Source organism: Petromyzon marinus, chromosome 15 (genome assembly GCF_048934315.1).
Source record: "Petromyzon marinus isolate PM22_M1 ecotype Great Lakes invasive population chromosome 15, UKy_Petmar_22M1.pri1.0, whole genome shotgun sequence".
Taxonomy (NCBI): Eukaryota; Metazoa; Chordata; class Hyperoartia; order Petromyzontiformes; family Petromyzontidae; genus Petromyzon; species Petromyzon marinus.
The window spans coordinates 18,645,368-18,789,546 of record NC_133681.1 but is presented as its reverse complement, the minus strand read 5'-3'; the positions used below and the strand labels follow the sequence as shown (position 1 = coordinate 18,789,546).

The 144,179-nt window shown below is 44.6% G+C and overlaps 1 protein-coding gene across 1 annotated transcript; it reads left to right on the top strand.

Annotated features, from left to right (window-relative positions):
* Positions 1-62,736: 62,736 nt before the first annotated feature.
* On the top strand, positions 62,737-127,256 carry LOC142924604 (uncharacterized). The gene is made up of 5 exons (XM_076067144.1): positions 62,737-62,776; positions 62,898-63,056; positions 100,933-102,245; positions 116,862-117,015; positions 124,900-127,256. Exons 1-5 carry the CDS (start codon positions 62,737-62,739, stop codon positions 126,132-126,134), a joined length of 2,901 nt encoding a protein of 966 aa, XP_075923259.1. The 3' UTR covers positions 126,135-127,256.
* Positions 127,257-144,179: the final 16,923 nt, after the last annotated feature.

The following is a 144,179-nucleotide window of genomic DNA, read 5'->3' as shown; positions in this document are numbered from 1 at the left end:
TATCTCCGATTCCAGACACATCTTCGATCTTACTTGCACAGTCGTCCAGAAGCGGGAAGTTTGCGAAGTTATTGTTCTCTGTTCGTCGTTTCCATAACGGTAGCTTTTTTTGAAAAGCCTTCAGGTGTTCTTCCGCTTCCATGATATTGACTCCACCACCCTGTATCTGCTGATTGAGATAATTGAGAGCTGCGAATATATCTGCCATGTACGCTAAAATGAGAATGAACTCAGGATTTTTGAAGCAATCTGCATGGCAGTGTTGGTGCTCTTGCAAAAACAGGGCTAATTCCACACGCATGGCAAAAACACGATTCAGCACCTGTCCCCGGGATAACCACCGAATATTAGAATGGAGCAGAAGTACCTCAAATTCAGAGCCCATTTCTTTACACAGCTCACTGAAGATGCGGTGCCTCAGAGCACTTTTTCGCACATAGTTCACACATTCCACCACAGTTTTTAATACTTCTGCCATTTTTGGAGGTAAGGTTTTTGTTGCCAACGCATGCCTGTGCAGAATACAATGCGTCACAATGATGTGTGGTGCATCGGCCTTTACTAGCGCACCAAAACCAGACTTTCTTCCCAGCATGACTGGAGCTCCGTCCGTACAAACTGCAGAAACCATATCCCATGAAAGATTGTTGTCTCTGAAGAAGTCATCCACAAGCTTCTTCACATCGGCTGCCTTCGTTGTTGTTGTAAGAGGCTTACAAAATAAAAACTCTTCTTTTATCATGTCGTCTTTCACATAGCGTACAAAAACAGCAAGCTGGCTTAGATCAGAAACGTCTGTGGTTTCGTCGAGTTGAAGGCTGAATTTTGCCGGGCTTGAAATCAGATCCGCGACTACTTGAGCCAAGATGTCTTTACTCATGTCTTCTATTCTGTCACTGACGGTGTCATTTGAAAGGGGAATTTGGGATAATTTACCTTCGGCCGCTGTTCCGAGTATCAGATTCGCCATCTTTAATGCAGCTGGTTTCACAAGTGTTTCACCAATGGTGTGTGGCTTGCCCTGCTTTGCGATCAGGTAAGCAACTTCGTACGATGCTGTCAGGATCGGTTTGTTAACAGGTACAAATCCAAGAGCAGGCAGAGTGGCCCTTTCATCGAATCTGGCTCTCTTCACCCTGAATTCAGCAAGTGTTGTGTTCTTGTATTCCCCGTCTCCATGCAGCTTCAAGAAGTGTTCCTTTAGTTTTGCCGGTGCAAGACTAGAGTTGCTCAACTTGGCGTTGCAAATCATGCAGATAGGACGCTCACTCCCATCACGTTCCGTGATACATGAGAATCCATGTTGTACATATTCGTCCGACCACTTTCTTCTTTTGCCCGACATAGTTAGTATGGATAAAATATTAAAGAAATCACACGACGTACGACAACAACAGTCACACGTTGAGTACTGAGTAAGCACTAAATTCCCCGCAGCGCTGATTGGCCAAGCAGTGTAGCATGATCATCTGCAGCCAGTGATGGCCAAGCGGGCCGTGTGTGTCATCACAAATTTACACAATAATTCAAGTGTGTCTGGACCTCCGTGGCGGGGGCTCTGCCGAACCCCTGAGATCGACTCACCGAACCCCTGGGGTTCGATCGAACCCAGGTTAAGAACCACTGCGTACAACTCAAAAACAGCGCACGATCAGAGTATTGAGGGCTCGGGGTGAGTATTAACATTATGAGACCTCCTTTGCCAGAAACAAGATATAGGAATAGGTTTTACCCTTTTAACTGGCACAAAAACTGACACCTTTATTCAAGGCATCATGTTTGCAATGACCACAACACAAGCAGTCAAAATGCAAACAAAAAAGACAACTCTGATAATAATATGCACTGTCCTTGAATTTGATTGGTCCACACCCGAAACAGCTTTTCTTAGATCCTAGTCTCCATTGGTGTTGGACCAGAAGACGCCAAAAGGCGTACAACTCAAAAACAGCGCACTATCAGAGTATTGAGGGCTCGGGGTGAGCATTAACATTATGAGACCTCCTTTGCCAGAAACAAGATATAGGAATAGGTTTTACCCTTTTTAACTGGCACAAAAACTGGCACCTTTATTCAAGGCATCATGTTTGCAATGACCACAACACAAGCAGTCAAAATGCAAACAAAAAAGACAACTCTGATAATAATATGTACTGTCCTTGAATTTGATTGGTCCACACCCGAAACAGCTTTTTTTAGAGCTTAGTCTCCATTGGTGTTGGACCAGAAGACGCCAAAAGGCGTACAACTCAAAAACAGCGCACTATCAGAGTATTGAGGGCTCGGGGTGAGCATTAACATTATAAGCACTTTGCTCTGCCCTGATACGCCTCTCTAAATCATTTTCATTCCTCTTCCCATTCAACAACCGCCCTACGTGTCAATGCACTTCTGTGTTTTCAAGGCTGTGTCCCTGTTCTTTTTGCGTTCAGTTTGTCATTCCCCCGCACCTCCAATTAAAGCATGGTTGGCTGCGTACGGTGCGAAAGAAGTTCACCATGCAAACATACGCTGCGTTGAAAAATTATTCTACTGACTGCAGACCAATCCTGGACAGATTTCTCAATACGAGTGCAATATCGAGGGTACAGATCAATGCCACCTGAACACAGATGCTAATTCCCGGACGGGTGGCAACTCTAGCCATGCCCATGCAAACATACACAACATCTTGACCATGAATCGCCTATGCGGCAGATTAAATGTCAAGCATTTAACATTGAATTCCGATCTACTTTTGTTCGTTTTGATTTATTTTGGCGCAGTTTCAAGTAAGTATGTTTGATAAAATTATTGTATTGTCATTTACTGTATAATTATGATAATAGACCACGCACTGAGACATTGCCCAGGAATGGTCTACAATCGAAAAGGTGGCAACCCCATAGCACACCCTAACGTGTTCCAGTGTTAACACATCGTATATTTGTATCTTGAACTTCTTTCGCACCGTACGTAGCCCACCGTGCTAATCGGAGGTATGAGGTAAGGACAAGAAACTAAACACAATAAGCAATTACTTAAGAAGAGTTTTCAATTGAGTATGGGATGGTTGCGAGTGCTGTCAATGTGGCGGTGTTGACAACAAGCATCCACTTGAAACGAACGCCCTTCCTAAAATCCGCGATTTTTCATTTCATGCCGATACGTGGAGATGAGCGGGTTCACCGCGGGTCTTAAACAGCCCTTCCCCAGCCAACATGCACTGGGGGAAATTCCATCAATATTCTCATTAATTATCTGCTTTGGAAGACGAAGAATAAAAAAAGCTAATCCTGCAGGCATCGCGGATAATAAGATTAGATTTAAACTTCGCCCCACATCACGGCGGATACGCACGAATGTTGAACTTTTTGGGGCCGTTCATAAATGACGTCACGCACCTGGGGGGGGAGGGTTCAGACATTTGTGACGATGTGTGACGAGGGGGGGGGGGTTTGAGAAATGTGACGTCACATCATAATGCGCAATTTTAAATGAATATAAACAACACGTTCTACTTAATTAAATAGACTTTTTAATAAATGTTTTCTCCTACAACATCAGAGTGCAGCGCCACGTTAAATACGCACTACAATGACAATAGTTTAAAGCGATTTGAAGGATGTTTTATTTTTTTAGGGGGTGGGCAGAACTTTGTGACGTCACATTTGATGGGGGGTCTGACTTTTTGTGACGCCGCGTGACGATGGGGGGGGGGGGGGGGGTCAAAAATAGTCAGAAATCGCGTGACGTCATTTATGGACGGCCCCATTGGCACCGTGCGTCGCCGAATCATTGCTCATCGGAGTGTCAGCTGTATGACAACGCGACGTGGCACGCAGTGCCAACGCACACCTGTCACTCCCTAACCATTGCCTCTCTTATTACAGACCAATTCAGACCTTATTGGTCACCCCGTGCCCTTTACAAATCTCAACGTTCATCCTACAAAGTCCCATCAAACAAAACATTGGTTTGCCCGTTTTGAAACGGCTGTAGTAAGCCGTATGGACCTGAAAACTCAATCTCCCTGTACACGAATACGGGGTAACCCGGTACGGGTTGACACGGCATGCCAACGTGATACTGGATCGCGCCTTCGGCTCTAAGAGATTCGTTTGTGACTGAACTGGAGATTAATGAATGATAAACCAGCCAGGGCTTCCCTCGCTGTACGCGGGTTCGGTTTGTTGCGCTATTTCACGCTGTGGAGGCGTCCATAAATGACGTCACGCGATTTTGGACGATTTTTGACCCCCCCCTCCATCGTCACACGGCGTCACAAAAAGTCAGACCCCCCCCCCTCAAATATGACGTCACAAAGCTGTGCCCCGCCCCTCCCCAAAAATATAAAACATGTTTCATATCGCTTTAAACTATCGTCATTGTAGTGCGTATTTAATGTGGCGCTGCACTCTGATGTTGTAGGAGAAAAGATTTGTTAAAAAGCCTATTTAATTATGTAGAACGTGTTGTCTATATTTAATTAAAGTTGCGCATTTTGAGGGACGTCACATTTCTCAAACCCCCCCCCCCTCGTCACACATCGTCACAAATGTCTGACCTCCCCCCCCCCCCTAGGTGCGTGACGTCATTATGGACGGCCCCAGTGCAATGCGGCTACCTCTGACCCAAAAGTTGCTCTCTGGAGTTGCTGTGCGCGTGTGTGGTGGGGGGAGCGGTGGCGCAGCGTTTAGCGCACTGCGCTACGAACTCCGACTACACGAGTTCGATTCCCGCTCACCTCATACCTCCGATTAGCACGGTGGGCTACGTACGGTGCGAAAGAAGTTCAAGATACAAACATACGATGTGTTAACACTGGAACACGTTAGGGTGTGCTATGGGGTTGCCACCTTTTCGATTGTAGACCAACCCTGGGCAATGTCTCAGTGCTTGGTCTATTATCATAATTATACAGAAAATGACAATACAATAATTATATCAAAAATACTTACTTGAAACTGCGCCAAAATAAATCAAAACGAACAAAAGTAGATCGGAATTCAATGTTAAATGCTTGACATTTAATCTGCCGCATAGGCGATTCATGGTCAAGATGTTTTGTATGTTTTCATGGGCATGGCTAGAGTTGCCACCCGTCCGGGAATTAGCATCTGTGTTCAGGTGGTATTGATCTGTACCCTCGATATTGCACTCGTATTGAGAAATCTGTCCAGGATTGGTCTGCAGTCAGTAGAATCATTTTTCAACGCAGCGTATGTTTGCAGGGTGAACTTCTTTCGCACCGTACGCAGCCAACCATGCTTTAATGGAGGTGCGGGGGAATAACAAACTGAACGCAAAAAGAACAGAGACACAGTCTTGAAAACACAGAAGTGCATCTACACGTAGGGCAGTTGTTGAAGGGGAAGAGGGATGAAAATGATTAACGAGACATATCAGGGCAGAGCAAAGTGCTTATTGTTATCTTGACTTAATAATGAAACGTTAATAATGAAACGCTAATCACTCAGCTGTTTCAATGCTAAATTCTATGCTAATTCCTTTGTCAAGGCGCTCTGTTTCTTCTCACACAGCTTAAAGGTCGCGATATGAGCGTGGCTTTTTCGCTCCAGCGCTGTCCTCCAGACAGTCTCGTCCCGTCACCTGATGAAGGCCGCTTGTGTTGTGGCCGAAACGTCGTGAGAATTTTATTGTGTTATTTTATTTTATCAATTTATTATTTTATTCTCATTCTACATGACTTTACCGAAAGAACCAAAGAATATTAATCCTTGCAGTCACGAAAGCTTTAAATCGAAATGAAACGTAACTGAGCCATATGCCTTAGGCAGAACGTTTTTTTTCAAACAGATGCATCACAAACGGAAAATAGAATCAATGTTTAGAAATGCACAAGGAAGCGTAGAGATGATGCACATCCTAAGAATTACACTGATACTGGAAGACGGACACGTCAATTGGACATCATATGCAAATTAAGGACGTAATTTTAGTTTAGAAAGGTGGGGTGAGGCAGGACACACAACTTGAAGTGATGAAGGTCGGTGGTCGAGACTAACGTGGGAATGGGAGCTAAGGAGGGAACACAACCGGCAGTGTCAACTGCGGAGATGGAGAGAATAAATCAACAGTATATGAATTTTGACATGTGAGAATTTTATTGTTTTATATCTCTATTATTTTATTGTTTCCCTTCTACGTGACTTTACCGAAAGAACCAAGAATATAGTATATGATTTAGATCATTTATTTATTTTGCTAACTTTACAATTAATCGTACATTTTAATTGTACTAATTTAATGTCCTAAGGTTTAGTTTCTAAATCTCTAGGTTAAAACAAGTTATTTTTTCAAAAAGAATGACGTTAATTGGCGCATACATTGAAAGTGCATTTTTAAATTAACCGTGTCAGTCTTCAAATACTGTTCTGGTAATTCCCACCTTGTTGGTGTCCCTATTGTCTCCTGCACCCACTAACAACGGAGTTATTGTTGGGGTGGAGAGAAGCACAGCCAGCAGCCAGCCAGGAAACTCGAGACATAGAATATTTTAATAGCAGCGTGACTTACACTGCTACAGCAGCGATGTTGTCATGTAACTATTTGCATTCTCTGTGTCGCAAACATTAAACGGCAACTAATTTTTCCGTGGTAGGCTTGTCCCCACGATTTGAGGACAAATTCCTTAGCGAAGGATTAACTACTAATTGAAGGATAATACAAGTGAAATGTGAAGTGGTAAGATTGATCATAGACAGTTGCAAGCCAATCCCAAATTCTGAGTGCGGAGTGACTCGGCAGGGCCGACGGCGTGAGCCTGGTACCTTGGGAGTTGTCATGGACAGGGAGCAATGAGGCCGCGTTAACGGTTGTCTTAGTTTTGGGGAATTCTGTGTCCAGAACTCTGATCCACAGTAACGATGAAACAAACACAATGTAGAAAAAAGAACAGTTGCAACTGTTGCAGGAAATTGAAAGGCATTTTATTACAAAAAACAAACATCATTTACCATTCACACAAATAGTATAGTATTATAGTAGTTCGAAAATTAGACTGTGCAAAATAGTCATTTGTAATGATGAAAAATAATTGAAGATAACATTTATCATTATCTTATTGCAATATATGAACGTGTAATGGCAAATTAAACGAAGCGATACGATTTGACAATCCTTTACAGCGATACACTTAATCCAATGAAGGTGAATGTGAACGCTGAAACACGTAAATATTACTAAACATATCGTGAATAGAAGAAACTGATTTAACAAAATATCCACGCAATTAAAACATCAATAAAGTAGGCTGCTGGAATGGATGCTCCAGGCGCCACTCTACGCGTGAGTGGTGCCAGTGGACTGAGAGGCCGTGCCAGGAGTCGTTGTTGCTGGCTGCTCAATGACCACCACCCTCTCGGCCGCTGCATGGAGGGCGCGGCGCTGAGCCTTGAACTTCAGCTTCCCGTCTTCAGTCAAGCAGCAGCTCACGCTCTGCGGGTCCACGTCCCTGGGCAGCTGCGTCTCCCTGTGGAACTCCTGGCAGCTGTGGCTGTAGCTGCCGCTGCTGACTTCTCCGCTCTTCACCTCGCGCCGTCCGGCCACCACCAGCTTGTCTCCAGACACCTTCACGGCCAGGTCCTGTGGGGAGAAGTCCTGCACGTCCAGGGACGCGACAAACCCGCCTCCCTGCTCCTGTGGATCTTCAATCTGGAACCCACTGCTCACGGCCGGCTGCTGCAGCAGTGCGTCTCCGAGGCTGCCCGGAGCCCGCGTGTGGCTGCTGAGCTGATCGACTCCACGGAAGATTCTCTCCATCCTCTCAATCTCGCTCCTCATGTCTCGCTGCAGCTGCTGGAAGAGACTTTCACCGCGGGGGTTCCAGACCGGCCAGCCTGGCCAGACGTTCCTCTCCTTCACGTGCATCGCAGGGAAGTAAACACTCAGGGCCATGCTTGTTGATGTGCTAGTTTAGAGAAGGCGTCACACAGCTGAACCCCAGGTTTGAGTCACTGCTATTTGCTGTGGATGAGGGAAGCCCTGGGAGCAGCTGCGTCATTCTGGACGCTTCTGGCTCCCCTGGAATCTGCTCGTAGCTACTGCCAGGGCTATAAAAGCAGCTCCTGTAGCTGCACTGGCAGAACATCGGCAGAGGAAGGAGCAGCGCTCACAGCTGAAGCGAGCCTCACTGTGAAGCACATCAACAAGCATGGCCCTCAGTGTTTACTTCCCTGCGATGCACGTCATGGAGAGGAGCGTCTGGCCAGGCTGGCCGGTCTGGAACCCCCGCGGTGAAAGTCTCTTCCAGCAGCTGCAGCGAGACAAGAGGAGCGAGATCGAGAGGATGGAGAGAATCTTCCGTGGAGTCGATCAGCTCAGCAGCCACACGCGGGCTCCGGGTAGCCTCGGAGACGCACTGTTGCAGCAGCCGGCCGTGAGCAGTGGGTTCCAGATTGAAAATCCACAGGAGCAGGGAGGCGGGTTTGTCGCGTCCCTGGACGTGCAGGACTTCTCCCCACAGGACCTGGCCGTGAAGGTGTCTGGAGACAAGCTGGTGGTGGCCGGACGGCGCGAGGTGAAGAGCGGAGAAGTCAGCAGCGGCAGCTACAGCCACAGCTGCCAGGAGTTCCACAGGGAGACGCAGCTGCCCAGGGACGTGGACCCGCAGAGCGTGAGCTGCTGCTTGACTGAAGACGGGAAGCTGAAGTTCAAGGCTCAGCGCCGCACCCTTCCTGCAGCGGCCGAGAGGGTGGTGGTCATTGAGCAGCCAGCGACAGCGACTCCTGGCACGGCCTCTCAGTCCACTGGCACCACTCACGCGTAGAGTGGCGCCTGGAGCAGCAACCTGCTTTATTGATGTTTCAATTGTATGGATATTTAGTTTGACCGACCCTCTGTGCTGCATATTATTGTTTCCAAACTTTACTAAATCTTGTTCAATTTGACGTGCTTCTCCATCTCTCTGTGTTTCCTCTCTCTTAAATTTAGCTATTCTATACCTGATGATGATTGCTTGCGTTGCAATCGAAACGTCGTATGCTATTCTGAAATTTTATTTTATTATTTCTTATTTCTACGTGACTTTACCGAAAAAAACAAAGAGCAGTTTCTTCTATCCACACTATGTTCAGTAATATTTACGTGTTTCAGCGTTCACATTCAACTTATTTGGATTAAGTGTATCGCTGTAAAGGATTGACATTAAACTGGTACAATTAAAATGTACGATTAATTGTAAGGTTAGCAAAATAAATGATCTAATTCATATACTATATACTTGGTTCTTTCGGTAAAATCACGAAGAAGGGAAACAATAAAATAACAAAGATATAACACAATAAAATTCTCACAAATCAAAATTCATATAACGTTGATTTATTCCCTCCGTCTCCGCACTTGACACTGCCGGTTGTGTTCCCTCCTTAGCTCCCATTCCCACGTTAGTCTCGACCACCGGCCGTCATCACTTCAAGTTGTGTGTCCTGCCTCACCCCACCTTTGTAAACTAAAATTACGTCCTTAATTTGCATATGATGTCCAATTGACGTGTCCGTCTTCCAGTATCAGTGTAATTCTTTGGATGTGCATCATCTCTACGCTTCCTTCTGCATTTCTAAACATTGGTTCTATTTTCCGTTTGTGATGCATCTGTTTGAAAAAAAAAACGTTCTGCTTAAGGCATATGGCTCAGATATGTTTCATTATTAAGTTAAGATAACAATAAGCACTTTGCTCTGCCCTGATACGCCTCTCTTAATCATTTTCATTCCTCTTCCCATTCAACAACCGCCCTACGTGTCAATGCACTTCTGTGTTTTCAAGGCTGTGTCCCTGTTCTTTTTGCGTTCAGTTTGTCATTCCCCCGCACCTCCAATTAAAGCATGGTTGGCTGCGTACGGTGCGAAAGAAGTTCACCATGCAAACATACGCTGCGTTTGAAAAATTATTCTACTGACTGCAGACCAATCCTGGACAGATTTCTCAATACGAGTGCAATATCGAGGGTACAGATCAATACCACCTGAACACAGATGCTAATTCCCGGATGGGTGGCAACTCTAGCCATGCCCATGCAAACATACACAACATCTTGATCATGAATCGCCTATGCGGCAGATTAAATGTCAAGCATTTAACATTGAATTCCGATCTACTTTTGTTCGTTTTGATTTATTTTGGCGCAGTTTCAAGTAAGTCTTTTTGGTATAATTATTGTATTGTCATTTACTGTATAATTATGATAATAGACCAAGCACTGAGACATTGCCCAGGATTGGTCTACAATCGAAAAGGTGGCAACCCCATAGCACACCCTCGTGTTCCAGTGTTAACACATCGTATATTTGTATCTTGAACTTCTTTCGCACCGTACGTAGCCCACCGTGCTAATCGGAGGTATGAGGTAAGGACAAGAAACTAAACACAATAAGCAATTACTTAAGAAGAGTTTTCAATTGAGTATGGGATGGTTGCGAGTGCTGTCAATGTGGCGGTGTTGACAACAAGCATCCACTTGAAACGAACGCGCTTCCTAAAATCCGCGATTTTTCATTTCATGCCGATACGTGGAGATGAGCGGGTTCACCGCGGGTCTTAAACAGCCCTTCCACAGCCAACATGCGCTGGGGGAAATCTCATCAATATTCTCATTAATCATCTGCTTTGGCAGACGAAGAATGAAAAAGCTAATCCTGCAGGCATCGCGGATAATAAGATTAGAATTAAACTTCGCCCCACATCACGGCGGATACGCACGAATGTTGAACTTTTTGGGGCCGTTCATAAATGACGTCACGCACCTGGGGGGGGAGAGTTCAGACATTTGTGACGATGTGTGACGAGGGGGGGGGGGGTTTGAGAAATGTGACGTCACATCATAATGCGCAATTTTAAATGAATATAGACAACACGTTCTACTTAATTAAATAGACTTTTTAATAAATGTTTTCTCCTACAACATCAGAGTGCAGCGCCACGTTAAATACGCACTACAATGACAATAGTTTAAAGCGATTTGAAACATGTTTTATTTTTTTTAGGGGGTGGGCAAAACTTTGTGACGTCACATTTGATGGGGGGTCTGACTTTTTGTGACGCCGCGTGACGATGGGGGGGGGGGGTCAAAAATAGTCAGAAATCTCGTGACGTCATTTATGGACGGCCCCATTGGCACCGTGCGTCGCCGCATCATTGCTCATCGGAGTGTCAGCTGTATGACAACGCGACGTGGCACGCAGTGCAACGCACACCTGTCAACCCCTAACCATTGCCTCTCTTATTACAGACCAATTCAGACCTTATTGGTCACCCCGTGCCCCTTACAAATCTCAACGTTCATCCTACAAAGTCCCATCAAACAAAACATTGGTTTGCCCGTTTTGAAACGGCTGTAGTAAGCCGTATGAACCTGAAAACTCAATCTCCCTGTACACCAATACGGGGTAACCCCGTACGGGTTGACACGGCATGCCAACGTGATACTGGATCGCGCCTTCGGCTCTAAGAGAGTCGTTTGTGACTTAACTGGAGATTAATGAATGATAAACCAGGCAGGGCTACCCTCGCTGTACGTGGGTTCGGTTTGTTGCGCTATTTCACGCTGTGGAGGCGTCCATAAATGACGTCACGCGATTTTGGACGATTTTTGACCCCCCCCCCTCCATCGTCACACGGCGTCACAAAAAGTCAGACCCCCCCCCTCAAATATGACATCACAAAGCTGTGCGCCGCCCCTCCCCAAAAATACATGTTTCACATCGCTTTAAACTATCGTCATTGTAGTGCGTATTTAATGTGGCGCTGCACTCTGATGTTGTAGGAGAAAAGATTTGTTAAAAAGCCTATTTAATTATGTAGAACGTGTTGTCTATATTTAATTAAAGTTGCGCATTTTGAGGTGACGTCACATTTCTCAAACCCCCTCGTCACACATCGTCACAAATGTCTGACCTCCCCCCCTCGGTGCGTGACGTCATTTATGGACGGCCCCAGTGCAATGTGGCTACCTCTGACCCAAAAGCTGCTCTCTGGAGCTGCTGTGCGCGTGTGTTGTGGGGGGAGCGGTGGCGCAGCATTTAGCGTTTAGCACGCTGCGCTACGAACCCCGACTACACGAGTTCGATTCCCGCTCACCTCATACCTCCGATTAGCACGGTGGGCTACGTACGGTGCGAAAGAAGTTCAAGATACAAACATACGATGTGTTAACACTGGAACACGTTAGGATGTACTATGGGGTTGCCACCTTTTCGATTGTAGACCAACCCTGGGCAATGTTTCAGTGCTTGGTCTATTATCATAATTATACAGTAAATGACAATACAATAATTATATCAAAAAGACTTACTTGAAACTGCGCCAAAATAAATCAAAACGAACAATAGTAGATCGGAATTCAATGTTAAATGTTTGACATTTAATATGCCGCATAGGCGATTCATGGTCAAGATGTTGTGTATGTTTTCATGGGCATGGCTAGAGTTGCCACCCGTCTGGGAATTAGCATCTGTGTTCAGGTGGTATTGATCTGTACCCTCGATATTGCACTCGTATTGAGAAATCTGTCCAGGTTTGGTCTGCAGTCAGTAGAATCATTTTTCAACGCAGCGTATGTTTGCATGGTGAACTTCTTTCGCACCGTACGCAGCCAACCATGCTTTAATTGGAGGTGCGGGGGAATAACAAACTGAACGCAAAAAGAACAGGGACACAGCCTTGAAAACATAGAAGTGCATTTACACGTAGGGCGGTTGTTGAAGGGGAAGAGGGATGAAAATGATTAAGAGAGGCGTATCAGGGCAGAGCAACGTGCTTATTGTTATCTTGACTTAATAATGACACGTTAATAATGAAACGCTAATCACTCAGCTGTTGCAATGCTAAATTCTATGCTAATTCCTTTGTCAAGGCGCTCTGTTGCTTCTCACACAGCTTAAAGGTCGCGATATGAGCGTGGCTTTTTCGCTCCAGCGCTGTCCTCCAGACAGTCTCGTCCCGTCACCTGATGAAGGCCGCTTGTGTTGTGGCCGAAACGTCGTGAGAATTTTATTGTGTTATTTTATTTTATCAATTTATTATTGTATTCTCATTCTACGTGACTTTACCGAAAGAACCAAAGAATATTAATCCTTGGAATCACGAAAGCTTTAAATCGAAATGAAACGTAACTGAGCCATATGCCTTAGGCAGAACGTTTTTTTTCAAACAGATGCATCACAAACGGAAAATAGAACCAATGTTTAGAAATGCACAAGGAAGCGTAGAGATGATGCACATCCTAAGAATTACACTGATACTGGAAGACGGACACGTCAATTGGACATCATATGCAAATTAAGGACGTAATTTTAGTTTAGAATGGTGGGGTGAGGCAGGACACGCAACTTGAAGTGATGAAGGCCGGTGGTCGAGACTAACGTGGGAATGGGAGCTAAGGAGGGAACACAACCGGCAGTGTCAACTGCGGAGATGGAGAGAATAAATCAACAGTATATGAATTTTGACTTGTGAGAATTTTATTGTTTTATATCTTTATTATTTTATTGTTTCCCTTCTACGTGACTTTATCGAAAGAACCAAGAATATAGTATATGATTTAGATCATTTATTTATTTTGCTAACTTTACAATTAATCGTACATTTTAAATGTACTAGTTTAATGTCCTAAGGTTTAGTTTCTAAATCTCTAGGATAGAACAAGTTATTTTTTCAAAAAGAATGACGTTAATTGGCGCATACATTGAAAGTGCAATTTTAAATTAGCCGTGTCAGTCTTCAAATTCTGTTCTGGTAATTCCCACCTTGTTGGTGTCCCTATTGTCTCCTGCACCCACTAACAACGGAGTTATTGTTGGGGTGGAGAGAAGCACAGCCAGCAGCCAGCCAGGAAACTCGAGACATAGAATATTTTAATAGCAGCGTGACTTACACTGCTACAGCAGCGATGTTGTCATGTAACTATTTACATTCTCTGTGTCGCAAACATTAAACGGCAACTAATTTTTCTGTGGTACGCTTGACCCCACGATTTGAGGACCAATTCCTTAGCGAAGGATTTACTACCAATTGAAGGATGATACAAGTGAAATGTGAAGTGGTAAGATTGATCATAGACAATTGCAAGCCAATCCCAAATTCTGAGTTCGGAGTGACTCGGCAGGGCCGACGGCGTGAGCCTGGCACCTTCGGAGTTGTCACGGACAGGGAGCAATGAGGCCGCGTTACCGGTTGTCTTAGTTTTGGGGAATTCTGTGTCCAGAACCCTGATCCACAGTAACGATGAAACAAACACAATGTAGAAAAAAGAACAGTTGCAACTGTTGCAGGAAATTGAAAGGCATTTTATTACAAAAAAAAACATCATTTACCATTCACACAAACACTATAGTATTATAGTAGTTCGAAAATTAGACTGTGCAAAATAGTCATGTGTAATGATGAAAAATAATTGAAGATAACATTCATCATTATCTTATTGCAATATATGAACGTGTAATGGCAAATTAAAACGAAGCGATACGATTTCACAATCCTTTACAGCGATACACTTAATCCAATGAAGTTGAATGTGAACGCTGAAACACGTAAATATTACTGAACATAGCGTGGATAGAAGAAACTGATTTTTCTAAATATCCATACAATTGAAACATCAATAAAGCAGGCTGCTGGAATGGATGCTCCAGGCGCCACTCTACGCGTGAGTGGTGCCAGTGGACTGAGAGGCCGTGCCAGGAGTCGCTGTCGCTGGCTGCTCAATGACCACCACCCTCTCGGCCGCTGCAGGGAGGGCGCGGCGCTGAGCCTTGAACTTCAGCTTCCCGTCTTCAGTCAAGCAGCAGCTCACGCTCTGCGGGTCCACGTCCCTGGGCAGCTGCGTCTCCCTGTGGAACTCCTGGCAGCTGTGGCTGTAGCTGCCGCTGCTGACTTCTCCGCTCTTCACCTCGCGCCGTCCGGCCACCACCAGCTTGTCTCCAGACACCTTCACGGCCAGGTCCTGTGGGGAGAAGTCCTGCACGTCCAGGGACGCGACAAACCCGCCTCCCTGCTCCTGTGGATCATCAATCTGGAACCCACTGCTCACGGCCGGCTGCTGCAGCAGTGCGTCTCCGAGGCTGCCCGGAGCCCGCGTGTGGCTGCTGAGCTGATCGACTCCACGGAAGATTCTCTCCATCCTCTCGATCTCGCTCCTCATGTCTCGCTGCAGCTGCTGGAAGAGACTTTCACCGCGGGGGTTCCAGACCGGCCAGCCTGGCCAGACGCTCCTCTCCATCACGTGCATCGCAGAGAAGTAAACACTCAGGGCCATGCTTGTTGATGTGCTTCACAGTGAGGCTCGCTTCAGCTGTGAGCGTTGCTCCCTCCTCTGCCGATGTTCTGCCAGTGCAGCTACAGGAGCTGCTTTTATAGCCCTGGCAGTAGCTACGAGCAGATGCCAGGGGCAGATAGAAGCGTCCAGAATGACGCAGCTGCTCCCAGGGGCTTCCTCCATCCGCACAGAATCTAGAGCGTCACTCGTGTCTCAGATGTGAATAATTAGTATTGTATTACAATTCTATAAACAATACAGTGTTGTAGTGCATCACGTGTTGATGTTCCATTGCACAGCCACGTTCCTAATGCTATAATGACGTAAAAGCCGTGGAAACCTCTGACGTCACGGTGACGTCATGGCCCGGTGACGTCACGGCAGAGGTCAGAGTGGAGTCGGCTCCTGGAGAGGCAACCACCTCGCCCCACGCTGCTCCTCCACTTCGAGTTCTTCAGAGAACTTCGCCACCACCACCATGGCGATCTTCACGGCTGTCCTCACTTTGGTTCTGCTGCTCACGCAGCCGATGGTGGAGCTCCTCGGAGGATCTCGGCGTGGGGGTTCGGACATTAACGGCTCCAACACCACCACCACCACGATCAGCTACTCCGGACTCATGAAGAACGTCTCTCCACCAGCAGCGGTCGCCACCTGGGGACCGATGTTCAGTAGCCACAGTGAGGACATTGTGGACAGCGTGCTCCCTGCCCTCCTGCAGGCTATGGGTGAGCTGAGCAGCAGCTGCCAGGCCATAGTGGACAGCGCGCTCCCTGCTCTGCTCCACGCTGTAGGTCAGCTGTACAGCGGCTGCAAGGAGGCCATCAGCTCCACCGTGCTGCTGAACACCCTGCACATCGCCGTGCATCTCTGGCGTTTCATACGTCGCCAAGTGAGTGAGCAACATCCATCATCATCACCACCATCAGCCATGGTCAATCCACTAGTGGGTAGAGACCAACACGACCCGTCGCCACCTCCCACGATGCCGCTGTGCAGTAATCCACCCAGCACCTGCACGTGGAGCGATTTCATTGCTTCATCTCCCCACTGGGCACCCTCTCGGATGACCCCCTCGCAGCCCGTCGGCATCACTCGCCGCCTTCACACCTCCACCGATCCCCCTCAACTCCACTCACGGTGTCTTCAACAGCCTGGTTGGGCACTGGAACAGTATCCCGGACAGTGCCGGATTAAGCTCGTGCGGGTCCTGTAGCTTATATTATAAAGGTGCCCAGAATAAATAAAAAAACACAATTATAAAACACGAAGTTTTTAACTTGCATTGTAAAGTAATTGTAATTTTACTATAGTAATAGAGCAAGTACAGAATCACTGAACCGGGATTTATAGCGTGGGATCATTTAGCACGGGGCCCTTGAAAGTGCGGGGCCCCCAGCTAATGATTATTTTGTTCCGAGGATAATCCGGCACTGATCACGGATTGAGTATGAGGAGCAGTGATGAGATTTAAAGTATTTTTTTTACATGTTATTAAAATGTTATGTTTAATAGAAAATATAATGTTGTTTGTCTCTTAGCTGTGATTATTAAAAACACTGTTGTTACTCAATGGTCTTTCGGTAAAGTCACGTAGAAAGAAAATAAACAAAATAATAGAATACGACGTTTCGATTGCAACCCAAGCAGTCGTCATCAGGTGAAACTAAATTTGAGAGAGAGACCAAACACAGACAGGGAGACACAAAGATCCCCCGTATAGCCTGCACAGACTGTAGGGGCAAGTGCTGTTAGCGAGCACCTATGAAGGCCGGAACAGTACACGAGGGGGTGGGTGGCCAGCACCACGCCCGACCGCCTTTGTCTCCCCAGTGGCGATGTGTACACACCGCACCAGGTACTCATTTGAGGCTGAGTCGACCTAGGGGAGGCCCGGGACCGGTTCAGATAATCGTCACTGGTGTTGGCCGTGAGCGGGAATCGAACCCGGGTCGCCAGGTTCATAGCGCAGCGTAGCGCTAACAGCTGCACCACCGCTCCCCACAACAGGGAGACACACAGACACACAAGCAGAGAAGGACGGTGATCAACCAGGCAAAGTATTATTTGTTGTGTTGGCCGACTCAATGAGTTGCATTACATTTCTAAGTTTGCTGAGTTTGATCTTCTTTCTATCAGCTTGTACCCTCTGTAAATTTCACCCCCACTATCTCGCCCGTTACGGCAGCCCCTCCGCTCCCACTCCCCCTCGGAGTAGCCGAGGGATTAGCCGGGGTATGCTTGCTCTGCGATCTTACATTTACTTGCAAATCCCACCACAAACGTATATAGTGTAACCTTTGGTTGCAGTAGCTCTCTCGCTACATTTCTTCCCGTCTCAGCAGTCCGCCTGCTGTATTATTTCACCTGAAGACGATTGCTTGTGTTACGATCGAAACGTCGTGATCTACAGTGAAACCTTGGATTGCGAGTAACTTGGTCTGCGAGTGTTTTGCAAGACGAGTATAGTACTATAGTGTTGTGACCACTTGTATACTGTTTACTATAGTACTATGGTGTTGTGACCACGTGTATACTGTTTACTATAGTACTATAGTGTTGTGACCACGTGTATACTGTTTACTACAGTACTATGGTGTTGTGACCACGTGTATACTGTTTACTATAGTACTATAGTGTTTTGACCACGTGTATACTGTTTACTATAGTACTATAGTGTTGTGACCACGTCTATACTGTTTACTACAGTACTATAGTGTTGTGACCATGTGTATACTGTTTACTATAGTACTATAGTGGTGTGACCACGTGTGTACTGTTTACTATAGTACTATAGTGTTGTGACCATGTGTATACTGTTTACTATAGTACTATAGTGTTGTGACCACGTCTATACTGTTTGCTACAGTACTATAGTGTTGTGACCATGTGTATACTGTTTACTATAGTACTATAGTGTTGTGACCACGTCTATACTGTTTACTACAGTACTATAGTGTTGTGACCACGTGCATACTGTTTACTATAGTACTGTAGTGTTGTGACCACGTGTATACTGTTTACTATAGTACTATAGTCTTGGGACCACGTGTATACTGTTTACTACAGTACTATAGTGTTGTGACCACGTGTGTACTGTTTACTATAGTACTATAGTGTTGTGACCACGTGTACACTGTTTACTACAGTACTATAGTGTTGTGACCACGTGTGTAATGTTTACTACAGTACTATAGTGTTGTGACCACGTGTGTAATGTTTACTACAGTACTATAGTGTTGTGACCACGTGTATACTGTTTACTACAGTACTATAGTGTTGTGACCACGTGTATACTGTTTACTATAGTACTATAGTGTTGTGACCACGTGTATACTGTTTACTACAGTACTATAGTGTTGTGACCACGTGTATACTGTTTACTATAGTACTATAGTGTTGTGACCACGTGTATATTGTTTACTACAGTACTATAGTGTTGTGACCACGTGTATACTGTTTACTATAGTACTATGGTGTTGTGACCACGTGTATACTGTTACTATAGCACTATAGTGTTGTGACCACGTGTATACTGTTTACTACAGTACTATAGTGGTGTGACCACGTGTATACTGTTTTCTATAGTACTATAGTGTTGTGACCACGTGTATACTGTTTACTATAGTACTATAGTATTGTGACCACGTGTATACTGTTTACTATAGTACTATAGTGTTGTGACCACGTGTATACTGTTTACTATAGTACTATAGTGTTGTGACCACGTGTATACTGTTTACTACAGTACTATAGTGGTGTGACCACGTGTGTACTGTTTACTATAGTACTATAGTGTTGTGACCACGTGTACACTGTTTACTACAGTACTATAGTGTTGTGACCACGTGTGTAATGTTTACTACAGTACTATAGTGTTGTGACCACGTGTGTAATGTTTACTACAGTACTATAGTGTTGTGACCACGTGTATACTGTTTACTACAGTACTATAGTGTTGTGACCACGTGTATACTGTTTACTATAGTACTATAGTGTGACCACGTGTATACTGTTTACTACAGTACTATAGTGTTGTGACCACGTGTATACTGTTTACTACAGTACTATAGTGTTGTGACCACGTCTATACTGTTTACTACAGTACTATAGTGTTGTGACCACGTGTATACTGTTTACTATAGTACTATAGTGTTGTGACCACGTGTATACTGTTTACTACAGTACTATAGTGTTGTGACCACGTGTATACTGTTTTCTATAGTACTATAGTGTTGTGACCACGTGTATATTGTTTACTACAGTACTGTAGTGTTGTGACCACGTGTATACTGTTTATAATAGTACTATGGTGTTGTGACCACGTGTATACTGTTTACTATAGCACTATAGTGTTGTGACCACGTGTATACTGTTTATTACAGTACTATAGTGGTGTGACCACGTGTATACTGTTTACTACAGTACTATAGTGTTGTGACCACGTGTATACTGTTTACTACAGTACTATAGTGTTGTGACCACGTGTGTACTGTTTACCACAGTACTATAGTGTTGTGACCACGTGTATACTGTTTACTATAGTACTATACTATTGGGACCACGTGTATACTGTTTACTACAGTACTATAGTGTTGTGACCACGTTTATACTGTTTACTATAGTACTATAGTGTTGTGACCACGTGTATACGGTTTACTATCGTACTATAGTGTTGTAACCACGTGTATACTGTTTACTACAGTACTATAGTGGTGTGACCTAGTGTGTACTGTTTACTATAGTACTATAGTGTTGTGACCACGTGTATGCTGTTTACTACAGTACTATAGTGTTGTGACCACGTGTGTACTGTTTACTATAGTATTATAGTGTTGTGACCACGTGTATACTGTTTACTACAGTACTATAGTGTTGTGACCACGTGTGTAATGTTTACTACAGTACTATAGTGTTGTGACCACGTGTATACTGTTTACTACAGTACTATAGTGTTGTGACCACGTGTATACTGTTTACTATAGTACTATAGTGTTGTGACCACGTGTACACTGTTTACTACAGTACTATAGTGTTGTGACCACGTGTGTAATGTTTACTACGGTACTATAGTGTTGTGACCACGTTTGTAATGTTTGCTACAGTACTATAGTGTTATGACCACGTGTATACTGTTTACTACAGTACTATAGTGTTGTGACCACGTGTATACTGTTTACTATATTACTATAGTGTGACCACGTGTATACTGTTTACTACAGTACTATAGTGTTGTGACCACGTGTATACTGTTTACTACAGTACTATAATGTTGTGACCACGTGTATACTGTTTACTACAGTACTATAGTGTTGTGACCACGTGTATACTGTTTACTACAGTACTATAGTGTTGTGACCACGTGTATACTGTTTACTACATACTATAGTGGTGTGACCACGTGTATACTGTTTACTACAGTACTATAGTGTTGTGACCACGTGTATGCTGTTTACTACAGTACTATAGTGTTGTTACCACGTGTGTACTGTTTACCACAATACTATAGTGTTGTGACCACGTGTATACTGTTTACTACAGTATAGTGTTGTGACCACGTGTGTACTATTTACTATAGTACTATAGTGTTGTGACCACGTGTATACTGTTCACTACAGTACTATAGTGTTGTGACCACGTGTATACTGTTTACTATATTACTATAGTGTTGTGACCACGTGTATACTGTTTACTACAGTGCTATAGTGTTGTGACCACGTGTATACTGTTTACTATAGTACTATAGTGTTGTGACCACGTGTATACTCTTTACTACAGTGCTATAGTGGTGTGACCAAGTGTGTACTGTTTACTACAGTACTATAGTGTTGTGACCACGTGTATACTGTTTACTATAGTACTATAGTGTTGTGACCACGTGTATACTGTTTACTATAGTACTATAGTGTGACCACATGTATACTGTTTACTACAGTACTATAGTGTTGTGACCACGTGTATACTGTTTACTACAGTACTATAGTGTTGTGACCACGTGTATACTGTTTACTACAGTACTATAGTGTTGTGACCACGTCTATACTGTTTACTACAGTACTATAGTGTTGCGACCACGTGTATACTGTTTACTATAGTACTATAGTGTTGTGACCACGTGTATACTGTTTACTACAGTACTATAGTGGTGTGACCACGTGTATACTGTTTACTACAGTACTATAGTGTTGTGACCACGTGTATACTGTTTACTACAGTACTATAGTGTTGTGACCACGTGTGTACTGTTTACCACTGTACTATAGTGTTGTGACCACGTGTATACTGTTTACTACAGTATAGTGTTGTGACCACGTGTGTACTATTTACTATAGTACTATAGTGTTGTGACCACGTGTATACTGTTTACTACAGTACTATAGTGTTGTGACCACGTCTATACTGTTTACTACAGTACTATAGTGTTGCGACCACGTGTATACTGTTTACTATAGTATAGTGTTGTGACCACGTGTATACTGTTTACTACAGTACTATAGTGGTGTGACCACGTGTATACTGTTTACTACAGTACTATAGTGTTGTGACCACGTGTATACTGTTTACTACAGTACTATAGTGTTGTGACCACGTGTGTACTGTTTACCACTGTACTATAGTGTTGTGACCACGTGTATACTGTTTACTACAGTATAGTGTTGTGATCACGTGTGTACTATTTACTATAGTACTATAGTGTTGTGACCACGTGTATACTGTTTACTACAGTATAGTGTTGTGACCACGTGTGTACTATTTACTATAGTACTATAGTGTTGTGACCACGTGTATACTGTTTACTACAGTATAGTGTTGTGACCACGTGTGTACTATTTCCTATAGTACTATAGTGTTGTGACCACGTGTGTACTGTTTACTACAGTATAGTGTTGTGACCACGTGTGTACTATTTACTACAGTACTATAGTGTTGTGACCACGTGTGTACTATTTACTATAGTACTATAGTGTTGTGACCACGTGTATACTGTTTACTACAGTATAGTGTTGTGACCACGTGTGTACTATTTACTATAGTACTATAGTGTTGTGACCACGTGTATACTGTTTACTACAGTACTATAGTGTTGTGACCACGTGTATACTGTTTACTACAGTACTATAGTGTTGTGACCACGTGTATACTGTTTACTACAGTACTATAGTGTTGTGACCACGTGTATACTCTTTCCTACAGTACTATAGTGTTGTAACCAAGTGTGTACTGTTTACTACAGTACTATAGTGTTGTGACCACGTGTATACTGTTTACTATAGTACTGTAGTGTTGTGACCACGTGTATACTGTGTTTGCTATAGTACTATAGTGTTGTGACCACGTGTATACTGTTTACTACAGTACTATAGTGTTGTGACCACGTGTGTACTGTTTACTACAGTACTATAGTGTTGTGACCACGTGTATACTGTTTACTATAGTACTATAGTGTTGTGACCACGTGTATACTGTTTACTACAGTACTATAGTGTTGTCACCACGTGTATACTGTTTACTATATTACTATAGTGTTGTGACCACGTGTATACTGTTTACTATAGTACTGTAGTGTTGTGACCACGTGTATACTGTGTTTGCTATAGTACTATAGTGTTGTGACCACGTGTATACTGTTTACTACAGTACTATAGTGTTGTGACCACGTGTGTACTGTTTACTACAGTGCTATAGTGTTGTGACCACGTGTATACTGTTTACTACAGTACTATAGTGTTGTGACCACGTGTATACTCTTTACTACAGTGCTATAGTGGTGTGACCAAGTATGTACTGTTTACTACAGTACTATAGTGTTGTGACCACGTGTATACTGTTTACTATAGTACTATAGTGTTGTGACCACGTGTATACTGTTTACTATAGTACTATAGTGTGACCACGTGTATACTGTTTACTACAGTACTATAGTGTTGTGACCACGTGTATACTGTTTACTACAGTACTATAGTGTTGTGACCACGTGTATACCGTTTACTACAGTACTATAGTGTTGTGACCACGTGTATACTGTTTACTACAGTACTATAGTGTTGTGACCACGTGTATACTGTTTACTATAGTACTATAGTGTTGTGACCACGTGAATACTGTTTACTACAGTACTATAGTGGTGAGACCACGTGTATACTGTTTACTACAGTACTATAGTGTTGTGACCACGTGTGTAATGTTTACTACAGTACTATAGTGTTGTGACCACGTGTATACTGTTTACTACAGTACTATAGTGTTGTGACCACGTGTATACTGTTTACTATAGTACTATAGTGTTGTGACCACGTGTACACTGTTTACTACAGTACTATAGTGTTGTGACCACGTGTGTAATGTTTACTACGGTACTATAGTGTTGTGACCACGTTTGTAATGTTTGCTACAGTACTATAGTGTTATGACCACGTGTATACTGTTTACTACAGTACTATAGTGTTGTTACCACGTGTATACTGTTTACTATATTACTATAGTGTGACCACGTGTATACTGTTTACTACAGTACTATAGTGTTGTGACCACGTGTATACTGTTTACTACAGTACTATAATGTTGTGACCACGTGTATACTGTTTACTACAGTACTATAGTGTTGTGACCACGTGTATACTGTTTACTACAGTACTATAGTGTTGTGACCACGTGTATACTGTTTACTACATACTATAGTGGTGTGACCACGTGTATACTGTTTACTACAGTACTATAGTGTTGTGACCACGTGTATACTGTTTACTACAGTACTATAGTGTTGTTACCACGTGTGTACTGTTTACCACAATACTATAGTGTTGTGACCACGTGTATACTGTTTACTACAGTATAGTGTTGTGACCACGTGTGTACTATTTACTATAGTACTATAGTGTTGTGACCACGTGTATACTGTTCACTACAGTACTATAGTGTTGTGACCACGTGTATACTGTTTACTATATTACTATAGTGTTGTGACCACGTGTATACTGTTTACTACAGTGCTATAGTGTTGTGACCACGTGTATACTGTTTACTATAGTACTATAGTGTTGTGACCACGTGTATACTCTTTACTACAGTGCTATAGTGGTGTGACCAAGTGTGTACTGTTTACTACAGTACTATAGTGTTGTGACCACGTGTATACTGTTTACTATAGTACTATAGTGTTGTGACCACGTGTATACTGTTTACTATAGTACTATAGTGTGACCACATGTATACTGTTTACTACAGTACTATAGTGTTGTGACCACGTGTATACTGTTTACTACAGTACTATAGTGTTGTGACCACGTGTATACTGTTTACTACAGTACTATAGTGTTGTGACCACGTCTATACTGTTTACTACAGTACTATAGTGTTGCGACCACGTGTATACTGTTTACTATAGTACTATAGTGTTGTGACCACGTGTATACTGTTTACTACAGTACTATAGTGGTGTGACCACGTGTATACTGTTTACTACAGTACTATAGTGTTGTGACCACGTGTATACTGTTTACTACAGTACTATAGTGTTGTGACCACGTGTGTACTGTTTACCACTGTACTATAGTGTTGTGACCACGTGTATACTGTTTACTACAGTATAGTGTTGTGACCACGTGTGTACTATTTACTATAGTACTATAGTGTTGTGACCACGTGTATACTGTTTACTACAGTACTATAGTGTTGTGACCACGTCTATACTGTTTACTACAGTACTATAGTGTTGCGACCACGTGTATACTGTTTACTATAGTATAGTGTTGTGACCACGTGTATACTGTTTACTACAGTACTATAGTGGTGTGACCACGTGTATACTGTTTACTACAGTACTATAGTGTTGTGACCACGTGTATACTGTTTACTACAGTACTATAGTGTTGTGACCACGTGTGTACTGTTTACCACTGTACTATAGTGTTGTGACCACGTGTATACTGTTTACTACAGTATAGTGTTGTGATCACGTGTGTACTATTTACTATAGTACTATAGTGTTGTGACCACGTGTATACTGTTTACTACAGTATAGTGTTGTGACCACGTGTGTACTATTTACTATAGTACTATAGTGTTGTGACCACGTGTATACTGTTTACTACAGTATAGTGTTGTGACCACGTGTGTACTATTTCCTATAGTACTATAGTGTTGTGACCACGTGTGTACTGTTTACTACAGTATAGTGTTGTGACCACGTGTGTACTATTTACTACAGTACTATAGTGTTGTGACCACGTGTGTACTATTTACTATAGTACTATAGTGTTGTGACCACGTGTATACTGTTTACTACAGTATAGTGTTGTGACCACGTGTGTACTATTTACTATAGTACTATAGTGTTGTGACCACGTGTATACTGTTTACTACAGTACTATAGTGTTGTGACCACGTGTATACTGTTTACTACAGTACTATAGTGTTGTGACCACGTGTATACTCTTTCCTACAGTACTATAGTGTTGTAACCAAGTGTGTACTGTTTACTACAGTACTATAGTGTTGTGACCACGTGTATACTGTTTACTATAGTACTGTAGTGTTGTGACCACGTGTATACTGTGTTTGCTATAGTACTATAGTGTTGTGACCACGTGTATACTGTTTACTACAGTACTATAGTGTTGTGACCACGTGTGTACTGTTTACTACAGTACTATAGTGTTGTGACCACGTGTATACTGTTTACTATAGTACTATAGTGTTGTGACCACGTGTATACTGTTTACTACAGTACTATAGTGTTGTCACCACGTGTATACTGTTTACTATATTACTATAGTGTTGTGACCACGTGTATACTGTTTACTATAGTACTGTAGTGTTGTGACCACGTGTATACTGTGTTTGCTATAGTACTATAGTGTTGTGACCACGTGTATACTGTTTACTACAGTACTATAGTGTTGTGACCACGTGTGTACTGTTTACTACAGTGCTATAGTGTTGTGACCACGTGTATACTGTTTACTACAGTACTATAGTGTTGTGACCACGTGTATACTCTTTACTACAGTGCTATAGTGGTGTGACCAAGTATGTACTGTTTACTACAGTACTATAGTGTTGTGACCACGTGTATACTGTTTACTATAGTACTATAGTGTTGTGACCACGTGTATACTGTTTACTATAGTACTATAGTGTGACCACGTGTATACTGTTTACTACAGTACTATAGTGTTGTGACCACGTGTATACTGTTTACTACAGTACTATAGTGTTGTGACCACGTGTATACCGTTTACTACAGTACTATAGTGTTGTGACCACGTGTATACTGTTTACTACAGTACTATAGTGTTGTGACCACGTGTATACTGTTTACTATAGTACTATAGTGTTGTGACCACGTGAATACTGTTTACTACAGTACTATAGTGGTGAGACCACGTGTATACTGTTTACTACAGTACTATAGTGTTGTGACCACGTGTATACTGTTTACTATAGTACTATAGTGTTGTGACCACGTGTACACTGTTTACTACAGTACTATAGTGTTGTGACCACGTGTGTAATGTTTACTACGGTACTATAGTGTTGTGACCACGTTTGTAATGTTTGCTACAGTACTATAGTGTTATGACCACGTGTATACTGTTTACTACAGTACTATAGTGTTGTGACCACGTGTATACTGTTTACTATATTACTATAGTGTGACCACGTGTATACTGTTTACTACAGTACTATAGTGTTGTGACCACGTGTATACTGTTTACTACAGTACTATAATGTTGTGACCACGTGTATACTGTTTACTACAGTACTATAGTGTTGTGACCACGTGTATACTGTTTACTACAGTACTATAGTGTTGTGACCACGTGTATACTGTTTACTACATACTATAGTGGTGTGACCACGTGTATACTGTTTACTACAGTACTATAGTGTTGTGACCACGTGTATACTGTTTACTACAGTACTATAGTGTTGTTACCACGTGTGTACTGTTTACCACAATACTATAGTGTTGTGACCACGTGTATACTGTTTACTACAGTATAGTGTTGTGACCACGTGTGTACTATTTACTATAGTACTATAGTGTTGTGACCACGTGTATACTGTTCACTACAGTACTATAGTGTTGTGACCACGTGTATACTGTTTACTATATTACTATAGTGTTGTGACCACGTGTATACTGTTTACTACAGTGCTATAGTGTTGTGACCACGTGTATACTGTTTACTATAGTACTATAGTGTTGTGACCACGTGTATACTCTTTACTACAGTGCTATAGTGGTGTGACCAAGTGTGTACTGTTTACTACAGTACTATAGTGTTGTGACCACGTGTATACTGTTTACTATAGTACTATAGTGTTGTGACCACGTGTATACTGTTTACTATAGTACTATAGTGTGACCACATGTATACTGTTTACTACAGTACTATAGTGTTGTGACCACGTGTATACTGTTTACTACAGTACTATAGTGTTGTGACCACGTGTATACTGTTTACTACAGTACTATAGTGTTGTGACCACGTCTATACTGTTTACTACAGTACTATAGTGTTGCGACCACGTGTATACTGTTTACTATAGTACTATAGTGTTGTGACCACGTGTATACTGTTTACTACAGTACTATAGTGGTGTGACCACGTGTATACTGTTTACTACAGTACTATAGTGTTGTGACCACGTGTATACTGTTTACTACAGTACTATAGTGTTGTGACCACGTGTGTACTGTTTACCACTGTACTATAGTGTTGTGACCACGTGTATACTGTTTACTACAGTATAGTGTTGTGACCACGTGTGTACTATTTACTATAGTACTATAGTGTTGTGACCACGTGTATACTGTTTACTACAGTACTATAGTGTTGTGACCACGTCTATACTGTTTACTACAGTACTATAGTGTTGCGACCACGTGTATACTGTTTACTATAGTATAGTGTTGTGACCACGTGTATACTGTTTACTACAGTACTATAGTGGTGTGACCACGTGTATACTGTTTACTACAGTACTATAGTGTTGTGACCACGTGTATACTGTTTACTACAGTACTATAGTGTTGTGACCACGTGTGTACTGTTTACCACTGTACTATAGTGTTGTGACCACGTGTATACTGTTTACTACAGTATAGTGTTGTGATCACGTGTGTACTATTTACTATAGTACTATAGTGTTGTGACCACGTGTATACTGTTTACTACAGTATAGTGTTGTGACCACGTGTGTACTATTTACTATAGTACTATAGTGTTGTGACCACGTGTATACTGTTTACTACAGTATAGTGTTGTGACCACGTGTGTACTATTTCCTATAGTACTATAGTGTTGTGACCACGTGTGTACTGTTTACTACAGTATAGTGTTGTGACCACGTGTGTACTATTTACTACAGTACTATAGTGTTGTGACCACGTGTGTACTATTTACTATAGTACTATAGTGTTGTGACCACGTGTATACTGTTTACTACAGTATAGTGTTGTGACCACGTGTGTACTATTTACTATAGTACTATAGTGTTGTGACCACGTGTATACTGTTTACTACAGTACTATAGTGTTGTGACCACGTGTATACTGTTTACTACAGTACTATAGTGTTGTGACCACGTGTATACTGTTTACTACAGTACTATAGTGTTGTGACCACGTGTATACTCTTTCCTACAGTACTATAGTGTTGTAACCAAGTGTGTACTGTTTACTACAGTACTATAGTGTTGTGACCACGTGTATACTGTTTACTATAGTACTGTAGTGTTGTGACCACGTGTATACTGTGTTTGCTATAGTACTATAGTGTTGTGACCACGTGTATACTGTTTACTACAGTACTATAGTGTTGTGACCACGTGTGTACTGTTTACTACAGTACTATAGTGTTGTGACCACGTGTATACTGTTTACTACGGTACTATAGTGTTGTCACCACGTGTATACTGTTTACTACAGTACTATAGTGTTGTCACCACGTGTATACTGTTTACTATATTACTATAGTGTTGTGACCACGTGTATACTGTTTACTATAGTACTGTAGTGTTGTGACCACGTGTATACTGTGTTTGCTATAGTACTATAGTGTTGTGACCACGTGTATACTGTTTACTACAGTACTATAGTGTTGTGACCACGTGTGTACTGTTTACTACAGTGCTATAGTGTTGTGACCACGTGTATACTGTTTACTACAGTACTATAGTGTTGTGACCACGTGTATACTCTTTACTACAGTGCTATAGTGGTGTGACCAAGTATGTACTGTTTACTACAGTACTATAGTGTTGTGACCACGTGTATACTGTTTACTATAGTACTATAGTGTTGTGACCACGTGTATACTGTTTACTATAGTACTATAGTGTGACCACGTGTATACTGTTTACTACAGTACTATAGTGTTGTGACCACGTGTATACTGTTTACTACAGTACTATAGTGTTGTGACCACGTGTATACCGTTTACTACAGTACTATAGTGTTGTGACCACGTGTATACTGTTTACTACAGTACTATAGTGTTGTGACCACGTGTATACTGTTTACTATAGTACTATAGTGTTGTGACCACGTGAATACTGTTTACTACAGTACTATAGTGGTGAGACCACGTGTATACTGTTTACTACAGTACTATAGTGTTGTGACCACGTGTATACTGTTTACTACAGTACTATAGTGTTGTGACCACGTGTGTACTGTTTACCACAGTACTATAGTGTTGTGACCACGTGTATACTGTTTACTACAGTATAGTGTTGTGACCAGTGTGTACTATTTACTATAGTACTATAGTGTTGTGACCACGTGTATACTGTTTACTACAGTGCTATAGTGTTGTGACCACGTGTATACTGTTTACTACAGTACTATAGTGTTGTGACCACGTGTATACTCTTTCCTACAGTACTATAGTGTTGTGACCAAGTGTGTACTGTTTACTACAGTACTATAGTGTTGTGACCACGTGTATACTGTTTACTATAGTACTGTAGTGTTGTGACCACGTGTATACTGTGTTTGCTATAGTACTATAGTGTTGTGACCACGTGTATACTGTGTACTACAGTACTATAGTGTTGTGACCACGTGTGTACTGTTTACTACAGTACTATAGTGTTGTGACCACGTGTATTCTGTTTACTACAGTACTATAGTGTTGTGACCACGTGTATACTGTTTACTACAGTACTATAGTGTTGTGACCACGTGTGTACTGTTTACTACAGTACTGTAGTGTTGTGAATACGTGTGTGTGCGTAAAGCATTTTTTTATTTTGTGTCCATGTGTAGTGACTGTTCTTTAGTAACTGTACTGCAAGTGAAAGTCGTCCTACACAATAACCATCTATCTCGTCTCCCTCACACCAGACACGATTAAATGTAATTAATACATTTGATTACTTTATATTAAATAATGAAAATATAAAAAGGTATTTTGTATTAATATTTTTACATGAATACAGTATTTTTGGTTTGTGGAACGAATCATCTGAGTTTCCATTATTTCTTATGGGGGAAATTCGCTTTGATATACGAGTGCTTTGGATTAAGAGCACGTTTCCAGAAGGAATTATGCTCGCAATCCAAGGTTTCACTTTATTAGTTATTTTTCTATCTACGTGACTTTACCGAAAGAAACCAAATAGTATGCTGTTGTTAGTTTAAATGTTTGGTAAGTAAGACTTAGTCTGTGCTGCTCTCCAGTTGCCTGGATGAAAAGTGGCCCAAGTTTTTCCCAATCCTGGCCTCCTGGCTCAAAAACGTAAAAAACAAACTCGCAAGTCTGTCCCCAGGGTCACAACGCACTCACAGACACGGAGCAGGGAGATTCAGCTAATGACGCCGTTGATGTTTTTCGTAACTTTTGCAGAGAGCGATGAGAATGAGGATGAGGACCGGAAGGAGGAAGATTTCCCGGGCGCTGCAGAGAAAGAAAGGTGGAGGTCTCGGCCGAGCACCGAGTCCCCGGGCTCGTATGGCCGCGGCGCGGAGACGAAAGCGGCGGGCGCAGGGGAGGGGAAACAGCCCCGGCACCAAGCAGAGCTGTGCTCCTCACCTGAAGAATCCAGCTCCACTCAGGCCATCGCTCCCATTGGGGCCATCGCCTCCACCTCCACTCGGGCCATTGCCTCCATCTCTACTCGGGCCATCGCCTCCACCGCTGCCATCGCCTCCACCGCTGCCATCGCCTCCACCTCCACTCAGGCCATCGCCTCCATCTCTACTCAGGCCATCGCCTCCCCCACTGATATCAACTCCACCTCCAATGCTTCCATCGCCTCCACCTCCACTGGGGCCATCGCCTCCACCTCCACTCGGGCCATTGCCTCCATCTCTACTCGGGCCATCGCCTCCACCGCTGCCATCGCCTCCACCGCTGCCATCGCCTCCACCTCCACTCAGGCCATCGCCTCCATCTCTACTCAGGCCATCGCCTCCCCCACTGATATCAACTCCACCTCCAATGCTTCCATCGCCTCCACCTCCACTCGGGCCATCGCCTCCACCTCCACTCGGGCCATCGTCTCCACCTCCACTCGGGCCATCGCCTCCACCTCTACTCAGGCCATCGCCTCCACCTCTACTCAGGCCATCGCCTCCACCTCCACTCAGGCCATCGTCTCCATCTCTACTCAGGCCATCGCCTCCCCCACTGATATCAACTCCACCTCCACTGCTTCCATCGCCTCCACCTCTACTCGGGCCATCGCCTCCACCTCCACTCGGGCCATCTTCTCCACCTCCACTCGGGCCATCGCCTCCACCTCTACTCAGGCCATCGCCTCCACCTCCACTCAGGCCATCGCCTCCACCTCTACTCAGGCCATCGCCTCCACCTCCACTCAGGCAATCGCCTCTACCTCCACTCAGGCCATCGCCTCCACCTTTATTCAGGCCATCGCCTCCATCTCTACTCAGGCCATCGCCTCCACCTCTACTCATGCCATCATCTCCACCTCAACTCAGGCCATCGCCTCCACCTCTACTCAGGCCATCGCCTCTACCTCTACTCAGGCCATCGCCTCCACCTCTACTCAGGCCATCGCCTCCATCTGCACTCAGGCAATCGCCTCCACCTCTACTCAGGCCATCGCCTCCATCTCTACTCAGGCCATCGCCTCCACCTCTACTCAGGCCATCGCCTCCACCTCTACTCATGCCATCGTCTCCACCTCTACTCATGCCATCGTCTCCACCTCTACTCAGGCCATCGCCTCTACCTCTACTCAGGCCATCGCCTCCATCTCTACTCAGGCCATTGCCTCCACCACTGATATCAACTCTACCCCCACTGCTGACATTGACTCCACCTTCACTCCTGCCATTGCCTCAACCTTCACTTCTGCCATCGCCTCCACTGCCACTATCGCCACCACCGCCACTCGCACCATCACCTCCACCCATGAGTAATCAAGCTAACCCCCAGGATTGGGAGCTCCCTGCTTTCCACCTGCCTCCACCTCCACCTCCACCAGAGCCCTGGGCTCCTCCACCCCACCGTGATACCAGACCGGGCCCGGCACACGAGTCTTTTGCTCCCTGTTCTTCACGGCAGCGTTACCGCAAGTCCCGCAACAGCCGCCTTCCTCCCCGCCTCCGCAAACCTCCTCTCGAATCCTCAACTCCACTGCTGCCATCGCCTCCATCTCTACTCAGGCCATTGCCTCCACCACTGATATCAACTCTACCCCCACTGCTGACATCGACTCCACCTTCACTCCTGCCATTGCCTCAACCTCCACTTCTGCCATCGCTTCCACTGCCACTGTCGCCACCACCGCCACTCGCACCATCACCTCCACCCATGAGTAATCAAGCTAACCCCCAGGATTGGGAGCTCCCTGCTTTCCACCTGCCTCCACCTCCACCAGAGCCCTGGGTTCCTCCACGCCACCGTGATACCAGACCGGGCCCGGCACACGAGTCTTTTGCTCCCTGTTCTTCACAGCAGCGTTACCGCAAGTCCCGCAACAGCCGCCTTCCTCCCCGCCTCCGCAAACCTCCTCTCGAATCCTCAACTCCATCCGCATTGACTCGTCCCAACCACCCAGACCGAGAGCACCTTCCCCCCCGCCTCGCTCCACCTGCAGGGCAGTGGATCCCCCCCCAGCCCAGGTGCAACGGCCGGGGTCCCGCGTACGGAGTCCCAGGTGCCCCTTCTGCCTGGCACCACTCCCACGAGTCGCGCTTCACGCGGCGTCCCGCCCTCCTCCCCACGCCTCCACCGGATCAGTGGATTCCTCCCCACCTTCGTCCCAGCCGAGCGGCTCCTGCTCCACACTGGGCCACCCGTCCCACTTTTGTTCCGTGCCGCTCCACAGATTTCCACGACAGACATCATCATCCGCCCCTTGTCCAACCCACACCACTGCATCACCATAGCCCGGCGACATTCACGGACTGCTCACACACGTGACTCCTGCTGGTCGGGTGACCGTGATGAACTATATGTGTCGCGTTGATGGCCATGTGATGGACATTGCTTTGAGTGGCAGAGCAGGTGGTTGTCATGATTAATACATTTGTGTTGTTATTGGACACTGCAGTGTGCGTGTGAGTTGCTGTGCGGTGCAACAGAGCACGTATTTGGTGTCGATCTTCGCGTGTGTGTGATTGTCGGGAGCGGTAGTGTCATGGTTAACGCTACACCGCTTCGAAACCCAGGTTTGACCCGAGTTAGCTTTCCGCACACGGCCACAGCCGGTGCAAGCAGTTGCGCAACTCGGTTGCACACAACTGAAGTCACTCTACACGTGGAAGTCTCTGCAACCAATTTGCTTGGCGATTGGTGGCCAGAACCACGAGCGATCCACACAGCACAGGGTGCTGGTCAGTCTGACCAACCACCCATTTCACCTGACTTTCCACAAAATCACCATTAATGTTCCTTTCCCGGGCATTGACACCAACTCTGCCAAAGTGTTTTAGGAACTAATGCTGTGTATGTTCGGCAGAAACTCTGCACGATTCTGCTGATAAGACACTTAATTTCGAAACCATTTGAGAATGTCGTATTTATAATAAACGTGCACCATTTTTTAGCTGCTTGCCACCCCTGTGCATAGTACCTCTGTATTGATTACAAGTCCTGTGTGCTCACCATTGTACCATGGCATGTGCCTAGGTGGCACTACCGGATGGCTCCCATCCATAGCTGCCAGGCCATCGGCCAGCGCGATAAATATTCGACGCCAACCAACAAATATTTATTCCCACGAGGGGTGACGGGAACCGAACCAGGGATGTCCAGAGCAATCAACTCGTTAATGCGGGAGACCTGAATAGTTCCCGGCGCGTGACACAGTAACGCTGTTCGGCTGGCGACAGCACTCTGCTGCCGTATGCAACAACACACTCCACCCCGTTGACAACCTGGGACAGAACCGCGCCAATGCTGGTGTTGGTTGCGTCAGTATCAAGGACGCACGGCATGGCAAAGTCAGAGTAGCGGAGGGGAATTGCGAAGCGCAACAAATGCGGCTTCCTCCTCCCCCCAATGAAACCTCTGACCCATAACCGTCAAGGCGTGGAGAGGTTTTGCGAAGGTAGCGAACCCAGTGACAAACCGGCGATAATAAGACGCAAAACCAATAAAACTCTGCACCTGCATCATCAACGTGGGGGTCGGCCACGTCCGAACACACGTGGTTTTGTCGGGATCTATCGCAATGCCCGATTTACTGACAATATGACCGAGATACCGCACGGATTTCTGAAGGGGGTAACACTTCTGCGGCTTGAATTTGAGATGGGCCGCTCGCATTTTAAGAAAGACCGCGCGTAACCAATCAGGATGTTCTTTAAACGTACGGCTGAAGACGACATCGTCGAGGTATATTAAGCATGAGTCCCATTGAAGTCCAGCCAGCACCAGCTCCATCAGTCGTTGGAACGTAGCCGGTGCTGCGTGGAGTCCCATGGGAAGCTGATTTAATTCAAACAGGCCTTGAGGTGTTCGAAAAGCCGTTTGGGTTTAGAGGCCTCATTTAGGGGCAAATGCCAAAATCCGGACAGGAGATCAAGGGTGGAGAAGTTCTGTGCTCCCACCAGAGCGTCCAGGGAATCGTCCATCCGAGGGAGAGGATACGCGTCAGCCACCGATATCTTATGAAGCTTCCTAAAGTCGACACACAACTGCAAGCTACCATCGTGCTTCTTAATGTGGTGGGTAATTGTCAGGCGTAATACGCCGCCACCACTACTGGAAAATATGTAGCTGCAGTCAGGGCCCAACAGGGGGCAATAGCGGGTCCGGCCTGTACCAAGTAGGACTCGTAGGTAAGGCAATTTGGAGGGCGGTTTGGAACCGGAGGTGGACACCCCAGGCCCCCAGTGGGGGCTGGGGGATTGCGCCGACATCCCCGGGGCCGGTGGGTCGTCGTCCTCTTCATCTGGAGACCTGGTGCGTATTGTTCGCCTAGTCTCCATAATCTATAGTTAATTAACTAACGTTTGGCCACTTCCAACACCAGTTGTAGTGGGCTCAAATGGAGACTCAGGCTTCTATAGGAGACAACACGTTTATTTAACATTAACACGCTAAAACTAGATTCAGAGTTTTCGTGACTGCAGGAATTACTCTTTGGTTCTTTCGGTAAAGTCACGTTGACAGAAAATAAATTAAATAATAGAATACGCCGTTTTTCCAGTGTCGCTCCTCCTATAATTTTGTTGACGGACAAATGGACAAAGGGCACAATAGCTTAGTGTTTGAGTATGTATATGTTATGTTTTTAAGAGAAGACAAGTTTGTAAATATATTTTTCCCCCGGGAAACGCTGGGTACTGATATGAAAATATATATTTTAAACTGTGCCAAAATCAATCAAAACGAACAACAGTGGATCAGAATTAAATCTCCAATGCTTGATATTTTATCATCCGCATAGGCGAGTGATGGTCAGGATGTTGTGTATGTGTAGTCACATAGAATTGGTCACTACGTAACATAGCGCTGGCTGCTGGCAGGGAAGGGGATCTGCAGAGTGAAGCAGCCCTGATTGACAGCAGACCACGTGATAGACCTGAGAAGGATCTCGGGTAGGACACGTCGAGAGCCTGCTAGTAGATTCTAGAAGGGGAGCGTGGCCGGAGTGGAGCGAGGCCACGCTTACAGGATTAAAGGGGACCCCGAGCAGGGGATGAAGGCCATCGTTTGGAGTGGGATCCCCGTCGTCGTCGTCATTGCTGTTGAAGATCGTCGCCTTCGCCGCTGTCGTCATCCACTTGATAATTGTGCTGCTAGCAGTAGTTGCCTGTCTTAGTTCAGCGCCGTCAGTGTCAGATGGCGAGCATTGTGTTGTAGGCTAGCCACCAGTGCAGAGTTGCGTTTAAGCGAGGGACAGAGCGTTGTATTACAGCAGAGAGTGTGTAACAGTATGCTCGGTGTGTAATTAAAGAATTGCCTCGAAGAAGTGACGTCTCCAAGTTAGTCACTATATATTTTTTCATGGGCATGGCTAGAGTTGTCACCTGTCCGGGAATTACCATTTGTGTTTAGGTGGTGGGTATTCATTCTTACGAGATATAGCACCCGCATTGTGTCGTTTACTGTGTAGTTCTGATAATTCTAGACTGAGTGCTGACTGAGAAATCTGTCCAGGCTTTGTCTACAGTCAAAAATGTGGCAATCTCATAGCAGCACCCTCCTGCGTCTCCAGTGTGAATATGCTGTAGAGTAAGTTTTCAACGCAGCGTATGTTTGCATGCTGAACTTCTTTCGCACCGTACGCAGGCAACCATGCTTATTGGAGGTGCGGGGGAATAACAAATTGAACAAAAAGAACAGGGACACAGCTTGAAAACATAGAAGTGCATTTATACGTGGGGCGGTTGTTGAAGGGGGAGAGGGATGAAAATTATTAAGAGAAGCGTATCAGGGCAGAGCACAGTGCTGATTGGAATCTGAACTTAAATCATGAAACGTAACAAAGCCATTTTCGTAAAGCAGAACGTTTTTTAATCAGTGGATATGACCTGCAACAACAGATGCATCACAAACATGGCCATTGACGAAGACAATGGAACCAATGTTGAGAAGTGCACAAGGAAGCATAGAGATGCACATGCTAGGAATTAAACTGAGAATGGAAGACAGACACGTCAATTGGACATCATATGCAAATTAAAGGCATAATTTTAGTTTAGAAAGGTGGGGTGAGGCGGGACACACAACTTGAAGAGATGACGGCCGGTGGTCGTGACTAACGTGGGAATGGGAGCTAAAGGAGGGAACACAACCAATAGAGCGTCCACTGCGAAGATGGATCGAATAAATCAACCGGTGGGCAGTAGCCAGACAGATTTTTGCATTGCAAATCCGCAAGAGATGGTGATGGCTTCGGACAGAAGTGGAGAAATCACGGCTGGAGATGGTGACGGCTGCATAAGCAGCTTTGGAAAACATTTACACGATATCACCTTCAAAAACAGCCATTCACTAAAACACATTTTCATTAAATGTGTATTCAGAAAGATAAACTAAAACAGTACAGGAATTATATCGTCTTTATTTTGCAAATTTTACAATAAAGGGTATTTTTTTCATTGCACTAGTTTAAGATAAAAACATTTTTTGCCGAAATAATGACATTAATAGGCACATTAATTGAAAGTGCAATTTTAAATAAACCGTGTAATTATTCGATAGTTTTGGTTAGTATCTGTGCCTGTGTTAGAGTGCCGGAAAAAGTTCTGGCAAGGATTATTCAACATCACCTTGCCAGGCATGCTGAGAAGAGGATTGGGGAGCCCCATTGTGGTTTCAGGCCAGGGCAGCCACAGATGCCACATCTTCCTTCCGTTTGCTACAGCAGAGGAGTGTTGAATTCCGACAGGACTTACATCTCTGCTTTATTGACCTGGTCAATGCCTATGATACCATCAATAGGTCTGGATTCTGGGTTGTTCTTCATGCTTTCGGAGTCTCTGACTCTCTGCTCACAATAATTAAGGACTTCCATGATATTGAGCAGGGCCGAGTAAAGCTACTTGGCCGGAAGACGAAGCTATTCCCCGTTAATCTTGGGGTTCGACAGTAATGTCCTCTGGCTCCGTACACTGTTTAAAATATTTTTGGTCCACGTCGTTCGAGAAACCTTCCATGTCCGTACCGGAGCAATCTATATCTGATATAGATACAATGGGAGGCGGATTGATGCCCGGGTGCGCTTGAGAGCTTGCTCCCGATTTGTCATCCATGTTACGTATGCGAATGATCTAGACCTGGAGCGTGCCACTAGACAGGGGTGGGGAACGTCCGGCCGGCCGGCCATGAGGCCTGCGAAATCATTTGGTCTGGCCCTGCCAAGGCAACCGCAGGCGGGACTCGAAATTCAATCAATCTTGGAGCAAACCTGGAAAAGCAGTTGCAAGTAGCAACATCATCAATACCAGCTAACATCATCAATACCAGCTAACATCATCAATGCCAGCTAATATCTCCACACGCTCACCAAAGAGAAGCAGTTCCAGCCATCACATTAGGGGTGAGTTAATTAAATGTTTGACCAAATATAATAGGCTAATTTTTAAGTTGATGATTTTGTATGGCCCCCGAATGATGTTATAAATATCCAAATGGCCCTTGGCACAAAAAAGGTTCCCCACCCCTGCACTAAGAGGTGGGGCCTTAACCATCAGCCCCACCAAAACTAAGCACCTGCCTCGCTATGTTGTGCCATTAAATAAGGGGTGGGCATTTTTTTTTACTCGCGGGCCACAATGGGTTCTAAAATTTGACAGAGGGGCCGGGCAAGGAACAGATGGATGGAGTGTTTGTGTGAACTAATATAAATGACATGTAAAAATCATTACATGAAAGGATTTGGCCTTTAACAGGTAGCAAAGCATTTATTTGCAAGGCAATTTAACAAATTGCACGAACATGAACAATACAAAAACATGTCGTAACGTGACTGATCAAACATCATGAAAACATCTGAGGCCTGCGCCCAAACCAATTACCACACTCCCGGTCAAAGTGCTCCATCTAATGGGGAAATGAGGGCATTACAGGTGAAAGGTAAAATTTAATTTAATAATATTTGGACACGTTCAGGGGGCCGGATTAAAAAGCCCAGCCCATGTCTGCATTAAACCCTCCACCCCTTAACTCCCCATTGGTGATGGGGCAGTTGTAAATTGGATAGTTTTCCACATCTGGATAGTGTGCTTATGACCAACTCCGGTTTGACAGAAGAGGTCTCACTCCGAATCAGTCGAGCGGCATTATCTTTTCATCGGTTGCATAACGCTGTGTGGAAGCTACCTGATATCTGTCGCTCCACAGCAGTCTTCGGATCTTCTCGGCCACGGTCATGCCCTTCCTTCTCGATGCTTGCCAAACGTGGACCCCCCTAATGGAACATCTTCGCCGGTTATAAACATTCAGGATGGCCTTCCTACGATCCATCCTGGGTTTAACCAGGCTGGATTGTGTGAGCTCACAATCCTTGACAGATCTGGACAAAGTCCCATCGGTAAGCGCCTCCAGCAGGTAATGCTACATTGGCTGGGTCATGTACCACGCCTCACCTAACCACTGCATTAAAGGGGGATAAACAGGCGCGGCACGGGCTAGAGAAGAGATTAAATGATGTGGTACAAGAGGATGTGGAACTGAATTGACTTGCGAATGACTGGTACCAGCAGTGTAAAGCGCGGCCTATGTGGAGGAGACTCATGATGGACGATACTGGGCAGTTGGAGGTAGTCGCCCTCCAGCAACAACAGAGGGCAGCAGAGAGACGCTCACAACAAGGAGCAGAGCCTTAGGCGGCTAAAACACATCAAGTTGGCACAGTAGGGGAGGCACAGCTGACGCATCTGCCACTCATCTCTGTCAAACCATGGCAACTGAATCTGACCCGTGATCACGTGGCCATAAAGTGCACTTAGCCTGGCACAAGTGCCGTAGCAACGTCACAGCCACTTAGTGGCGGTTGTTGTCTGTGTGTGCAATTGTAGTGACTCATTTCGCCCCTTACGACAAGCAAGCCAGCATCAGGACGCAAGGTATTTGAACATAAAATGTTTTTATAAATTTGTATGTATTTTATGTTTCATACACGATCCCGACAGTCCTCGACTTATGAACTCAATTAGTTCCTGGAACCCGTTCGTGAGTCAAACGGTTTGTAAGTGGGAACACAATAATGTACACACGTGCGTGCATGCACACACGAGCACAAACACTGGAAGCGCGAGGATGACACAACTCGTGGAGGATCGCTCCGCTGAAAAAAAATAGATCCTCGGTTCAGTTTGCAAGTGCGAGTTCGCGTTGTAATTCTCAATGTTAAAACACATTTCATGGAAGCTGGTTCCTAAGTGCGGAAATTCGTAAGTCGAGTGGTTCGTAAGTCGATGCCTGCATGTATGTGTAATGTTTATTTGTGACTGTAAACGGAAAAATCCGTGTAGCCAGTTACCCAGTTAGTTTCGGTGGAAACAGCTGGAACCCACTAACAGAGTTAATTTTGTGGTGGAGAGAAACCCAGCCAGTAAGGAAACTCGAGGCATACATTATTGTAATAGCAGTATGACTTACATGGCTATAGCAGCTTTGATGAAAAATCTTGAAGATATCATTTACCATTATCTTATTGCAATATATGAAAGTGTCATGGCAAATTAAAACGATGTGAAACAATTTAACAATCCTGTACAGCGATACACATAATCAAATTAAGTTAACTGGAAACGCTGAAACACCTACATATTAGTGAACATATCGTGAATAGAAGAAACTGATTTAACAAAGTATCCACACAATTAAAACATCAATGAAGCAGGTTGCTGGAATGGATGCTCCAGGCGCCACTCTACGCGTGAGTGGTGCCAGTGGACTGAGAGGCCGTGCCAGGAGTCGCTGTCGCTGGCTGCTCAATGACCACCACCCTCTCGGCCGCTGCAGGGAGGGCGCGGCGCTGAGCCTTGAACTTCAGCTTCCCGTCTTCAGTCAAGCAGCAGCTCACGCTCTGCGGGTCCACGTCCCTGGGCAGCTGCGTCTCCCTGTGGAACTCCTGGCAGCTGTGGCTGTAGCTGCCGCTGCTGACTTCTCCGCTCTTCACCTCGCGCCGTCCGGCCACCACCAGCTTGTCTCCAGACACCTTCACGGCCAGGTCCTGTGGGGAGAAGTCCTGCACGTCCAGGGACGCGACAAACCCGCCTCCCTGCTCCTGTGGATCGTCAATCTGGAACCCACTGCTCACGGCCGCCTGCTGCAGCAGTGCGTCTCCGAGGCTGCCCGGAGCCCGCGTGTGGCTGCTGAGCTGATCGACTCCACGGAAGATTCTCTCCATCCTCTCGATCTCACTCCTCATGTCTCGCTGCAGCTGCTGGAAGAGACTTTCACCGCGGGGGTTCCAGACCGGCCAGCCTGGCCAGACGCTCCTCTCCATCACGTGCATCGCAGGGAAGTAAACACTCAGGGCCATGCTTGTTGATGTGCTTCACAGTGAGGCTCGCTTCAGCTGTGAGCGCTGCTCCCTCGTCCGCCGATGTTCTGCCAGTGCAGCTACAGGAGCTGCTTTTATAGCCCTGGCAGTAGCTACGAGCAGATGCCAGGGGGAGCCAGAAGCGTCCAGAATGACGCAGCTGCTCCCAGGGGCTTCCTCCATCCGCACAGAATCAAGAGCGTGACTCGTGTCTCAGGCTGCAGTTTGTGACAAGTTCACTACAATAGCATTTAGTTCACCCTGCCAATGTGTAAGTATCAAACTATAGCATTACGTATATTTTAAAAATAACCATTGTACAGAATTGATAGTTTTTTATTAAGTGAAATGTAAGGGACATTCGTTGTCTTTGTGTGACTCAGTCTTTCCTGATAAGGCTGATGATGTCATTGTGCTGTGTAAGCGAGAATTTAAGTTTCGGTTTGTATCACCCTTCAAAGTGTAGTAATTTCAATTAAATATAGAAGAGCGCATCACTCTGTTTTACATTCATTATCAGTGCAGAGTGAATTTCATGGCAGTAAACTGCTCACAAACTGCAGCCTGAGACGCGAGTCACGCTCTTGATTCTGTGCGGATGAGGGAAGCCCTGGGAGCAGCTGCGTAATTCTGGACGCTTCTGGCTGCCCCTGGCATCTGCTCGTACCTACTGCCAGGGCTATAAAAGCAGCTCCTGTAGCTGCACTGGCAGAACATCGGCGGAGGAGGGAGCAGCGCTCAAGCTGAAGCGAGCCTCACTGTGAAGCACATCAACAAGCATGGCCCTGAGTGTTTACTTCCCTGCTATGCACGTGATGGAGAGGAGCGTCTGGCCAGGCTGGCCGGTCTGGAACCCCCGCGGTGAAAGTCTCTTCCTGCAGCTGCAGCGAGACATGAGGAGCGAGATCGAGAGGATGGAGAGAATCTTCCGTGGAGTCGATCAGCTCAGCAGCCACACGCGGGCTCCGGGCAGCCTCGGAGACGCACTGCTGCAGCAGCCGGCCGTGAGCAGTGGGTTCCAGATTGAAGATCCACAGGAGCAGGGAGGTGGGTTTGTCGCGTCCGTGGACGTGCAGGACTTCTCCCCACAGGACCTGGCCGTGAAGGTGTCTGGAGACAAGCTGGTGGTGGCCGGACGGCGCGAGGTGAAGAGCGGAGAAGTCAGCAGCGGCAGCTACAGCCACAGCTGCCAGGAGTTCCACAGGGAGACGCAGCTGCCCAGGGACGTGGACCCGCAGAGCGTGAGCTGCTGCTTGACTGAAGACGGGAAGCTGAAGTTCAAGGCTCAGCGCCGCGCCCTCCCTGCAGCGGCCGAGAGGGTGGTGGTCATTGAGCAGCCAGCGACAGCGACTCCTGGCACGGCCTCTCAGTCCACTGGCACCACTCACGCGTAGAGTGGCGCCTGGAGCATACATTCCAGCAACCTGCTTTATTGATGTTTCAATTGCGTGGATATTTTGTTAAATCAGTTTCTTCTATCCACGATATGTTCAGTAATATTTACGTGTTTCAGCGTTCACATTCAACTTCATTGGATTAAGTGTATCGCTGTAAATGATTGTCAAATTGTATCGCATCGTTTTAATTTGCCATTACACGTTCATATATTGCAATGAGATAATGATGTTATCTTCAAGTATTTTTCATCATTACACATGACTATTTTCCACAGTCTAATTTTCGAACTACTATAATACTATACTGTTTGTGTGAATGGTAAACGATGTTTGTTATTTGTAATAAAATGCCTTTCAAGTTCCTGCAACAGTTGCAACTGTTCTTTTTTCTACATTGTGTTTGTTTCATCGTTACTGTGGATCAGAGTTCTGGACACAGAATTCCCCAAAACTAAGACAACCGGTAACGCGGCCTCATTGCTCCCTGTCCGTGACAACTCCCAAGGTGCCCGCCTCACGCCGTCGGCCCTGCCGAGTCACTCCGCACTCAGAATCTGGGATTGGCTTGCAATTGTCTATGATCAATCTTACCACTTCACATTTCACTTGTATCATCCTTCAATTGGTAGTAAATCCTTCGCTAAAGAATTGGTCCTCAAATCGTGGGGACAGCGTACCACGGAAAAAAATTGTTGCCATTTAATGTTTGCGACACAGAGAATGTAAATAGTTACATGACAACATCGCTGCTGTAGCAGTGTAAGTCAAGCTGCTATTAATATATTCTATGTCTCGAGTTTCCTGGCTGGCTGCTGGCTGTGCTTCTCTCCACCCCAACAATAACTCCGTTGTTAGTGGGTGCAGGAGACAATAGAGACACCAACAAGGTGGGAATAACCAGAACAGTATTTGAAGACTGACACGGTTCATTTAAAATTACACTTTCAATGTATGCGCCAATTAACGTCATTCTTTTTGACAAAATAACTTGTTTTATCCTAGAGAATTGGAAATTAAACCTTAAGACATTAAACTAGTACAATTAAAATGTACGATTAATTGTAAAGTTAGCAAAATAAATAAATGATCTTATTCATATACTATATTCTTGGTTCTTTCGGTGAAGTCACATAGAAGGGAAACAATAAAATATTTTTTTTCGATTTGAAGCTTTCGTGACTGCAAGGATTCATCTTCTTTGGTTCTTTCGGTAAAGTGACGTAGAATGAGAATAAAATAATAAAAAAACACAATAAAAATTCTCACGACGTTTCGGCCACAACGCAAGTGGCCGTCTTCAGGTGAAAGGTACAGAACTGTCGGGACGACAGAGCTTCAATGAACGATGTTAATATTCGTAGCGACTTTTAAGCTGGTTGGGAGAAGTGAGGCACCTTGACAAAGGGGTTTACATATCAATAGCTGAGGGATTAGCTTGTGACCGGTCACGGAAATGGCTATGTTAAAGTCAAAACCTACACATCCACAGAGGCAACTAGTAATTTAGCATTGAAATAGCTAAGGGATTAGCTTGGGACTGGTCACAGGAATGGCTGTTAAAGTCAAAACCTACACATCCACAGATGCAACTGTTAATTTATCATTGAAATAGCTAAGGGATTAGCTTGTGCAAATAGCTGAGGGATTAGCTTGTGACTGGTCACAGAAATAGATGTTAAAGTAAAGTCCTACACATCCACAGAGCTTCAATGAACGCTGTTAAAATTCGTAGCGACTATTAAGCTGGTTGGGAGAGGTGAGGCACCTTGACAAAGGGGTTTACATATCAAATAGCTGAGGGATTAGCTTGTGACTGGTCACGGAAATAGCTATGTTAAAGTCAAAACCTACACATTCACAGAGGCAACTAGTAATTTAGCATTGAGATAGCTAAGGGATTAGCTTGTGACTGGTCACAGGAATGGCTATGTTAAAGTCAAAACCTACACATCCACAGAGGCAACTCGTAATTTAGCATTGAAATAGCTAAGGGATTAGCTAGTGCAAATAGCTGAGGGATTAGCTTGTGACTGGTCACGGAATTGGCTATGTTAAAGTCAAAACCTACACATCCATAGAGGCAACTAGTAAGTTAGCATTGAAATAGCTAAGGGATTAGCTTGTGACTGGTCACAGAAATAGATGTTAAAGTAAAGGCCTACACATCCACAGAGCTTCAATGAACGCTGTTAAGATTCGTAGCGACTTTTAAGCTGGTTGGGAGAAGTGAGGCACCTTGACAAAGGGGTTTACATATCAAATAGCTGAGGGGTTAGCTTGTGACTGGTCACGGAAATGGCTATGTTAAAGTCAAAGCCTACACATCCACAGAGGCACCTCGTACATGGACGCCAAAGGGGGCTGCAACAACTCAACTGTCGTACAGTAAAGCGATGTGAAAAACCTAATTCTAAATTACATCAATATCATAAATGTACTCAATATATTCTTCAATAAGCTGAGCTATTAACATTAACTGGGTATACACTACACTATAAAATGAATATCATATAGTAAACCAATAAAAATTAAAATGTAAACTTCCTCAATATTCTTAGTTCTTTCGGTAAAGTCACGTTGAAGGGAAACAATAAAATAATAATATATAAATCAATAAAAATTCTCACGACGTTTCGACCATAACACAAACGGTCGTCTTCAGGTGTGTCGGTTTGCATTAATTTATTTATTTTTAAACGGTGTAAAAATAAGAAGAAGGACCCTCTTGAGGAGCCTTTCAAAACCATCACTTTACCCTACATTGCGGGGATCACAAAAAAGATCTCCAAAATCTTGAATAAACACAAGATCCAGGTCCGTTTCAACACATTACATGAAATCCGTGATCCGGTTCCGTCTGTAAAAGATGTGATTCCGGACATACAATACCCTGGTGTCTACAAACTAAGTTGCCTCTGTGGTAGTAGTTACATTGGAGAAACCAAACGCCATGTCTCGGACCGCATTCGTGAACACAAAGCAGACCTTAAACACGGTAAGACCAACACCTCGGCCGTGGCAGATCATTGTTATAATTCAGTAGGCTCACATGACATTGACTTTTCCAAGACAGAGGTTCTTTGTAAGCCATCTGGCTACCATGAGAGATTCGTTCATGAGGCTATCCACATATACAAGCACAGAGACAATTTCAACCGAGAAGATGGATTCTGTCTTAGCAATCATTGGAAAGATTTGATAAACCATTTCAGATCTTAATTGATTGTTCACGCTTACAGTGGCTTTCAGACAGCATACATTAAATTTTTCGTCTCCCCCGTCCTCTTTTTAGAACATAGATGGACTCGTCCTTCTAAATAAACTGCCAAATGGCTGCACTTGGCGCTAACGTTTTTTTTTATAAATAAATAAATACATCGTTTAAAAATAAATAAATTTATGCAAACTGACACACCTGAAGACGACCGTTTGTGTTATGGTCGAAACGTCGTGAGAATTTTTATTGTTTTATATATTTTTATTATTTTATTGTTTCCCTTCAACGTGACTTTACCGAAAGAACTAAGAATATGAATTACTGCAGTCACGAAAGCTTTAAATCAAAACTACCTCAATGTTACATCACAATGTTATATGGTGAAAAAACGGGTGGATTCTTACCTTACTCACCACGGACAGCTACGTTCAGACGGACGAGTCCATCCATGGTTGGAGCAGAGGAGGAAGGAGGGGAGAAACAGCTGCGAGGCGCTGTTATACTCCATGTTATAAACCATACCATTAACCGTGGTGTGAGAGGTATTAAAAGTCAGTGCCAGCGAAAGAGCTGCGGTCTGAAGGTCCTCGTGAAATACAATTAATTAAGAACCGAAATGGTTTAAAACATCTTTCTAATGGTTACTAAGCCAGAATCCATCTTCTCGGTTGAAATAGTCTCTGTGTTTTTATATGTGGATGGCCTCATGAACGAATCTCTCATGGTAGCCGGTTGGTTTGCACATCGCTTTACTGTATGACAATTGAGTTGTTGCAGCCCCCTTTGGCGTCCATGAACGAGGTGCCTCTGTGGATGTGTAGGCTTTGACTTTAACATCTATTTGTGTGACCAGTCACAAGCTGATCCCTTAGCTATTTCAATGCTAAATTACTAGTTGCCTCTGTGCATGTGTAGGTTTTGACTTTAACATAGCCATTTCCATGACCAGTCACAAGCTAATCCCTCAGCTATTTGATATGTAAACCCCTTTGTCAAGGTGCCTCACTTCTCCCAACCAGCTTAAAAGTCGCTACGAATCTTAACAGCGTTCATTGAAGCTCTGTGGATGTGTAGGCCTTACTTTAACATACATTTCTGTGACCAGCCACAAGCTAATCCCTTAGCTATTTCAATGCTAATTTACTAGTTGCCTCCGTGGATGTGTAGGTTTTTACTTTAACATAGCCATTTCCGTGACCAGTCACAAGCTAATCCCTCAGCTATTTGCACAAGCTAATCCCTTAGCTATTTCAATGCTAAATTACTAGTTGCCTCTGTGGATGTGTAGGTTTTGACTTTAACATAGCCATTCCTGTGACTAGTCACAAGCTAATCCCTTAGTTATTTCAATGCTAAATTACTAGTTGCCTCTGTGGATGTGTAGGTTTTGACTTTAACATAGCCAATTCCGTGACCAGTCACAAGCTAATCCCTCAGCTATTGATATGTAAACCCCTTTGTCAAGGTGCCTCACTTCTCCCAACCAGCTTAAAAGTCGCTACGAATCTTAACATCGTTAATTGAAGCTCTGTCGTCCCGACAGTTCTGTACCTTTCACCTAAAGACGGCCGCTTGCGTTGTTGCCAAAACGTCGTGAGAATTTTATCGTGTCATTTTATTATTTTATTCTCATTCTACGTGACTTTACCGAAAGAACCAAAGAAAATAAAATAATAAAGATATAAAACAATAAAATTCTCCAAATCAAAATTCAGATACTGTTGATTTATTCACTCCATCTCCGCAGTTGACACTGCCGGTTGTGTTCCCTCCTTAGCTCCCATTCCCACGTTAGTCTCGACCACCGGCCGTCATCACTTCAAGTTGTGTGTCCTGCCTCACCCCACCTTTCTAAACTAAAATTACGTCCTTAATTTGCATATGATGTCCAATTGACGTGTCCGTCTTCCAGTATCAGTGTAATCCTTAGGATGTGCATCATCTCTACGCTTCCTTGTGCATTTCTAAACATTGGTTCTATTTTCCGTTTGTGATGCATCTCTTTGAAAAACACGTTCTGCTTAAGGCATATGGTACAGTTACGTTTCATTATTAAGTTAAGATAACAATAAGCACTTTGCTCTGCCCTGATACGCTTCTCTTGATCATTTTCATCCCTCTTCCCCTTCAACAACCGCCGTACGTGGAGATGCACTTCTATGTTTTCAAGGCTGAGTCCCTGTTCTTTTTGGGTTCAGTCTGTCATTCCCCCGCACCTCCAGTAAAGCATGGTTGGCTGCGTACGGTGCGAAAGAAGTTCACCATGCAAACATACGCTGCGTTGAAATATGATTCTACTGACTGCAGACCAAACCTGGACAGATTTCTCAATACGAGTGCAATATCGAGGGTACAGATCAATACCACCTGAACACAGATGCTAATTCCCCGACGGGTGGCAACTCTAACCATGCCCATACAAACATACACAACATCTTGACCATGAATCGCCTATGCGGCAGATTAAATGTCAAGCATTTAACATTGAAGTCCGATCTACTTTTGTTCGTTTTGATTTATTTTGGCGCAGTTTCAAGTAAGTATTTTTGATATAATTTTGTATTGTCATTTGCTGTATAATTATGATAATAGACCAACCACTGAGACATTTTCCAGGGTTGGTCTACAATCGAAAAGGTGGCAACCCCATAGCACACCCTCGTGTTCCAGTGTTAACACATCGTATGTTTGTATCTTGAACTTCTTTGGCACCGTACGTAGCCCACCGTGCTAATCGGAGGTATGGGATGGTTGCGAGTGCTGTCAATGTGGCGGTGTTGACAACAAGCATCCACTTGAAACGAACGCGCTTCCTAAAATCCGCGATTTTATCATTTCATGCCGATACGTGGAGATGAGCGGGTTCACCGCGGGTCTTAAACAGCCCTTCCCCAGCCAACATGCACTGGGGGAAATTCCATCAATATTCTCATTAATTATCTGCTTTGGAAGACGAATAATAAAAAAGCTAATCCTGCAGGCATCGGGGTCAAACATTTTTGACGATTGTGACGAAGGGGGGGGGGGGGGGCTGAGAAATGTGACGTCACATCAAAATGCGCAACTTTAAATAAACATAGACAACACGTTCTACTTAATTAAATAGACTTTTTAATAAATGTTTAATCCTACAACAATAGAGTGCAGCGCCACATTAAATACGCACTACAATTACAATAGTTTAAAGCGATTTGAAGCATGTTTTATATTTTTTTTTGGGGGGGGGGGGGACAGAGCTTTGTGTCGTCATATTTGAGGGGGGGGTCTGACTTTTTGTGTCGCCGCGTGACGATGGGGGGGGGGGTCAAAAATCGTCAGAAATCGCGTGACGTCATTTTTGGACGGCCCCTTTGGCACCGTGCGTCGCTGAATCATTGCTCATCGGAGTGTCAGCTGTATGACAACGCGACGTGGCACGCAGTGCCAACGCACACCTGTCACCCCCTAACCATTGCCTCTCTTATTACAGACCAATTCAGACCTTATTGGTCACCCCGTGCCCCTTACAAATCTCAACATTCATCCTACAAAGTCCCATCACAAGGGGAGAAACACAAAACATTGTTTTGCCCATTTTAAAACGGCTATAGTAAGCCGTATGGACCTGAGAACTCAATCTCCCTGTACACCAATACGGGGTAACCCGGTACGGGTTGACACGGCATGCCAACGTGATACTGGATCGCGCCTTCGGCTCTAAGAGATTCGTTTGTGACTTAACTGGAGATTAATTAATGATAAACCAGCCAGGGCTTCCCTCAATGTACGCGGGTTCGGTTTGTTGCGCTATTTCACGCTGTGGGGGCCGTCCATAAATGACGTCACTCGATTTTGGACCACCACCCCCCATCGTCACGCGGCGTCACAAAAAGTCAGACCCCCCCCTCAAATATGACGACACAAAGCTCTGCCCCCCCCCACGCCCCAAATATAAAACGTGTTTCAAATCGCTTTAAACTATTGTCATTGTAGTGCGTATTTAATGTGGCGCTGCACTCTGATGTTATGGGAGAAAAGATTTATTTAAAAAGTCTATTTAATTAAGTAGAACGTGTTGTCCGTATTTATTTAAAGTTGCGCATTTTGATGTGACGTCACATTTCTCAACCCCCCCCCCCCCCCATCGTCACACATCGTCACAAATGTCTGACCCCCCCCACCCCAGGTGCGTGACGTCATTTATGGACGGCCCCAGTGCAATGCGGCTACCTCTGACCCAAAAGTCGCTCTCTGGAGTTGCTGTGCGCGTGTGTGGTGGGGGGAGCGGTGGCGCAGCGGTTAGCGCACTGCGCTACGAACCCCGACTACACGAGGTCGATTCCCGCTCACCTCATTCCTCCGATTAGCACGGTGCGCTACGAACGGTGCTAAAGAAGTTCAAGATACAAACATACGATGTGTTAACACTGGAACAGGAGGGTGTGCTATGGGGTTGCCACCTTTTCGATTGTAGACCAACCCTGGGCAATGTCTCAGTGCTTGGTCTATTATCATAATTATACAGTAAATGACAATACAATAATTATATCAAAAAGACTTACTTGAAGCTGCGCCAAAATAAATCAAAACGAACAAAAGTAGATCGGAATTCAATGTTAAATGCTTGACATTTAATCTGCCGCATAGGCGATTCATGGTCAAGATGTTGTGTATGTTTGCATGGGCATGGCTAGAGTTGCAACCCGTCCGGGAATTAGCATCTGTGTTCAGGTGGCATTGATCTGTACCCTCGATATTGCACTCGTATTGAGAAATCTGTCCAGGTTTGGTCTGCAGTCAGTAGAATAATTTTTCAACGCAGCGTATGTTTGCATGGTGAACTTCTTTCGCACCGTACGCAGCCAACCATGCTTTACTGGAGGTGCGGGTGAATAACAAACTGAACGCAAAAAGAACAGGGACACAGCCTTGAAAACACAGAAGTGCATCTACACGTAGGGCGGTTGTTGAAGGGAAGAGGAATGAAAATGATTAAGAGAGGCGTATCAGGGCAGAACAAAGTGCTTATTGTTATCTTAACTTAATAATGAAACGTAACTGAGCCATATACCTTAAGCACAACGTTTTTTTCAAACAGATTCATCACAAACGGAAAATAGAACCAATGTTTAGAAATGCACAAGGAAGCGTAGAGATGATGCACATCCTAAGAATTACACTGATACTGGAAGACGGACAAATCAATTGGACATCATATGCAAATTAAGGACGTAATTTTAGTTTAGAAAGGTGGGGTGAGGCAGGACACACAACTTGAAGTGATGACGGCCGGTGGTCGAGACTAACGTGGGAATGGGAGCTAAGGAGGGACACAACCGGCAGTGTCAAGTGCAGAGATGGAGTGAATAAATCAACAGTATATGAATTTTGATTTGTGAGAATTTTATTGTTTTATATCTTTATTAATGTATTGTTTCCCTTCTTGGTGACTTTACCGAAAGAACCAAGAATATAGTATATGAATTAGATCATTTATTTATTTTGCTAACTTTACAATCAATCGTACATTTTAATTGCGCTAGTTTAATGTCTTCAGCTTTAGTTTCTAATTCTCTAGGATAAAACAAGTTATTTTGTCAAAAATAATGACGTTAATTGTCGCATACATTGAAAGTGAAATTTTAAATTAACCGTGTGAGTCTTCAAATACTGTTCTGGTTATTCCCACCTTGTTGGTGTCCCTATTGTCTCCTGCACCCACTAACAACGGAGTTATTGTTGGGGTGGAGAGAACCACAGCCAGCAGCCAGCCAGGAAACTCGAGATATAGAATATTTTAATAGCAGCGTGACTTACACTGCTACAGCAGCGATGTCATCATGTAACTAGTTACATTCTCTGTGCCGCAAACATTAAATGGAAACTAATTTTTATGTGGTACGATTGTCCCCACGATTTGAGGGCCAATTCCTTAGCGACGGATTTACTACCAATTGAAGGATGATACAAGTGAAATGTGAAGTGGTAAGATTGACCTTAGATCATTGCAAGCCAATCCCAGATTCTGAGTTCGGAGTGACTCGGCAGGGCCGACGGCGTGAGCCTGGCACCTTGGGAGTTGTCATGGACAGGGAGCAATGAGGCCGCGTTACCGGTTGTCTTAGTTTTGGGGAATTCTGTGTCCAGAACTCTGATCCACAGTAACGATGAAACAAACACAATGTAGAAAAAAAGAACAGTTGCAACTGTTACAGGAAATTGAAAGGCATTTTAATACAAAAAACAAACATCATTACCATTCACACAAACAGTATATATGTTATAGTAGTTCGAAAATTAGACTGTGGAAAATAAACACCTAATCCAATGAAGTTGAATGTGAACGCTGAAACACGTAAATATTACTGAACATTGCGTGGATAGAAGAAACTGATTTAACTAAATATCCATATAATTAAAACATCAATAAAGCAGGTTGCTGGAATGGATCCTCCAGGCGCCACTCTACGCGTGAGTGGTGCCAGTGGACTGAGAGGCCGTGCCAGGAGTCGCTGTCGCTGGCTGCTCAATGACCACCACCCTCTCGGCCGCTGCAGGGAGGGCGCGGCGTTGAGCCTTGAACTTCAGCTTCCCGTCTTCAGTCAAGCAGCAGCTCACGCTCTGCGGGTCCACGTTCCTGGGCAGCTGCGTCTCCCTGTGGAACTCCTGGCAGCTGTGGCTGTAGCTGCCGCTGCTGACTTCTCCGCTCTTCACCTCGCGCCGTCCGGCCACCACCAGCTTGTCTCCAGACACCTTCACGGCCAGGTCCTGTGGGGAGAAGTCCTGCACGTCCAGGGACGCGACAAACCCGCCTCCTTGCTCCTGTGGATCTTCAATCTGGAACCCACTGCTCACGGCCGGCTGCTGCAGCAGTGCGTCTCCGAGGCTGCCCGGAGCCCGCGTGTGGCTGCTGAGCTGATCGACTCCACGGAAGATTCTCTCCATCCTCTCGATCTCGCTCCTCATGTCTTGCTGCAGCTGCTGGAAGAGACTTTCACCGCGGGGGTTCCAGACCGGCCAGCCTGGCCAGACGCTCCTCTCCATCACGTGCATCGCAGGGAAGTAAACACTGAGGGTCATGCTTGTTGATGTACTTCACAGTGAGGCTCGCTTCAGCTGTGAGCGCTGCTCCCTCCTCCGCCGATGTTCTGCCAGTGCAGCTACAGGAGCTGTGTGGGGGCTACCGTCCCCCGCCATCACTGAATTGTCGGGGCCGCTGCTCACCGACTCCCCCATTCCACTCACACCACTACCCCCCGGCTGCTCCTTCAGGTCCAGACTAACGACCCCTAACGTCTCGCCCCCCTGTACCTCTGCCTGGGATGTAGACCGCGTTTACATAGTTTAATTATCGGCTCGTACGCTCCGCGCTTGCGATGCGTTACACTGTGCAAAGGCGGGGTGGGGCTGTAAGCGCGCTCGCCAGTAAATCTCCGTCCCGCCCGTAAACAAACAGGCGCGGCGCGTGTTTCCCTCCCACCCGCGCTCCACGTGTGCCGACAATAACAAACACGCCCCTACCCTCTGCCCGTAAACAGACCAATCGCACACGAAGGGGTTGGAGCCGGGGGACGGGCGGGCAGGGTTTCTGCCGTGCGCGCCGCTGATTGGGGACGCTCGCTTGGCTCTGAGTTAAAGGTCCCGCTCAAACAGTCGCGCGAATACGCGCACGCTCGGCGCTCTAACTCGCTATCTCGCGACCAGACCCGTGTGCGGGTGCGTGACCGCGGCACCGCCACCCAGGTACGCGATCGCTAAGCACTATGGTGGGCAATCGTGCGGGCACGTAAACACCACCCTCTTCGTCTCGAGGTGCACAGCCGCGCATACACGTAGACACCCAGCGCACACTGCCCTCCACTTCACGCTCCCAAAAGACCACGCAACACAGTTGTTTTTCCCCCCACTAGCGAATTTTATTTACCTGTGATGGTATGGTCAGTGGACGCTAACCTATCCCTCGGAGGTCTACGAGTCGATTTCCCCTACCGCTCGCCCCGCTCTCTATCCTGGATGTAAAACGGCTGAACTTACGCCTCTCTCACTCGTACTTACTTCTCCCCGATGTACTGACCGCTGTGAGGGAATGAGGCGACGAGCCTGCCGATGCCGGAGTACGTCTCACGGACGTCTCGGATGGCTGACTCTCCTGCTCCCGGGACCGCGATGATCTTGAACCAGAAGAACCCCCCTGCTACCCCGATCCCCCCCCCCTTTTTATCCTACCTACAACAAAGGAATTTTTGCTCTTTCCGACCCTTGGCCTCCCGTCCAATCAGGGGCTCGGATTCTCCCGCCCTTTCGATGTCCGGATCCCAGCTCAGATGACGTCGCCGCAGTGATCTCACCGACGTCCGCTCTCTGTTCTCCCGCTACCAGTCCACTGACCCGTGCATGTGTGAGGCTCCACTCGCGGTGGTTCGATGGCCCTTGCCGCGACCATGCAACTTTAATATCAGGTCGCGGCGCCGCAGTGCATGTCAGCTACAGGGGGGAGGATCGCCCAATTTCCCGGCCGCAGGAAACCATGAAGTTCGATCCCACTAGGGACTTCTGGACAAAAACCTATCAGCCGGGTGACCTCCCCTCCTGGCTCTACGTGGGGCGTGTGTACGTTCGTGTGTGGGGGGGGGGGGGTGGTGAGGGTGCACAGCGTCGGCGTCGACATCCCCCGGTGGCGGCTTTGCAGCGGTGGCCACGACCTCGGCAGAGTGGCCCTGCTGCAGCGGCCTCACGACTGTGCAGGGGCCAAAACGCGGACGTCTGAGAAGGCACCGGCCCCGGGAGAGTGGCGGGAAATCCGCGGCATAGGTGATGGCGCCGCGGTAGCGGGCGCGGTTCCGCTGGAGCGGCTCCGCTGCAGCGGCACCACACAGCCCCCCGAGGTGCCAGTCCCCGTCCCGGGTTGACTGGAGCACCTCGCCTGGGTTGCCCCTACAAGGTAGCGCCGCGGGGTCCGCGGGACTCGCCCGGCTCTCGTGGCTGGTCTCGACGGTGGTGGCTCCGTCTCTTGGGGTTCCGGCGGCGGTCTCCTTCTCCACTCCAATGGTTCCCTCCGGCCCTGGGTACCTGCAGGCTTGGAGACAAACTCGGGGGCGGTAGGGTTCAGGGGGCGCCGTCCTCGTCCCTCCTGGCTTGGGCCGGGACCCCCTGGGGCCCGGGACCCCGTGGGGCCCATATACTCTGCGAGGCCCCCGGGTATCGGGGGTGTGGGGACCCCGGAGTTTTGGGGTCTTTGAACGGCGGGGTTCTCCCTCGCTGGGGCAGCCCTCCACGGTTTTAGTCGCCGAACATTAACCACCATCTCCCGGCCCCTCTCCCCCCCCTGAATCAGTACCGTCCAGGGGGAGATCTGTCGCCCCACCGTCCAGGGCCCCCGCCAGTATGTGGTTAGCTTCCCCACCTGCCCGGCCCCGACGCGAGGGGTGTGCAGCCATACCTTAGAGCCCGCCGAGTAGAAGGGGGGCTCCATCCGGGGTTGGGCGCCCCGCTCCTGCCGCCGGTGTGCGGTCTCGCCTTGCGGGTAGGCACGGACCCTAGCTTCTCGCAGGGTCCCCATCAGGTGCTCCACGGGGCGGCTCCCTTCCTCCCGTTGCGGCGGAGGGACACCGAACAGCAGATCTGTAGGCAGGCGAGACTCGCGACCAAACATCATTAGGAACGGGGTCTGTCCCGTGGAGGTGTGTACTGTGGTGGCGTAGGCGAACAGCGCATAGGGGAGGTGTTCGTCCCAGTCCCGTTGATTCGCAGCCGCCATGCGTTTAAGCTTCCCCGCTAGGGTCTGGTTCATTCTCTCTACCATCCCATTTGCCTGGGGGTGATACGCCGTAGTTCGGTCCTTCTGGATCCCGAACTCCCGGCACAGTGCCTGGAATAGTTCTGCCTCGAACTCACTACCCTGGTCAGTAATGACTCGTTCGGGGATCCCGTGCTTCAGTACGTAGTGTTCCACGAACGCTCGGGCCACTACGAGGGCTGTCTTATCAGGGATGGCTACCGCTACGGGATAGCGTGTGAAGTATTCCACCGCTACAAGAATATATCGGTTGCCCCGGTGGGATCGCGGGAATGGCCCCTGCAGGTCGATCCCGACCAACTGGTTCGTCCGGCTGACGCGGAACAGCCTCAGGGGTACCTGGTATCGCGCCGGTTTCGACCCGCATTGCTGACACGCGCGGCAGCCCTGCACCCAGGCGGCCACGTCTTGTGCCAACTTGGGCCAGAGATACTGGCGGCGCAGGGTTTCACGAGTGCGCCGTTCTCCGTCATGGCCCCCAAGCGGGTGGTCGTGCACTAATCTCAGCAGCTGGGGTCGCATCTGGACGGGGACGCAGATGCACCCCGGCTGGCCGGCTTCGGTTCGCTCCCGTACCACCCCGTTCTGCACGCACAATCGGGCATACAAACCACTCCAGGGCCCTGGCAGGGTGTCCTCTTTCTCCCGTAGGGCCGCCTCTACCGCCGCTAGATCTGGATCCCGCAGCTGGATCCGCCTCAGCTGCTCGTCGTCCAGGCTCGGGAAGGCACAGCCGACGTCCTCCTGGATCCGATCGGGTGGGGTTGAGCGACCCGTCGGGCCCCCTGGTGAGGGCTCCGTGTCCGCCGAGTGGTCCTCCGGGCCCCTGGTTCCTCCTACCGGGGTCTCTGTGGCACATACCGCACTGTCTCTCACCGGGGGAGGGTTAGTCTCGGTGCGCCCCTGGGGGTCCACCACCTGCCGGCAACGGCCCCCCGTGAAGCACGAGCAAGCCTCCTCCGCCCCCGTCTCGGTGCCCACCGCGGGCCGCCTCGACAGGGCGTCCGCGTTTGCGTGCGTGTGCCCAGCTCGGTACTCTATTTGCAGGTTGTACTCCTGCAGCTGCGCCAACCACCGGGCCATCTGCCCCCGCGGTTCCTTGAATGTAAGGAGAAACTGCAGGGCATAATGGTCAGTGCGTACCCGACATTTCCTGCCGTACAAATACGGTCGGAACTGTCTACACGCGAAGACCACGGCATACAGTTCTTGACGGGTCACGCAATAATTCAGCTCAGCCCCACTCAGGGTTCGACTGGCATATGCGATGACCCGCTCCGTCCCCCCCTGCACCTGTGACAGCACCGCACCCAGCCCGCTGCTGCAGGCATCGGTGTCTAAGATAAAATCCGTGGTGAAATCGGGGAAGGCGAGGGTAGGCGTGTGGGTGAGGTGGTCTTTGAGGGTGGTGAAGGCCGTTTGGCAGGCCTCCGTCCATCGATAGGGGTTCTTAGGGGAGGTGAGTTGGGTGAGGGGGCGTGCAATCTCGCTAAACCCTTAACAAATCGACGATAATAGGTGGCGAGTCCCAAGAATGACCTGATCTCCGTTAGATTCCTGGGCCGTGGCCATTCCACTACGGTGCGCACCTTTTCCGGATCGGTGCGCACCCCCGCCTCGCTGACTCGGTGTCTGAGGTACCCTACCTCTCGCTGCGCAATGTAGCACTTACGCGGCTTGAGCTTGAGATGGGCGGCTCGTAGTCGCTGGAACACCTCTCGCAACCTGGACCAGTGCTCGGACAGAGATCTGCTGAACACTATCACGTCGTCCAGGTAAATCAGGCACTGTTCCCACTGTAAGCCCCGCATTACCAACTCCATCAACCGCGGGAACGTCGCGGGCGCGTTAGTGAGTCCGAACGGCAGCACTCGAAACTCGAACAGCCCCATCGGGGTGGTGAACGCGGTTTTCGGCCGATCCTCCTCCGCCATCTCCACCTGCCAGTACCCGGACGCCAGATCGAGGGTGGAAAAGTACCGTGCTCCTGCGAGGCTGTCAAAGGTGTCGTCGATGCGCGGTATGGGGAAGGCGTCGCCGAGGGTGACTGTGTTCAATTTTCGGTACTCAACGCAGAATCGGGTCGACCCATCTTTTTTCGTCACTAGCACCACCGGGGCAGACCAGGGGCTCGTCGAGGGCTGAATTATGTTATCACGTAGCATGTCCGCGACTGCCTCCTTGATCTGGGTCCGTTCGGGCGCGCCCACCCGGTATGCGGGGAGTTTGATCGGTCGGGCTGCACCTGTGTCAATTTGGTGCTTAACAAGGTCTGTTCGGCCTACATCTGAATCGTGCTCACTGAACACGTCGGCGTACTCCCGTAACAACCCGTGCAGCTGATCGGCCTCCCCCTTAGGTAAATCTGCCCAAGGCACATGTAGCGCATCATGCAGGGGAGCGATCTCGGCCCGGGGGGTTGGGCCGACCCGCCAGGCCAGATCCTGGTTGTCCTCGGAGTGGCCAGGGTCTTCCGCCCAGAGTGCAAACACCGAGTCGTTAGAGTGGCGCGCGTGCAGGGGGTGTATGGTGGCTACTGTGGTGCGTCGTCGTAGCATCGCCGGGGTACTGTGTGGGTTAAACACCCGCATGAACAGTCGGCCCCCATCTGCGTTTACCAGCGTGGCTGACCCGACGACTCCGTACCGCGCTGCCAACTCCGGGTGAGGAGTTAGCATTACCTCGCCCGATGGTCGGTGTGTGGGGTCGGCGGAGGGGGTTGCCACTGGCACCAGCATCTCGGCGAGCGGCCCGATGGTGACGGCCGACACCAGCGTAGCGGCCACGGGTGTGAAGCGAGGGCGATTTGGCTCGGGTCCCAGGAACGGGATCCGCTCCCCGCTGCCCTCCGCGGTGGCGCATCGCTGGCGGGGTTGCACGTTGAGCCCCAGCTTTTCCAGGCGGTCCGTACCTGCAATACACTCGTGGCATAACACACTCGAGACGTAGAATTCCTGGGTGCACACCTGGTTTCCGAGACGGACCTCGAGGGAGATCCTTCCCAGCAACCCCATCCCGGCTCCGCTCGCTGTGTGCAGCGCGCGATCCGGGGCCTGCAGGCGGCTCACGTCAACCCCGAGCACGCTGCAGTGCGCGGCGCTCACGAGCGAAGCTACGGCCCCCGTGTCCAGTAGGATCCGGGTGCGCTGTCCGTTCACCTGTCCTTCCACCAGTGACGTGGCCCCCGTGATTCCTGCTACCAGCTCCCGCAGCCAGTCGCTCGTCCTCACCGCGTCCTTGGGTGTTGTGGTTGGAACCTGTGTGGGGGTCACTCGCTCACCATTATTATTATCGCCGTTTTGTTTCGGGACCTCATTGATTGCACCCCTAGGTGGTCCATTCTTTAGGGGGCGTTGGCGTTTTAACCCTGGTGCCTTTCTAGCGCGGGCGATCTGGGGACAGTCCCTCACCAGATGCCCTCGCTGGTCGCACAGGTAACATGCTCGGGGAAGGGCGGCAGCCCCGTAGGAGCCTCCCTGCCCGCTCCCTCTTTCCCCTCCCGTGCCGCCGATGCCCAGACTCCGCCTCTAGTCGGGCTACCCTCCCGGCCAGCCCTCCAAACTCGGTCTGAACCGTCTCTACCGTAGTCTGCAGCGTAGTCATATGTGCCCGTACTTGGGTTACCTTGTTGTCCACTTGGGTTACCTTGTTGTCGATCCCCCTGATGCCCGTCTGTATCCCCGCTACCCATCCTGGGGTTGTCTCGCGGGATGCTGGAGGCTCCCTTTCTCGATCCCTTACCGTCCTAGCGAGCTCCTGTTCCTCCTCTTCTTCCTCGGTGGACAGACTTGCGATGGTGCGCTCCCGTCCCAGTCCTCGGAGCTGTGTGCGTTCGCTAGAAATTCTTTCACATTTGCGCGCGTGCTCGACAAGGGCGTTAAAGGGGAGGCGCGTACAGTTCATGTCTGGCTGCCACCACGCCGTGCGCGTTAAGTATCGCTGGATTTTCTCTGCGGCCAGCTCCTCAATCGCTTCCGTTGTGTACCCCGGGCGTGCGATCTTTGTTAGCTCACGCACATCCTCGGCATAATCGCGCAGGTCCTCGCCGGGTTGGCGACGGCGTGCCTCTAAGGCCGCTTTTGCCTCCTCCACATCGCGCATACCGAAACGCAGATCAAATCGGCGCATCAGCTCCTCTAGCTGTGTCTGCGCGCTTGTGGGTAGGGCTTCCACAAAATCGGCTGCCCGCCCATCCAGATTCATATTAAGTTGACGTAGCGTCTGCGCGTCCGTCCACCCATTAATTTCCTTAGCCCCTAGGACGTTGCGGGAAAATGCTTTCCACGAAGGTGTACCCCGGCCGGTGAATATATGCCTTATTTTCGCGTGGGGTAACGCGGGGGTTCGTACCGCTTCTGACGCCAATCTGTGGGGGCTACCGTCCCCCGCCATCACTGAATTGTCGGGGCCGCTGCTCACCGACTCCCCCGTTCCACTCACACCACTACCCCCCGGCTGCTCCGTCAGGTCCAGACTAACGACCCCTAACGTCTCGCCCCCCTGTACCTCTGCCTGGGATGTAGACCGCGTTTACATAGTTTAATTAGCGGCTCGTATGCTCCGCGCTTGCGATGCGTTACACTGTGCAAAGGCGGGGTGGGGCTGTAAGCGCGCTCGCCAGTAAATCTCCGTCCCGCCCGTAAACAAACAGGCGCGGCGCGTGTTTCCCTCCCACCCGCGCTCCACGTGTGCCGACAATAACAAACACGCCCCTACCCTCTGCCCGTAAACAGACCAATCGCACACGAAGGGGTTGGAGCCGGGGGACGGGCGGGCAGGGTTTCTGCCGTGCGCGCCGCTGATTGGGGACGCTCGCTTGGCTCTGAGTTAAAGGTCCCGCTCAAACAGTCGCGCGAATACGCGCACGCTCGGCGCTCTAACTCGCTATCTCGCGACCAGACCCGTGTGCGGGTGCGTGACCGCGGCACCGCCACCCAGGTACGCGATCGCTAAGCACTATGGTGGGCAATCGTGCGGGCACGTAAACACCACCCGCTTCGTCTCGAGGTGCACAGCCGCGCATACACGTAGACACCCAGCGCACACTGCCCTCCACTTCACGCTCCCAAAAGACCACGCAACACAGTTGTTTTTCCCCCCACTAGCGAATTTTATTTACCTGTGATGGTATGGTCAGTGGACGCTAACCTATCCCTCGGAGGTCTACGAGTCGATTTCCCCTACCGCTCGCCCCGCTCTCTATCCTGGATGTAAAACGGCTGAACTTACGCCTCTCTCACTCGTACTTACTTCTCCCCGATGTACTGACCGCTGTGAGGGAATGAGGCGACGAGCCTGCCGATGCCGGAGTACGTCTCACGGACGTCTCGGATGGCTGACTCTCCTGCTCCCGGGACCGCGATGATCTTGAACCAGAAGAACCCCCCTGCTACCCCGATCCCCCCCCCTTTTTATCCTACCTACAACAAAGGAATTTTTGCTCTTTCCGACCCTTGGCCTCCCGTCCAATCAGGGGCTCGGATTCTCCCGCCCTTTCGATGTCCGGATCCCAGCTCAGATGACGTCGCCGCAGTGATCTCACCGACGTCCGCTCTCTGTTCTCCCGCTACCAGTCCACTGACCCGTGCATGTATGAGGCTCCACTCGCGGTGGTTCGATGGCCCTTGCCGCGACCATGCAACTTTAATATCAGGTCGTGGCGCCGCAGTGCATGTCAGCTACAGGGGGGAGGATCGCCCAATTTCCCGGCCGCAGGAAACCATGAGGTTCGATCCCACTAGGGACTTCTGGACAAAAACCTATCAGCCGGGTGACCTCCCCTCCTGGCTCTACGTGGGGCGTGTGTACGTTCGTGTGTGGGGGGGGGGGGGGGTGGTGAGGCGGCGCAGCGTCGGCGTCGACATCCCCCGGTGGCGGCTTTGCAGCGGTGGCCACGACCTCGGCAGAGTGGCCCTGCTGCAGCGGCCTCACGACTGTGCAGGGGCCAAAACGCGGACGTCTGAGAAGGCACCGGCCCCGGGAGAGTGGCGGGAAATCCGCGGCATAGGTGATGGCGCCGCGGTAGCGGGCGCGGTTCCGCTGGAGCGGCTCCGCTGCGGCGGCACCACAGCTGCTTTTATAGCCCTGGCAGTAGCTACGAGCAGATGCCAGGGGCAGCCAGAAGCGTCCAGAATGACGCAGCTGCTCCCAGCGGCTTCCTCCATCCGCACAGAATCTAGAGCGTCACTCGTGTCTCAGATGTGAATAATTAGTATTGTATTACAATTCTATAAACAATACAGTGTTGTAGTGTATCACGTGGTGATGTTCCATTGCACAGCCACGTGCGGAATGCTATAATGACGAAAGAGCCGTGGAAAGCTCTGACATCACGGTGACGTCATGGCCCGGTGACGTCACGGCAGAAGCCAGAGTGGAGTTGGCTGCTGCAGAGGCAACCACCTCGCCCCACGCTGCTCCTCCACTTCGAGGTCTTCAGAGAACTTCGCCACCACCACCATGGCGATCTTCACGGCTGTCCTCACTGTGGTTCTGCTGCTCACGCAGCCGATGGTGGAACTCCTCGGAGGATCTCGGCGTGGGGGTTCGGACATCCACGGCTCCAACACCACCACCACCACGATCAACTACTCGGGACTCATGAAGAACGTCTCTGCACCAGCAGGGGTCGCCACCTGGGGACCGATGTTCACTAGCGGCCACGCAGATGGACAAGAGAGGGACGGCCCAGCCTGGCCCCACGGGATGTCCTGGCTCATGCACAGCGCGCCGACTCCTCTCCTGCACGCTGCGGGTCAGCTGTGCAGTAGCCACAGTGAGGACATTGTGGACAGCGTGCTCCCTGCCCTACTGCAGGCTATGGGTGAGCTGAACAGCAGCTGCCAGGCCATAGTGGACAGCATGCTCCCTGCTCTGCTCCACGTTGTGGGTCAGCTGTACAGCGGCTGCAAGGAGGCCATCAGCTCCACCGTGCCGCTGAACACCCTGCACATCGCCGTGCATCTCTGGCGTTTCATACGTCGCCAAGTGAGTGAGCAACATCCATCATCATCACCACCATCAGCCATCAGCCATGGTCAATCCACTAGTGGGTAGAGACCTCCACGAGCCGTCGCCACCTCCCACGATGCCGCTGTGCAGTAATCCACCCAGCACCTGCACGTGGATCGATTTCATTGCTTCATCTCCCCACTGGGCACCCTCTCGGATGACCCCCTCGCAGCCCGTCGGCATCACTCGCCCCCTTCACACCTCCACCGATCCCCCTCAACTCCACTCACGGTGTCTTCAACAGCCTGGTTGGGCACTGGAACAGTATCCCGAACAGTGCCGGATTAAGCTCGTGCGGGTCCTGTAGCTTATATTATAAAGGTGCCCAAAATAATGAAAAAACACAATTATTGAAACACGAAGTTTTTAACTTGCATAGTAAAGTAATTGTAATTTTACTATAGTAATAGAGCAAGTACAGAATCACTGAACCGGGATTTATAGCGTGAGATCATTTACCACGGGGCCCTTGAAAGTGCGGGGCCCACAGCTAATGATTATTTTGTTCCGAGGATAATCCGGCACTGATCACGGATTGAGTATGAGGAGCAGTGATGAGATTTAAAGTATTTTTTTACATGTTATTAAAATGTTATGTTTAGTAGAAAATATAATGCTGTTTGTCTCTTAGCTGTGATTCTTAAAAACACTGTTGTTACTCAATGGTCTTTCGGTAAAGTCACGTAGAAAGAAAATAAAATAAATAATAGAATACGACGTTTCGATTGCAACCCAAGCAGTCGTCATCAGGTGAAACTAAATTTGAGAGAGAGACCAAACACAGACAGGGAGACACAAAGATCCCCCGTATAGCCTGAACAGACTGTAGGGGCAAGTGCTGTTAGCGAGCACCTATGAAGGCCGGAACAGTACACGAGGGGGTGGGTGGCCAGCACCACGCCCGACCGCCTTTGTCTCCCTAGTGGCGATGTTTACACACCGCACCAGGTACTCATTTGAGGCTGAGTAGACCTAGGGGAGGCCCGGGACCGGTTCCTGGAAATCAATGTGACTTCTGCTGTTGCCTTTGAGAGATCAGTTCAGATATGCGTGGCTTCACCTTGGCAAGTGCCACTCTCATGTAATTTTCACAGCAAAGTCTGTTCCTTTTCTTCGTTTTTATGTCCAGCATCCTCGAAAAGGATTGCTCACAAAGATATGTTGTAACAAATGGTATAAAAAAATCCAGGGCTTTCTTAGCAATAACTGGATACTTGTTCATTTGTTGACACCAAAACGTTGAGAGCGTTGTTGTTCTGAAGAGTTGCTTTTGAACCTGGCTCTGCTGAATTTCAATTATTTCGTCGAGGAATTCATCATTGACATCTGCTGTTTCAACAGCAAACGTGAACGGCTGTCTCACCCATGCTGGATATGACTCTCTTGTAGGGAAATATCCGTCGAGAGACTTTGCAAGCTCATCTAAGTGCGTGGCAATTGTTTGCTTCAGTTCCGTGGATACAGAAATATCTCCGATTCCAGACACATCTTCGATCTTACTTGCACAGTCGTCCAGAAGCGGGAAGTTTGCGAAGTTATTGTTCTCTGTTCGTCGTTTCCATAACGGTAGCTTTTTTTGAAAAGCCTTCAGGTGTTCTTCCGCTTCCATGATATTGACTCCACCACCCTGCATCTGCTGATTGAGATGATTGAGAGCTGCGAATATATCAGCCATGTACGCTAAAATGAGAATGAACTCAGGATTTTTGAAGCAATCTGCATGGCAGTGTTGGTGCTCTTGCAAAAACAGGGCTAATTCCACACGCATGGCAAAAACACGATTCAGCACCTGTCCCCGGGATAACCACCGAATATTAGAATGGAGCAGAAGTACCTCAAATTCAGAGCCCATTTCTTTACACAGCTCACTGAAGATGCGGTGCCTCAGAGCACTTTTTCGCACATAGTTCACACATTCCACCACAGTTTTTAATACTTCTGCCATTTTTGGAGGTAAGGTTTTTGTTGCCAACGCATGCCTGTGCAGAATACAATGCGTCACAATGATGTGTGGTGCATCGGCCTTTACTAGCGCACCAAAACCAGACTTTCTTCCCAGCATGACTGGAGCTCCGTCCGTACAAACTGCAGAAACCATATCCCATGAAAGATTGTTGTCTCTGAAGAAGTCATCCACAAGCTTCTTCACATCGGCTGCCTTCGTTGTTGTTGTAAGAGGCTTAAAAAATAAAAACTCTTCTTTTATCATGTCGTCTTTCACATAGCGTACAAAAACAGCAAGCTGGCTTAGATCAGAAACGTCTGTGGTTTCGTCGAGTTGAAGGCTGAATTTTGCCGGGCTTGAAATCAGATCCGCGACTACTTGAGCCAAGATGTCTTTACTCATGTCTTCTATTCTGTCACTGACGGTGTCATTTGAAAGGGGAATTTGGGATAATTTACCTTCGGCCGCTGTTCCGAGTATCAGATTCGCCATCTTTAATGCAGCTGGTTTCACAAGTGTTTCACCAATGGTGTGTGGCTTGCCCTGCTTTGCGATCAGGTAAGCAACTTCGTACGATGCTGTCAGGATCGGTTTGTTAACAGGTACAAATCCAAGAGCAGGCAGAGTGGCCCTTTCATCGAATCTGGCTCTCTTCACCCTGAATTCAGCAATTGTTGTGTTCTTGTATTCCCCGTCTCCATGCAGCTTCAAGAAGTGTTCCTTTAGTTTTGCCGGTGCAAGACTAGAGTTGCTCAACTTGGCGTTGCAAATCATGCAGATAGGACGCTCACTCCCATCACGTTCCGTGATACATGAGAATCCATGTTGTACATATTCGTCCGACCACTTTCTTCTTTTGCCCGACATAGTTAGTATGGATAAAATATTAAAGAAATCACACGACGTACGACAACAACAGTCACACGTTGAGTACTGAGTACGCACTAAATTCCCCGCAGTGCTGATTGGCCAAGCAGTGTAGCATGATCATCTGCAGCCAGTGATGGCCAAGCGGGCCGTGTGTGTCATCACAAATTTACACAATAATTCAAGTGTGTCCGGACCTCCGTGGCGGGGTCTCTGCCGAACCCCTGAGATCGACTCACCGAACCCCTGGGGTTCGATCGAACCCAGGTTAAGAACCACTGCGTACAACTCAAAAACAGCGCACGATCAGAGTATTGAGGGCTCGGGGTGAGTATTAACATTATGAGACCTCCTTTGCCAGAAACAAGATATAGGAATAGGTTTTACCCTTTTAACTGGCACAAAAACTGACACCTTTATTCAAGGCATCATGTTTGCAATGACCACAACACAGGCAGTCAAAATGCAAACAAAAAAGACAACTCTGATAATAATATGCACTGTCCTTGAATTTGATTGGTCCACACCCGAAACAGCTTTTCTTAGATCCTAGTCTCCATTGGTGTTGGACCAGAAGACGCCAAAAGGCGTACAACTCAAAAACAGCGCACTATCAGAGTATTGAGGGCTCGGGGTGAGTATTAACATTATGAGACCTCCTTTGCCAGAAACAAGATATAGGAATAGGTTTTACCCTTTTTAACTGGCACAAAAACTGACACCTTTATTCAAGGCATCATGTTTGCAATGACCACAACACAAGCAGTCAAAATGCAAACAAAAAAGACAACTCTGATAATAATATGTACTGTCCTTGAATTTGATTGGTCCACACCCGAAACAGCTTTTTTTAGAGCTTAGTCTCCATTGGTGTTGGACCAGAAGACGCCAAAAGGCGTACAACTCAAAAACAGCGCACTATCAGAGTATTGAGGGCTCGGGGTGAGCATTAACATTATAAGCACTTTGCTCTGCCCTGATACGCCTCTCTTAATCATTTTCATTCCTCTTCCCATTCAACAACCGCCCTACGTGTCAATGCACTTCTGTGTTTTCAAGGCTGTGTCCCTGTTCTTTTTGCGTTCAGTTTGTCATTCCCCCGCACCTCCAATTAAAGCATGGTTGGCTGCGTACGGTGCGAAAGAAGTTCACCATGCAAACATACGCTGCGTTGAAAAATTATTCTACTGACTGCAGACCAATCCTGGACAGATTTCTCAATACTAGTGCAATATCGAGGGTACAGATCAATGCCACCTGAACACAGATGCTAATTCCCGGACGGGTGGCAACTCTAGCCATGCCCATGCAAACATACACAACATCTTGACCATGAATCGCCTATGCGGCAGATTAAATGTCAAGCATTTAACATTGAATTCCGATCTACTTTTGTTCGTTTTGATTTATTTTGGCGCAGTTTCAAGTAAGTATTTTTGATAAAATTATTGTATTGTCATTTACTGTATAATTATGATAATAGACCACGCACTGAGACATTGCCCAGGAATGGTCTACAATCGAAAAGGTGGCAACCCCATAGCACACCCTAACGTGTTCCAGTGTTAACACATCGTATATTTGTATTTTGAACTTCTTTCGCACCGTACGTAGCCCACCGTACGTAGCCCACCACGATGCCGCTGGGCAGTAATCCACCCAGCACCTGCACGTGGAGCGATTTCATTGCTTCATCTCCCCACTGGGCACCCTCTCGGATGACCCCCTCGCAGCCCGTCGGCATCACTCGCCCCCTTCACACCTCCACCGATCCCCCTCAACTCCACTCACGGTGTCTTCAACAGCCTGGTTGGGCACTGGAACAGTATCCCGGACAGTGCCGGATTAAGCTCGTGTGGGTCCTGTAGCTTATATTATAAAGGTGCCCAGAATAAATAAAAAAACACAATTATAAAACACGAAGTTTTTAACTTGCAAAGTAAAGTAATTGTAATTTTACTATAGTAATAGAGAAAGTACAGAATCACTGAACCGGGATTTATAGCGTGAGATCATTTAGCACGGGGCCCTTGAAAGTGCGGGGCCCACAGCTAATGATTATTTTGTTCCGAGGATAATCCGGCACTGATCACGGATTGAGTATGAGGAGCAGTGATGAGATTTAAAGTAATTTTTTACATGTTATTAAAATGTTATGTTTAATAGAAAATATAATGTTGTTTGTCTCTTAGCTGTGATTCTTAAAAACACTGTTGTTACTCAATGGTCTTTCGGTAAAGTCACGTAGAAAGAAAATAAAAAAAATAGAATACGACGTTTCGATTGCAACCCAAGCAGTCGTCATCAGGTGAAACTAAATTTGAGAGAGAGACCAAACACAGACAGGGAGACACAAAGATCCCCCGTATAGCCTGAACAGACTGTAGGGGCAAGTGCTGTTAGCGAGCACCTGTGAAGGCCGGAACAGTACACGAGGGGGTGGGTGGCCAGCACCACGCCCGACCGCCTTTGTCTCCCTAGTGGCGATGTTTACACACCGCACCAGGTACTCATTTGAGGCTGAGTCGACCTAGGGGAGGCCCGGGACCGGTTCAGATAATCGTCACTGGTGTTGGCCGTGAGCGGGAATCGAACCCGGGTCGCCAGGTTTATAGCGCAGCGTAGCGCTAACAGCTGCACCACCGCTCCCCACACACAGGGAGACACAAGCAGAGAAGGACGGTGATCAACCAGGCAAAGTATTATTTGTTGTGTTGGCCGACTCAATGAGTTGCATTACATTTCTAAGTTTGCTGAGTTTGATCTTCTTTCTATCAGCTTGTACCCTCTGTAAATTTCACCCCCACTATCTCGCCCGTTACGGCAGCCCCTCCGCTCCCACTCCCCCTCGGAGTAGCCGAGGGATTAGTCGGGGTATGCTTGCCCTGCGATCTTACATTTACTTGCAAATCCCACCACAAACGTATATAGTGTAACCTTTGGTTGCAGTAGCTCTCTCGCTACATTTCTTCCTGTCTCAGCAGTCCGCCTGCTGTATTATTTCACCTGAAGACGATTGCTTGTGTTGTGACCACGTGTATACTGTTTACTATAGTACTATAGTGTTGTGACCACGTGTATACTGTTTACTATAGTACTATAGTGTTTTGACCACGTGTATACTGTTTACTATAGTACTATAGTGTTGGGACCACGTGTATACTGTTTACTACAGTACTATAGTGTTGTGACCACGTGTATACTGTTTACTATAGTACTATAGTGTTGGGACCACGTGTATACTGTTTACTACAGTACTATAGTGTTGTGACCACGTGTATACTGTTTACTATAGTACTATAGTGTTGGTACCACGTGTATACTGTTTACTACAGTACTATAGTGTTGTGACCACGTGTATACTGTTTACTATAGTACTATAGTGTTGTGACCATGTGTATACTGTTTACTATAGTACTACAGTGTTGTGACCACGTCTATACTGTTTACTACAGTACTATAGTGTTGTGACCACGTGCATACTGTTTACTATAGTACTGTAGTGTTGGTACCACGTGTATACTGTTTACTATAGTACTATAGTGTTGGGACCACGTGTATACTGTTTACTACAGTACTATAGTGTTGTGACCACGTTTTTACTGTTTGCTATAGTACTATAGTGTTGGGACCACGTGTATACTGTATACTACAGTACTATAGTGTTGTAACCACGTGTATACTGTTTACTATAGTACTATGGTGCTGGGACCACGTGTATACTGTTTACTACAGTACTATAGTGTTGTGACCACGTGTATACTGTTTACTATAGTACTATAGTGTTGTGACCACGTGTATACTGTTTACTATAGTACTATAGTGTTGTGACCACGTTTATACTGTTTACTATAGTACTATAGTGTTGGGATCACGTGTATACTGTTTACTACAGTACTATAGTGTTGTGACCACGTGTATACTGTTTCCTATAGTACTATAGTGTTGTGACCATGTGTATACTGTTTACTATGGTACTATAGTGTTGTGACCACGTGTATACTGTTTACTACAGTACTATAGTGTTGTGACCACGTGTATACTGTTTACTATAGTACTGTAGTGTTGTGACCACGTGTATACTGTTTACTATAGTACTATAGTGTTGGGACCACGTGTATACTGTTTACTACAGTACTATAGTGTTGTGACCACGTGTATACTGTTTACTATAGTACTATAGTGTTGGGAAAAAGGTGTATACTGTTTACTACAGTACTATAGTGTTGTGACCACGTGTATACTGTTTACTATAGTACTATAGTGTTGTGACCACGTGTATACTGTTTACTATAGTACTATAGTGTTGTGACCACGTGTATACTGTTTACTATAGTACTATAGTGTTGTGACCACGTGTATACTGTTTACTACAGTACTTTAGTGGTGTGACCACGTGTGTACTGTTTACTATATTACTATAGTGTCGTGACCACGTGTACACTGTTTACTACAGTACTATAGTATTGTGACCACGTGTGTAATGTTTACTACAGTACTATAGTGTTGTGACCACGTGTGTAATGTTTACTACAGTACTATAGTGTTGTGACCACGTGTATACTGTTTACTACAGTACTATAGTGTTGTGACCACGTGTATACTGTTTACTATAGTACTATAGTGTGACCACGTGTATACTGTTTACAACAGTACTATAGTGTTGTCACCACGTGTATACTGTTTACTACAGTACTATAGTGTTGTGACCACGTCTATACTGTTTACTACAGTACTATAGTGTTGTGACCACGTGTATACTGTTAACTATAGTACTATAGTGTTGTGACCACGTGTATACTGTTTACTACAGTACTATAGTGTTGTGACCACGTGTATACTGTTTTCTATAGTACTATAGTGTTGTGACCACGTGTATATTGTTTACTACAGTACTATAGTGTTGTGACCACGTGTATACTGTTTACTATAGTACTATGGTGTTGTGACCACGTGTATACTGTTTACTATAGCACTATAGTGTTGTGACCACGTGTATACTGTTTACTACAGTACTATAGTGGTGTGACCACGTGTATACTGTTTACTATAGTACTATAGTGTTGTGACCACGTGTATACTGTTTACTACAGTTCTATAGTGTTGTGACCACGTGTATACTGTTTACTATAGGACTATAGTGTTGTGACCACGTGTATACTGTTTACTATAGTACTATAGTGTTGTGACCACGTGTATGCTGTTTACTATAGTACTATAGTGTTGTGACCACGTGTGTAATGTTTGCTACAGTACTATAGTGTTGTGACAACGTTTGTAATGTTTACTACAGTACTATAGTGTTGTGACCACGTGTATACTGTTTACTATAGTACTGTAGTGTTGTGACCACGTGTATACTGTTTACTATAGTACTATAGTGTTGGGACCACGTGTATACTGTTTACTACAGTACTATAGTGTTGTGACCACGTGTATACTGTTTACTATAGTACTATAGTGTTGGGAAAAAGGTGTATACTGTTTACTACAGTACTATAGTGTTGTGACCACGTGTATACTGTTTACTATAGTACTATAGTGTTGTGACCACGTGTATACTGTTTACTATAGTACTATAGTGTTGTGACCACGTGTATACTGTTTACTATAGTACTATAGTGTTGCGACCACGTGTATACTGTTTACTACAGTACTTTAGTGGTGTGACCACGTGTATACTGTTTACTACAGTACTATAGTGTTGTGACCACGTGTACACTGTTTACTACAGTACTATAGTATTGTGACCACGTGTGTAATGTTTACTACAGTACTATAGTGTTGTGACCACGTGTGTAATGTTTACTACAGTACTATAGTGTTGTGACCACGTGTATACTGTTTACTACAGTATAGTGTTGTGACCACGTGTGTACTATTTAATATAGTACTATAGTATTGTGACCACGTGTATACTGTTTACTATAGTACTATAGTGTTGTGACCACGTGTATACTGTTTACTATAGTACTATAGTGTGACCACGTGTATACTGTTTACTACAGTACTATAGTGTTGTGACCACGTGTATACTGTTTACTACAGTACTATAGTGTTGTGACCACGTCTATACTGTTTACTACAGTACTATAGTGTTGTGACCACGTGTATACTGTTTACTATAGTACTATAGTGTTGGGAAAAAGGTGTATACTGTTTACTACAGTACTATAGTGTTGTGACCACGTGTATACTGTTTACTATAGTACTATAGTGTTGTGACCACGTGTATACTGTTTACTATAGTACTATAGTGTTGTGACCACGTGTATACTGTTTACTATAGTACTATAGTGTTGTGACCACGTGTATACTGTTTACTATAGTACTATAGTGTTGCGACCACGTGTATACTGTTTACTACAGTACTTTAGTGGTGTGACCACGTGTATACTGTTTACTACAGTACTATAGTGTTGTGACCACGTGTACACTGTTTACTACAGTACTATAGTATTGTGACCACGTGTGTAATGTTTACTACAGTACTATAGTGTTGTGACCACGTGTGTAATGTTTACTACAGTACTATAGTGTTGTGACCACGTGTATACTGTTTACTACAGTATAGTGTTGTGACCACGTGTGTACTATTTAATATAGTACTATAGTATTGTGACCACGTGTATACTGTTTACTATAGTACTATAGTGTTGTGACCACGTGTATACTGTTTACTATAGTACTATAGTGTGACCACGTGTATACTGTTTACTACAGTACTATAGTGTTGTGACCACGTGTATACTGTTTACTACAGTACTATAGTGTTGTGACCACGTGTATACTGTTTACTACAGTACTATAGTGTTGTGACCACGTGTATACTGTTAACTATAGTACTATAGTGTTGTGAACACGTGTATACTGTTTACTACAGTACTATAGTGTTGTGACCACGTGTATACTGTTTTCTATAGTACTATAGTGTTGTGACCACGTGTATATTGTTTACTATAGTACTATGGTGCTGGGACCACGTGTATACTGTTTACTACAGTACTATAGTGTTGTGACCACGTGTATACTGTTTACTATAGTACTATAGTGTTGTGACCACGTGTATACTGTTTACTATAGTACTATAGTGTTGTGACCACGTTTATACTGTTTACTATAGTACTATAGTGTTGGGATCACGTGTATACTGTTTACTACAGTACTATAGTGTTGTGACCACGTGTATACTGTTTCCTATAGTACTATAGTGTTGTGACCATGTGTATACTGTTTACTATGGTACTATAGTGTTGTGACCACGTCTATACTGTTTACTACAGTACTATAGTGTTGTGACCACGTGTATACTGTTTACTATAGTACTATAGTGTTGGGAAAAAGGTGTATACTGTTTACTACAGTACTATAGTGTTGTGACCACGTGTATACTGTTTACTATAGTACTATAGTGTTGTGACCACGTGTATACTGTTTACTATAGTACTATAGTGTTGTGACCACGTGTATACTGTTTACTATAGTACTATAGTGTTGTGACCACGTGTATACTGTTTACTATAGTACTATAGTGTTGCGACCACGTGTATACTGTTTACTACAGTACTTTAGTGGTGTGACCACGTGTATACTGTTTACTACAGTACTATAGTGTTGTGACCACGTGTACACTGTTTACTACAGTACTATAGTATTGTGACCACGTGTGTAATGTTTACTATAGTACTATAGTGTTGTGACCACGTGTGTAATGTTTACTACAGTACTATAGTGTTGTGACCACGTGTATACTGTTTACTACAGTATAGTGTTGTGACCACGTGTGTACTATTTAATATAGTACTATAGTATTGTGACCACGTGTATACTGTTTACTATAGTACTATAGTGTTGTGACCACGTGTATACTGTTTACTATAGTACTATAGTGTGACCACGTGTATACTGTTTACTATAGTACTATAGTGTTGTGACCACGTGTATACTGTTTACTACAGTACTATAGTGTTGGGACCACGTGTATACTGTTTACTACAGTACTATAGTGTTGTGACCACGTGTATACTGTTAACTATAGTACTATAGTGTTGTGAACACGTGTATACTGTTTACTACAGTACTATAGTGTTGTGACCACGTGTATACTGTTTTCTATAGTACTATAGTGTTGTGACCACGTGTATATTGTTTACTATAGTACTATGGTGCTGGGACCACGTGTATACTGTTTACTACAGTACTATAGTGTTGTGACCACGTGTATACTGTTTACTACAGTACTTTAGTGGTGTGACCACGTGTATACTGTTTACTATATTACTATAGTGTCGTGACCACGTTTATACTGTTTACTATAGTACTATAGTGTTGGGATCACGTGTGTAATGTTTACTACAGTACTATAGTGTTGTGACCACGTGTATACTGTTTCCTATAGTACTATAGTGTTGTGACCATGTGTATACTGTTTACTATGGTACTATAGTGTTGTGACCACGTGTATACTGTTTACTATAGTACTATAGTGTTGTGACCACGTGTATACTGTTTACTACAGTACTATAGTGTTGTGACCACGTGTATACTGTTTACTACAGTACTATAGTGTTGTGACCACGTCTATACTGTTTACTACAGTACTATAGTGTTGTGACCACGTGTATACTGTTAACTATAGTACTATAGTGTTGTGACCACGTGTATACTGTTTACTACAGTACTATAGTGTTGTGACCACGTGTATACTGTTTTCTATAGTACTATAGTGTTGTGACCACGTGTATATTGTTTACTACAGTACTATAGTGTTGTGACCACGTGTATACTGTTTACTATAGTACTATGGTGTTGTGACCACGTGTATACTGTTTACTATAGCACTATAGTGTTGTGACCACGTGTATACTGTTTACTACAGTACTATAGTGGTGTGACCACGTGTATACTGTTTACTATAGTACTATAGTGTTGTGACCACGTGTATACTGTTTACTACAGTTCTATAGTGTTGTGACCACGTGTATACTGTTTACTATAGGACTATAGTGTTGTGACCACGTGTATACTGTTTACTATAGTACTATAGTGTTGTGACCACGTGTATACTGTTTACTATAGTACTATAGTGTTGTGACCACGTGTGTAATGTTTGCTACAGTACTATAGTGTTGTGACAACGTTTGTAATGTTTACTACAGTACTATAGTGTTGTGACCACGTGTATACTGTTTACTATAGTACTGTAGTGTTGTGACCACGTGTATACTGTTTACTATAGTACTATAGTGTTGGGACCACGTGTATACTGTTTACTACAGTGCTATAGTGTTGTGACCACGTGTATACTGTTTACTATAGTACTATAGTGTTGGGAAAAAGGTGTATACTGTTTACTACAGTACTATAGTGTTGTGACCACGTGTATACTGTTTACTATAGTACTATAGTGTTGTGACCACGTGTATACTGTTTACTATAGTACTATAGTGTTGTGACCACATGTATACTGTTTACTATAGTACTATAGTGTTGCGACCACGTGTATACTGTTTACTACAGTACTTTAGTGGTGTGACCACGTGTATACTGTTTACTACAGTACTATAGTGTTGTGACCACGTGTACACTGTTTACTACAGTACTATAGTATTGTGACCACGTGTGTAATGTTTACTACAGTACTATAGTGTTGTGACCACGTGTGTAATGTTTACTACAGTACTATAGTGTTGTGACCACGTGTATACTGTTTACTACAGTACTATAGTGTTGTGACCACGTCTATACTGTTTACTACAGTACTATAGTGTTGTGACCACGTGTATACTGTTAACTATAGTACTATAGTGTTGTGACCACGTGTATACTGTTTACTACAGTACTATAGTGTTGTGACCACGTGTATACTGTTTTCTATAGTACTATAGTGTTGTGACCACGTGTATATTGTTTACTACAGTACTATAGTGTTGTGACCACGTGTATACTGTTTACTATAGTACTATGGTGTTGTGACCACGTGTATACTGTTTACTATAGCACTATAGTGTTGTGACCACGTGTATACTGTTTACTACAGTACTATAGTGGTGTGACCACGTGTATACTGTTTACTATAGTACTATAGTGTTGTGACCACGTGTATACTGTTTACTACAGTACTATAGTGTTGTGACCACGTGTATACTGTTTACTATAGGACTATAGTGTTGTGACCACGTGTATACTGTTTACTATAGTACTATAGTGTTGTGACCACGTGTATACTGTTTACTATAGTACTATAGTGTTGTGACCACGTGTGTAATGTTTACTACAGTACTATAGTGTTGTGACCACGTGTATACTGTTTACTACAGTACTATAGTGTTGTGACCACGTGTATACTGTTTACTATAGTACTATAGTGTGACCACGTGTATACTGTTTACTACAGTACTATAGTGTTGTCACCACGTGTATACTGTTTACTACAGTACTATAGTGTTGTGACCACGTCTATACTGTTTACTACAGTACTATAGTGTTGTGACCACGTGTATACTGTTAACTATAGTACTATAGTGTTGTGACCACGTGTATACTGTTTACTACAGTACTATAGTGTTGTGACCACGTGTATACTGTTTTCTATAGTACTATAGTGTTGTGACCACGTGTATATTGTTTACTACAGTACTATAGTGTTGTGACCACGTGTATACTGTTTACTATAGTACTATGGTGTTGTGACCACGTGTATACTGTTTACTATAGCACTATAGTGTTGTGACCACGTGTATACTGTTTACTACAGTACTATAGTGGTGTGACCACGTGTATACTGTTTACTATAGTACTATAGTGTTGTGACCACGTGTATACTGTTTACTACAGTTCTATAGTGTTGTGACCACGTGTATACTGTTTACTATAGGACTATAGTGTTGTGACCACGTGTATACTGTTTACTATAGTACTATAGTGTTGTGACCACGTGTATACTGTTTACTATAGTACTATAGTGTTGTGACCACGTGTGTAATGTTTGCTACAGTACTATAGTGTTGTGACAACGTTTGTAATGTTTACTACAGTACTATAGTGTTGTGACCACGTGTATACTGTTTACTATAGTACTGTAGTGTTGTGACCACGTGTATACTGTTTACTATAGTACTATAGTGTTGGGACCACGTGTATACTGTTTACTACAGTGCTATAGTGTTGTGACCACGTGTATACTGTTTACTATAGTACTATAGTGTTGGGAAAAAGGTGTATACTGTTTACTACAGTACTATAGTGTTGTGACCACGTGTATACTGTTTACTATAGTACTATAGTGTTGTGACCACGTGTATACTGTTTACTATAGTACTATAGTGTTGTGACCACGTGTATACTGTTTACTATAGTACTATAGTGTTGCGACCACGTGTATACTGTTTACTACAGTACTTTAGTGGTGTGACCACGTGTATACTGTTTACTACAGTACTATAGTGTTGTGACCACGTGTACACTGTTTACTACAGTACTATAGTATTGTGACCACGTGTGTAATGTTTACTACAGTACTATAGTGTTGTGACCACGTGTGTAATGTTTACTACAGTACTATAGTGTTGTGACCACGTGTATACTGTTTACTACAGTACTATAGTGTTGTGACCACGTCTATACTGTTTACAACAGTACTATAGTGTTGTGACCACGTGTATACTGTTAACTATAGTACTATAGTGTTGTGACCACGTGTATACTGTTTACTACAGTACTATAGTGTTGTGACCACGTGTATACTGTTTTCTATAGTACTATAGTGTTGTGACCACGTGTATATTGTTTACTACAGTACTATAGTGTTGTGACCACGTGTATACTGTTTACTATAGTACTATGGTGTTGTGACCACGTGTATACTGTTTACTATAGCACTATAGTGTTGTGACCACGTGTATACTGTTTACTACAGTACTATAGTGGTGTGACCACGTGTATACTGTTTACTATAGTACTATAGTGTTGTGACCACGTGTATACTGTTTACTACAGTACTATAGTGTTGTGACCACGTGTATACTGTTTACTATAGGACTATAGTGTTGTGACCACGTGTATACTGTTTACTATAGTACTATAGTGTTGTGACCACGTGTATACTGTTTACTATAGTACTATAGTGTTGTGACCACGTGTGTAATGTTTACTACAGTACTATAGTGTTGTGACAACGTTTGTAATGTTTACTACAGTACTATAGTGTTGTGACCACGTGTATACTGTTTACTACAGTACTATAGTGTTGTGACCAGGTGTATACTGTTTACTATATTACTATAGTGTGACCATGTGTATACTGTTTACTACAGTACTATAGTGTTGTGACCACGTGTATACTGTTTACTACAGTACTATAGTGTTGTGACCACGTGTATACTGTTTACTACAGTACTATAGTGTTGTGACCACGTGTACACTGTTTACTACAGTACTATAGTATTGTGACCACGTGTGTAATGTTTACTACAGTACTATAGTGTTGTGACCACGTGTGTAATGTTTACTACAGTACTATAGTGTTGTGACCACGTGTATACTGTTTACTACAGTATAGTGTTGTGACCACGTGTGTACTATTTACTATAGTACTATAGTATTGTGACCACGTGTATACTGTTTACTATAGTACTATAGTGTTGTGACCACGTGTATACTGTTTACTACAGTACTACAGTGTTGTGACCACGTGTATACTGTTTACTATAGTACTATAGTGTGACCACGTGTATACTGTTTACTACAGTACTATAGTGTTGTGACCACGTGTATACTGTTTACTACAGTACTATAGTGTTGTGACCACGTCTATACTGTTTACTACAGTACTATAGTGTTGTGACCACGTGTATACTGTTAACTATAGTACTATAGTGTTGTGACCACGTGTATACTGTTTACTACAGTACTATAGTGTTGTGACCACGTGTATACTGTTTTCTATAGTACTATAGTGTTGTGACCACGTGTATATTGTTTACTACAGTACTATAGTGTTGTGACCACGTGTATACTGTTTACTATAGTACTATGGTGTTGTGACCACGTGTATACTGTTTACTATAGCACTATAGTGTTGTGACCACGTGTATACTGTTTACTACAGTACTATAGTGGTGTGACCACGTGTATACTGTTTACTATAGTACTATAGTGTTGTAACCACGTGTATACTGTTTACTACAGTACTATGGTGTTGTGACCACGTGTATACTGTTTACTATAGTACTATAGTGTTGTGACCACGTGTATACTGTTTTCTATAGTACTATAGTGTTGTGACCACGTGTATACTGTTTACTATAGGACTATAGTGTTGTGACCACGTGTATACTGTTTACTATAGTACTATAGTGTTGTGACCACGTGTATACTGTTTACTATAGTACTATAGTGTTGTGACCACGTGTGTAATGTTTACTACAGTACTATAGTGTTGTGACAACGTTTGTAATGTTTACTACAGTACTATAGTGTTGTGACCACGTGTATACTGTTTACTACAGTACTATAGTGTTGTGACCAGGTGTATACTGTTTACTATATTACTATAGTGTGACCATGTGTATACTGTTTACTACAGTACTATAGTGTTGTGACCACGTGTATACTGTTTACTACAGTACTATAGTGTTGTGACCACGTGTATACTGTTTACTACAGTACTATAGTGTTGTGACCACGTGTACACTGTTTACTACAGTACTATAGTATTGTGACCACGTGTGTAATGTTTACTACAGTACTATAGTGTTGTGACCACGTGTGTAATGTTTACTACAGTACTATAGTGTTGTGACCACGTGTATACTGTTTACTACAGTATAGTGTTGTGACCACGTGTGTACTATTTACTATAGTACTATAGTATTGTGACCACGTGTATACTGTTTACTATAGTACTACAGTGTTGTGACCACGTGTATACTGTTTACTATAGTACTATAGTGTGACCACGTGTATACTGTTTACTACAGTACTATAGTGTTGTGACCACGTGTATACTGTTTACTACAGTACTATAGTGTTGTGACCACGTCTATACTGTTTACTACAGTACTATAGTGTTGTGACCACGTGTATACTGTTAACTATAGTACTATAGTGTTGTGACCACGTGTATACTGTTTACTACAGTACTATAGTGTTGTGACCACGTGTATACTGTTTTCTATAGTACTATAGTGTTGTGACCACGTGTATATTGTTTACTACAGTACTATAGTGTTGTGACCACGTGTATACTGTTTACTATAGTACTATGGTGTTGTGACCACGTGTATACTGTTTACTATAGCACTATAGTGTTGTGACCACGTGTATACTGTTTACTACAGTACTATAGTGGTGTGACCACGTGTATACTGTTTACTATAGTACTATAGTGTTGTGACCACGTGTATACTGTTTACTACAGTACTATGGTGTTGTGACCACGTGTATACTGTTTACTATAGTACTATAGTGTTGTGACCACGTGTATACTGTTTACTATAGTACTATAGTGTTGTGACCACGTGTATACTGTTTACTATAGTACTATAGTGTTGTGACCACGTGTGTAATGTTTACTACAGTACTATAGTGTTGTGACAACGTTTGTAATGTTTACTACAGTACTATAGTGTTGTGACCACGTGTATACTGTTTACTACAGTACTATAGTGTTGTGACCACGTGTATACTGTTTACTATATTACTATAGTGTGACCATGTGTGTACTGTTTACTACAGTACTATAGTGTTGTGACCACGTGTATACTGTTTACTACAGTACTATAGTGTTGTTACCACGTGTATACTGTTTACTACCGTACTATAGTGTTGTGACCACGTCTATACTGTTTACTACAGTACTATAGTGTTGTGACCACGTGTATACTGTTTACTATAGTACTATAGTGTTGTGACCACGTGTATACAGTTTACTAGAGTACTATAGTGGTGTGACCACGTGTATACTGTTTACTACAGTACTATACTGTTATGACCACGTGTGTACTGTTTACTACAGTACTATAGTGTTGTGACCACGTGTGTACTGTTTACCACAGTACTATAGTGTTGTGACCACGTGTATACTGTTTACTACAGTATAGTGTTGTGACCACGTGTGTACTATTTACTATAGTACTATAGTATTGTGACCACGTGTATACTGTTTACTATAGTACTATAGTGTTGTGACCACGTGTATACTGTTTACTACAGTGCTATAGTGTTGTGACCACGTGTATACTGTTTACTACAGTGCTATAGTGTTGTGACCAGGTGTATACTGTTTACTATATTACTATAGTGTGACCACGTGTATACTGTTTACTACAGTACTATAGTGTTGTGACCACGTGTATACTGTTTACTACAGTACTATAGTGTTGTGACCACGTGTATACTGTTTACTACAGTACTATAGTGTTGTGACCACGTCTATACTGTTTACTACAGTACTATAGTGTTGTGACCACGTGTATACTGTTTACTATAGTACTATAGTGTTGTGACCACGTGTATACTGTTTACTACAGTACTATAGTGTTGTGACCACGTGTATACTGTTTTCTATAGTACTATGGTGTTGTGACCACGTGTATACTGTTTACTATAGCACTATGGTGTTGTGACCACGTGTATACTGTTTACTACAGTACTATAGTGGTGTGACCACGTGTATACTGTTTACTACAGTACTATAGTGTTGTGACCACGTGTATACTGTTTACTATAGTACTATAGTGTTGTGACCACGTGTATACTGTTTACTCCAGTACTATAGTGTTGTGACCACGTCTATACTGTTTACTACAGTACTATAGTGTTGTGACCACGTGTATACTGTTTACTATAGCACTATAGTGTTGTGACCACGTGTATACTGTTTACTACAGTACTATAGTGGTGTGACCACGTGTATACTGTTTACTATAGTACTATAGTGTTGTGACCACGTGTATACTGTTTACTACAGTACTATGGTGTTGTGACCACGTGTATACTGTTTACTATAGTACTATAGTGTTGTGACCACGTGTATACTGTTTACTATAGTACTATAGTGTTGTGACCACGTGTATACTGTTTACTATAGTACTATAGTGTTGTGACCACGTGTGTAATGTTTACTACAGTACTATAGTGTTGTGACAACGTTTGTAATGTTTACTACAGTACTATAGTGTTGTGACCACGTGTATACTGTTTACTACAGTACTATAGTGTTGTGACCACGTGTATACTGTTTACTATATTACTATAGTGTGACCATGTGTATACTGTTTACTACAGTACTATAGTGTTGTGACCACGTGTATACTGTTTACTACAGTACTATAGTGTTGTTACCACGTGTATACTGTTTACTACCGTACTATAGTGTTGTGACCACGTCTATACTGTTTACTACAGTACTATAGTGTTGTGACCACGTGTATACTGTTTACTATAGTACTATAGTGTTGTGACCACGTGTATACAGTTTACTAGAGTACTATAGTGGTGTGACCACGTGTATACTGTTTACTACAGTACTATAGTGTTGTGACCACGTGTGTACTGTTTACTACAGTACTATAGTGTTGTGACCACGTGTGTACTGTTTACCACAGTACTATAGTGTTGTGACCAAGTGTATACTGTTTACTACAGTATAGTGTTGTGACCACGTGTGTACTATTTACTATAGTACTATAGTATTGTGACCACGTGTATACTGTTTACTATAGTACTATAGTGTTGTGACCACGTGTATACTGTTTACTACAGTGCTATAGTGTTGTGACCACGTGTATACTGTTTACTACAGTGCTATAGTGTTGTGACCAGGTGTATACTGTTTACTATATTACTATAGTGTGACCACGTGTATACTGTTTACTACAGTACTATAGTGTTGTGACCACGTGTATACTGTTTACTACAGTACTATAGTGTTGTGACCACGTGTATACTGTTTACTACAGTACTATAGTGTTGTGACCACGTCTATACTGTTTACTACAGTACTATAGTGTTGTGACCACGTGTATACTGTTTACTATAGTACTATAGTGTTGTGACCACGTGTATACTGTTTACTACAGTACTATAGTGTTGTGACCACGTGTAAACTGTTTTCTATAGTACTATGGTGTTGTGACCACGTGTATACTGTTTACTATAGCACTATGGTGTTGTGACCACGTGTATACTGTTTACTACAGTACTATAGTGGTGTGACCACGTGTATACTGTTTACTACAGTACTATAGTGTTGTGACCACGTGTATACTGTTTACTATAGTACTATAGTGTTGTGACCACGTGTATACTGTTTACTACAGTACTATAGTGTTGTGACCACGTCTATACTGTTTACTACAGTACTATAGTGTTGTGACCACGTGTATACTGTTTACTATAGTACTATAGTGTTGTGACCACGTGTATACTGTTTACTACAGTACTATAGTAATGTGACCACGTGTATACTGTTTACTACAGTACTATAGTGTTGTGACTACGTGTATACTGTTTACTATAGTACTATAGTGTTGTGACCACGTGTATACTGTTTACTACAGTACTATAGTGTTGTGACCACGTGTATACTGTTTTCTATAGTACTATGGTGTTGTGACCACGTGTATACTGTTTACTATAGCACTATGGTGTTGTGACCACGTGTATACTGTTTACTACAGTACTATAGTGGTGTGACCACGTGTACACTGTTTACTACAGTATAGTGTTGTGACCACGTGTGTACTATTTACTATAGTACTATAGTATTGTGACCACGTGTATACTGTTTACTATAGTACTATAGTGTTGTGACCACGTGTATACTGTTTACTACAGTGCTATAGTGTTGTGACCACGTGTATACTGTTTACTACAGTGCTATAGTGTTGTGGCCAGGTGTATACTGTTTACTATATTACTATAGTGTGACCACGTGTATACTGTTTACTACAGTACTATAGTGTTGTGACCACGTGTATACTGTTTACTACAGTACTATAGTGTTGTGACCACGTGTATACTGTTTACTACAGTACTATAGTGTTGTGACCACGTCTATACTGTTTACTACAGTACTATAGTGTTGTGACCACGTGTATACTGTTTACTATAGTACTATAGTGTTGTGACCACGTGTATACTGTTTACTACAGAACTATAGTGTTGTGACCACGTGTATACTGTTTTCTATAGTACTATGGTGTTGTGACCACGTGTATACTGTTTACTATAGCACTATGGTGTTGTGACCACGTGTATACTGTTTACTACAGTACTATAGTGGTGTGACCACGTGTATACTGTTTACTACAGTACTATAGTGTTGTGACCACGTGTATACTGTTTACTATAGTACTATAGTGTTGTGACCACGTGTATACTGTTTACTACAGTACTTTAGTGTTGTGACCACGTCTATACTGTTTACTACAGTACTATAGTGTTGTGACCACGTGTATACTGTTTTCTATAGTACTATAGTGTTGTGACCACGTGTATACTGTTTACTACAGTACTATAGTGGTGTGACCACGTGTATACTGTTTACTACAGTACTATAGTGTTGTGACCACGTGTATACTGTTTACTATAGTACTATAGTGTTGTGACCACGTGTATACTGTTTACTACAGTACTATAGTGTTGTGACCACGTGTATACTGTTTTCTATAGTACTATGGTGTTGTGACCACGTGTATACTGTTTACTATAGCACTATGGTGTTGTGACCACGTGTATACTGTTTACTACAGTACTATAGTGGTGTGACCACGTGTATACTGTTTACTATAGTACTATAGTGTTGTGACCACGTGTGTACTGTTTACTACAGTACTATAGCGTTGTGACCACGTGTGTACTGTTTACCACAGTACTATAGTGTTGTGACCACGTGTATACTGTTTACTATAGTATTGGGACCACGTGTCTACTGTTTACTACAGTACTATGGTTTTGTGACCACGTGTATACTGTTTACTATAGTACTATAGTGTTGTGACCACGTGTATACGGTTTACTATAGTACTATAGTGTTGTGACCACGTGTATACTGTTTGCTACAGTACTATAGTTTTGTGACCTAGTGTGTACTGTTTACTATAGTACTATAGTGTTGTGACCACGTGTATACTGTTTACTACAGTACTATAGTGTTGTGACCACGTGTGTACTGTTTACTATAGTACTATAGTGTTGGGACCACGTGTATACTGTTTACTACAGTACTATAGTGTTGTCACCACGTGTGTAATGTTTACTACAGTACTATAGTGTTGTTACCACGTGTATACTGTTTACTACAGTACTATAGTGTTGTGACCACGTGTGTACTGTTTACTATAGTACTATATTGTTGTGACCACGTGTACACTGTTTACTACAGTACTCTAGTGTTGTGACCACGTGTGTAATGTTTACTACAGTACTATAGTGTTGTGACCACGTTTGTAATGTTTTTTACAGTACTATAGTGTTGTGACCACGTGTATACTGTTTACTACAGTACTATAGTGTTGTGACCAGGTGTATACTGTTTACTATATTACTATAGTGTGACCACGTGTATACTGTTTACTACAGTACTATAGTGTTGTGACCACGTGTATACTGTTTACTACAGTACTATAGTATTGTGACCACGTGTATACTGTTTACTATAGTACTATAGTGTTGTGACCACGTGTATACTGTTTACTACAGTGCTATAGTGTTGTGTCCACGTGTATACTGTTTACTACAGTGCTATAGTGTTGTGACCACGTGTATACTCTTTACTACAGTGCTATAGTGGTGTGACCAAGTGTGTACTGTTTACTACAGTACTATAGTGTTGTGACCACGTGTATACTGTTTACTATAGTACTATAGTGTTGTGACCACGTGTATACTGTTTACTATAGTACTATAGTGTGACCACGTGTATACTGTTTACTACAGTACTATAGTGTTGTGACCATGTGTATACTGTTTACTACAGTACTATAGTGTTGTGACCACGTTTATACTGTTTACTATAGTACTATAGTGTTGGGATCACGTGTATACTGTTTACTACAGTACTATAGTGTTGTGACCACGTGTATACTGTTTCCTATAGTACTATAGTGTTGTGACCATGTGTATACTGTTTACTATGGTACTATAGTGTTGTGACCACGTGTATACTGTTTACTACAGTACTATAGTGTTGTGACCACGTGTATACTGTTTACTATAGTACTGTAGTGTTGTGACCACGTGTATACTGTTTACTATAGTACTATAGTGTTGAGACCACGTGTATACTGTTTACTACAGTACTATAGTGTTGTGACCACGTGTATACTGTTTACTATAGTACTATAGTGTTGGGAAAAAGGTGTATACTGTTTACTACAGTACTATAGTGTTGTGACCACGTGTATACTGTTTACTATAGTACTATAGTGTTGTGACCACGTGTATACTGTTTACTATAGTACTATAGTGTTGTGACCACGTGTATACTGTTTACTATAGTACTATAGTGTTGTGACCACGTGTATACTGTTTACTACAGTACTTTAGTGGTGTGACCACGTGTGTACTGTTTACTATATTACTATAGTGTTGTGACCACGTGTACACTGTTTACTACAGTACTATAGTATTGTGACCACGTGTGTAATGTTTACTACAGTACTATAGTGTTGTGACCACGTATGTAATGTTTACTACAGTACTATAGTGTTGTGACCACGTGTATACTGTTTACTACAGTACTATAGTGTTGTGGCCACGTGTATACTGTTTACTATAGTACTATAGTGTGACCACGTGTATACTGTTTACTACAGTACTATAGTGTTGTGACCACGTGTATACTGTTTACTACAGTACTATAGTGTTGTGACCACGTCTATACTGTTTACTACAGTACTACAGTGTTGTGACCACGTGTATACTGTTAACTATAGTACTATAGTGTTGTGACCACGTGTATACTGTTTACTACAGTAGTATAGTGTTGTGACCACGTGTATACTGTTTTCTATAGTACTATAGTGTTGTGACTACGTGTATATTGTTTACTACAGTACTATAGTGTTGTGACCACGTGTATACTGTTTACTATAGTACTATGGTGTTGTGACCACGTGTATACTGTTTACTATAGCACTATAGTGTTGTGACCACGTGTATACTGTTTACTACAGTACTATAGTGGTGTGACCACGTGTATACTGTTTACTATAGTACTATAGTGTTGTGACCACGTGTATACTGTTTACTACAGTACTATAGTGTTGTGACCACGTGTATACTGTTTACTATAGGACTATAGTGTTGTGACCACGTGTATACTGTTTACTATAGTACTATAGTGTTGTGACCACGTGTATACTGTTTACTATAGTACTATAGTGTTGTGACCACGTGTGTAATGTTTACTACAGTACTATAGTGTTGTGACAACGTTTGTAATGTTTACTACAGTACTATAGTGTTGTGACCACGTGTATACTGTTTACTATAGTACTGTAGTGTTGTGACCACGTGTATACTGTTTACTATAGTACTATAGTGTTGGGACCACGTGTATACTGTTTACTACAGTACTATAGTGTTGTGACCACGTGTATACTGTTTACTATAGTACTATAGTGTTGGGAAAAGGTGTATACTGTTTACTACAGTACTATAGTGTTGTGACCACGTGTATACTGTTTACTATAGTACTATAGTGTTGTGACCACGTGTATACTGTTTACTATAGTACTATAGTGTTGTGACCACGTGTATACTGTTTACTATAGTACTATAGTGTTGTGACCACGTGTATACTGTTTACTACAGTACTTTAGTGGTGTGACCACGTGTATACTGTTTACTGCAGTACTATAGTGTTGTGACCACGTGTACACTGTTTACTACAGTACTATAGTATTGTTACCACGTGTGTAATGTTTACTACAGTACTATAGTGTTGTGACCACGTGTGTAATGTTTACTACAGTACTATAGTGTTGTGACCACGTGTATACTGTTTACTACAGTATAGTGTTGTGACCACGTGTGTACTATTTACTATAGTACTATAGTATTGTGACCACGTGTATACTGTTTACTATAGTACTATAGTGTTGTGACCACGTGTATACTGTTTACTATAGTACTATAGTGTGACCACGTGTATACTGTTTACTACAGTACTATAGTGTTGTGACCACGTGTATACTGTTTACTACAGTACTATAGTGTTTTGACCACGTCTATACTGTTTACTACAGTACTATAGTGTTGTGACCACGTGTATACTGTTAACTATAGTACTATAGTGTTGTGACCACGTGTATACTGTTTACTACAGTACTATAGTGTTGTGACCACGTGTATACTGTTTACTATAGTACTATAGTGTTGTGACCACGTGTATACTGTTTACTACAGTACTTTAGTGGTGTGACCACGTGTGTACTGTTTACTATATTACTATAGTGTTGTGACCACGTGTACACTGTTTACTACAGTACTATAGTATTGTGACCACGTGTGTAATGTTTACTACAGTACTATAGTGTTGTGACCACGTATGTAATGTTTACTACAGTACTATAGTGTTGTGACCACGTGTATACTGTTTACTACAGTACTATAGTGTTGTGGCCACGTGTATACTGTTTACTATAGTACTATAGTGTGACCACGTGTATACTGTTTACTACAGTACTATAGTGTTGTGACCACGTGTATACTGTTTACTACAGTACTATAGTGTTGTGACCACGTCTATACTGTTTACTACAGTACTACAGTGTTGTGACCACGTGTATACTGTTAACTATAGTACTATAGTGTTGTGACCACGTGTATACTGTTTACTACAGTAGTATAGTGTTGTGACCACGTGTATACTGTTTTCTATAGTACTATAGTGTTGTGACCACGTGTATATTGTTTACTACAGTACTATAGTGTTGTGACCACGTGTATACTGTTTACTATAGTACTATGGTGTTGTGACCACGTGTATACTGTTTACTATAGCACTATAGTGTTGTGACCACGTGTATACTGTTTACTACAGTACTATAGTGGTGTGACCACGTGTATACTGTTTACTATAGTACTATAGTGTTGTGACCACGTGTATACTGTTTACTACAGTACTATAGTGTTGTGACCACGTGTATACTGTTTACTATAGGACTATAGTGTTGTGACCACGTGTATACTGTTTACTATAGTACTATAGTGTTGTGACCACGTGTATACTGTTTACTATAGTACTATAGTGTTGTGACCACGTGTGTAATGTTTACTACAGTACTATAGTGTTGTGACAACGTTTGTAATGTTTACTACAGTACTATAGTGTTGTGACCACGTGTATACTGTTTACTATAGTACTGTAGTGTTGTGACCACGTGTATACTGTTTACTATAGTACTATAGTGTTGGGACCACGTGTATACTGTTTACTACAGTACTATAGTGTTGTGACCACGTGTATACTGTTTACTATAGTACTATAGTGTTGGGAAAAAGGTGTATACTGTTTACTACAGTACTATAGTGTTGTGACCACGTGTATACTGTTTACTATAGTACTATAGTGTTGTGACCACGTGTATACTGTTTACTATAGTACTATAGTGTTGTGACCACGTGTATACTGTTTACTATAGTACTATAGTGTTGTGACCACGTGTATACTGTTTACTACAGTACTTTAGTGGTGTGACCACGTGTATACTGTTTACTACAGTACTATAGTGTTGTGACCACGTGTACACTGTTTACTACAGTACTATAGTATTGTTACCACGTGTGTAATGTTTACTACAGTACTATAGTGTTGTGACCACGTGTGTAATGTTTACTACAGTACTATAGTGTTGTGACCACGTGTATACTGTTTACTACAGTATAGTGTTGTGACCACGTGTGTACTATTTACTATAGTACTATAGTATTGTGACCACGTGTATACTGTTTACTATAGTACTATAGTGTTGTGACCACGTGTATACTGTTTACTATAGTACTATAGTGTGACCACGTGTATACTGTTTACTACAGTACTATAGTGTTGTGACCACGTGTATACTGTTTACTACAGTACTATAGTGTTTTGACCACGTCTATACGGTTTACTACAGTACTATAGTGTTGTGACCACGTGTATACTGTTAACTATAGTACTATAGTGTTGTGACCACGTGTATACTGTTTACTACAGTACTATAGTGTTGTGACCACGTGTATACTGTTTTCTATAGTACTATAGTGTTGTGACCACGTGTATATTGTTTACTACAGTACTATAGTGTTGTGACCACGTGTATACTGTTTACTATAGTACTATGGTGTTGTGACCACGTGTATACTGTTTACTATAGCACTATAGTGTTGTGACCACGTGTATACTGTTTACTACAGTACTATAGTGGTGTGACCACGTGTATACTGTTTACTATAGTACTATAGTGTTGTGACCACGTGTATACTGTTTACTACAGTACTATAGTGTTGTGACCACGTGTATACTGTTTACTATAGGACTATAGTGTTGTGACCACGTGTATACTGTTTACTATAGTACTATAGTGTTGTGACCACGTGTATACTGTTTACTATAGTACTATAGTGTTGTGACCACGTGTGTAATGTTTACTACAGTACTATAGTGTTGTGACAACGTTTGTAATGTTTACTACAGTACTATAGTGTTGTGACCACGTGTATACTGTTTACTACAGTACTATAGTGTTGTGACCAGGTGTATACTGTTTACTATATTACTATAGTGTGACCATGTGTATACTGTTTACTACAGTACTATAGTGTTGTGACCACGTGTATACTGTTTACTACAGTACTATAGTGTTGTGACCACGTGTATACTGTTTACTACAGTACTATAGTGTTGTGACCACGTCTATACTGTTTACTACAGTACTATAGTGTTGTGACCACGTGTATACTGTTTACTATAGTACTATAGTGTTGTGACCACGTGTATACTGTTTACTACAGTACTATAGTGGTGTGACCACGTGTATACTGTTTACTACAGTACTATAGTGTTGTGACCACGTGTGTACTGTTTACTACAGTACTATAGTGTTGTGACCACGTGTGTACTGTTAACCACAGTACTATAGTGTTGTGACCACGTGTATACTGTTTACTACAGTATAGTGTTGTGACCACGTGTGTACTATTTACTATAGTACTATAGTATTGTGACCACGTGTATACTGTTTACTATAGTACTATAGTGTTGTGACCACGTGTATACTGTTTACTACAGTGCTATAGTGTTGTGACCACGTGTATACTGTTTACTACAGTGCTATAGTGTTGTGACCAGGTGTATACTGTTTACTATATTACTATAGTGTGACCACGTGTATACTGTTTACTACAGTACTATAGTGTTGTGACCACGTGTATACTGTTTACTACAGTACTATAGTGTTGTGACCACGTGTATACTGTTTACTACAGTACTATAGTGTTGTGACCACGTCTATACTGTTTACTACAGTACTATAGTGTTGTGACCACGTGTATACTGTTTACTATAGTGCTATAGTGTTGTGACCACGTGTATACTGTTTACTACAGTACTATAGTGTTGTGACCACGTGTATACTGTTTTCTATAGTACTATGGTGTTGTGACCACGTGTATACTGTTTACTATAGCACTATGGTGTTGTGACCACGTGTATACTGTTTACTACAGTACTATAGTGGTGTGACCACGTGTATACTGTTTACTATAGTACTATAGTGTTGTGACCACGTGTATACTGTTTACTATAGTACTATAGTGTTGTGACCACGTGTATACTGTTTACTACAGTACTATAGTGTTGTGACCACGTCTATACTGTTTACTACAGTACTATAGTGTTGTGACCACGTGTATACTGTTTACTATAGTACTATAGTGTTGTGACCACGTGTATACTGTTTACTACAGTACTATAGTAATGTGACCACGTGTATACTGTTTACTACAGTACTATAGTGTTGTGACCACGTGTATACTGTTTACTATAGTACTATAGTGTTGTGACCACGTGTATACTGTTTACTACAGTACTATAGTGTTGTGACCACGTGTATACTGTTTTATATAGTACTATGGTGTTGTGACCACGTGTATACTGCTTACTATAGCACTATGGTGTTGTGACCACGTGTATACTGTTTACTACAGTACTATAGTGGTGTGACCACGTGTATACTGTTTACTACAGTATAGTGTTGTGACCACGTGTGTACTATTTACTATAGTACTATAGTATTGTGACCACGTGTATACTGTTTACTATAGTACTATAGTGTTGTGACCACGTGTATACTGTTTACTACAGTGCTATAGTGTTGTGACCACGTGTATACTGTTTACTACAGTGCTATAGTGTTGTGACCAGGTGTATACTGTTTACTATATTACTATAGTGTGACCACGTGTATACTGTTTACTACAGTACTATAGTGTTGTGACCACGTGTATACTGTTTACTACAGTACTATAGTGTTGTGACCACGTGTATACTGTTTACTACAGTACTATAGTGTTGTGACCACGTCTATACTGTTTACTACAGTACTATAGTGTTGTGACCACGTGTATACTGTTTACTATAGTACTATAGTGTTGTGACCACGTGTATACTGTTTACTACAGTACTATAGTGTTGTGACCACGTGTATACTGTTTTCTATAGTACTATGGTGTTGTGACCACGTGTATACTGTTTACTATAGCACTATGGTGTTGTGACCACGTGTATACTGTTTACTACAGTACTATAGTGTTGTGACCACGTGTATACTGTTTACTATAGTACTATAGTGTTGTGACCACGTGTATACTGTTTACTACAGTACTTTAGTGTTGTGACCACGTCTATACTGTTTACTACAGTACTATAGTGTTGTGACGACGTGTATACTGTTTACTATAGTACTATAGTGTTGTGACCACGTGTATACTGTTTACTACAGTACTATAGTGGTGTGACCACGTGTATACTGTTTACTACAGTACTATAGTGTTGTGACCACGTGTATACTGTTTACTATAGTACTATAGTGTTGTGACCACGTGTATACTGTTTACTATAGTACTATAGTGTTGTGACCACGTGTATACTGTTTACTACAGTACTTTAGTGGTGTGACCACGTGTGTACTGTTTACTATATTACTATAGTGTTGTGACCACGTGTACACTGTTTACTACAGTACTATAGTGTTGTGACCACGTATGTAATGTTTACTACAGTACTATAGTGTTGTGACCACGTGTATACTGTTTACTACAGTACTATAGTGTTGTGACCACGTGTATACTGTTTACTATAGTACTATAGTGTGACCACGTGTATACTGTTTACTACAGTACTATAGTGTTGTGACCACGTGTATACTGTTTACTACAGTACTATAGTGTTGTGACCACGTCTATACTGTTTACTACAGTACTACAGTGTTGTGACCACGTGTATACTGTTAACTATAGTACTATAGTGTTGTGACCACGTGTATACTGTTTACTACAGTACTATAGTGTTGTGACCACGTGTATACTGTTTTCTATAGTACTATAGTGTTGTGACCACGTGTATATTGTTTACTACAGTACTATAGTGTTGTGACCACGTGTATACTGTTTACTATAGTACTATGGTGTTGTGACCACGTGTATACTGTTTACTATAGCACTATAGTGTTGTGACCACGTGTATACTGTTTACTACAGTACTATAGTGGTGTGACCACGTGTATACTGTTTACTATAGTACTATAGTGTTGTGACCACGTGTATACTGTTTACTACAGTACTATAGTGTTGTGACCACGTGTATACTGTTTACTATAGGACTATAGTGTTGTGACCACGTGTATACTGTTTACTATAGTACTATAGTGTTGTGACCACGTGTATACTGTTTACTATAGTACTATAGTGTTGTGACCACGTGTGTAATGTTTACTACAGTACTATAGTGTTGTGACAACGTTTGTAATGTTTACTACAGTACTATAGTGTTGTGACCACGTGTATACTGTTTACTATAGTACTGTAGTGTTGTGACCACGTGTATACTGTTTACTATAGTACTATAGTGTTGGGACCACGTGTATACTGTTTACTACAGTACTATAGTGTTGTGACCACGTGTATACTGTTTACTATAGTACTATAGTGTTGGGAAAAAGGTGTATACTGTTTACTACAGTACTATAGTGTTGTGACCACGTGTATACTGTTTACTATAGTACTATAGTGTTGTGACCACGTGTATACTGTTTACTATAGTACTATAGTGTTGTGACCACGTGTATACTGTTTACTATAGTACTATAGTGTTGTGACCACGTGTATACTGTTTACTACAGTACTTTAGTGGTGTGACCACGTGTATACTGTTTACTACAGTTCTATAGTGTTGTGACCACGTGTACACTGTTTACTACAGTACTATAGTATTGTTACCACGTGTATAATGTTTACTACAGTACTATAGTGTTGTGACCACGTGTGTAATGTTTACTACAGTACTATAGTGTTGTGACCACGTGTATACTGTTTACTACAGTATAGTGTTGTGACCACGTGTGTACTATTTACTATAGTACTATAGTATTGTGACCACGTGTATACTGTTTACTATAGTACTATAGTGTTGTGACCACGTGTATACTGTTTACTATAGTACTATAGTGTGACCACGTGTATACTGTTTACTACAGTACTATAGTGTTGTGACCACGTGTATACTGTTTACTACAGTACTATAGTGTTGTGACCACGTCTATACTGTTTACTACAGTACTATAGTGTTGTGACCACGTGTATACTGTTAACTATAGTACTATAGTGTTGTGACCACGTGTATACTGTTTACTACAGTACTATAGTGTTGTGACCACGTGTATACTGTTTTCTATAGTACTATAGTGTTGTGACCACGTGTATATTGTTTACTACAGTACTATAGTGTTGTGACCACGTGTATACTGTTTACTATAGTACTATGGTGTTGTGACCACGTGTATACTGTTTACTATAGCACTATAGTGTTGTGACCACGTGTATACTGTTTACTACAGTACTATAGTGGTGTGACCACGTGTATACTGTTTACTATAGTACTATAGTGTTGTGACCATGTGTATACTGTTTACTACAGTACTATAGTGTTGTGACCACGTGTATACTGTTTACTATAGGACTATAGTGTTGTGACCACGTGTATACTGTTTACTATAGTACTATAGTGTTGTGACCACGTGTATACTGTTTACTATAGTACTATAGTGTTGTGACCACGTGTGTAATGTTTACTACAGTACTATAGTGTTGTGACAACGTTTGTAATGTTTACTACAGTACTATAGTGTTGTGACCACGTGTATACTGTTTACTACAGTACTATAGTGTTGTGACCAGGTGTATACTGTTTACTATATTACTATAGTGTGACCATGTGTATACTGTTTACTACAGTACTATAGTGTTGTGACCACGTGTATACTGTTTACTACAGTACTATAGTGTTGTGACCACGTGTATACTGTTTACTACAGTACTATAGTGTTGTGACCACGTCTATACTGTTTACTACAGTACTATAGTGTTGTGACCACGTGTATACTGTTTACTATAGTACTATAGTGTTGTGACCACGTGTATACTGTTTACTACAGTACTATAGTGGTGTGACCACGTGTATACTGTTTACTACAGTACTATAGTGTTGTGACCACGTGTGTACTGTTTACTACAGTACTATAGTGTTGTGACCACGTGTGTACTGTTTACCACAGTACTATAGTGTTGTGACCACGTGTATACTGTTTACTACAGTATAGTGTTGTGACCACGTGTGTACTATTTACTATAGTACTATAGTATTGTGACCACGTGTATACTGTTACTATAGTACTATAGTGTTGTGACCACGTGTATACTGTTTACTACAGTGCTATAGTGTTGTGACCACGTGTATACTGTTTACTACAGTGCTATAGTGTTGTGACCAGGTGTATACTGTTTACTATATTACTATAGTGTGACCACGTGTATACTGTTTACTACAGTACTATAGTGTTGTGACCACGTGTATACTGTTTACTACAGTACTATAGTGTTGTGACCACGTGTATACTGTTTACTACAGTACTATAGTGTTGTGACCACGTCTATACTGTTTACTACAGTACTATAGTGTTGTGACCACGTGTATACTGTTTACTATAGTGCTATAGTGTTGTGACCACGTGTATACTGTTTACTACAGTACTATAGTGTTGTGACCACGTGTATACTGTTTTCTATAGTACTATGGTGTTGTGACCACGTGTATACTGTTTACTATAGCACTATGGTGTTGTGACCACGTGTATACTGTTTACTACAGTACTATAGTGGTGTGACCACGTGTATACTGTTTACTATAGTACTATAGTGTTGTGACCACGTGTATACTGTTTACTATAGTACTATAGTGTTGTGACCACGTGTATACTGTTTACTACAGTACTATAGTGTTGTGACCACGTCTATACTGTTTACTACAGTACTATAGTGTTGTGACCACGTGTATACTGTTTACTATAGTACTATAGTGTTGTGACCACGTGTATACTGTTTACTACAGTACTATAGTAATGTGACCACGTGTATACTGTTTACTACAGTACTATAGTGTTGTGACCACGTGTATACTGTTTACTATAGTACTATAGTGTTGTGACCACGTGTATACTGTTTACTACAGTACTATAGTGTTGTGACCACGTGTATACTGTTTTCTATAGTACTATGGTGTTGTGACCACGTGTATACTGCTTACTATAGCACTATGGTGTTGTGACCACGTGTATACTGTTTACTACAGTACTATAGTGGTGTGACCACGTGTATACTGTTTACTACAGTATAGTGTTGTGACCACGTGTGTACTATTTACTATAGTACTATAGTATTGTGACCACGTGTATACTGTTTACTATAGTACTATAGTGTTGTGACCACGTGTATACTGTTTACTACAGTGCTATAGTGTTGTGACCACGTGTATACTGTTTACTACAGTGCTATAGTGTTGTGACCAGGTGTATACTGTTTACTATATTACTATAGTGTGACCACGTGTATACTGTTTACTACAGTACTATAGTGTTGTGACCACGTGTATACTGTTTACTACAGTACTATAGTGTTGTGACCACGTGTATACTGTTTACTACAGTACTATAGTGTTGTGACCACGTCTATACTGTTTACTACAGTACTATAGTGTTGTGACCACGTGTATACTGTTTACTATAGTACTATAGTGTTGTGACCACGTGTATACTGTTTACTACAGTACTATAGTGTTGTGACCACGTGTATACTGTTTTCTATAGTACTATGGTGTTGTGACCACGTGTATACTGTTTACTATAGCACTATGGTGTTGTGACCACGTGTATACTGTTTACTACAGTACTATAGTGGTGTGACCACGTGTATACTGTTTACTACAGTACTATAGTGTTGTGACCACGTGTATACTGTTTACTATAGTACTATAGTGTTGTGACCACGTGTATACTGTTTACTACAGTACTTTAGTGTTGTGACCACGTCTATACTGTTTACTACAGTACTATAGTGTTGTGACGACGTGTATACTGTTTACTATAGTACTATAGTGTTGTGACCACGTGTATACTGTTTACTACAGTACTATAGTGGTGTGACCACGTGTATACTGTTTACTACAGTACTATAGTGTTGTGACCACGTGTATACTGTTTACTATAGTACTATAGTGTTGTGACCACGTGTATACTGTTTACTACAGTACTATAGTGTTGTGACCACGTGTATACTGTTTTCTATAGTACTATGGTGTTGTGACCACGTGTATACTGTTTACTATAGCACTATGGTGTTGTGACCACGTGTATACTGTTTACTACAGTACTATAGTGGTGTGACCACGTGTATACTGTTTACTATAGTACTATAGTGTTGTGACCACGTGTGTACTGTTTACTACAGTAATATAGTGTTGTGACCACGTGTGTACTGTTTACCACAGTACTATAGTGTTGTGACCACGTGTATACTGTTTACTATAGTATTGGGACCACGTGTCTACTGTTTACTACAGTACTATGGTTTTGTAACCACGTGTATACTGTTTACTATAGTACTATAGTGTTGTGACCACGTGTATACGGTTTACTATAGTACTATAGTGTTGTGACCACGTGTATACTGTTTGCTACAGTACTATAGTGTTGTGACCTAGTGTGTACTGTTTACTATAGTACTATAGTGTTGTGACCACGTGTATACTGTTTACTACAGTACTATAGTGTTGTGACCACGTGTGTACTGTTTACTATAGTACTATAGTGTTGGGACCACGTGTATACTGTTTACTACAGTACTATAGTGTTGTCACCACGTGTGTAATGTTTACTACAGTACTATAGTGTTGTGACCACGTGTATACTGTTTACTACAGTACTATAGTGTTGTGACCACGTGTGTACTGTTTACTATAGTACTATATTGTTGTGACCACGTGTACACTGTTTACTACAGTAATCTAGTGTTGTGACCACGTGTGTAATGTTTACTACAGCACTATAGTGTTGTGACCACGTTTGTAATGTTTTCTACAGTACTATAGTGTTGTGACCACGTGTATACTGTTTACTACAGTACTATAGTGTTGTGACCAGGTGTATACTGTTTACTATATTACTATAGTGTGACCACGTGTATACTGTTTACTACAGTACTATAGTGTTGTGACCACGTGTATACTGTTTACTACAGTACTATAGTGTTGTGACCACGTGTGTACTGTTTACCACGGTACTATAGTGTTGTGACCACGTGTATACTGTTTACTACAGTATAGTGTTGTGACCACGTGTGTACTATTTACTATAGTACTATAGTGTTGTGACCACGTGTATACTGTTTACTACAGTACTATAGTATTGTGACCACGTGTATACTGTTTACTATAGTACTATAGTGTTGTGACCACGTGTATACTGTTTACTACAGTGCTATAGTGTTGTGTCCACGTGTATACTGTTTACTACAGTGCTATAGTGTTGTGACCACGTGTATACTCTTTACTACAGTGCTATAGTGGTGTGACCAAGTGTGTACTGTTTACTACAGTACTATAGTGTTGTGACCACGTGTATACTGTTTACTATAGTACTATAGTGTTGTGACCACGTGTATACTGTTTACTATAGTACTATAGTGTGACCACGTGTATACTGTTTACTACAGTACTATAGTGTTGTGACCATGTGTATACTGTTTACTACAGTACTATAGTGTTGTGACCACGTGTATACTGTTTACTACAGTACTATAGTGTTGTCACCACGTCTATACTGTTTACTACAGTACTATAGTGTTGTGACCACTTGTATACTGTTTACTATAGTACTATAGTGTTGTGACCACGTGTATACTGTTTACTACAGTACTATAGTGGTGTGACCACGTGTATACTGTTTACTACAGTACTATAGTGTTGTGACCACGTGTGTACTGTTTACCACAGTACTATAGTGTTGTGACCACGTGTATACTGTTTACTACAGTATAGTGTTGTGACCACGTGTATACTGTTTACTACAGTACTATAGTGTTGTGACCACGTGTATACTGTTTACTATAGTACTATAGTGTTGTGACCACGTGTATACTGTTTACTACAGTGCTTTAGTGTTGTGACCATGTGTATACTGTTTACTACAGTACTATAGTGTTGTGACCACGTGTATACTGTTTACTATAGTACTATAGTGTTGTGACCACGTGTATACTGTTTACTACAGTGCTTTAGTGTTGTGACCATGTGTATACTGTTTACTACAGTACTATAGTGTTGTGACCACGTGTATACTCTTTGCTACAGTACTATAGTGTTGTGACCAAGTGTGTACTGTTTATTACAGTACTATAGTGTTGTGACCACGTGTATACTGTTTACTATAGTACTGTAGTGTTGTGACCACGTGTATACTGTATTTGCTATAGTACTATAGTGTTGTGACCACGTGTATACTGTTTACTACAGTACTATAGTGTTGTGACCACGTGTGTACTGTTTCCTACAGTACTATAGTGTTGTGACCACGTGTATACTGTTTACTATGGTACTATAGTGTTGTGACCACGTGTATACTGCGGGATTGTGGGTAATCGTCTCCCATGCTCGGTCTCAGTCGGTGTGCCTCACTCGTATAGTCAACATCCGTGCGAACTTATCTTGTTTACTATAGTACTATAGTGTTGTGGCCACGTGTATACTGTTTACTACAGTACAATAGTGTTGTGACTACGTGCATACTGTTTACTACAGTACTGTAGTGTTGTGAATACGTGTGTGTGCGTAAAGCATTTTTTTATTTTGTGTCCATGTGTAGTGACTGTTCTTTAGTAACTGTACTGCAAGTGAAAGTCGTCCTACAAAATAACCATCCTCTATCTCGTCTCCCTCACACCAGCCACGATTAAATGTAATTAATAAATTTGATTACTTTATATTAAATAATAAAAATATAAAAAGGTATTTTGTATTAATATTTTTATATGAATACGGTATTTTTGGTTTGTGGAACGAATCATCTGAGTTTCCATTATTTCTTATGGGGGAAATTCGCTTTGAAATACGAGTGCTTTGGATTAAGAGCACGTTTCCAGAAGGAATTATGCTCGCAATCCAAGGTTTCACTTTATTAGTTATTTTTCTATTTTCGTGACTTTACCGAAAGAAACCAAAGAGTATGCTGTTGTTAGTTTAAATGTTTGGTAAGTAAGACTTAGTCTGTGCTGCTCTGCAGTTGCCTGGATGAAAAGTGGCCCAAGTTTTTCCCAATCCTGGCCTCCTGGCTCAAAAACGTAAAAAACAAACTCGCAAGTCTGTCCCCAGGGTCACAACGCACTCACAGACACGGAGCAGGGAGATTCAGCTAATGACGCCGTTGATGTTTTTCGTAACTTTTGCAGAGAGCGATGAGAATGAGGACCGGAAGGAGGAAGATTTCCCGGGCGCTGCAGAGAAAGAAAGGTGGAGGTCTCGGCCGAGTACCGAGTCCCCGGGCTCGTATGGCCGCGGCGCGGAGACGAAAGCGGCGGGCGCAGGGGAGGGGAAACAGCCCCGGCACCAAGCAGAGCTGTGCTCCTCACCTGAAGAATCCAGCTCCACTCAGGCCATCGCTCCCACTGGGGCCATCGCCTCCACCTCCACTCGGGCCATTGCCTCCATCTCTACTCGGGCCATCGCCTCCACCGCTGCCATCGCCTCCACCGCTGCCATCGCCTCCACCTCCACTCAGGCCATCGCCTCCATCTCTACTCAGGCCATCGCCTCCCCCACTGATATCAACTCCACCTCCAATGCTTCCATCGCCTCCACCTCCACTCGGGCCATCGCCTCCACCTCCACTCGGGCCATTGCCTCCACCTCCACTCGGGCCATCGCCTCCACCTCCACTCGGGCCATCGCCTCCACCTCTACTCAGGCCATCGCCTCCACCTCTACTCAGGCCATCGCCTCCACCTCCACTCGGGCCATCGCCTCCACCTCCACTCAGGCCATCGCCTCCACCTCCACTCGGGCCATCGCCTCCACCTCCACTCGGGCCATCGCCTCCACCTCTACTCAGGCCATCGCCTCCACCTCTACTCAGGCCATCGCCTCCACCTCCACTCAGGCCATCGTCTCCATCTCTACTCAGGCCATCGCCTCCCCCACTGATATCAACTCCACCTCCACTGCTTCCATCGCCTCCACCTCCAATCGGGCCATCGCCTCCACCTCCACTCGGGCCATCTTCTCCACCTCCACTCGGGCCATCGCCTCCACCTCTACTCAGGCCATTGCCTTCACCTCCACTCAGGCCATCGCCTCCACCTCTACTCAGGCCATCACCTCCACTCAGGCAATCGCCTCTACCTCTACTCAGGCCATCGCCTCCACCTCTACTCAGGCCATCGCCTCCATCTCTACTCAGGCCATCGCCTCCACCTCTACTCAGGCCATCGCCTCCATCTCCACTCAGGCAATCGCCTCCACCTCCACTCGGGCCATCGCCTCCACCTCTACTCAGGCCATCGTCTCCACCTCTACTCAGGCCATCGTCTCCACCTCAACTCAGGCCATCGCCTCCACCTCTACTCAGGCCATTGCCTCTACCTCTACTCAGGCCATCGCCTCCATCTCTACTCAGGCCATCGCCTCCACCTCTACTCAGGCCATTACCTCTACTCAGGCCATCGTCTCCACCTCAACTCAGGCCATCGCCTCCACCTCTACTCAGGCCATTGCCTCTACCTCTACTCAGGCCATCGCCTCCACCTCTACTCAGGCCATCGCTTCCACCTCTACTCAGGCCATCGCCTCCACCTCTACTCAGGCCATCGCCTCCATCTCTACTCAGGCCATCGCCTCCACCTCCACTCAGGCCATCGTCTCCACCTCTACTCAGGCCATCGCCTCTACCTCTACTCAGGCCATCGCCTCCATCTCTACTCAGGACATCGCCCCCACTGCTGCCATCGCCTACACCTCCAATCGGGCCATCGGCTCCACTGCTGCCATCACCTCCATCTCTACTCAGGCCATTGCCTCCACCACTGATATCAACTCTACCCCCACTGCTGACATCGACTCCACCTTCACTCCTGCCATTGCCTCAACCTTCACTTCTGCCATCGCCTCCACTGCCACTATCGCCACCACTGCCACTCGCACCATCACCTCCACCCATGAGTAATCAAGCTAACCCCCAGGATTGGGAGCTCCCTGCTTTCCACCTGCCTCCACCTCCACCAGAGCCCTGGGCTCCTCCACCCCACCGTGATACCAGACCGGGCCCGGCACACGAGTCTTTTGCTCCCTGTTCTTCACGGCAGCGTTACCGCAAGTCCCGCAACAGCCGCCTTCCTCCCCGCCTCCGCAAACCTCCTCTCGAATCCTCAACTCCATCCGCATTGATTCGTCCCAACCACCCAGACCGAGAGCACCTTCCCCCCCGCCTCGCTCCACCTGCAGGGCAGTGGATCCCCCCCCAGCCCAGGTGCAACGGCCGGGGTCCCGCGTACGGAGTCCCAGGTGCCCCTTCTGCCTGGCACCACTCCCACGAGTTGCGCTTCACGCGGCGTCCCGCCCTCCTCCCCACGCCTCCACCGGATCAGTGGATTCCTCCCCACCTTCGTCCCAGCCGAGCGGCTCCTGCTCCACACTGGGCCACCCGTCCCACTTTTGTTCCATGCCGCTCCACAGATTTCCACGACAGACATCATCATCCGCCCCTTGTCCAACCCACACCACTGCATCACCATAGCCCGGCGACATTCACGGACTGCTCACACACGTGACTCCTGCTGGTCGGGTGACCGTGATGAACTATATGTGTCGCGTTGATGGCCATGTGATGGACATTGCTTTGAGTGGCAGAGCAGGTGGTTGTCATGATTAATACATTTGTGTTGTTATTGGACACTGCAGTGTGCGTGTGAGTTGCTGTGCGGTGCAACAGAGCACGTATTTGGTGTCGATCTTCGCGTGTGTGTGATTGTGGGGAGCGGTAGTGTCATGGTTAACGCTACACCGCGCTTCGAAACCCAGGTTTGACCCGAGTTAGCTTTCCGCACACGGCCACAGCCGGTGCAAGCAGTTGCGCAACTCGGTTGCACACAACTGAAGTCACTCTACACGTGGAAGTCTCTGCAACCAATTTGCTTGGCGATTGGTGGCCAGAACCACGAGCGATCCACACAGCACAGGGTGCTGGTTAGTCTGACCAACCACCCATTTCACCTGACTTTCCACAAAATCACCATTAATGTTCCTTTCCCGGGCAGTGACACCAACTCTGCCAAAGTGTTTTAGGAACTAATGCTGTGTATGTTCGGCAGAAACTCTGCACGATTCTGCTGATAAGACACTTAATTTCGAAACCATTTGAGAATGTCGTATTTATAATAAACGTGCACCATTTTTTAGCTGCTTGCCGCCCCTGTACATAGTACCTCTGTATTGATTACAAGTCCTGTGTGCTCACCATTGTACCATGGCATGTGCCTAGGTGGCACTACCGGATGGCTCCCATCCATAGCTGCCAGGCCATCGGCCAGCGCGATAAATATTCGACGCCAACCAACAAATATGTATTCCCACGAGGGGTGACGGGAACCGAACCAGGGATGTCCAGAGCAATCAACTCGTTAATGCGGGAGACCTGAATAGTTCCCTGCGCGTGACACAGTAACGCTGTTCGGCTGGCGACAGCACTCTGCTGCCGTATGCAACAACACACTCCACCCCGTTGACAACCTGGGACAGAACCGCGCCAATGCTGGTGTTGGTTGCGTCAGTATCAAGGACGCACGGCATGGCAAAATCAGAGTAGCGGAGGGGAATTGCGAAGCGCAACAAATGCGGCTTCCTCCTCCCCCCAATGAAACCTCTGACCCATAACCGTCAAGGCGTGGAGAGGTTTTGCGAAGGTAGCGAACCCAGTGACAAACCGGCGATAATAAGACGCAAAACCAATAAAACTCTGCACCTGCATCATCAACGTGGGGGTCGGCCACGTCCGAACACACGTGGTTTTGTCGGGATCTATCGCAATGCCCGATTTACTGACAATATGACCGAGATACCGCACGGATTTCTGAAGGGGGTAACACTTCTGCGGCTTGAATTTGAGATGGGCCGCTCGCATTTTAAGAAAGACAGCGCGTAACCAATCAAGATGTTCTTTGAACGTACGGCTGAAGACGATGACATCGTCGAGGTATTGTAAGCATGAGTCCCATTGAAGTCCAGCCAGCACCAGCTGCATCAGTCATTGGAACGTAGCCGGTGCTGCGTGGAGTCCCATGGGAAGCTGATTTAATTCAAACAGGCCTTGAGGTGTTCGAAAAGCCGTTTGGGTTTAGAGGCCTCATTTAGTGGCAAATGCCAAAATCTGGACAGGAGATCAAGGGTGGAGAAGTTCTGTGCTCCCGCCAGAGCGTCCAGGGAATCGTCCATCCGAGGGAGAGGATACGCGTCAGCCACCGATATCTTATGAAGCTTCCTAAAGTCGACACACAACTGCAAGCTACCATCGTGCTTCTTAATGTGGTGGGTAATTGTCAGGCGTAATACGCCGCCACCACTACTTGAAAATATGTAGCTGCAGTCAGGGCCCAACAGGGGGCAATAGCGGGTCCGGCCTGTACCAAGTAGGACTCGTGGGTCAGGCAATTTGTAGGGCGGTTTGGAACCGGAGGTGGACACCCCCAGGCGCCCAGTGGGGGCTGGGGGATTGCGCCGACATCCCCGGGGCTGGTGGGTCGTCGTCCTCTTCATCTGGAGACCTGGTACGTATTTTTCGTCTAGTCTCCATAATCTATAGTTAATTAACTAACGTTTGGCCACTTCCAACACCAGTTGTAGTGGGCTCAAATGGAGACTCAGGCTTCAACACGTTTATTTAACATTAACACGCTAAAACTAGATTCAAAGTTTTCGTGATTGCAGGAATTACTCTTTGGTTCTTTCGGTAAAGTCACGTTGACAGAAAATAAATTAAATAATAGAATACGCCGTTTTTCCAGTGTCGCTCCTCCTATAATTGTGTTGACGGACAAATGGACAAAGGGCACAATAGCTTAGTGTTTGTGTATGTATATGTTATGTTTTTAAGAGAAGACAAGTTTTTAAATATATTTTTCCCCCGGGCAAGGCCGATTACTTTCCGCTGGTACTCATATGAAAAAATATATTTTAAACTGTGCCAAAATCAATCAAAACGAACAACAGTAGATCATAATTAAATCTCCAATGCTTGATATTTTATCATCCGCATAGGCGAGTGATGGTCAGGATGTTGTGTATGTGTAGTCACATAGAATTGGTCACTACGTAGCATAGCGCTGGCTGCTGGCAGGGAAGGGGATCTGCAGAGTGAAGCAGCCCTGATTGACAGCAGACCACGTGATAGACCTGAGAAGGATCTCGGGTAGGACACGTCGAGAGCCTGCTAGTAGATTCTAGAAGGGGAGCGTGGCCGGCGTGGAGCGAGGCCACGCTAACAGGATAAAAGGGGACCCCGAGCAGGGGATGAGGGCCATCGTTTGGAGTGGGATCGCCGTCGTCGTCGTCATTGCTGTTGAAGATCGTCGCCTTCGTCACTGTCCTCATCCACTTGTTAATTGTACTGCTAGCAGTAGTTGCCTGTCTTAGTTCAGCGCCGTCAGTGTCAGATGGCGAGCGTTGTGTTGTAGGGTAGCCACCAGTGCAGAGTTGCGTTTAAGCGAGGGACAGAGCGTTGTATTACAGCAGAGAGTGTGTAACAGTATGCTCGGTGTGTAATTAAAAAAATGCCTCGAAGAAGTTACGTCTCCAAGTCAGTCACTATATATTTTTTCATGGGCATGGCTAGAGTTGTCACCTGTCCAGGAATTACCATTTGTGTTAAGGTGGTAGGTATTAATTCGTACGAGATATAGCACCCGTATTGTTTCGTTTACTGTGTATTTCTAAAAAATTTAGACTGACTGATGATTGAGAAATCTGTCCAGGTTTGGTCTACAGTCAAAAATGTGGCAATCTCATAGCAACACCCTCCTGCGTCTCCAGTGTGAATATGCTGTAGAGTAAGTTTTCAACGCAGCGTATGTTTGCATGCTGAACTTCTTTCGCACCGTACGCAGGCAACCATGCTTATTGGAGGTGCGGGGGAATAACAAACTGAACGCAAAGAACAGGGACACAGCTTGAAAACACGGAAGTGCATTTATACGTGGGGAGGTTGTTGAAGGGGGAGAGGGATGAAAATTATTAAAAGAGGCGTATCAGGGCAGAGCACAGTGCTGATTGGAATATGAACTTAATAATGAAACGTAACAAAGCCATTTTCCTAAAGCAGAACGTTTTTTTAATCAGTGGATATGACCTGCAACAACAGATGCATCACAAACATGGCCATTGACGAAGACAATGGAACCAATGTTGAGAAGTGCACAAGGAAGCATTAGAGATGCAAATGCTAGGAATTAAACTGAGAATGGAAGACGGACACGTCAATTGGACATCATATGCAAATTAAAGGCATAATTTGAGTTTAGAAAGGTGGGGTGAGGCAGGACACACAACTTGAAGAGATGACGGACGGTGGTCGAGACTAACGTGGGAATGGGAGCTAAAGGAGGGAACACAACCGATAGAGCGTCCACTGCGAAGATGGATCGAATAAATCAACCTGTGGGCAAGAAGCAGACAGATTTTTGCATTGCAAATCCGCAAGAGATGGTGATGGCTTCGGACAGAAGTGGAGAAATCACGGCTGGAGATGGTGACGGCTGCATAAGCAGCTTTGGAAAACATTTACACGATATCACCTTCAAAAACAACCATTCACTAAAACACATTTTCATTAAATGTGTATTCAGAAAGAGAAACTAAAACAGTACAGGAATTAGATCGTCTTTATTTTGCAAATTTAACAATAAAGGGTAATTTTTTTCATTGAACTAGTTTAATAAACAAAATTTTTTGCCAAAATAATGACATTAATAGGCACATTAATTGAAAGTGCAATTTTAAATAAACCGTGTAATTATTCGATAGTTTTGGTTAGTCTGTGTGGTGTTAGAGTGCCAGAAAAAGTCCTGGCAAGGATTATTCAACATCACCTTGCCAGGCATGCTGAGAAGAAGCTTGCGGAGCCCCATTGTGGTTTCAGGCCAGGGCAGCCACAGATGCCACATCTTTCTTTCGTTTGCTAAAGCAGAGGAGTGTTGAATTCCAACAGGACTTACATCTCTGCTTTATTGACCTGGTCAATGCCTATGATACCATCAATAGGTCTGGACTCTGGATTGTTCTTCATGCTTTCGGAGTCTCTGACTCTCTGCTCACAATAATTAAAGACTTCCATGATATTGAGCAGGGCCGAGTAAAGCTACTTGGCCGGAAGTCGAAGCTATTCCCCGTTAACCTTGGTGTTCGACAGTAATGTCCTCTGGCTCCGTACACTGTTTAAAATATTTTTGGTCCACGTCGTTCGAGAAACCTTCCACGTCCGTACCGGAGCAATCTACATCTGATACAGATACAATGGGAGGCGGATTGATGCCCGGGTGCGCTTGAGAGCTTGCTCCCGATTTGTCATCCATGTTACGTATGCGAATGATCTAGACCTGGAGCGTGCCACTAGACAGGGGTGCGGAACGTCCGGCCCGCCGGCCATATGAGGCCCGCGAAATCATTTGGTCTGCCCTGCCAAGGCAACCGCAGGCGGGACTCAAAATTCAATCAATCTTGGAGCAAACCTGGAAAAGCAGTTGCGAGTAGCAACATCATCAATACCAGCTAACATCATCAATACCAGCTAACATCATCAATGCCAGCTAACATCTCCACACGCCTCACCAAAGAGAAGCAGTTCCAGCCATCGCATTAGGGGTGAGTTAATTAAATGTTTGACCAAATATAATAGGCTAATTTTTAAGTTGATGATTTTGTATGGCCCGCGAATGATGTTATAAATATCCAAATGGCCCTTGGCACAAAAAAGGTTCCCCACCCCTGCACTAAGAGGTGGGGCCTTAACCATCATCCCCACCAAAACTAAGCACCTGCCTCGCTATGTTGTGCCATTAAACAAGGGGTGGGCAATTTTTTTACTCACGGGCCACAATGGGTTCTACAATTTGACAGAGGGGCCGGGCAAAGAACAGATGGATGGAGTGTTTGTGTGAACTAATATAAATGACATGTAAAAATCATTACATGAAAGGATTTGGCCTTTAACTGGTAGCAAAGCATTTATTTGCAGCTGCGTCTCCCTGTGGAACTCCTGGCAGCTGTGGATGTAGCTGCCGCTGCTGACTTCTCCGCTCTTCACCTCGCGCCGTCCGGCCACCACCAGCTTGTCTCCAGACACCTTCACGGCCAGGTCCTGTGGGGAGAAGTCCTGCACGTCCAGGGACGCGACAAACCCGCCTCCCTGCTCCTGTGGATCTTCAATCTGGAACCCACTGCTCACGGCCGGCTGCTGCAGCAGTGCGTCTCCGAGGCTGCCCGGAGCCCGCGTGTGGCTGCTGAGCTGATCGACTCCACGGAAGATTCTCTCCATCCTCTCGATCTCGCTCCTCATGTCTCGCTGCAGCTGCTGGAAGAGACTTTCACCGCGGGGGTTCCAGACCGGCCAGCCTGGCCAGACGCTCCTCTCCATCACGTGCATCGCAGGGAAGTAAACACTCAGGGCCATGCTTGTTGATGTGCTTCACAGTGAGGCTCGCTTCAGCTGTGAGTGCTGCTCCCTCCTCCGCCGATGTTCTGCCAGTGCAGCTACAGGAGCTGCTTTTATAGCCCTGGCAGTAGCTACGAGCAGATGCCAGGGGCAGCCAGAAGCGTCCAGAATGACGCAGCTGCTCCCAGGGCTTCCTCCATCCGCACAGAATCTAGAGCGTGACTCGTCCCTCTGTGCTGCATTATATTGTTTCCAAACTTTACTAAATCTTGTTCAATTTGACGTGCTTCTCCATCCCTCTGTGTTTCCTCTCTTAAATGTAGCTATTCTATACCTGATGATGATTGCTTGCGTTGCAATCGACACGTCGTATGCTATTCTGTAATTTTATTTTATTATTTCTTATTTCTACGTGACTTTACCGAAAAAAACAAAGAGCAGTTTCTTCTATCCACGCTATGTTCAGTAATATTTACGTGTTTCAGCATTCACATTCAACTTCATTGGATTAAGTGTATCGCTGTAAAGGATTGTCAAATTGTATCGCATCATTTTAATTTGCCATTACACGTTCATATCTTGTAATAAGATAATGATAAATGTTATCTTTAATTATTTTTCATCATTACACATGACTATTTTCCACAGTCTAATTTTCAAACTACTATAATACTATACTGTTTGTGTGAATGGTAAATGATCAGTTTAACACGTAGGCTTTCGCGACCAATATTATTCATAATAAAAGTTTTTGGGTTAGATCGCGTTTATTTATAAATGTGTCGTAACCCTCCACCACCCGACACGGCCAATCAGCAAAAAAAGTGTCACGTTGACAAAAGACAAATAATTCACTACTTCAGCCCACCGGTGTGTTGAAGAGTTAATCCACATTTACAGTTTGAGTACGACGTTTCGCTGGTAAATACATCCAGCATGATCGGGCAATTCGCCATTCTGTAAATGTGGATTAACTCTTCAACACACCGGTGGGCTGAAGTAGTGAATTATTTGTCTTTTGTCAACGTGACACTTTTTTGCTGATTGGCCGTGTCGGGTGGTGGAGGGTTACGACACATTTATAAATAAACGCGATCTAACCCAAAAAACTTTTATTATGAATGGTAAATGATGTTTGTTTTTTGTAATAAAATACCTTTCAATTTCCTGCAAGAGTTGCAACTGTTTTTTTTCTAAATTGTGTTTGTTTCATCGTTACTGTGGATCAGAGTTCTGGACACAGAATTCCCCAAAACTAAGACAACCGGTAACGCGGCCTCATTGCTCCCTGACCATGACAACTCCCAAGGTGCCAGGCTCACGCCGTCGGCCCTGCCGAGTCACTCCGCACTCAGAATCTGGGATTGGCTTGCAATGATCTAAGATCAATCTTACCACTTCACATTTCACTTGTATCATCCTTCAATTGGTAGTAAATCCTTCGCTAAGGAATTGGTCCTCAAATCGTGGGGACAAGCGTACCACGGAAAGATTAGTTGCCATTTAATGTTTGCGACACAGAGAATGTAAATAGTTACATGACCACCTCGCTGCTGTAGCAGTGTAAGTCATGCTGCTATTAATATATTCTATGTCTCGAGTTTCCTGGCTGGCTGCTGGCTGTGCTTCTCTCCATCCCAACAATAACTCCGTTGTTAGTGGGTGCAGGAGACAATAGGGACACCAACAAGGTGGGAATAACCAGAACAGTATTTGAAGACTGACACGGTTCATTTAAAATTGCACTTTCAATGTATGCGCCAATTAACGTCATTCTTTTTGACAAAATAACTTGTTTTATCCTAGAGAATTAGAAACTAAACCTGAAGACATTAAACTAGTACAATTAAAATGTACGATTAATTGTAAAGTTAGCAAAATAAATAAATTATCTAATTCATATACTATATTCTTGGTTCTTTCGGTAAAGTCACGTAGAAGGGAAACAATAAAATAATAAAGATAATCCCTCAGCTATTTGCACAAACCAATCCCTTAGCTATTTCAATGCTAAATTACTAGTTGCCTCTGTGGATGTGTAGGTTTTGACTTTAACATAGCCATTCCTGTGACCAGTCACAAGCTAATCCCTTAGCTATTTCAATGCTAAATTACTAGTTGCCTCTGTGGATGTGTAGGTTTTGACTTTAACATAGCCAATTCCGTGACCAGTCACAAGCTAATCCCTCAGCTATTGATATGTAAACCCCTTTGTCAAGGTGTTTCACTTATCCCAACCAGCTTAAAAGTCTCTACGAATCTTAACATCGTTAATTGAAGCTCTGTCGTCCCGACAGTTACCTTTCACCTAAAGACGGCCGCTTGCGTTGTGGCCAAAACGTCGTGAGAATTTTATCGTGTCATTTTATTATTTTATTCTCATTCTACGTGACTTTTCCGAAAGAACCAAAGAAAATAAAATAATAAAGATATAAAACAATAAAATTATCCAAATCAAAATTCATATACTGTTGATTTATTCACTCCATATCCGCAGTGGACACTGCCGGTTGTGTTCCTTCCTTAGCTCCCATTCCCACGTTAGTCTCGACCACCGGCCGTCATCACTTCAAGTTGTGTGTCCTGCCTCACCCCACCTTTCTAAACTAAAATTACGTCCTTAATTTGCATATGAAGTCCAATTGACGTGTCCGTCTTCCAGTATCAGTGTTGTTCTTAGGATGCGCATCATCTCTACGCTTCCTTGTGCATTTCTAAACATTGGTTATATTTTCTGTTTGTGATGCATCTGTTTGAAAAAAACGTTCTGCTTAAGGCATATGGCTCAGTTACGTTTCATTATTAAGTTAAGATAATAATAAGCACTTTGCTCTGCCCTGATACGCCTCTCTTAATCATTTTCATCCCTCTTCCCCTTCAACAACCGCCCTACGTGCAAATGCACTTCTGTGTTTTCAAGGGTGTGTCCCTGTTCTTTTTGCGTTCAGTTTGTCATTCCCCCGCACCTCCATTAAAGCATGGTTGGCAGCGTACGGTGCGAAAGAAGTTCACCATGCAAACATACGCTGCGTTGAAAAATGATTCTACTGATAGCAGACCAAACCTGGACAGATTTCTCAATACGAGTGCAATATCGAGGGTACAGATCAATACGACCTGAACACAGATGCTATTTCTCGGACGGTTGGCAACTCTCGCCATGCCCATACAAACATACACAACATCTTGACCATGAATCGCCTATGCAGCAGATTAAATGTCAAGCATTTTACATTGAATTCCGATCTACTTTTGTTCGTTTTGATTGATTTTGGAGCAGTTTCAAGTAAGTATTTTTTATACAATTATTGTATTGTCATTTACTGTATAATTATGATAATAGACCAAGCACTGAGACATTGCCCAGGGTTGGTCTACAATCGAAAAGGTGGCAACCCCATAGCACACCCTCATGTGTTCCAGTGTTAACACATCGTATGTTTGTATCTTGAAATTCTTTCGCACCGTACGTAGCCCACCGTGCTAATCGGAGGTATGAGGTAAGGACAAGGAACTAAACACAATAAGCAATTACTTAAGAAGAGTTTCAATTGAGTATGGGATGATTGCGAGTGTTGTCAATATGGCGGTGTTGACAACAAGCATCCACTTGAAACGAACGCGCTTCCGAAAATCTGCGATTTTATCATTTCATGCCGATACGTGGAGATGAGCGGGTTCACCGCGGGTCTTAAACAGCCCTTCCCCAGCCAACATGCACTGGGGGAAATTCCATCAATATTCTCATTAATAATCTGCTTTGGAAGACGAAGAAGAAAAAAGCTAATCCTGCAGGCATCGCGGATAATAAGATTAGAATATTACTTCGCCCCACATCACGGCGGATACGCACGAATGTTGAACGTCTTTGGGGCCGTCCATAAATGACGTCACGCACCTGGGGGGGGGGCGATCAGACATTTGTGACGATGTGTGACGAGGGGGGGGGGTGAGAAATGTGACGTCACATCAAAATGCGCAACTTTAAATAAATATAGACGACACGTTCTACTTAATTAAATATACTTTTTAATAAATGTTTTCTCCTACAACATCAGAGTGCAGCGCCACATTAAATACGCACTACAATGACAATAGTTTAAAGCGATTTGAAGCATGTTTTATTTGGTGGGAGGGGGGCCAGAGCTTTGTGACGTCATATTTGAGGGGGGGGTCTGACTTTTTGTGACGCCGTGTGACAATGGGGGGGTGGGGTCAAAAATCGTCAGAAGTTGCGTGACGTCATTTATGGACGGCCCCTGTGGCACCGTGCGTCGCCGAATCATTGCTCATCGGAGTGTCAGCTGTATGACAACGCGACGTGGCACGCAGTGCCAACGCACACCTGTCACCCCCTAACCATTGCCTCTCTTATTACAGACCAATTCAGACCTTATTGGTCACCCCGTGCCCCTTACAAATCTCAACGTTCATCCTACAAAATCCCATCACAAGGGGAGAAACACAAAACATTGTTTTGCCCGTTTTGAAACGGCTCTAGTAAGCCGTATGGACCTGAGAACTCAATCTCCCTGTACACCAATACGGGGTAACCCCGTACGGGTTGACACGGCATGCCAACGTGATACTGAATCGCGCCTTCGGCTCTAAGAGATTCGTTTGTGACTGAACTGGAGATTAATGAATGATAAACCAGCCAGGGCTTCCCTCGCTGTACGCGGGTTCGGTTTGTTGCGCTATTTCACGCTGTGGGGGCCGTCCATAAATGACGTCACGCGATTTTAGACGATTTTTGACCCCCCCTCCCATCGTCACGCGGCGTCACAAAGAGTCAGAGCCCCCCCTCAAATATGACGGTACAAAGCTGTGCCCCCCCCCCAAAATAAAGCATGCTTCATATCGCTTTAAACTATTGTCATCGTGGTGCTTATTTAATGTGGCGCTGCACTCTGATGTTGTAGGAGAAAATATTTATTAAAAAGTCTATTTAATTACGTAGAACGTGTTGTCTATATTTATTTAAAGTTGCGCATTTTGATGTGACGTCACATTTCTCACCCCCCCCCCCCCCTCATTTATGGACGGCCCCAGTACAATGCGGCTACCTCTGACCCAAAAGTCGCTCTCTGGAGCTGCTGTGCACGTGTGTGGTGGGGGGAGCGGTGGGCTACGTACGGTGCGAAAGAATTTCAAGATACAAACATACGATGTGTTAACACTGGAACACATGAGGGTGTGCTATGGGGTTGCCACCTTTTCGATTGTAGACCAACCCTGGGCAATGTCTCAGTGCTTGGTCTATTATCACAATTATACAGTAAATGGCAATACAATAATTCTATTAAAAATACTTACTTGAAACTGCGCCAAAATAAATCAAAACGAACAAAAGTAGATCGAAATTCAATGTATAATGCTTGACATTTAATCTGCCACATAGGCGATTCATGGTCAAGATGTTGTGTATGTTTGCATGGGCATGGCTAGAGTTGCCACCCGTCCATGAATTAGCATCTGTGTTCAGTTGGTATTGATCTGTACCCTCGATATTGCACTCGTATTGAGAAATCTGTCCAGGATTGGTCTGCAGTCAGTAGAATCATTTTTCAACGCAGCGTATGTTTGCATGGTGAACTTCTTTCGCACCGTACGCAGCCAACCATGCTTTACTGGAGGTGCGGGGGAATAAAAAACTGAACGCAAAAAGAACAGGGACACAGCCTTGAAAACACAGAAGTGCATCTACACGTAGGGCGGTTGTTGAAGGGGAAGACGGATGAAAATGATTAAGAGAGGTGTATCAGGGCAGAACAAAGTGCTTATTGTTATCTTAACTTAATAATGAAACGTAACTGAGCCATATGCCTTAAGCAGAACGTTTTTTTCAAACAGATGCATCACAAACGGAAAATAGAACCAATGTTTAGAAATGCACAAGGAAGCGTAGAGATGATGCACATCCTAAGAATTACACTGATACTGGAATACGGACACGTCAATTGGACTTCATATGACTTCATATAATTAAGGACGTAATTTTAAATTTTGATTTAAAGCTTTCGTGACTGCAGTAATTCATATTCTTAGTTTTTTCGGTAAAGTCACGTTGAAGAGAAACAACAAAATAACAAAATATATATAAAACAATAAAAATTCTCACGACGTTTCGACCATAACTCAAATGGTCATCATTAGCTTGTGACTGGTCACGGAATTGGCTATGTTAAAGTCAAAACCGACACATCCACAGAGGCAACTAGTAATTTAGCATTGAAATAGCTAAGGGATTAGCTTGTGACTGGTCACAGGAATGGCTATGTTAAAGTCAAAACCTACACATCCACAGAGGCAACTAGTAATTTAGCATTGAAATAGCTAAGGGATTAGCTTGTGCAAATAGCTGAGGGATTAGCTTGTGACTGGTCACGGAAATGGCTATGTTAAAGTAAAAACCTACATCTTCTTTGGTTCTTTCGGTAAAGTCACGTAGAATGAGAATAAAATAATAAATTTATAAAATAAAATAACACAATAATATTCTCACGACGTTTCGGCCACAACACAAGCGGCCTTCATCAGGTGAAGGGGGCGAGACTGTCTGGTAGGACAGCGCTGGAGTGAGAGAGCCACGTTCAGATCACGGCTTTTAAGCTGTGTGAGAGGAACAAAGAGCCTTGACGAAGGAATAAGCATAAAATTTAGCATTGAAATGGCTGAATGATTAGCTTGTGACTGGTCACAGAAATAGCTATGTTAAAAGTTAAAGCATACACATCCGCAGAGGCCCCCATTGTTAAAAGGAATTAGCATAGAATTTAGCATTGAAATAGCTAAGTTAAGGCATACACATCCGCAGAGGCACCCCTTGACAATGGGATTAGCATAGAATTTAGCATTGAAATGGCTGAGTGACTCGCTTGTAACTGCTACAGAAATAGTTACGTTGAAGTCAGAGCATACACATTCACCGAGGCACTTAGTACAAATCAAAACAGGAGAATTTAGCATTGAAATAACTAGGCGAATTTAGCATTGAAATAACTGGGTGATTTGCTAGTGACTGGTCACAGAAATATATGTTAAAGTAAGGCCTACACATCCACAGAGCTTCAATGAACGCTGTTAAGATTCGTAGCGACTTTTAAGCTGGTTGGGAGAAGTGAGGAGTGAGGCTCCCTCCTCTGCCGATGTTCTGTCTCAGATGTGAATAATTAGTATTGTATTACAATTCTATAAACAATACAGTGTTGTAGTGCATCACGTGTTGATGTTCCATTGCACAGCCACGTTCCAAATGCTATAATGACGTAAGAGCCGTGGAAACCTCTGACGTCACGGTGACGTCATGGCCCGGTGACGTCACGGCAGAGGTCAGAGTGGAGTCGGCTCCTGGAGAGGAAACCACCTCACCCCACGCTGCTCCTCCACTTCGAGTTCTTCAGAGACCTTCGCCACCACCACCACCATGGCGATCTTCACGGCTGTCCTCACTGTGGTTCTGCTGCTCACGCAGCCGATGGTGGAGCTCCTCGGAGGATCTCGGCGTGGGGGTTCGGACATTAACGCCTCCAACACCACCACCACCACGATCAACTACTCGGGACTCGTGAAGAACGTCTCTGCATCAGCAGGGGTCGCCACCTGGGGACCGATGTTCAGTAGCCACAGTGAGGACATTGTGGACAGCGTGCTCCCTGCCCTCCTGCAGGCTATGGGTGAGCTGAGCAGCAGCTGCCAGGCCATAGTGGACAGCGCGCTCCCTGCTCTGCTCCACGCTGTGGGTCAACTGTACAGCGGCTGCAAGGAGGCCATCAGCTCCACCGTGCTGCTGAACACCCTGCACATCGCCGTGCATCTCTGGCGTTTCATACATCGCCAAGTGAGTGAGCAACATCCATCATCATCACCACCACCATCAGCCATGGTCAATCCACTAGTGGGTAGAGACCTCCACGAGCCGTCGCCACCTCCCACGATGCCGCTGTGCAGTAATCCACCCAGCACCTGCACGTGGAGCGATTTCATTGCTTCATCTCCCCACTGGGCACCCTCTCGGATGACCCCCTCGCAGCCCGTCGGCATCACTCGCCCCCTTCACACCTCCACCGATCCCCCTCAACTCCACTCACGGTGTCTTCAACAGCCTGGTTGGGCACTGGAACAGTATCCCGGACAGTGCCGGATTAAGCTCGTGCGGGTCCTGTAGCTTATATTATAAAGGTGCCCAGAATAAATAAAAAAACACAATTATAAAGCACGAAGTTTTTAACTTGCATAGTAAAGTAATTGTAATTTTACTATAGTAATAGAGCAAGTACAGAATCACTGAACGGGGATTTATAGGGTGAGATCATTTAGCGCGGAGCGCTTGAAAGTGCGGGGCCCACAGCTAATGATTATTTTGTTCCGAGGATAATCCGGCACTGATCACGGATTGAGTATGAGGAGCAGTGATGAGATGTAAAGTATTTTTTAACATGTTATTAAAATGTTATGTTTAATAGAAAATATAATGTTGTTTGTCTCTTAGCTGTGATTCGTAAAAACACTGTTGTTACTCAATGGTCTTTCGGTAAAGTCACGTAGAAAAAATAAACAAAATAATAGAATACGACGTTTCGATTGCAACTCAAGCAGTCGTCATCAGGTGAAACTAAAGTTGAGAGAGAGAGACCAAACACAGACAGGGAGACACAAAGATCCCCCGTATAGCCTGAACAGACTGTAGGGGCAAGTGCTGTTAGCGAGCACCTGTGAAGGCCGGAACAGTACACGAGGGGGTGGGTGGCCAGCACCACGCCCGACCGCCTTTGTCTCCCTAGTGGCGATGTTTACACACCGCACCAGGTACTCATTTGAGGCTGAGTCGACCTAGGGGAGGCCCGGGACCGGTTCAGATAATCGTCACTGGTGTTGGCCGTGAGCGGGAATCGAACCCGGGTCGCCAGGTTCATAGCGCAGCGTAGCGCTAACAGCTGCACCACCGCTCCCCACACACAGGGAGACACACAAGCAGAGAAGGACGGTGATCAACCAGGCAAAGTATTATTTGTTGTGTTGGCCGACTCAATGAGTTGCATTACATTTCTAAGTTTGCTGAGTTTGATCCTCTTTCTATCAGCTTGTACCCTCTGTAAATTTCACCCCCACTATCTCGCCCGTTACGGCAGCCCCTCCGCTCCCACTCCCCCTCGGAGTAGCCGAGGGATTAGCCGGGGTATGCTTGCTCTGCGATCTTACATTTACTTGCAAATCCCACCACAAACGTATATAGTGTAACCTTTGGTTGCAGTAGCTCTCTCGCTACATTTCTTCCTGTCTCAGCAGTCCGCCTGCTGTATGATTTCACCTGAAGACGATTGCTTGTGTTGTGACCACGTGTATACTGTTTACTACAGTACTATGGTGTTGTGACCACGTGTATACTGTTTAATATAGTACTATAGTGTTGTGACCACGTGTATACTGTTTACTATAGTACTATAGTGTTTTGACCACGTGTATACTGTTTACTATAGTACTATAGTGTTGGGACCACGTGTATACTGTTTACTACAGTACTATAGTGTTGTGACCACGTGTATACTGTTTACTATAGTACTATAGTGTTGGGACCACGTGTATACTGTTTACTACAGCACTATAGTGTTGTGACCACGTGTATACTGTTTACTATAGTACTATAGTGTTGGGACCACGTATATACTGTTTACTACAGTACTATAGTGTTGTGACCACGTGTATACTGTTTACTATATTACTATAGTGTTGTGACCATGTGTATACTGTTTACTATAGTACTATAGTGTTGTGACCACGTCTATACTGTTTACTACAGTACTATAGTGTTGTGACCACGTGCATACTGTTTACTATAGTACTGTAGTGGTGTGACCACGTGTATACTGTATACTACAGTACTATAGTGTTGTGACCACGTGTATACTGTTTACTATAGTACTATAGTGTTGGGACCACGTGTATACTGTTTACTACAGTACTATAGTGTTGTGACCACGTGTATACTGTTTACTATAGTACTATAGTGTTGTGACCATGTGTATACTGTTTACTATAGTACTATAGTGTTGTGACCACGTCTATACTGTTTACTACAGTACTATAGTGTTGTGACCGCGTGCATACTGTTTACTATAGTACTGTAGTGTTGTGACCACGTGTATACTGTATACTACAGTACTATAGTGTTGTGACCACGTGTATACTGTTTACTATAGTACTATAGTGTTGGGACCACGTGTATACTGTTTACTACAGTACTATAGTGTTGTGACCACGTGTATACTGTTTACTATAGTACTATAGTGTTGTGACCACGTGTATACTGTTTACTATAGTACTATAGTGTTGTGACCACGTGTATACTGTTTACTATAGTACTATAGTGTTGGGACCACGTGTATACTGTTTACTACAGTACTATAGTGTTGTGACCACGTGTATACTGTTTACTACAGTACTATAGTGTTGAGACCAAGTGTATACTGTTTACTATAGTACTGTAGAGTTGTGACCACGTGTATACTGTTTACTATAGTACTATAGTGTTGGGACCACGTGTATACTGTTTACTACAGTACTATAGTGTTGTGACCACGTGTATACTGTTTACTATAGTACTATAGTGTTGGGACCACGTGTATACTGTTTACTACAGTACTATAGTGTTGTGACCACGTGTATACTGTTTACTATAGTACTATAGTTTTGTGACCACGTCTATACTGTTTACTATAGTACTATAGTGTTGTGACCACGTGTATACTGTTTACTATAGTACTATAATGTTGTGACCACGTGTATACTGTTTACTACAGTTCTATAGTGGTGTGACCACGTGTGTACTGTTTACTATAGTACTATAGTGTTGTGACCACGTGTACACTGTTTGCTACAGTACTATAGTGTTGTGACCACGTGTGTAATGTTTACCACAGTACTATAGTGTTGTGATCACGTGTGTAATGTTTACTACAGTACTATAGTGTTGTGACCACGTGTATACTGTTTACTACAGTACTATAGTGTTGTGACCACGTGTATACTGTTTACTATAGTACTATAGTGTGACCACGTGTATACTGTTTACTACAGTACTATAGTGTTGTGACCACGTGTATACTGTTTACTACAGTACTATAGTGTTGTGACCACGTGTATACTGTTTACTACAGTACTATAGTGTTGTGACCACGTGTATACTGTTTACTACAGTACTATAGTGTTGTGACCACGTGTATACTGTTTACTACAGTACTATAGTGTTGTGACCACGTCTATACTGTTTACTACAGTACTATAGTGTTGTGACCACGTGTATACTGTTTACTATAGTACTATAGTGTTGTGACCACGTGTATATTGTTTACTACAGTACTATAGTGTTGTGACCACGTGTATACTGTTTACTATAGTACTATAGTGTTGTGACCACGTGTTTACTGTTTACTATAGTACTATAGTGTTGTGACCACGTGTACACTGTTTACTACAGTACTATAGTGTTGTGACCACGTGTGTAATGTTTACTACATTACTATAGTGTTGGGACCACGTGTATACTGTTTACTACAGTACTATAGTGTTGTGACCACGTGTATACTGTTTCCTATAGTACTATAGTGTTGTGACCATGTGTATACTGTTTACTATAGTACTATAGTGTTGTGACCACGTGTATACTGTTTACTACAGTACTATAGTGTTGTGACCACGTGTATACTGTTTACTATAGTACTATAGTGTTGGGACCACGTGTATACTGTTTACTACAGTACTATAGTGTTGTGACCACGTGTATACTGTTTACTATAGTACTATAGTTTTGTGACCACGTCTATACTGTTTACTATAGTACTATAGTGTTGTGACCACGTGTATACTGTTTACTATAGTACTATAATGTTGTGACCACGTGTATACTGTTTACTACAGTTCTATAGTGGTGTGACCACGTGTGTACTGTTTACTATAGTACTATAGTGTTGGGACCACGTGTATACTGTTTACTACAGTACTATAGTGTTGTGACCACGTGTATACTGTTTACTATAGTACTATAGTTTTGTGACCACGTCTATACTGTTTACTATAGTACTATAGTGTTGTGACCACGTGTATACTGTTTACTATAGTACTATAATGTTGTGACCACGTGTATACTGTTTACTACAGTTCTATAGTGGTGTGACCACGTGTGTACTGTTTACTATAGTACTATAGTGTTGTGACCACGTGTACACTGTTTGCTACAGTACTATAGTGTTGTGACCACGTGTGTAATGTTTACCACAGTACTATAGTGTTGTGATCACGTGTGTAATGTTTACTACAGTACTATAGTGTTGTGACCACGTGTATACTGTTTACTACAGTACTATAGTGTTGTGACCACGTGTATACTGTTTACTATAGTACTATAGTGTGACCACGTGTATACTGTTTACTACAGTACTATAGTGTTGTGACCACGTGTATACTGTTTACTACAGTACTATAGTGTTGTGACCACGTGTATACTGTTTACTACAGTACTATAGTGTTGTGACCACGTGTATACTGTTTACTACAGTACTATAGTGTTGTGACCACGTGTATACTGTTTACTACAGTACTATAGTGTTGTGACCACGTCTATACTGTTTACTACAGTACTATAGTGTTGTGACCACGTGTATACTGTTTACTATAGTACTATAGTGTTGTGACCACGTGTATATTGTTTACTACAGTACTATAGTGTTGTGACCACGTGTATACTGTTTACTATAGTACTATAGTGTTGTGACCACGTGTTTACTGTTTACTATAGTACTATAGTGTTGTGACCACGTGTACACTGTTTACTACAGTACTATAGTGTTGTGACCACGTGTGTAATGTTTACTACATTACTATAGTGTTGGGACCACGTGTATACTGTTTACTACAGTACTATAGTGTTGTGACCACGTGTATACTGTTTCCTATAGTACTATAGTGTTGTGACCATGTGTATACTGTTTACTATAGTACTATAGTGTTGTGACCACGTGTATACTGTTTACTACAGTACTATAGTGTTGTGACCACGTGTATACTGTTTACTATAGTACTATAGTGTTGTGACCATGTGTATACTGTTTACTATAGTACTATAGTGTTGTGACCACGTCTATACTGTTTACTACAGTACTATAGTGTTGTGACCACGTGCATACTGTTTACTATAGTACTGTAGTGTTGTGACCACGTGTATACTGTATACTACAGTACTATAGTGTTGTGACCACGTGTATACTGTTTACTATAGTACTATAGTGTTGGGACCACGTGTATACTGTTTACTACAGTACTATAGTGTTGTGACCACGTGTATACTGTTTACTATAGTACTATAGTGTTGTGACCATGTGTATACTGTTTACTATAGTACTATAGTGTTGTGACCACGTCTATACTGTTTACTACAGTACTATAGTGTTGTGACCACGTGCATACTGTTTACTATAGTACTGTAGTGTTGTGACCACGTGTATACTGTCTACTACAGTACTATAGTGTTGTGACCACGTGTATACTGTTTACTATAGTACTATAGTGTTGGGACCACGTGTATACTGTTTACTACAGTACTATAGTGTTGTGACCACGTGTATACTGTTTCCTATAGTACTATAGTGTTGTGACCATGTGTATACTGTTTACTATAGTACTATAGTGTTGTGACCACGTCTATACTGTTTACTACAGTACTATAGTGTTGTGACCACGTGCATACTGTTTACTATAGTACTGTAGTGTTGTGACCACGTGTATACTGTATACTACAGTACTATAGTCTTGTGACCACGTGTATACTGTTTACTATAGTAGTATAGTGTTGGGACCACGTGTATACTGTTTACTACAGTACTATAGTGTTGTGACCACGTGTATACTGTTTACTATAGTACTATAGTGTTGTGACCACGTGTATACTGTTTACTATAGTACTATAGTGTTGTGACCACGTGTATACTGTTTACTATAGTACTATAGTGTTGGGACCACGTGTATACTGTTTACTACAGTACTATAGTGTTGTGACCACGTGTATACTGTTTACTATAGTACTATAGTGTTGGGACCACGTGTATACTGTTTACTATAGTACTATAGTGTTGGGACCACGTGTATACTCTTTACTACAGTACTATAGTGTTGTGACCACGTGTATACTGTTTACTATAGTACTATAGTGTTGTGACCACGTCTATACTGTTTACTATAGTACTATAGTGTTGTGACCACGTGTATACTGTTTACTATAGTACTATAATGTTGTGACCACGTGTATACTGTTTACTACAGTACTATAGTGGTGTGACCACGTGTGTACTGTTTACTATAGTACTATAGTGTTGTGACCACGTGTACACTGTTTGCTACAGTACTATAGTGTTGTGACCACGTGTGTAATGTTTACTACAGTACTATAGTGTTGTGATCACGTGTGTAATGTTTACTACAGTACTATAGTGTTGTGACCACGTGTATACTGTTTACTACAGTACTATAGTGTTGTGACCACGTGTGTACTGTTTACTATAGTACTATAGTGTGACCACGTGTATACTGTTTACTACAGTACTATAGTGTTGTGACCACGTGTATACTCTTTACTACAGTACTATAGTGTTGTGACCAAGTGTGTACTGTTTACTACAGTACTATAGTGTTGTGACCACGTGTATACTGTTTACTATAGTACTGTAGTGTTGTGACCACGTGTATACTGTATTTGCTATAGTACTATAGTGTTGTGACCACGTGTATACTGTTTACTACAGTACTATAGTGTTGTGACCACGTGTGTACTGTTTACTACAGTACTATAGTGTTGTGACCACGTGTATACTGTTTACTATAGTACTATAGTGTTGTGACCACGTGTATACTGCGGGATTGTGGGTAATCGTCTCCCATGCTCGGTCTCAGTCGGTGTGCCTCACTCGTATAGTCAACATCCGTGCGAACCTATCTTGTTTACTATAGTACTATAGTGTTGTGACTACGTGTATACTGTTTACTACAGTACTATAGTGTTGTGACTACGTGTATACTGTTTACTACAGTACTGTAGTGTTGTGAATACGTGTGTGTGCGTAAAGCATTTTTTTATTTTGTGTCCATGTGTAGTGACTGTTCTTTAGTAACTGTACTGCAAGTGAAAGTCGTCCTACACAATAACCATCCTCTATCTCGTCTCCCTCACACCAGCCACGATTAAATGTAATTAATAAATTTGATTACTTTATATTAAATAATAAAAATATAAAAAGGTATTTTGTATTAATATTTTTTATATGAATACGGTATTTTTGGTTTGTGGAACGAATCATCTGAGTTTCCATTATTTCTTATGGGGGAAATTCGCTTTGATATACGAGTGCTTTGGATTAAGAGCACGTTTCCAGAAGGAATTATGCTCGCAATCCAAGGTTTCACTTTATTAGTTATTTTTCTATCTACGTGATTTTACCGAAAGATACCAAAGAGTATGCTGTTGTTAGTTTAAATGTTTGGTAAGTAAGACTTAGTCTGTGCTGCTCTCCAGTTGCCTGGATGAAAAGTGGCCCAAGTTTTTCCCAATCCTGGCCTCCTGGCTCAAAACGTAAAAAACAAACTCGCAAGTCTGTCCCCAGGGTCACAACGCACTCACAGACACGGAGCAGGGAGATTCAGCTAATGACGCCGTTGATGTTTTTCGTAACTTTTGCAGAGAGCGATGAGAATGAGGATGAGGACCGGAAGGAGGAAGATTTCCCGGGCGCTGCAGAGAAAGAAAGGTGGAGGTCTCGGCCGAGCACCGAGTCCCTGGGCTCGTATGGCCGCGGCGCGGAGACGAAAGCGGCGGGCGCAGGGGAGGGGAAACAGCCCCGGCACCAAGCAGAGCTGTGCTCCTCACCTGAAGAATCCAGCTCCACTCAGGCCATCGCTCCCACTGGGGCCATCGCCTCCACCTCCACTCGGGCCATTGCCTCCATCTCTACTCGGGCCATCGCCTCCACCGCTGCCATCGCCTCCCCCGCTGCCATCGCCTCCACCTCCACTCAGGCCATCGCCTCCATCTCTACTCAGGCCATCGCCTCCCCCACTGATATCAACTCCACCTCCAATGCTTCCATCGCCTCCACCTCCACTCGGGCCATCGCCTCCACCTCCACTCGGGCCATCGCCTCCACCTCCACTCGGGCCATCGCCTCCACCTCTACTCAGGCCATCGCCTCCACCTCTACTCAGGCCATCGCCCCCACCTCCACTCAGGCCATCGTCTCCATCTCTACTCAGGCCATCGCCTCCCCCACTGATATCAACTCCACCTCCACTGCTTCCATCGCCTCCACCTCCACTCAGGCCATCGCCTCCACCTCCACTCGGGCCATCTTCTCCACCTCCACTCGGGCCATCGCCTCCACCTCTACTCAGGCCATCGCCTCCACCTCCACTCAGGCCATCGCCTCCACCTCTACTCAGGCCATCGCCTCCACCTCCACTCAGGCAATCGCCTCTACCTCCACTCATGCCATCGTCTCCACCTCAACTCAGGCCATCGCCTCCACCTCCACTCAGGCCATCGCCTCCACCTCTACTCAGGCCATCGCCTCCATCTCTACTCAGGCCATCGCCTCCACCTCTACTCATGCCATCGTCTCCACCTCAACTCAGGCCATCGCCTCTACCTCTACTCAGGCCATCGCCTCCATCTCTACTCAGGACATCGCCCCCACTGCTGCCATCGCCTACACCTCCAATCGGGCCATCGGCTCCACTGCTGCCATCGCCTCCATCTCTACTCAGGCCATTGCCTCCACCACTGATATCAACTCTACCCCCACTGCAGACATCGACTCCACCTTCACTCCTGCCACTGCCTCAACCTTCACTTCTGCCATCGCCTCCACTGCCACTATCGCCACCACCGCCACTCGCACCATCACCTCCACCCATGAGTAATCAAGCTAACCCCCAGGATTGGGAGCTCCCTGCTTTCCACCTGCCTCCACCTCCACCAGAGCCCTGGGCTCCTCCACCCCACCGTGATACCAGACCGGGCCCGGCACACGAGTCTTTTGCTCCCTGTTCTTCACGGCAGCGTTACCGCAAGTCCCGCAACAGCCGCCTTCCTCCCCGCCTCCGCAAACCTCCTCTCGAATCCTCAACTCCACTGCTGCCATCGCCTCCATCTCTACTCAGGCCATTGCCTCCACCACTGATATCAACTCTACCCCCACTGCTGACATCGACTCCACCTTCACTCCTGCCATTGCCTCAACCTCCACTTCTGCCATCGCTTCCACTGCCACTATCGCCACCACCGCCACTCGCACCATCACCTCCACCCATGAGTAATCAAGCTAAACCCCAGGATTGGGAGCTCCCTGCTTTCCACCTGCCTCCACCTCCACCAGAGCCCTGGGTTCCTCCACGCCACCGTGATACCAGACCGGGCCCGGCACACGAGTCTTTTGCTCCCTATTCTTCACGGCAGCGTTACCGCAAGTCCCGCAACAGCCGCCTTCCTCCCCGCCTCCGCAAACCTCCTCTCGAATCCTCAACTCCATCCGCATTGATTCGTCCCATCCACCCGGACCGAGAGCACCTTCCCCCCGGCCTCGCTCCACCTGCAGGGCAGCGGATCCCCCCCCAGCCCAGGTGCAATGGCCGGGGTCCCGCGTACGGAGTCCCAGGTGCCCCTTCTGCCTGGCACCACTCCCACGAGTCGCGCTTCACGCGGCGTCCCGCCCTCCTCCCCACGCCTCCACCGGATCAGTGGATTCCTCCCCACCTTCGTCCCAGCCGAGCGGCTCCTGCTCCACACTGGGCCACCCGTCCCACTTTTGTTCCGTGCCGCTCCACAGATTTCCACGACAGACATCATCATCCGCCCCTTGTCCAACCCACACCACTGCATCACCATAGCCCGGCGACATTCACGGACTGCTCACACACGTGACTCCTGCTGGTCGGGTGACCGTGATGAACTATATGTGTCGCGTTGATGGCCATGTGATGGACATTGCTTTGAGTGGCAGAGCAGGTGGTTGTCATGATTAATACATTTGTGTTGTTATTGGACACTGCAGTGTGCGTGTGAGTTGCTGTGCGGTGCAACAGAGCACGTATTTGGTGTCGATCTTCGCGTGTGTGTGATTGTGTGGAGCGGTAGTGTCATGGTTAACGCTACACCGCGCTTCGAAACCCAGGTTTGACCCGAGTTAGCTTTCCGCACACGGCCACAGCCGGTGCAAGCAGTTGCGCAACTCGGTTGCACACAACTGAAGTCACTCTACACGTGGAAGTCTCTGCAACCAATTTGCTTGGCGATTGGTGGCCAGAACCACGAGCGATCCACACAGCACAGGGTGCTGGTCAGTCTGACCAACCACCCATTTCACCTGACTTTCCACAAAATCACCATTAATGTTCCTTTCCCAGGCAGTGACACCAACTCTGCCAAAGTGTGTTAGGAACTAATGCTGTGTATGTTCGGCAGAAACTCTGCACGATTCTGCTGATAAGACACTTAATTTCGAAACCATTTGAGAATGTCGTATTTATAATAAACGTGCACCATTTTTTAGCTGCTTGCCGCCCCTGTACATAGTACCTCTGTATTGATTACAAGTCCTGTGTGCTCACCATTGTACCATGGCATGTGCCTAGGTGGCACTACCGGATGGCTCCCATCCATAGCTGCCAGGCCATCGGCCAGCGCGATAAATATTCGACGCCAACCAACAAATATTTATTCCCACGAGGGGTGACGGGAACCGAACCAGGGATGTCCAGAGCAATCAACTCGTTAATGCGGGAGACCTGAATAGTTCCCGGCGCGTGACACAGTAACGCTGTTCGGCTGGCGACAGCACTCTGCTGCCGTATGCAACAACACACTCCACCCCGTTGACAACCTGGGACAGAACCGCGCCAATGCTGGTGTTGGTTGCGTCAGTATCAAGGACACACGGCATGGCAAAGTCAGAGTAGCGGAGGGGAATTGCGAAGTGCAACAAATGCGGCTTCCTCCTCCCCCCAATGAAACCTCTGACCCATAACCGTCAAGGCGTGGAGAGGTTTTGCGAAGGTAGCGAACCCAGTGACAAACCGGCGATAATAAGACGCAAAACCAATAAAACTCTGCACCTGCATCATCAACGTGGGGGTCGGCCACGTCCGAACACACGTGGTTTTGTCGGGATCTATCGCCATGCCCGATTTACTGACAATATGACCGAGATACCGCACGGATTTCTGAAGGGGGTAACACTTCTGCGGCTTGAATTTGAGATGGGCCGCTCGCATTTTAAGAAAGACAGCGCGTAACCAATCAAGATGTTCTTTGAACGTACGGCTGAAGACGATGACATCGTCGAGGTATTGTAAGCATGAGTCCCATTGAAGTCCAGCCAGCACCAGCTCCATCAGTCATTGGAACGTAGCCGGTGCTGCGTGGAGTCCCATGGGAAGCTGATTTAATTCAAACAGGCCTTGAGGTGTTCGAAAAGCCGTTTGGGTTTAGAGGCCTCATTTAGTGGCAAATGCCAAAATCCGGACAGGAGATCAAGGGTGGAGAAGTTCTGTACTCCCGCCAGAGCGTCCAGGGAATCGTCCATCCGAGGGAGAGGATACGCGTCAGCCACCGATATCTTATGAAGCTTCCTAAAGTCGACACACAACTGCAAGCTACCATCGTGCTTCTTAATGTGGTGGGTAATTGTCAGGCGTAATACGCCGCCACCACTACTGGAAAATATGTAGCTGCAGTCAGGGCCCAACAGGGGGCAATAGCGGGTCCGGCCTGTACCAAGTAGGACTCGTAGGTAAGGCAATTTGGAGGGCGGTTTGGAACCGGAGGTGGACACCCCAGGCCCCCAGTGGGGGCTGGGGGATTGCGCCGACATCCCCGGGGCCGGTGGGTCGTCGTCCTCTTCATTTGGAGACCTGGTACGTATTGTTCGCCTAGTCTCCATAATCTATAGTTAATTAACTAACGTTTGGCCACTTCCAACACCAGTTGTAGTGGGCTCAAATGGAGACTCAGGCTTCTATAGGAGACAACACGTTTATTTAACATTAACACGCTAAAACTAGATTCAAAGTTTTCGTGACTGCAGGAATTACTCTTTGGTTCTTTCGGTAAAGTCACGTTGACAGAAAATAAATTAAATAATAGAATACGCCGTTTTTCCAGTGTCGCTCCTATAATTTTGTTGACGGACAAATGGACAAAGGGCACAATAGCTTAGTGTTTGTGTATGTATATGTTATGTTTTTAAGAGAAGACAAGTTTGTAAATATATTTTTCCCCCAGGAAACGCTGGGTACTTCCCGCTGGTACTGATATGAAAATATATATTTTAAACTGTGCCAAAATCAATCAAAACGAACAACAGTAGATCAGAATTAAATCTCCAATGCTTGATATTTTATCATCCGCATAGGCGAGTGATGGTCAGGATGTTGTGTATGTGTAGTCACATAGAATTGGTCACTACGTAGCATAGCGCTGGCTGCTGGCAGGGAAGGGGATCTGCAGAGTGAAGCAGCCCTGATTGACAGCAGACCACGTAATAGACCTGAGAAGGATCTCGGGTAGGACACGTCGAGAGCCTGCTAGTAGATTCTAGAAGGGGAGCGTGGCCGGAGTGGAGCGAGGCCACGCTAACAGGATTAAAGGGGACCCCGAGCAGGGGATGAGGGCCATCGTTTGGAGTGGGATCGCCGTCGTCGTCGTCGTTGCTGTTGAAGATCGTCGCCTTCGCCGCTGTTGTCATCCACTTGATAATTGTGCTGCTAGCAGTAGTTGCCTGTCTTAGTTCAGCGCCGTCAGTGTCAGATGGCGAGCGTTGTGTTGTAGGCTAGCCACCAGTGCAGAGTTGCGTTTAAGCGAGGGACAGAGCGTTGTATTACAGCAGAGAGTGTGTAACAGTATGCTCGGTATGTAATTAAAGAATTGCCTCGAAGAAGTTACGTCTCCAAGTTAGTCACTATATATTTTTTCATGGGCATGGCTAGAGTTGTCACCTGTCCAGGAATTACCATTTGTGTTTAGGTGGTGGGTATTCATTCTTACGAGATATAGCACCCGCATTGTGTCGTTTACTGTGTAGTTCTGATAATTCTAGACTGAGTGCTGACTGAGAAATCTGTCCAGGCTTTGTCTACAGTCAAAAATGTGGCAATCTCATAGCAGCACCCTCCTGCGTCTCCAGTGTGAATATGCTGTAGAGTAAGTTTTCAACGCAGCGTATGTTTGCATGCTGAACTTCTTTCGCACCGTACGCAGGCAACCATGCTTATTGGAGGTGCGGGGGAATAACAAATTGAACAAAAAGAACAGGGACACAACTTGAAAACATAGAAGTGCATTTATACGTGGGGCGGTTGTTGAAGGGGGAGAGGGATGAAAATTATTAAGAGAGGCGTATCAGGGCAGAGCACAGTGCTGATTGGAATCTGAACTTAAATCATGAAACGTAACAAAGCCATTTTCCTAAAGCAGAACGTTTTTTAATCAGTGGATATGACCTGCAACAACAGATGCATCACAAACATGGCCATTGACGAAGACAATGGAACCAATGTTGAGAAGTGCACAAGGAAGCATAGAGATGCACATGCTAGGAATTAAACTGAGAATGGAAGACGGACACGTCAATTGGGCATCATATGCAAATTAAAGGCATAATTTTAGTTTAGAAAGGTGGGGTGAGGCAGGACACACAACTTGAAGAGATGACGGCCGGTGGTCGTGACTAACGTGGGAATGGGAGCTAAAGGAGGGAACACAACCAATAGAGCGTCCACTGCGAAGATGGATCGAATACATCATCCGGTGGGCAGTAGCCAGACAGATTTTTGCATTGCAAATCCGCAAGAGATGGTGATGGCTTCGGACAGAAGTGGAGAAATCACGGCTGGAGATGGTGACGGCTGCATAAGCAGCTTTGGAAAACATTTACACGATATCACCTTCAAAAACAACCATTCACTAAAACACATTTTCATTAAATGTGTATTCAGAAAGATAAACTAAAACAGTACAGGAATTATATCGTCTTTATTTTGCAAATTTTACAATAAAGGGTATTTTTTTCATTGCACTAGTTTAAGATAAAAACATTTTTTGCCGAAATAATGACATTAATAGGCACATTAATTGAAAGTGCAATTTTAAATTAACCGTGTAATTACTCGATAGTTTTGGTTAGAGTCTGTGCCTGTGTTAGAGTGCCGGAAAAAGTCCTGGCAAGGATTATTCAACATCACCTTGCCAGGCATGCTGAGAAGAGGATTGGGGAGCCCCATTGTGGTTTCAGGCCAGGGCAGCCACAGATGCCACATCTTCCTTCCGTTTGCTACAGCAGAGGAGTGTTGAATTCCGACAGGACTTACATCTCTGCTTTATTGACCTGGTCAATGCCTATGATACCATCAATAGGTCTGGACTCTGGGTTGTTCTTCATGCTTTCGGAGTCTCTGACTCTCTGCTCACAATAATTAAGGACTTCCATGATTTTTAAATTTTGATTTAAAGCTTTCGTGACTGCAGTAATTCATATTCTTAGTTTTTTCGGTAAAGTCACGTTGAAGAGAAACAACAAAATAACAAAATATATATAAAACAATAAAAAATTCTCACGACGTTTCGACCATAACTCAACACCTGATGATGACCGTTTGAGTTATGGTCGAAACGTCGTGAGAATTTTTTATTGTTTTATATATATTTTGTTATTTTGTTGTTTCTCTTCAACGTGACTTTACCGAAAAAACTAAGAATATGACTTCCATGATATTGAGCAGGGCCGAGTAAAGCTACTTTGCCGGAAGACGAAGCTATTCCCCGTTAACCTTGGGGTTCGACAGTAATGTCCTCTGGCTCCGTACACTGTTTAAAATATTTTTGGTCCACGTCGTTCGAGAAACCTTCCATGTCCGTACCAGAGCAATCTATATCTGATATAGATACAATGGGAGGCGGATTGATGCCCGGGTGCGCTTGAGAGCTTGCTCCCGATTTGTCATCCATGTTACGTATGCGAATGATCTAGACCTGGAGCGTGCCACTAGACAGGGGTGGGGAACGTCCGGCCGGCCGGCCATGAGGCCTGCGAAATCATTTGGTCTGGCCCTGTCAAGGCAACCGCAGGCGGGACTCGAAATTCAATCAATCTTGGAGCAAACCTGGAAAAGCAGTTGCGAGTAGCAACATCATCAATACCAGCTAACATCATCAATACCAGCTAACATCATCAATGCCAGCTAATATCTCCACACGCCTCACCAAAGAGAAGCAGTTCCAGCCATCGCATTAGGGGTGAGTTAATTAAATGTTTGACCAAATATAATAGGCTAATTTTTAAGTTGATGATTTTGTATGGCCCCCGAATGATGTTATAAATATCCAAATGGCCCTTGGCACAAAAAAGGTTCCCCACCCCTGCACTAAGAGGTGGGGCCTTAACCATCAGCCCCACCAAAACTAAGCACCTGCCTCGCTATGTTGTGCCATTAAACAAGGCGTGGGAAATTTTTTTTACTCGCGGGCCACAATGGGTTCTAAAATTTGACAGAGGGGCCGGGCAAGGAACAGATGGATGGAGTGTTTGTGTGAACTAATATAAATGACATGTAATAATCATTACATGAAAGGATTTGGCCTTTAACAGGTAGCAAAGCATTTATTTGCAAGGCAATTTAACAAATTGCACGAACATGAACAATACAAAAACATGTCGTAACGTGACTGATCAAACATCATGAAAACATCTGAGGCCTGCGCCCAAACCAATTACCACATTCCCGGACAAAGTGCTCCATCTAATGGGGAAATGAGGGCATTACAGGTGAAAGGTAAAATTTAATTTAATAATATTTGGACACGTTCGGGGGGCCGGATTAAAAAGCCCAGCCCATGTCTGCATTAAACCCTCCACCCCTTAACTCCCCATTGGTGATGGGGCAGTTGTAAATTGGATAGTTTTCCACAACTGGATAGTGTGCTTATGACCAACTCCGGTTTGACAGAAGAGGTCTCACTCCGAATCAGTCGAGCGGCATTATCTTTTCATCGGTTGCATAACGCTGTGTGGAAGCTACCTGATATCTGTCGCTCCACAGCAGTCTTCGGATCTTCTCGGCCACGGTCATGCCCTTCCTTCTCGATGCTTGCCAAACGTGGACCCCCCTAATGGAACATCTTCGCCGGTTATAAACATTCAGGATGGCCTTCCTACGATCCATCCTGGGTTTAACCAGGCTGGATTGTGTGAGCTCACAATCCTTGACAGATCTGGACAAAGTCCCATCGGTAAGCGCCTCCAGCAGGTAATGCTACATTGGCTGGGTCATGTACCACGACTCCCTAACCACTGCATTAAAGGGGGCTAAACAGGCGCGGCACGGGCTAGAGAAGAGATTAAATGATGTGGTACAAGAGGATGTGGAACTGAATTGACTTGCGAATGACTGGTACCAGCAGTGTAAAGCGCGGCCTATGTGGAGGAGACTCATGATGTACGATACTGGGCAGTTGGAGGTAGTCGCCCTCCAGCAACAACAGAGGGCAGCAGAGAGACGCTCACAACAAGGAGCAGAGCCTTAGGCGGATAAAACACATCAAGTTGGCACAGTAGGGGAGGCACAGCTGACACATCTGCCACTCATCTCTGTCAAACCATGGCAGCTGAATCTGACCCGTGATCACGTGGCCATAAAGTGCACTTAGCCTGGCACAAGTGCCGTAGCAACGTCACAGCCACTTAGTGGCGGTTGTTGTCTGTGTGTGTGCAATTGTAGTGACTCATTTCGCCCCTTACGACAAGCAAGCCAACATCAGGACGCAAGGTATTTTAACATAAAATGTTTTTATAAATTTGTATGTATTTTATGTTTCATACACGATCCCGACAGTCCTCGACTTATGAACTCAATTAGTTCCTGGGACCCGTTCGTGAGTCAAACGGTTTGTAAGTGGGAACACAATAATGTACACACGTGCGTGCACGCACACACGAGCACAAACACTGGAAGCGCGAGGATGACACAACTCGTGGAGGATCGCTCCGCTGAAAAAAAATAGATCCTCGGTTCAGTTTGCAAGTGCGAGTTCGCGTTGTAATTCTCAATGTTAAAACACATTTCATGGAAGCTGGTTCCTAAGTGCGGAAATTCGTAAGTCGAGTGGTTCGTAAGTCGATGCCTGCATGTATGTGAAATGTTTATTTGTGACTGTAAACGGAAAAATCCGTGTAGCCAGTTACCCAGTTAGTTTCGGTGGAAACAGCTGGAACCCACTAACAGAGTTAATTTTGTGGTGGTGAGAAACCCAGCCAGTAAGGAAACTCGAGGCATACATTATTGTAATAGCAGTATGACTTACATTGCTATAGCAGATTTGATGAAAAATCTTGAAGATAACATTTACCATTATCTTATTGCAATATATGAAAGTGTCATGGCAAATTAAAACGATGTGAAACAATTTAACAATCCTGTACAGCGATACACATAATCAAATTAAGTTAACTGGAAACGCTGAAACACGTACATATTAGTGAACATATCGTGAATAGAAGAAACTGATTTAACAAAGTATCCACACAATTAAAACATCAATGAAGCAGGTTGCTGGAATGGATGCTCCAGGCGCCACTCTACGCGTGAGTGGTGCCAGTGGACTGAGAGGCCGTGCCAGGTGTCGCTGTCGCTGGCTGCTCAATGACCACCACCCTCTCGGCCGCTGCAGGGAGGGCGCGGCGCTGAGCCTTGAACTTCAGCTTCCCGTCTTCAGTCAAGCAGCAGCTCACGCTCTGCGGGTCCACGTCCCTGGGCAGCTGCGTCTCCCTGTGGAACTCCTGGCAGCTGTGACTGTAGCTGCCGCTGCCGCTGCTGACTTCTCCGCTCTTCACCTCGCGCCGTCCGGCCACCACCAGCTTGTCTCCAGACACCTTCACGGCCAGGTCTTGTGGGGCGAAGTCCTGCACGTCCAGGGACGCGACAAACCCGCCTCCCTGCTCCTGTGGATCTTCAATCTGGAACCCACTGCTCACGGCCGGCTGCTGCAGCAGTGCGTCTCCGAGGCTGCCCGGAGCCCGCGTGTGGCTGCTGAGCTGATCGACTCCACGGAAGATTCTCTCCATCCTCTCGATCTCACTCCTCATGTCTCGCTGCAGCTGCTGGAAGAGACTTTCACCGCGGGGGTTCCAGACCGGCCAGCCTGGCCAGACGCTCCTCTCCATCACGTGCATCGCAGGGAAGTAAACACTCAGGGCCATGCTTGTTGATGTGCTTCACAGTGAGGCTCGCTTCAGCTGTGAGCGCTGCTCCCTCGTCCCCCGATGTTCTGCCAGTGCAGCTACAGGAGCTGCTTTTATAGCCCTGGCAGTACCTACGAGCAGATGCCAGGTGGAGCCAGAAGCGTCCAGAATGACGCAGCTGCTCCCAGAGGCTTCCTCCATCCGCACAGAATCAAGAGCGTGACTCGTGTCTCAGGCTGCAGTTTGTGAGCAGTTTACTACAATAGCATTTAGTTCACCCTGCCAATGTGTAAGTATCAAACTATAGCATAACGTATATTTTTAAAATAACCATTGTACAGAATTGATAGTTTTTTATTAAGTGAAATGTAAGGGACATTCGTTGTCTTTGTGTGACTCAGTCTTTCCTGATAAGGCTGATGATGTCATTGTGCTGTGTAAGCGAGAATTTAAGTTTCGGTTTGTATCACCCTTCAAAGTGTAGTAATTTCAATTAAATATAGAATAGCGCATCACTCTGTTTTACATTCATTATCAGTGCTGAGTGAATTCCATGGCAGTAAACTGCTCACAAACTGCAGCCTGAGACACGAGTCACGCTCTAGATTCTGTTCGGATGAGGGAAGCCGCTGGGAGCAGCTGCGTCATTCTGGACGCTTCTGGCTGCCCCTGGCATCTGCTCGTAGCTACTGCCAGGGAATATGCTATTCTGTAATTGTATTTTATTATTTCTTATTTCTACGTGACTTTACCGAAAAAACCAAAGAGCAGTTTCTTTTATCCACGCTATGTTCAGTAATATGTACGTGTTTCAGCGTTCACATTCAACTTCATTGGATTAAGTGTATCGCTGTAAAGGATTGTGAAATCGTATCGCTTCGTTTTAATTTGCCATTAAACGTTCATATATTGCAATAAGATAATGAAAAATGTTATCTTCAATTATTTTTCATCATTGCACACGACTATTTTGCACAGTCTAATTTTCGAACTACTATAATACTATAGTGTTTGTGTGAATGGTAAATGATGTTTGTTTTTTGTAATAAAATGCCTTTCAATTTCCTGCAACAGTTGCAACTGTTCTTTTTTCTACATTGTGTTTGTTTCATCGTTACTGTGGATTAGAGTTCTGGACACAGAATTCCCCAAAACTAAGACAACCGGTAACGCGGCCTCATTGCTCCCTGTCCGTGACAACTCCCAAGGTGCCAGGCTTACGCCGTCGGCCCTGCCGAGTCACTCCGCACTCAGAATCTGGGATTGGCTTGCAATTGTCTAAGGTCAATCTTACCACTTCACATTTCACTTGTATCATCCTTCAATTGGTAGTAAATCCTTCGCTAAAGAATTGGTCCTCAAATCGTGGGGACAGCGTACCACGGAAAAAAATAGTTGCCATTTAATGTTTGCGACACAGAGAATGTAAATAGTTACATGACAACATCGCTGCTGTAGCAGTGTAAGTCATGCTGCTATTAATATATTCTATGTCTCGAGTTTCCTGGCTGGCTGCTGGCTGTGCTTCTCTCCACCCGAACAATAACTCCGTTGTTAGTGGGTGCAGGAGACAATAGGGACACCAACAAGGTGGGAATAACCAGAACAGTATTTGAAGACTGACACGGTTCATTTAAAATTGCACTTTCAATGTATGCGCCAATTAACGTCATTCTTTTTGACAAAATAACTTGTTTTATCCTAGAGAATTGGAAACTAAACCTTAAAACATTAAACTAGTACAATTAAAATGTACGATTAATTGTAAAGTTAGCAAAATAAATAAATGATCTAATTCATATACTATATTCTTGGTTCTTTCGGTGAAGTCACGTAGAAGGGAAACAATAAAATAATATTTTTCGATTTGAAGCTTTCGTGACTGCAAGGATTCATCTTCTTTGGTTCTTTCGGTAAAGTCACGTAGAATGAGAATAAAATAATAAAATAACACAATAAAATTCTCACGACGTTTCGGCCACAACGCAAGCGGCCGTCTTCAGGTGAAAGGTACATAACTGTCGGGACGACAGAGCTTCAATGAACGATGGTAAGATTCGTAGCGACTTTTAAGCTGGTTGGGAGAAGTGAGGCACCTTGACAAGGGGTTTACATATCAATAGCTGAGGGATTAGCTTGTGACTGGTCATGGAAATGGCTATGTTAAAGTCAAAACCTACACATCCACAGAGGCAACTAGTAATTTAGCATTGAAATAGCTAAGGGATTAGCTTGGGACTGGTCACAGGAATGGCTATGTTAAAGTCAAAACCTACACATCCACAGAGGCAACTAGTAATTTATCATTGAAATAGCTAAGGGATTAGCTTGTGCAAATAGCTGAGGGATTAGCTTGTGACTGGTCACAGAAATAGATGTTAAAGTAAAGGCCTACACATCCACAGAGCTTCAATGAACGCTGTTAAAATTCGTAGCGACTATTAAGCTGGTTGGGAGAAGTGAGGCACCTTGACAAAGGGGTTTACATGTCAAATAGCTGAGGGATTAGCTTGTGACTGGTCACGGAAATAGCTATGTTAAAGTCAAAACCTACACATTCACAGAGGCAAATAGTAATTTAGCATTGAGATAGCTAATGGATTAGCTTGTGACTGGTCACAGGAATGGCTATGTTAAAGTCAAAACCTACACATCCACAGAGGCAACTAGTAATTTAACATTGAAATAGCTAAGGGATTAGCTAGTGCAAATAGCTGAGGGATTAGCTTGTGACTGGTCACGGAAATGGCTATGTTAAAGTCAAAACCTACACATCCACAGAGGCAACTAGTAATTTAGCATTGAAATAGCTAAGGGATTAGCTTGTGACTGGTCACAGAAATAGATGTTCAAGTCAAAGCCTACACATCCACAGAGGCACCTCGTACATGGACGCCAAAGGGGGCTGCAACAACTCAACTGTCATACAGTAAAGCGATGTGAAAAACCTAATTCTAAATTACATCAATATAATAAATGTACTCAATATATTCTTCAATAAGCTGAGCTATTAACATTAACTGGGTATACACTACACTATATAATGAATATCATATAGTAAACCAATAAAAACTAAAATATAAACTACCTCAATATGCTTAGTTCTTTCGGTAAAGTCACGTTGAAGGGAAACAATAAAGTAATAAAATATATATAAAATAATAAAAATTCTCACGACCTTTCGACCATAACACAAACGGTCGTCTTCAGGTGTTATATGGTGAAGAAACGGGTGGATTCTTACCTTCCTCACCACGGACAGCTACGTTCAGACGGACGAGTCCATTCATGGTTGGAGCAGAGGAGGAAGGAGGGGAGAAACAGCTGCGAGGCGCTGTTATACTCCATGTTATAAACCATACCATTAACCGTGGTGTGAGAGGTATTAAAAGTCAGTGCCAGCGAAATAGCTGCGGTCTGAAGGTCCCCGTGAAATACAATTAATTAAGAACCGAAATGGTTTAAAACATCTTTCCAATGGTTACTAAGCCAGAATCCATCTTCTCGGTTGAAATAGTCTCTGTGTTTTTATATGTGGATGGCCTCATGAACGAATCTCTCATAGTAGCCGGTTGGTTTGCACATCGCTTTACTGTATGACAGTTGAGTTGTTGCAGCCCCCTTTGGCGTCCATGAACGAGGTGCCTCTGTGGATGTGTAGGCTTTGACTTTAACATCTATTTCTGTAACCAGTCACAAGCTAATCCCTTAGCTATTTCAATGCTAAATTACTAGTTGCCTCTGTGGATGTGTAGGTTTTGACTTTAACATAGCTATTTCCGTGACCAGTCACAAGCTAATCCCTCAGCTATTTGATATGTAAACCCCTTTGTCAAGGTGCCTCACTTCTCCCAACCAGCTTAATAGTCGCTACGAATTTTAACAGCGTTCATTGAAGCTCTGTGGATGTGTAGGCCTTTACTTTAACATCTATTTCTGTGACCAGTCACAAGCTAATCCCTCAGCTATTTGCACAAGCTAATCCCTTAGCTATTTCAATGATAAATTACTAGTTGCCTCTGTGGATGTGTAGGTTTTGACTTTAACATAGCCATTCCTGTGACCAGTCCCAAGCTAATCCCGTAGCTATTTCAATGCTAAATTACTAGTTTCCTCTGTGGATGTGTAGGTTTTGACTTTAACATAGCCATTTCCGTGACCAGTCACAAGCTAATCCCTCAGCTATTGATATGTAAACCCCTTTGTCAAGGTGCCTCACTTCTCCCAACCAGCTTAAAAGTCGCTACGAATCTTAACATCGTTCATTGAAGCTCTGTCGTCCCGACAGTTCTGTACCTTTCACCTGAAGACGGCCGCTTGCATTGTGGCCGAAACGTCGTGAGAATTTTATTGTGTTATTTTATTATTTTATTCTCATTCTACCTGACTTTACCGAAAAAACCAAGAATATAGTATATGAATTAGATCATTTATTTATTTTGCTAACTTTACAATTAATCGTACATTTTAATTGTACTAGTTTAATGTCTTAAGGTTTAGTTTCCAATTCTCTAGGACAAAACAAGTTATTTTGTCAAAAAGAATGACGTTAATTTGCGCATACATTGAAAGTGCAATTTTAAATGAACCGTGTCAGTCTTCAAATTCTGTTCTGGTTATTCCCACCTTGTTGGTGTCCCTATTGTCTCCTGCACCCACTACCAACGGAGTTATTGTTGGGGTGGAGAGAATCACAGCCAGCAGCCAGCCAGGAAACTCGAGACATAGAATATGTTAATAGCAGCGTGACTTACACTGCTACAGCAGCGATGTTGTCATGTAACTATTTACATTCTCTGTGTCGCAAACATTAAATGGCAACAAATTTTTTCCGTGGTACGCTGTCCCCACGATTTGAGGACCAATTCTTTAGCGAAGGATTTACTACCAATTGAAGGATGATACAAGTGAAATGTGAAGTGGTAAGATTGATCTTAGACAATTGCAAGCCAATCCCAGATTCTGAGTGCGGAGTGACTCGGCAGGGCCGACGGCGTGAGCCTGGCACCTTCGGTGTTGTCACGGACACGGAGCAATGAGGCCGCGTTACCGGTTGTCTTAGTTTTGGGGAATTCTGTGTCCAGAACTCTGATCCACAGTAACGATGAAACAAACACAATGTAGAAAAAAGAAAAGTTGCAACTGTTGCAGGAAATTGAAAGGCATTTTATTACAAAAAACAAACATCATTTACCATTCACACAAACACTATAGTATTATAGTAGTTCGAAAATTAGACTGTGCAAAATAGTCATGTGTAATGATGAAAAATAATTGAAGATAACATTTATCATTATCTTTTTGCAATATATGAACGTGTAATGGCAAATTAAAACGAAGCGATACGATTTCACAATCCTTTACAGCGATACACTTAATCCAATGAAGTTGAATGTGAACGCTGAAACACGTAAATATTACTGAACATAGCGTGGATAGAAGAAACTGATTTATCTAAATATCCATACAATTGAAACATCAATAAAGCAGGCTGCTGGAATGGATGCTCCAGGCGCCACTCTACGCGTGAGTGGTGCCAGTGGACTGAGAGGCCGTGCCAGGAGTCGCTGTCGCTGGCTGCTCAATGACCACCACCCTCTCGGCCGCTGCAGGGAGGGCGCGGCGCTGAGCCTTGAACTTCAGCTTCCCGTCTTCAGTCAAGCAGCAGCTCACGCTCTGCGGGTCCACGTCCCTGGGCAGCTGCGTCTCCCTGTGGAACTCCTGGCAGCTGTGGCTGTAGCTGCCGCTGCTGACTTCTCCGCTCTTCACCTCGCGCCGTCCGGCCACCACCAGCTTGTCTCCAGACACCTTCACGGCCAGGTCCTGTGGGGAGAAGTCCTGCACGTCCAGAGACGCGACAAACCCGCCTCCCTGCTCCTGTGGATCTTCAATCTGGAACCCACTGCTCACGGCCGGCTGCTGCAGCAGTGCGTCTCCGAGGCTGCCCGGAGCCCGCGTGTGGCTGATGAGCTGATCGACTCCACGGAAGATTCTCTCCATCCTCTCGATCTCGCTCCTCATGTCTCGCTGCAGCTGCTGGAAGAGACTTTCACCGTGGGGGTTCCAGACCGGCCAGCCTGGCCAGACGCTCCTCTCCATCACGTGCATCGCAGGGAAGTAAACACTCAGGGCCATGCTTGTTGATGTGCTTCACAGTGAGGCTCGCTTCAGCTGTGAGCGCTGTTCCCTCCTCTGCCGATGTTCTGCCAGTGCAGCTACAGGAGCTGCTTTTATAGCCCTGGCAGTGGCTACGAGCAGATGCCAGGGGGAGCCAGAAGCTTCCAGAATGACGCAGCTGCTCCCAGCGGCTTACATCATCCGCACAGAATCAAGAGCGTGACTCGTGTCTCAGGCTGCAGTTTGTGACAAGTTCACTACAATAGCATTTAGTTCACCCTGTCAATGTGTAAGTATCAAATTATAGCATTACGTATATTTTAAAAATAACCATGGTACAGAATTGATAGTTTTTTATTAAGTCAAATGTAAGGGACATTTGTAGTCTTTGTGTGACTCAGTCTTTCCTGATAAGGCTGATGATGTCATTGTGCTGTGTAAGCGAGAATTTAAGTTTCGGTTTGTATCACCCTTCAAAGTGTAGTAATTTCAATTAAATATAGAAGAGCACATCACTGTTTTACATTCATTATCAGTGCTGAGTGAATTCCATGGCAGTAAACTGCTCACAAACTGCAGCCTGAGACACGAGTCACGCTCTTGATTCTGTGCGGATGGAGGAAGCCCTGGGAGCAGCTGCATCATTCTGGACGCTTCTGGCTGCCCCTGGCATCTGCTCGTAGCTACTGCCAGGGCTATAAAAGCAGCTCCTGTAGCTGCACTGGCAGAACATCGGCGGAGGAGGGAGCAGCGCTCACAGCTGAAGCGAGCCTTACTGTGAAGCACATCAACAAGCATGGCCCTGAGTGTTTACTTCCCTGCGATGCACGTGATGGAGAGGAGCGTCTGGCCAGGCTGGCCGGTCTGGAACCCCCGCGGTGAAAGTCTCTTCCAGCAGCTGCAGCGAGACATGAGGAGCGAGATCGAGAGGATGGAGAGAATCTTCCGTGGAGTCGATCAGCTCAGCAGCCACACGCGGGCTCCGGGCAGCCTCGGAGACGCACTGCTGCAGCAGCCGGCCGTGAGCAGTGGGTTCCAGATTGAAGATCCACAGGAGCAGGGAGGCGGGTTTGTCGCGTCCCTGGACGTGCAGGACTTCTCCCCACAGGACCTGGCCGTGAAGGTGTCTGGAGACAAGCTGGTGGTGGCCGGACGGCGCGAGGTGAAGAGCGGAGAAGTCAGCAGCGGCAGCTACAGCCACAGCTGCCAGGAGTTCCACAGGGAGACGCAGCTGCCCAGGGACGTGGACCCGCAGAGCGTGAGCTGCTGCTTGACTGAAGACGGGAAGCTGAAGTTCAAGGCTCAACGCCGCGCCCTCCCTGCAGCAGCCGAGAGGGTGGTGGTCATTGAGCAGCCAGCGACAGCGACTCCTGGCACGGCCTCTCAGTCCACTGGCACCACTCACGCGTAGAGTGGCGCCTGGAGCATCCGTTCCAGCAACCTGCTTTATTGACGTTTCAATTGTGTGGATATTTAGTTTGACCGACCCTCTGTGCTGCATTATATTGTTTCCAAACTTTACTAAATCTTGTTCAATTTGACGTGCTTCTTCATCCCTCTGTGTTTCCTCTCTCTCTTAAATTTAGCTATTCTATACCTGATGATGATTGCTTGCGTTGCAATCGAAACGTCGTATGCTATTCTGTAATTGTATTTTATTATTTCTTATTTCTACGTGACTTTACCGACAAAACCAAAGAGCGGTTTCTTCTATCCACGCTATGTTCAGTAATATTTACGTGTTTCAGCGTTCACATTCAACTTCATTGGATTAAGTGTATCGCTGTAAAGGATTGTCAAATTGTATCGCATCTTTTAATTTGCCATTAAACGTTCATATATTGCAAAAAGATAATGATAAATGTTATCTTCAAGTATTTTTCATCAATACACGTGACTATTTTCCACAGTCTAATTTTCGAACTACTATAATACTATACTGTTTGTGTGAATGGTAATGCGGATGTGTATGCTTTAACTTTTAACATAGCTATTTCTGTGACCAGTCACAAGCTAATCATTCAGCCTTTTCAATGCTAAATTTTATGCTAATTCCTTCGTCAAGGCTCTTTGTTCCTCTCACACAGCTTAAAAGCCGTGATCTGAACGTGGCTCTCTCACTCCAGCGCTGTCCTACCAGACAGTCTCGCTCCCTTCACCTGATGAAGGCCGCTTGTGTTGTGGCCGAAACGTCGTGAGAATATTATTGTGTTATTTTATTTTATCAATTTATTATTTTATTCTCATTCTACGTGACTTTACCGAAAGAACCAAAGAAGATTAATCATTGCAGTCACGAAAGCTTTAAATCGAAATTTAACCGCCTCTACGGGGAGGGATTCCACACATCCTTAAGATCATTCAACAGACTTCGGGATAAGAAGGCTCAACTAATCGAGTCTCTCACCTTTCTGAAGAGATGCCGCGACTCTAAGGTAATACCAACCGCATTTACACTAACCTCTGCTGTTGCAACTTCTCTCAATGCAAAACGAATTCTAGCTAGAACTAGCTTCGCTCATATCTCGGAAAAAATCAGACTTAGACGCACCGAACTCGATCAGTTAGACAAGACACTCTACAAATCACACTTAAAATTGACAGCAACAATGTCTACATC

Excerpts from the sequence above, each read along its gene's own strand:
- LOC142924604 (XM_076067144.1), top strand. The coding sequence starts at position 62,737 with ATGGACAAGAGAGGGACGGCCCAGCCTGGCCCCACGGGAT. Across the intron at positions 62,777-62,897 it reads CCAGCCTGGCCCCACGGGAT|CTGAACAGCAGCTGCCAGGC; the intron begins GTCCTGGCTCAT and ends GCTATGGGTGAG. Across the intron at positions 63,057-100,932 it reads GGCGTTTCATACGTCGCCAA|AGAGCGATGAGAATGAGGAC; the intron begins GTGAGTGAGCAA and ends TAACTTTTGCAG.